Raw genomic sequence first — 123,125 nt, 5'->3', positions numbered from 1 at the left:
ACGAATTATAAACCCGTTCTGCCTATACACAAATATATATTTGCAAAATAAACTTTCGCTTGCGTAGTTTGCATCTGTCCATATCTACTCAGGTAACCAGGTAAACTCCACTGCCAAATTGCTTTCACAACTTTTTGCTGCAGCCATGTGACAGGACATGTTGTGGAATTGAAGCTGGCAAAACTTGTTTCATTAAAATCTGATGACGAATTTCGGTCAATCACAAGGATGTATGATGTATGCTAAGTAAACAGGGTTGGCCGCATTCGGATGCAACATTCTGTGGCAGGCATGACATCATCGCCGCAAATTGAATACTCGTTCGAATCGACAAAGTTAACTGTGCCACAAACTGTGGAGCGTAACTGGAAATTGGTTGATATTTTTGGTTAACGAAGATAGCACGACTGCCAGTTACCCTGTAAACAGCGGCGAGCTGTCGTGACAATAACTTGAGCTTTGCTTAGGCCAAACAAATGCAGTCAAACATATTTTTGCCTATCTATCGCCACTCTATGAGCAATCCATGCTTGTTTAACTTCGGTGCTTGGAGTCCGATCTTAAGCCTTTAATATCGTCTCTTGCTTGTATATGAGGTATACTCGAAGAAAGACAGACAGACCAATAGATAGATAGACCAGCTCGACTCGGCTGCTTTCTTTGGCCCGTCACATACCCTTGCACACGCACACAGTCAATCGACCCACTTTCAAATGGCACAGGGTATGCAAACACACAGGCACATATCATTATTGCAGTTGACTGCAGTAAAGCGGGGGAAACAAAATCTTTTCAGTCGAATGCTCTCAACTGCGCTTTGCCGAGCTCAAAACAGTTGGGCTTTATTATTATTATTAAGTTTAGCTTTATTTTAATTTTTCTGTTATTATCTGGAACAACTTAAATTAAATTTGTATGAATATTTACAATCTACTTATTCTACTGGTAAGTCTTATATACAAATTTACAGTGTCAACTATATAAATCGATCTGGGAGATCTATTGGGTGAGACCTTCGTAGTCTCCTCCGCGTTCGGAGTCCTCCAATTCTGCGCCTATTCAGAAGACGCCTAGCCAGTCGATTAGGATGACTTCTCAGTCGCGCTATATAATTTGCGGCCTGTATATTTATAATGTCCCCGACTTTGGGCACTCCTAAGTCTTTTTCCAAGTCGGAGGTTCTCATATACCAGGGGGCACCAGACAGATATCGGAGCGTTTTTGCTTGGAGCACCCTGATTTTTGAAAGACTGGACTTTGCAGCAATGCCATATACCTGGATACCATAACGCCAGGTGGGAGCTATGCAGGATTTATAAATGGTGACTTTATTTTTCAAAGATAGCGCATTTCTACTGTTCAGAAGCCATCTTAGTTTTCCTATTCTGTTCTTTAGGGTTACTGAAACACTTGTGATGTGCTTGTTAAAGTTCAAGCGTCTGTCTAGGTGCACACCTAAGTATTTGTGGCTGTTGAAGTGCGTCACCAATTGGCCGCGCAAGAAAACTCCCGGACACATGTCCCTCCGTAGCGCATAGGTCACATTGGCGCATTTATTTAAGTTAATGCCAATATTCCAGCGCTTGGCCCACATTTCAAATTGGTGGAGATATTGCTGCAGGACGTCGGTAGCTTCGTAGACACATTCGTTTCTTGACAAGATGGCTGTGTCATCTGCAAAAGTGGCGATTGTAAGGTCGTGGGGGTCCGCGACTTCAATTGTAGAGCCAGTGGGCATATCGTAGGTAAAGAGGGTGTAGAGCGTGGGCCCTAGCACACTCCCTTGAGGAACGCCAGCCCCGATGGCCTTCATGTTTGACTCAACTCCATCGAGTACTACCGAAAATGACCGGTTTGTCAAATAACTCTGCACAATTAAATATAGTTGAGGTGGCAGTAAGGGCTTAATTTTGCAGAGTAGCCCATCATGCCAGACTCTGTCGAAGGCTTGTTTTATGTCTAAGTACGCTGCCACTACGTACTCTTTGGCTTCGAAACCCTCGAGGATAAAATTCACCACCCTATTTAGCTGTTCCGGTGTGCCATGAGATTTTCGGAACCCAAACTGAAAGGGAGGAATTTTTTCTTTAATTCTGTCCAAAGACAGCAGTCTCGTAAGCAGACAACGTTCGAATAGTTTTCCGATCGTGGGCAACAAACTAATAGGCCTGTATGAGTCTAGGGACGAGGGGCTCATTCCAGCCTTATAGATCATGCATATTCTCGCCTTTTTCCATTGGCTTGGAACATGCCCCAATCTCAATACCGCATTAAAGATTAACACTAAAAATAGGACTGCTCTGACCGGCAATGCTTTTAGTGTTATGTTGTCGATGCCATCATCGCCAGGAGCTTTTCTTGTCTTAAGTGCTGCTATGTGGTCTGATACTTCGTTGACAGTGATTGGAGCAACTGGGAGGCTTAGCTGGCCTGGGCTCTCCTGTGTGAGTTGAACCCTTCTGTTCATGCTTGCCGAACTTGTATTAAAAGGCTTGAAGCGATCCTCCAAGTCTTCGGCAAATGCATCAGCCCGTTCCTTTGGGGATCTGGCCCAAGATCCATCAGGCTTTCTGATCGGAAATTTGGGGGACACTTGCTGTTTGTGCCTTCTCGTCAGTCTCCATAGGGAGTGACTTGAGGATTCATCTGGAGAAACATTTTCCAAAAAACGGTCGGTTTCCCTTTGTCTATTCAGCTGCAGCAGCTTTTTGACACGGTTCGACACTCTACGGTAGATCCTGTCCACAATTGGATCTCCGGTTCGACAGTACTGCCTTCTAATCCTTCTCTTAATCAGCAGTAGTGTATGGATTGCTGGCGGAAGTCTCACTTGTGGTCGTGAGCTTTCTGATCGGCTTACTGGCGCAGAAATGAGGGCTGCCGAGTGAACCTTGTTCAGGAATAGCGCATATACATCTTCGATGTCTTCTGGTGCAAGTATTTCCAAGTTTAGGTCTAGAGTTTCCTCTAGATCTCGTCGAAAAGCAGCAATGTTGGCTCCAGGAGGCAGCAGACGACCTTTAATTGTTTTGCCCTTTGAAGTACAGTCGTAACCAACTACTAGTGGGATATGATCAGAGGATAGCTGAAACTCAGGCCTTATCCTTAAGCCATCTGGGTGAAGTCCGTTATAAATAAAGAAGTCAATGGCACTCGGCGTGTAACTTTGGGCAAACGGGAAATGAGTGGCCTGCCCAGTCGCTAGTATTTCAGATGATGGGTTTTGCACCGCGTCCAGTAAGCAGGTGCCTCTTGCGTTAGCTCTAAAGCAACCCCAGCATCTGTTTTTGGCGTTAAAATCGCCTCCTATAAGGAACATTCTTCCTAGTCCCCTAAAAAGTTGCTGGAATTCCATTGCTGACCACGACAGTTGCGGCGGGAGATATGCCGAAGCAATGGTTAATTCACCCCTGCTAGTTGCAATCTGGATGCTGGCCATTTGCAATTTCTCCATCCTTACCGGTTCATTTTGGAAATATTCGATCTCCTGCTTAATAAGCACCGCCGCTCCTCCTCTTGCTCTATCGCTAGGATTATCCGCTTTGTGAATTTTGTAGCCTGGAATAAAGATGGATACACCGATCTGAAGCCAGGTCTCTGTAATTAGCATCACGTCAATATTATGTTCAGTTAGGAAGTGCTTAAGCTCCTCCACATGCCCAGAGATACCACGGGCATTCCACAATCCGAGGCTTAGTGAATTGTGCATCATTTTTTGGCGTTCAATAGACTCAGACACATTTGTTTTAGGAACTGATTCGTCTCCTGAAGTTCCTTAAACATAGCTTGTAGAGTGTCGACTTTCACAGTGAGTGCTTCTATTGCAGCCTCCAGCCTTGAACTATTGTGGGGTGGGGTATCTTGGTGCTTGGGGGTAGGGTTCCTAATTGACGTCTCTTTATTGAACTTTTCCAGCCCAGTACGCAGAGTATCGGCGTACGAAATATTTCCTCGCACTAAGGTTGCTGGAATGTGTTGCTGACGGTCTATTTTGCCACTGACATTACTTTTAAATCCTAGACTTACTTTTGGTCTTCTTTCTTGCGTTCTAGCTTTGAACACATTGCACCCCTTATGCCAAGCCTCATGGTTTCCACCGCAGTTGATACAGCAAAGATTCTCAACCAAGGTTTCTTTGCATTGAGCTGTTGGATGATTTTGAGCACACTTTCCACAGGTATAAGGCCTCATACAGTAGTTTTTTGTATGTCCAAATCCTTGGCATCTGTGGCACAGGATGGCATTCAAATTTTTCTTTGGTATTTCAACCAAGACTCTTTGTCGCCCTATTTGCTTGATTTTCAGCGCATCCTTATTATTAGGCTCGCGAGCCAAATCAATGAAAAATAAATTATTTTGTATTAGTTCCTCAATAGCTTCACCGTTTTCCTGTTGTTGGGCCTTACGAGGACGAGGATTGTGGATACGAAGGACATTGTGTCCATATCGCATAAACTCCTCTTTAATGCTATCTTCAGGGGTGGTGCTAGCCAAATTGCGGACGATAAGCCTGAAGGCCTTGTCTTCCTTCAGTTGGTATGTAAAGTGATGTGCATTATTTTCTTTGAGAAACTGCACTAGGCTTCGATATGAATTCGAGTTTTCAACGTGAACTCTTACTTTTCCTTGTGTTCCAACGTGGAGGGTATAACTATCTGACCCAATGACTGTATCAAGCTCTGCCTCCATCTGGGTCACATTGTTTACATTTTCAATGAAGATAGGGGGTGGCTTCCTGGATCTGGGTACTCTGGCTTCTTTTTCCGCATTCAGCTCTACTTCCATCTCTTCTGCCAGTGCCTCGGCATGGGCTATTTCCTCCTCTGTAGGATCATCGTTTTCTTCATTATCCAGTATTGCAAATTGGTTTTTTGAGTTTATTGGGATCTCCTTTAGACGTCTGTCCATCGATATCTGAGATGCAATTAACCTCCCTTTTTTACCATTTGCTTTTGGAAAGCTTGAAGGCAGCTTACGTTTTATTTTGGTCGTCATCCAGCTGAGTGATTTCACTGATGACTTTCCTAGTTCATTGATATTATTTTCTGATGCGCCTGCAACTACACTTTTGTAGTTAATATTTGGGATGGTGCACACTCCTCCACTTGAAGTTGTGACAGTGTAGGTAGACGCGTAGATGGAGTTTGTCGACGTCAATGTGCATGTCGTTGCTGCAAAATCGCTACTACTGCACTTAATTGCAGTATTTGAAGCAGTATCATTTCACGAATTTCCGCAGGTGTAGCGCCAGCAATTCTCATCATTTTAGCGAATTCTGGTCGCAGCTCTCTCGGTTGAGAGGGCGTGGATGCACTAACATCCATGCCCAATGTTGTTTGGCTCAATGTTGTTTTTTTCTTATTAATTTTTCACGAAAATTATAAATTTAATGGTACACAATTTTTATTTTTATTTTTTGATGAAAATTTACCTCTGCGTTTGACAAGCAGTGTTGTAAAAGTGTGAAACAGTTGGGCAAGTGCCTTGCGATACCCTCTACACGCGGCGCAAATGGGTCAACTGGGTGTACTTAAGCTGGCCAAAGCCATGCAAAAGTCAGAAGCTGAGCTTTACGATCATATAACTTGTGGCTTTTGGCAAGGTTTTCAATGGATTTTGACTATTTGTCATATCATCATTTGGTCGCAACGAACGTAACTCTTGAATTATTCAATGGCCATCAACTAATATACCCCATTTGCCCAGTTGGAAGCGCAAAGCATAATAAAATATTTGCTCAAAAACATTTTTATTTTGCAGTTTTCTGTTGTTGTTGTTGTTGTTGTTGTTGTTGTTCAACTTCAATGCGAGCAAAAAGCTTTTGCCTCGGGCACATTTTCGTTATGGCTCGCATGCATCGATTTGCTTGCATACTTTTTGGGGCAAATGCCGAATGTGCCATGCGAGCATATTTATTCATTTTATTCGTGAATATGCTACAAATCGAAATGAATGTCAAATTCCTGCATACGACAATCTCACGTAAACAGCAAGAGAAAATCAATTGCTTGAAAAGTGTATATTGGTATTGTGGAGGCAGAAGAAATCATTGCCGGAACCATTATGTGTATATATGTATTTATATACCTGATCTGTGTGTATATAAACCTGATAAATAGGCTATGGTATAGTGTATACAGATATAGAATATTTCCTTTTTGCAGAAATATCGCAACATATAAACACCGAAGTTCATGAGGACGGCAGTTCCCAGACACTGTGTAGGACAGGCGAAGAAGAAGCACAAGAGCTGCCTAGAGAATTCTTCCGCCTAGAGAATATACCATTGCATTGTTCTCAAATATGTGTACATAAAGTACATCTGTTTTTGAGCATAAAGGTGATTACGTCCTACGTCCTACGTCCTACGTCCTACGTCCTACGTCCTACGTCCTACGTCCTACGTCCTACGTCCTACGTCCTACGTCCTACGTCCTACGTCCTACGTCCTACGTCCTACGTCCTACGTCCTACGTCCTACGTCCTACGTCCTACGTCCGTAATTGACATTCGGTTAAACTGCTTTTATTTCCAATATTGAATCGAGGCAACTAACTAAATAATCGCAACTTTAACCTTGATTTATACATAGCAAATATGTATACAGGTTTGTGCGTATGGCATTGTATTTATAGAGGTGTTTGGCAATTTAGTCGCTAGCACCTGAGCCCAAGCTTCGCCATTCAAGCTCGTAACAGCATCTGGCATTGCCGTTTAGCTTGCCATGGCACACACACGCACACACTTACTGCCGCCGCCCCCTCCCCAATATTGATGTAGTTTAATGATAAACTTGTCAGCTTCGCTGCAGATTTGGTTTATGTCAATGTGTGTGTGTGTGTGTTTCTGTCGCCGTGTATAAATAAATAAATAAATTTATAGCAACTTTATACACAAGCTGGGCGTACATTGAAATATAAAGCTGTATATGAACACACTCATGAAAACACTCATGAATATACTAACACTTGGAACGAAATAGGGAGGCTACATAAATGTATATTTATTTCATAAATTTATGGATTCCAAATAGAAATGCAATTAGTCAGATAAGCATATATTTATACTACAAGATAACCTTCATCCAGCTCTGTTTGTCTTAACACATACATATAAATATGAATATTTATAAATCTATATGTGTAAGTATGTACTCACCCGAAAATTCACATACACGCTGGCGACTTTTTTATTGCCATCTATTCGTGGAGGCGAGACAGGCTTTCATATAAGTATTTATATAAGTACATCACTGAAAAAAAAAGAAAGAGCAGAGCAGGTTTGAGTAAGAACAGAGACAAAAAAATTAAACAGAAAAAGAGAGAGACAGAGGGAAGAAACAAAGAGGAGAGAAAGAGGGAGAGAAAGGCATAGGGAAGCAGCAGAGAGAGAGACAGATAGAAAGGCAAGAGATAGGCGAGAGAGGCGAAAGAGAGGGAGACAGAAAAATAAACATATGAGTTAGAGAAAGAGAGAGAGAGAGAGAGAGAGAGGGAGATAAACATATGAGTGAGAGAGATAGTGAGAAAGAGCGAGCGTGCAAGAGAATTAACTAATGCGACCGTACAAGAAGAGGTAAAGCTTATTCTTAGAATCACACAGCATGGAAACATGCACGACTTAAATGAATTCATGAGAATCGCAGAGTAGGGCGGTATTTAAAAAAACTTCCTGTGGCGTTTGGCATCAGAGTTGATAAATGCATACTTATGTATGCAAGCATAAACACACATGCATACAAACAGACAAATATGCACATACACACATTTACAAACGCATGCAAACATAGATAAATTTACACACAGAGTAAATTAGATTTCGAAGATCAACACTTGTTCATAAACACTTATACAGAAAGCAAGAAAACCTGTGGATTTTACTTAAATTCATGAGAATCGCCTAGTAGGGCAACATTTCACAATACGTTTGATTTAAACGTTAAATTAAATTTAACATAAATCCTTGTATATGAGTTTGAAGTTCTACTGTACATGCGTTTTCCACGTTTTTTTTAAGCATATAGTATATTTGATATAAATAAAATACTAGAATGCCAATGAATATATTCATATTGAAATGAATACATTTATATGGTTAAGGCTTTAGCTTATCAAAGTCAAGGCCGGAAAGTATAGCCGGAAGAATTTTAGGTAATCTTTCAGTATACAGCGAATACACTCCTGAGTATACTCACGGATATACTCACACTTGAATGAATAAGCTCAATAAAAGCTTATCAGCTTTGCCCAATCAAATGAATATACCCGAATTCTTGAATAGATCGTAAATACACTCATGAGTATACTCATGAATATATTCACAGTTTGATAAATAAACTCAACAAGAGCTTAACAGATAAGTCTATAGTCAATCAAAGTGAAGCTAATCCTTAAACATATTGTGAATACAGATGAGCATAGTCGTGAATATACTCACATTCTTATGAATATACTCAAATAAAGCGTATCAGCTTTGCCAATAATTACCCCAATCAATCTAAGGCCAGTTAAATCAAATGAATACCCGCAAATTCTTTAATAGACGGTGAATACACTCGTGAATATACTCTTGAATGTGCTCACAGCCTTACGAATACACTTAAGGACAGCTTATCAGATTATCGAACACTTAACTCAATCAAACTGGGGCAAATAAAACCAAATGAATATCCGTTATCCTCGCATCTGTTGTGAATACACCTTTAAGTTTACTCGCAAATTTATTGACATTTTAATATCTATATTGAGCAATAACTAATCGACTTAGCCCGCAGTTATCTTAATCAAAGTCAGGCTTAATACGCCAACTGAATACCGGTAAATCCTTGCTAAGTAGTCAAACTATTCGCCCAACATCCTGCCGTAACGTTTCAGCCGTTGTCCTGATCCGTTTACGGCTACGGCTACGGGTAAGTTGGCTTAAGCGATGACAGCTGCTTTAAACTGTTTAGCCCCGTTTAAATACGGCGAACATGCGCAGCTTCCACGGGGCCCCGCTGCCCTCTGACCTCAACATTAGCGACCGCATTGAAAATCGATAACAAGCTGGCCAGTAGGAGCAGGAGGGGGGGGTTAGCGGACGGCGAGTGGGCGGGAAGTGCGATTGCTCAGTCATCAAAAGTGGAAAGCCCTCCCCCACTCCCCCACATAGGGGCTATGCCATTAAAAAATAACTTTCTAGTGCGCCAAAACTAACGAAAAAGGAAACAATTCGCAAGTGCCCGACAAGGAGATACCCTGTAACTTACTAACTAACTAACTACCTATAGTTGGACTACATGCCCGATGATATACATACCTCTAACTGACATAATATACAAGATATGCGTAAAATCTTGTTTTCAATTCGATATATATCGATATTATGACAACGATATCTGACTATGCAAAATCTCTATTGATGCTGTCAGATATTCTCGATCGATAGCTGGACTACATGTCAGCTGTGATATCTCAAGCGCTTACTATATCCCAGATATGCGTATTAAGCCTATTCCTTAAATCGATATTTATCGATATTATGAAAAAAATGTTATGTGAGCATAGGATAATATCAAATTTAAAATATCTAATGTAGCTATCAGATATTCTCGATCTATAGCTCAGATATGTATAGAAATCGTTGTCTAAATCGATATATATATCGATAATTTGAAAATGGAACGCATAATTACAGGAATATATCGAATTCGAGTCTCCAATTGATGCTGATCAGGAATATATACTATATACCTTTGGGGCCTTGATGCCCTTCCCAACCCACGTTCAATGGATGCAGGGTACAATGAAAGGCAACTTCCCTTTAAGAATATTGGGCCCAATGACATTGGCAAAACACGCTCAGACGGGCTGACGGTGAGGGGTTAGAGGGAGCTGCCAGGGGAAGGGTGAGCGGGGGGGGGGGGGGGGGGGTCGTCGGGTAACTAGAATAAGTTGTGGCGCGGTTTATTGGGCGACGTCGCCGCCGTCGTCGCTGCTCTCAATTGCTTTTACTTTTTAGGCGCAGGCGATGGGCTGCGGAGCAAAAATTTCATTGAGCTCATAAATTTTGCTGGGCCAACTCGCCTCCCCCCCCACCCACCCACCTCACCACCACCCGCACCCACTGGCCAAGGCGAAACGAACTCCCGCGACCAAAATGGCAGCCACAAAACTTGCGGCCTTTTAACGCAACAAACGTGCCTGGCCCGCCCCGCCCCGCCCATAACCAACAGGCCAAAACCCCAAGCTACACCCTCCCCCCCCCCCCCCCCCCCCCCCCCCCCTCCCAAAAAGGGAAGAAAAAACAATAAGAAACAAACGGCAGAATATTAATAGCTGCTCGGTTTTTTTTTTGTTTTTGTTGTTATTGTATGGGGCACAAATTACGAGAATAAAAACGCTTCAGTTGGCCAAAGGGATGGGGGTAGGGTTACGGGCAGATTGGGGCGGAAGTGCAGAGGCGTGGCCATTGGGAGCCAGCGAAAGTCCAAGGCGAGGGCAAGGCTGAGGGCCTGACCTTACTTTCATATGGCTTAGTTAAATAAGCCAAACGGAAACGGAAGCGCATACGCAAAAATGCAGTACGCCCAAAAAAAAAAAATAACCCTAAATGTCAATTTTCATAAGGAAAATTGAAGGAAATGAGGGAAATGAAGTCCTTTGGGTGACAGCAGCTGACGGCTGAGAATAGGTTGGGCAGCGATTGGAAGCCGGAACTTCAGTTAAACTTGAACCGAAAGCCGAGTCGAAATTATATTTATCCATAATAATGAACACTTGTTGAAAATGGGAAAACTTTTTGAGGAAAACTCAGCCCCAAGGCATGAACAACTTTTGACCCAAACATTCGATTTTATGTAAACATATTCGTTAGATGCTACATTTTGCCCAGATATCAAATCCAGTCCACATTTTTTGTATAAAATGCAGTGATAGGTAAAGAGTGCCGAGCCGAAAGGCTTTACGATATTGAATACGATATTGAATACGTTATTGGATACGATATTGAATACGTTATTGAATACGATATCGAATACGATATTGAACATGATATTGAATACGTTATTGGATACGATATTGAATACGTTATTGAATACGATATCGAATACGATATTGAACATGATATTGAATACGATATTGAATACAATATTGGATACGTTATTGGATAGAATACGATATCGAATACGATATTGAACATGATATTGAATACGATAATGAATACAATATTGAATACGATATCGAATACGATATTGAATACGATATTGAATACGATATTAAACATGATATTGAATACGATATTAAACATGATATTGAATACGTTATTGGATACGATATGGAATATGACTGAAGACGGCAACGAAAACGATATCAAATACGATATAAAATACGATGTTGAATTAAAAAGTCTCTGCAATGCTTTGAATAAAATGCTTTGAAATAGTTCTAGAAACGGAACCACCAGACGACAGCTATACTTATTTCAAATGTTATAAGAGCAGCTTTTTGTGTTCATTGTAGATAGAAGGGTTGACAGGCTGGGTGTAGGAGATGGTCGGCGCTCCAGTCAGAGCAAGAGGAAGAGACAGACAGACAGACAGAAAGCAGAATGGAACAAAAAAATTGTTGGCGTTGCCTTTGATCGTCAGCTTTTGATAAGCGGGCACAGCTTGCAGTGTCGAGTAAATCAGTTACTCTTGGTGTGTGTATGTGTGTGTGTGTGTGTGTAGGTGTGTGTGAGTGTGCTTTCATTATGCATTGTACATTGTAGCCGAGTCGTTCGTCTGCCGATTTAGGCCAACTTGCGGGCAGGTGCTCAGGCTTTGCCGTCACTGCTCGCTTCTCGTTGCCCTTATGCCCTAACGAAGGGTATTCAAATGCAGTCACGCATTGTGTAACGCATTTATGAAGAAGGCAAAAAGCTGCTACTTGCCTGGTAGAAAGCAATTGTCTCTAGTCGATGCAAGGGTATTAAAACGTCGGCCTGCCGAAGGCTATTGTTGCTGGGACCCTTGTCTGGGCCATCAATTGGCACATAGAACTGGCCACGTTAGTCGGTGTGCACTGTGGCAACACTTTCGTTTTATTTCCTTTGGCCTGGCTGATAGTAAAGTTAAATGCGATTACACATTTTACTGCATACTTTGAGGCAACTGGAGCGAAAGGGTGTGTGTGTGTGTGAGGGTATGCGAGAGGGAGATAGCAGGCTAATAGAAATAGAAAGAAATTAGCATGCAATAACAAAAGGCAAACAGTGAGCCATGACTAATACTCAAAGCGGAGGACTCAAACCAGTTGACCTGGCCAACGTCTTTTGGGGGTTGTTCCAGCCGCCAGTTGTTGCTGTAATCGTGTAATAGCGTGCAGACGGATGCCTGCTTATAGGTGTTAAGTAATGGCAAACACACCTGCACACACACACACACACACACACACATACACACCTGCACACATTTATTCACTGCATTTGCTCGTCTCGTTTGCGCCTCATTTGCTAAAAGGAAACAGCATGAAAAATGTTGAAAAACTGGGCTAAATGTGTAAGGGGTGTATATGGGCTGTGGGGGGAGGGGGGGAGGGGTAAGTGCTGGCAATGACAACATCAGAAGCTGTTTCAAAAATGAAGTCCAAGCTAGCAGATAAACTGAGCTTCAATGATGTCATTGAAGTTGCAAGTTTTCTTAACTTTAAAGTTTATACTCTGTTTGCAAATGCCGCAGAGAAGGGTATATTAGCTCACTTGGTTTATGTGTATCTCACACATCTCGTTGATTTACGGAGTAGAGAAAGAAGTTTTGATATTTTCGTCAATTTGAAATTTCAATTTATTAGCTTTAACTTGATCTAGAGCAATTTCTTTGCATTGCCCCAAAAAGTATGCTTTAAAAAGTAATTGAAGTTCTTACGGAATTGCAGCTGGAATTCTGTTCAATCTAAGAGTTTTACTGCTCGCTGGGCTTACTTATATATTATTAATATATAGGTATATACATATATATCATAGGAGTTTTAATTTAAAAAAAAAAACAAAGATTCATCTCAACTTGTTAGTTAAATAAAACTGAACTGAAATTCGAATTGCGAGTAATTTTTTTTTGTTTAACAAATGTTTTGACACTAAAAAATAGTTGTTTTTTTGTTGGCCTAAACTTATTTTTGTCAACTACGCTTTCGCTTTAAATGCACAAACTTTTGATTAAGCTGATGCTTTAAAAGTGCTTTGGCCTGAGACGCGTAACGGGAATGGAATTGGGAGCATGACCAAACATAAAAGAAAAAAAAAAAAAACAAGCAGAAAAGAAAAAAAAGAACAGAACAAACAGAACCCTATTGATGTCACTAACGGAATTTAGTGCCTGGTAACAGGCACAGGGCCTGCGGCTACTTTACTTACATAATGGCAAGCATTCACTAAAATTTGCGGCTAACAAGAACAACAGCAAGAACGATACGATACGCACACAAAGTAGCGTACATGGATTTGGCAGAAATTCATCATAAATCAGGCAGGCCTTTAAGCGATAGCTACTTACAACAACAACAACAACAACAACAATAGTTAACACATACCCAAACAGCTGAGAGCTTTGTTGCATATATGTATGTATAACAAAAACAAGCAGAAGTAACGGCAAGACAAACACCACGAAATTTGTTTGAATTGGCGCGCGTTTGCTAAATAAAATAACACGCACACACACTTACACACTTACACACCCTCGCACGCACAGGCAAAAAAAATGAGCAAAAACAACAGTAAACTAGATCGCAATTCGCTTTCGCTTTGAGCTGTTTCTGTTTCCGTATTCGCCGCGATTCCTATACGCAGCGCACTTAAAACCATTCACGGCGCCTGCCAAACGCCAACTGAACTTATCACTCACTCAGCTGAGCAGCAACAGTAGCAGCAGCAGCGGGCAGCGGCAGCAGCGCAGCAGCAGCGACTGGCGACAGCAAAGCTGCTCGAAAACTATTGTGTCACTGTGTGCGTGCCTGTGTGTGCGTGATAGCGCGTCCGTGTGTGTTTGTGTGTTTGTGTGCGTACTTTGTGCACGACAAAGCTGTGTGTGGCCATTGTTAACTGCACACTTTGCTTGTTGTTGCTCTTTCTAACTGTTTGCTTGCTTCTGCTATTGCTTCTGCTGCTGCTGCTGTTGCTGCTGCTGCTGATGTTAGTTTTTAACCTCAAATTCGATGTCAAAGTGCTGAGCAAGTTTTCGACTGCATTTAAATGGGGTCGACCGCACCGCCCAACATTATGCGCTCCCTCCGAATGTTGTGGTAAATGCAAAAATTGATCAAATTGGGCGTCATCCCTTCACACACACACACACACCACAGAACAGCATAGCACATTTGTGGGCGTGTCTGGGGGCAAATATTATATACAGCACACCAGCACAGGCAATGCACATTGCTGGCCCGTTCCCATTCCCATGCACAAGGTTGTCCATGCCGTCGCCTCGGCCATCGCTCCATTTGGTACGCCTTAATTGTGTTACACATTCGCCTGTCATAATGCCGCAAGTGTCCAAAAGTAGGTTTATGCCGTAGCGATAGCGCTATGCGCTACATGCATACATGTGTGTGTAACAGGCAGCAGGATTTATCGCAGAGTATAGATATTCATCACGGTAGAGCCGTTGCCCTGAGCAACGGACGGATCGAATGCTTGTAACGGCAGCTTAGGGTATCTCGTAGTCGAGCACTCTCGACTCGAGCCATCTTGCTCGTTCGCTTTGGTGCTTGCTTGACCTTTTCATGCGGCCACTTCTGCGATAAATCAACAAAATGCATTGGCCAAATTGATGTGCCCCATTGATCAAGTGTAGGGTGCAACTGCAGCATTGCCTGCCACCGCATTTGGGGTCAGTCGCCCAATGCCGCCCACACAATTCCACAGGCCGTTGCATGGCTGGACGCTCGACTGCCCCATTTTACGGGCGTGTGCGTGTGCGTGTGTGTGTGTGTGTGTGTGTGTGTGTGTGTGTGTGTGTGTGTGTGTGTGTGTGTGTGTGTGTGTGTGTGTGTGTGTGTGTGTGTGTGTGTGTGTGTGTGTGTGTGTGTGTGTGTGTGTGTGTGTGTGTGTGTGTGTGTGTGTGTGTGTGTGTGTGTGTGTGTGTGTGTGTGTGTGTGTGTGTGTGTGTGTGTGTGTGTGTGTGTGTGTGTGTGTGTGTGTGTGTGTGTGTGTGTGTGTGTGTGTGTCTGTGTGTGTCTGTGTGTGTCCCAACAACAACAACAATAACAAGACACGAAGAAGAAAACTGAAAAGCGAAGCAGAGTTGCCACATAATTCGATTACCATGCAATTGTATCGCATCGTCCGCCCCCAACTGTGCCCCTCAAAGGGGAGTGGCACACTGCCACACACAACACTAAACGATGTTGGGCAATTGGGGCTTACACACACCCACACCCACCCACACACACACACACACACACACAGACGAGCACATTCGCAGGCTGCCAGAAAAAGTAACGTTCGTTGGATCGGTCGCATGAATGATGGGTCGAATCTGAGTGTTAGAGTTGCCACACATCATTTTTTAAAGCTGCACTTTAATGTGACAGACCCCACACACGGCGCAACAAACGCATTATAACAGCGCTCACTCCCATTCAATTTGTCTCTCTCTCTCTCTCCCTCTCTGTCCGTGCTATTGAAGCAAGTTGAAGTGCTCCTCAGCACAGGGTGTCGCACAGGGTGGTAAAATGGACAGGCGGACACGTCAGTGCGCATTATGCATTCAAGAGCTCTGATCTAGTATTCTGTTTAAATGCAGAACTATCTAACTACCTGCAGTACAAAGCGCATTCTGTGAATGACAAAAAACGGACTGATTGAATGAAGGACTGCCTGATTGACTGGCTCTTTAGCCGACCGACTAATTTACAGACTAATTAACTGCATAATCATAAGCTTGAAAGCTTCTTTAATTTATGACTGACTGAACGATTATTTGAGTGACTGATTGACTGACTGACTGATTGACTGACTGACAAACTGACTGACTGGCTCTTTAGCTGACTGACTGATTGACTTAATAAATAACTACATAATCAAAGAATAACCCATTGTTCACGCCCTAAAAACTTGAAAGCTCCTTTTATTAATGACTAACTTAATGACGATTTAAGTGAATGATTGACTGACTGAGATATTGACTACCATTTTATCTGACGGACTGATTGATTGACAGAGCTATTGACAGCACGATTTACCGATTGCATGAGTGACTCTTTGACAACCTGATTGACAGACTTACAGGCTGATTGAGTGACTAACTGATTGACTGATTAAATAATCAAAGAACAACACAGCTCAAACCTTATTAAATTGACAGCTCATTATATTAATGACTGACTGAACGACTATTTGAGTGAATGATTGACTGACTGCCATGTTATCTAACTGACTGAATACCAGAGCTATTGACAGCACGATTTATTCATAAGCTGACTGATTTTTTGACAGCCCTATTGACGGATTGACAGCCTGATTGATTAACTGAATGATTGATTGACTTAATAACTGAATATTCAAAGAAAAGCGAACAGTTCAAACCATAAAGATTGAAACCGGTTTTTGAATCACAAACTGAACGACTTATTTAGCGTAGGACGAAGTGCCTGATTGACTGAACTATTAACCTCACGATCTACTGATGAGCTGAGCGACTGATTAACGTCCTGATTGACTGACTGATTGATTGACTGACTAAATAACTGAATAATCTAAAAAGAACGCAAAGTCTAAGCCATAAAAGTTAAAAGCTGATTGATTGACTAATTGACTGCCTGATTGACAGATTGACTGCCTTTTAATCGGACTGACTGATTGATTGACTGAGCATGATTATGATATCGAACTGAATTTAAGCCTGATTGCCTGCCTCGCTGATTGACTGCCAAATTGATTGAATGATTGAAGCATGATTGAGCGGAAACCGTAACCAACATTTTGCAGAAACGAGCTATAAGTTAATATTCACAGATCTTTCGGAAAAACACATTTCAAATGTGGCCGGAAATTTATCAAAGACCAACCTCCAACCTCTGTGCAAAATGGGGCAGCATTTTTTTTTGCCATTCTTTCCACTTTTCTTGGAACTTGTTTTCCCAGCTCTATATATCAGGTTATTAAATGCGTTTTTTTTTTTCAATAAGAAAAAAAAACGCCATTAAAACGGGTTGCCTTTGAAATGTTTTGAGCTGTTCTCTGATCTATGCAGAATGTCCTGCCAGGGGGCGGGGCTTCAAGGCTGGCCGCTGACATTACCATATACATCCACGCTCAATGGGTACAGCGTATGAAAAAAACATGAAGCAGAGAGAAGAAAAAAAAATGGTTCGTTAACGCTTTGATAAACTTTTTTTTCCCCCAGCTTGTTTTTTTTTTTTTTGCATTTGTTGTGTGCAACTTTTAATTGAAAGCCTTAAAAGCATGCTTTTATACCGAGCAGGACGAAGCGCATTCGCAGAATTTTTCATTTATAATGCAGCAATATAATCTGAATCAATGCCAACATACATCCTCGCCCCCCCCCCCGTTGTCCCACGTGGTCCACCGTGGTCCACCGTGGTCCCCCGTCGTTGTCGTTGGCAACGCCGTTGTCGCCGGCTTAATGCAATTAAGTAGCCAACTAGGGACTGTAAAGCAGATAAAGCTTGCTATGGCAGACTCTGGGCTATGCCCATCGACATAGACAATGTACACATGCGCTAGCCAATGTGTGCGTACACTGAGCAAAATCAACATGATGCGAGCGAGCGACGGGCCCATCTACGCCACGCCGAAGACTGAATACCCTTATGGACATCTGGTTGCAAGACCTGGCCTTGTTTCACGAACCTTTCTTACTCGAAGCCATATTTTAAGGAGCATCAGAATTAGTGAAAAACGGGGAAGATATGAAAGGTCGCAAAGAGCTATATGTAAGAGTAGTTCGAAGGAAGGGAGAAGGAGAAAGAAGAAGTTTTTCATACAATTGTATAGATATAAGAGAAAGAAGAAGAAGAAGAATGTATATATACATATAGATATATAAGAGAAAGAATATATAGGAAATATAAGAAATATAGAAATGGGAATGTATATAGATAAAAGATAGAGAATGTATAAGCATATATATAGACATAAGAGAAAGATAAAGATATAAGAAATACGGGACTAAGAATATATATGTATATAGATAAAAGATAGAGAATGTATAAGCATATATATAGACATAAGAGAAAGATAAAGATATACATAAGATATAAGAAATATAGGACTAAGAATATATATGTATAAAAATAAAAGATAGAGACATAAGAGAAAGATAAAGATATAAGAAATATATATACGTACTTGATGGGATGCCTTCTTCCTTAATGCGTTACACATTCCGTGAAAAAATGCGCATGCCCTAAAGTAGGGTATTATGATGTTGGCCAGCTTATGTCAGTTGAAAAGTGCTTTTGATTCCAGAAAAACAACTCTTCATCCTAACCGACCACATAATCGAGTGAACTCTTTGGCTGCCCTCTCATTTAGAGCTTTGTGCCTCGCAGTCCGAGAACGGACCGCGTCAAATTGGCAAACACTACGTGAAGAATCCGAGAGCAGGGAGCTTACGGCGTGTTTCCATTGAATTTTGCAATGCGTTGTCCGGCATGATGCGCATAATTAAGTCGCAATTTGTTAAGAGCCCAGGTGCGGAACATGCGCGTCCGTAGGTCCCGGCCCGGGACAGCTCAATAAATAGCACGGAAAACTCAACTAGCTTCGTGCCATATGCAACGATTCATTAACTGGCATCTAGACGCAGCTGGACTGGTTCTGCGGAACCGCTTTAGGCTTTTAAGCTCCAAGGCTTCACTTTAAGGCCTGAGCACTTTCCTTCACATTTTGGTTGAAACGGGCGTGGCACTCCACAAGAAATAGCTCTTCTTGAAGGCCATAGCTCAGCTCAATTCAAATTTCTAACTCAATCAATCAATATTCTTAACGAGAAAAAAGGACTATCTGCGGCATGCCGAAGATTACATACCCTTGCAGACCCAACCTTTTCATAGAGCTCTGCGCGTATGGTCAAGATATCTTGAAAAACCAAACAAATATATCATACAAGAATATTACTTTTCGACCGATCGTTCGCTATGGCGGCCATATGTTATAGTAGTCCGATCCAGCCGGAGGCACTTCTGCAAAGTATCACGAAGATATCTTAAAAGCTGAGAGACTATATCATCTGTTGACACTAATCAAGAATACATATTAACTTTATGGGTTCGGAGATGTCGTCTCCTTCGATGCGTTACACATTTCACGACAAAATTCAAATACCCTCTGCAAGGGTATCAAACTGGAATCGGCGACGTGTTCCAATTAGATTTTTTAACCAAGTCATTGCCCTGGGCGAACATCATGGATTCATGGAATGACCTTTCTTTATGCACAGAAGGTGTCGTATCCAGCACCATCAAGTACATATATATATATTCCTTATCAGTTCGGATATCCAAGTAGATTCTGGCATGTCCGTTCATGCGGCTGCATGTCTCTATGCAAACTCTTAGTCGGCCTGATCTGGCGACTACATCATGTAGTTGTCCTTAAAATGAGCATAGAATACATTAAATACACTATATAGAGTCGGAGACATCTCCTGTTTCATGCAGAAAATGGCATACCCTCTGCAAGGATTTACACAGTATATAAACTATATAGAGTCGGAGACATCTCCTGTTTCATGCAGAAATTGGCATACCCTCTGCAAGGATTTACATAGCATGTAACCTACATGTAGTCGGAGACATCTCCTGTTTCAGGCACAAAATGGAATACCCTCTGCAAGGGCTTACAAGAGTTATTAGTTAACAACTATAACCTATATATGTTATAGCAACAATTTCTGTGAGAGACACTACTGTGAGCCTTATGCTGACCTCCTTCCCTGGCAAGTAAGTGCGAAATGCTGCATGGTTTAACAATGTCTCTATTTTAAGGTCTTCCTCCAAGAAAAAAAAAAAAGAAGTTAAATTAAACACAGATTGCGTTTTCTACAGTTGATCCTCTCAGTGCTTCAGTCCCAGGCATAGACTTTGCCGGGTGTGGGCAGCTTAGCCTTAGCTTTGGGAGCTGCATCACCAGACGCATCGATCAGCTTCTGCTGCTGCACCAGGTCAATGGGCGGCTGGACCTCGTGGCGTCCATCGCGCGTGCAATAGTAATTGGCCGATAAGATGTGCGAGGGGCCGTCCGGTAGCTCTGGCTGGGGCTGTGTGCGATCGGCCAGGCCATCCTCAAAGCGCAGCGCAACGGTATGTTCGCGCTAGAAGAACAAAAAAATAAAGAAAAAGCCCAAAGAAAATGTCTGGGGCTTACATAACGTGCGCGGAAAAGAGGCCAAATTGCAGGGCAGCTGCTGCATACTTACGCCCAGCAGAAAAGCGCGCACGCGTTGCAAGAACGGCGCTATGTCACGACGGGCGGCAGCCATGTCAAATGTTAATGCTTTAAATATTTAAAATGTAGCCTCGGTTTTGTCAACAAAGGCAATGCAATCAAAATATGCCAGGTTCAGTTTAGTGATGACAAAGCGCAAAATTGTCTGCAGCAATGTTATCGATTAGTTTGATAAATTTTTGTATAGCAGCGAGTTAACAGCATCAGCTGTCGCACTATCGATAACTGTTGAGCTGCTATCGGTTCATCTCTATTGTGGCCGTCGCCGCGTGCACATGGCCTTTGTTTTTGTACAAGAAACGTTAAAACTGTTACAAAAATGGGCGGCCAGGGCAAAACAATAAATCGCAAACGCAAATTTGTGGGCCGCAAAGCGGACGATCCGGAATTCGATTTGGACAAGAAGCACTTCAAGGTGCTCCATTTGAATGCCAGCGAGAAACGCTTGATTATCGTACTCGAGGGCGCGCAGCTGGAGACAGTGAAGGTGCCGTCCTTTTTAATTCAATATATATATTTAATTTGAATGATATTAATCAGCAATGCTTTGCATACAGGTGCACAACACATTCGAGCTGCTCAACTGTGACGACCATGCGGGCATAATGCGCAAAAATCAACGAGATCCGGGCAGCTGCCGCCCGGACATCACACACCAATGCCTGCTGATGCTGTTCGACTCGCCGCTGAATCGGGCCGGCTTGCTGCAGGTGTTTGTTCGCACCGAGCACAATGTGCTGATTGAGATCAATCCACAGACACGGATACCGCGCACATTTAAGCGTTTTGCCGGCCTGATGGTCCAGCTGCTGCACAAGTTTCAAATACGCGCCAGCGATTCGTCGCGCCGCCTGATGAGCGTCATCAAGAATCCCATTACGGATCATTTGCCCGTGGGCTGTAAAAAGTATGCAATGTCCTTCACCGGCAAGCTGGTTAGCAATTGCCGCGAACTGGTGCCGCACGGCCCGGAGGGCAGCGATGCCTACGATCAGCCCGTCGTCATGGTCATTGGCGCCTTCGCCCACGGCGCACTCAAGACGGACTACACCGAGGAGCTGTTCTCCATTAGCAACTATCCACTGTCAGCGGCCATTGCCTGCTCCAAGCTCTGCACCGCCTTCGAGGAGGTCTGGGGCGTTGTCTAATAGTTCTAAGCCCAAGTACACCTAGCTTTCATTTGTTTTTGACTAGATAATACTTAGATACTATATTAAGGATTGGAATTATGCATAAATATAAACAGAGCAAAGGCACGTATTGTCTTTTACCATGCTCCTTATGTATGTGCAAAATCCTATCAAGATCGATCTACTATATCATATAAAGCTGTACAATCTATCCGAAATCACTTGAAAGTCGATCGCTCGGCAATTACAATAAGTTTTTACATGGATAAGCTCTGGAAGTACGAGCTTTGCTATTCTCCCGGAATAGCTACAAAATCGGGCCAAATGTTCCGCAGGGTATCTAATGTTTGCCGGCGATTAGATACCCTTACCGATCTGCTATTTATTTCAATACTTAGCCCGCACACAAAGATGTTTCCCAAGACAAACTTTTTGTTTGCAAGCGATTGTCCCAATAAGATATAGTACATCGATCTTGATAAGATTCTGCGGTTATGTGTTACGAATCGACTCAACTTTTCCGAATGTTAATACAAAGAAGAAAAAATGTAGTTTCTTATATTTACATTTCAACATTGTTTAATTTGTAGTCTAAAATTTGGAAAAATTCCACTCGCAAGTGTGGAAAATTAGTGAAAACCAATCACTGAGATTGAGCAATAGGAAAAGGCATTTGGTCGCAAAAGTGTTTTTATAAAATTGGACGAAAATTAACTAGCCTAGGGCTAAGCGATATAAAAATCGAAGAGCTAAATCTTGCTTCCTTTAAGCGAAGATCAATATATATAATCACGCGTGTCCGAGATTTTGTCAAACACGACACGAACACGAAACAATTCGTTTTGTTTTTGTTTATTATTGATTTTTTGTTTTGTTGTTGTTGTATTTTTGTTACATACTTTTGCTCAATTTTCGTGTGCTTATGTTTTATTAACCTAACGAGATGCATTCGGCTTGTAATCATGTTGGGCGATTGTTGCTTAAAAGTCAATAAATAACTACATTTTATTGCATATTTATCGAAAAAAAAAAAAACAATTTTTCAATCTTATTTTCAGCTTCAATTTTGTCAAATTTGAGTGCTTAAGCCACAAGTTCGTGCAACCAACTCCAGTTGGCATTATAAGCACGAGCACGAACACGAACACGAGCACACGACACGCGGCCAGCTCTATTTAGAGCTTAAAATAAATGAGCTGTAGTCGTAACTGGAGCTTATTATGCTTTATATGTAATATACATATATATATATACATACGAATATATACATATATATATACTATATATATATATATATTTTTTTTTGTATATAATTCTCAATTACAAAAGGATTTCCGTTAGATTTAGAGTGTAAAAAAAAATTGAAAAATTTGTTATTGAATGCGGAGGAAAGCGGCAAAATCAAATGTTGAATATAACATCATAATCATTTATGTATAGCAATTGCATTTTATAGGGTATTCATAAGTGTTTCTCACAATTTGTTGCTGCTGTTGTTGTTGTTGTTAAAATGTGTTGTCGAAAATGCAACAATTTGTTAATATACGAAAATTGGAACTATTATTTGAATGCGATTGCCATAATCCCGTTCGCGTCTGGCCCGACTAACTACTACTCATCTATGGTTAACTACTTGGTTAGCGGCTTCTTGGACAGATCGGCGACAGATTTCTTTTCGGCCTCCCGCTTGGCAGCCGCCTCCTCCCGCTGCTGCCGGATGAGCGCCAGCCGGGCGAGATCCGCCTTCGCCTCGGTGGTTTTGCCAGCGGCATGCAGTTTCTCGTAGCGCTGTCGCGCCTTCTGCTTCTCAATTTGTTCGCGTTCGCGACGGGACAGCTCTGGCTTGGTGTTGGTGGAGCCGCCGCCGGCGCCGCTGCCGCCGCCACCGGCGCCGGCCACATCATCAATTTTGATTTGCGACAATTTCTGTGTGGCCTTTTTGGTCACACGATTGGGATTCTCGATTTCGATAAGTGCAGCCACACCCTTTTTGGCATCACGTTGATCCGCCTCCGAATCATCATCGCTGTCATCATCGTCGGACTCCTCGTCGGAGGAGCTGCGACGCTGTTGCTGCTGTTGCTTCTGACGCTGTGCGGCGGGCCTGCTTGATTTGCGCGCCGCGGCGCTGCCGCCCGTTCCGGCCGGCTGTTTGGATGTGCCGGCCGAGCCGGCCTGCTCCTCGGTTTCGCTGCCAGTCGACTGATCGCTCTCCTCCTCCGACTCCTGTTGCAGCTCCTCGGGCGACGTGAAGTGGCGGCTGCGGCCTTTGTGGTTAACGTATTTTCCTCGTGGCATGACGACCTGCGGCTGCTTCTGTAATGCGTATTGGTATTGGTATTGGTATTGGTATTGGTATTTGTAGTGCTATTTGTGTTGGTATAGATATTTGTCTCTCTCTCTGTGTGCGTGCGTGTGTGTGTGTGTGTGTGCTTCTGTCTGTGTGCGTGCGTGTGTGCGTGCTTCTGTCTGTGTGCATGCGCACGCGTGTGTGTATCGCCGCTAGCCCCAACAAGCAGAAATGGCGTCGTGCTTTGTGCTGTATTTAAACACTGCTAGCTATTGTTAGTGATGTTTGAATTTTTTGATGCACATTCTGGACATTGTTTTAAGTTTTTCTATAATTAATTTTGTACTTACCCTTTTCGCAAGCTCTGACTTATATTTATCGTCTCAACTAAATGTGCACTTATCGACTTGCGACGCTAACAGCTGCTGTGCGTTAGCAGCTGGTTTGTGATGACACAAGTTGATACGCTCTGTTAGTTACCAGTTGACATCGATTGTTCGATTAATTATGTTGTTTGTTATCGCCAATTCGCACGTATATCGATGTATCGAGCTAATAATCCGAATCGATAGTACTCGCGTCGCTACGTGCTGAAATGAACACGAAAAAATGTGCTAGTCAATGCTAAAATGTAGATAATATATGTAAATGCTAAAAAATGGTACAAGCGGCGGAAACAAAACAAACCGAATGGATATTCACCTGATTGTTGTTTGGGCATTAGGGGCGCATTGGTGCTTAGACTGAGAAAAGGCGTATAACAACATAACCGATGCTATAAAAATATTGTGAGACAGCCATTTTGTTTCCTCGTTACGTTTGTTCATCGTGCATTTTTTCATGCGCGCTGCTCGTTGCTTTTGTACACACACACACACGCAAACACAATCGAAAATTCACCACCACCACCAAGAGCAGCAGCATTTACCATTGCCACCACCAACGGACATTGAGCGACACAGACGCTTTCGACATGTCTCTCATGCACAGTGTCCGCTCTCGCGCTCTCCGTAGCTAATGCAGCGCTAATATGTCGGTTGCACTTGCACGCACGCCCATCGGCATTAAATGTGAGCAGTGCCGCTATAGAGCAGTTGGTGTACGCGTGCGCTCGCCTTTCGCTGTGTATGTGTGTGTGTGTGTGTGTATTCGCGGTTTGAGTAATTTCGAAAAATTTTTGTATATTTGATGGCGACAACGACGGCTGCTTTACTCACAAGAAACGCGCGTATGTCGAAAATTGTAGCGCGTACGTATATCGGTGTGTAGAAATTGCTTTTAAATTGTGGTAAAAACTAGCTAAAATTATATAAATTGTGCAAAATGTGATAATTAATTGTAACGCGTTGTGATTGTAAATAACAATTTTTACAAATACAATGAATTTTGCGCCAAAAATGAATTTGAAAATGTGAGACTTCAATGGACATGACAATTTTTTTTTCGTTTTACTTTTTTTTTTTTTTTTTTTGGTGGTGGCAACGAACAGCGCAACCAGCCAGCACTGTAGAAGAAGAAGAAGCTATCTGTCGTCGCTGTGTGTGTGTGTGTGTGTGTGTATGCGTGTGTGTATCGTAGCGTGTGTCTGTGTTTAAGTGTGTGTACGTGCGCTTAGCAGCAATAGGCAGTGAATATTAACAAAATAAAATTAAGAAAAATATACATTTAAATAAAGCAATAAAAACACGCACAAAATCAAAATCGCAAACGCGCAAAAAAATGTATATTGCTGCAAAATAATTTGAAGTAAAATATATGCATATCGACAAATAAAAATATACTTCTTTTTTTTTTATTTTATTATTACGTGTATGCACGTAAATACATTAACGTAATGTAGCCTTATGCATGTGCGCCTGAATATATATATATATATATATATATATATATATATATATATATATATATATATATATATATATATATATATATATATATGTATATATATATATATATATGTGTGTGTGTGTCTGCGATAGTGTATCGCGCTGTTTTGCCGCCGCTGTTTTTAACGTAACGTAATGACGTCTCGTAGTTTGTCGTGTTCGCTACCGTCGCTGTCGTCGTCGTCGTCGGATGTGTTCGTCCCGTCATTAATAACGTAGCCGATACGTCATGTGCGCATTTTTTTTTTTTGTTGATGTTCTCTCACGCATCAACAATCTCTGGTGCCTCGATGTATATAATATATATATATATATATATTTGTATTTTTTTACAGTTACACACTTAACAATTGTGTAGAAATTTAGAATTTGCGTGTTGTATTTGTTAAAAATCTATATATTTATATACATACAACAAAAATAATAATAATCACGTCAAAGCGACAGCAACAAATCAAAGCAAATCGATAAGCTACACAATAACAACAATAAGGAAACCGCAACAAAAACAACAACAATAAAACACAATTTCGGATATCCCCATACAACAACTATAAATACAATTCCATCGAATTGTTTGGATATTAACTGCACACCAAAACAAAACAACAAATTATTTCAAAATACAAAATATAACAAGGAAATGTAAGTAAAAGTAAAGTAATCGCAAAAACAAGTTGCAACAATTTGAAGCAAAGTTCGCTGCACGTGGCGCATGCCCCACAAAATGAAGAATTGCGCGCCTCTGCCACCCACCCACACACACACACACACACATACAGCCAGTACGAATTTATCGATCGAGCATTCGATTACTCGCTATGAACTGTTGCTAGTTGCCTTACTGTAAATTCTATGCTGGAATGACACGTTCCGTTAATTCGTTTCGATGCTTTAAGCAATAGCCGACTTTTCTCGAGCAACCCTTCTTTCGTTTGCCCTAAAAAGGGCAGCTGCATTGCCTTTTTGCTACCCCGCGGCATAAACAATTCGTTGGGCTGGCTATTAAATATATAAAATGTGTTTGTTAGAAAAATCAAATTCAAATGCTGCAAAGAAATGTAAATTTAACTCGTATTCAACTAGAAATTTGTTGCTTTCTGCTAACGATGGCACTTAATAAACTTGCACAAGTTTCGATCAATTTATCGCTGCGAGAATTCAGTTTTTGCCACCCACAAAAACAAAAAAAAAAATAATAATGTAAACAAAATGTGGCCGGCATTTTGTGCATGTACCGTTTAATTTGTCATCTCACCTCAGCATCTGCTTGTATCTCTGTGTGATTGTATCTGTATGTGTGTACGTGTGTGTGTGACAATTGCATTTTGGCGCGCAAAATCAAAAGTCGCTAGAATTTCTTGTTTACCTTTTTGCTATTTTAATCATGTGTGTGCGTGTGTGTGTGGACACTTCTTAGAATTAAATATGACAGCTTATTGGCATGTGTTGTTGGTCTTGAAATAGAAAGGTTTGTAGGAGTTGGGCGTCACGCAATTTCATTGATGCTTTTGCTGTCAACATCGACTGCGTCGGCGACGGCGACGGCGACTGCAGCTTCTGCTGCAGATGCTGCTGCTGCAAGTAAACCGGCTTTAAATTCGTGCCACTATTAGCACGATTTATTAACCTAGAGGCGAGCAGGCAGGCAGGAGGCAGGCAGTCAACATTCCGCGCTCTTCGGCGCGACATTCGATTCGACATTTGTACGTTCGTGACGTAGTCGCTCCGTATCGTTACGGTAGTCGGCACATACTTGCAGATACAGCGAAACAGCAAACAATAGCAGCAGCGGCGGCGGCGGCATCAGCAACGACAACAAAAACAACAACGACAACAACAACAGTTGCCGCCGCCAGCCTTTTTTCACTTTCGAACTCTGGCATCAAAAAAAAGCAGACGAGAGCCTCGCGCTCGCTCATGTACTGTGACATATACAAACGCAGAAGGCACTCTCTCGCTCTCTTTGGTCGTTGCTGGGGCTTGTGTCTCGTGCCGCTGCCGCCATATTTGCATTTCGAATATATATTACGTAGCGAATTGTTGTCTCACTCTAACTCATGCATTTGGCCCCAAGTGCTCAGTCACAGCACTGTGCGATGTACGTTGTGTGTTTGTGTCTGTATGGATCACTTGTATTTTATTTATTTAAATAAATTTTGTTTTTGCGCGTAGTTCAAGTGCATGCAGGCAAAAAAAAAAATAAAAATAAAAAATAAATAACAATTAATGAATGTGTGCGTGCTGCTTGAGTTTGAATGAATATTTTGTATGTACATCATCTGAATCATGTATTTTTAGAGCACATTTTGCCAAAAGTGACGAAAGCTGTTGTTGACCTTTGTTGATAAACGAACTTTGCAACGTGATTTTCTCTTTTTCTTTGCGTGTACAAAATAAATTTCGATAAATAGCCCAGCAAGTATATATTTAATTGATCTGTTAGCAGCGGTAATTGTTGGAATTTTATTTATTTTTATTTTTCATGCCGAACGACCGCCCCCATCACCCGCCCACAGTGTTAAGTGCATGCCATTGCTGCTCCACTGCTGCTGTTGCTTTTCTTCTTCTTCTAGCTAGACGTCATCGTGTTTGCCTTGAATTCATATTTACACGTACACTCAAACACATACACACATATATGTATGGTGTGTTGTATGGCGCGGTCCGTTACATACACAAATGCAAACACGAAGCAAGACGAACGTACGCTCGCGCTGCTCTCAACACGAAGTGCGAGCCGAGCGCACGTTCGCGCTACGTTGCTGCTGCTGTTGTTGTTGTTGCGTTCTACGTAAAATTTTTGTTGAAAACTCAAAGTCGTCTACTGTACTACATAATTACAACAGCGCAGCGGACATCAGCACGTTTGGTGTCCGTGTATATGTGTATGTTTGTGTTCGTGTGCGCGCGCGTTAATGTGTGTGTGTGTGCAGTTAATGTTTTGTTTTGTTGTGAGAATAAGCGAGAGAGTGGAAAGCAGAAGAGAGAGAGAGGGAGTTAAGTCTGCTGCTGCAGTTCGCGTTGGCGTATATTTTCTTTCGTTCCTTTTTGTTTTTAAATAATACAAATAATTGCGCGTTATAAAAATATTCAATCGGCGCTCCCGACGAACGAAATGACTACGTCATTTGTTGACTTACTGTCGTTTTTTTTTTTTTTCGAAGTTCTTCCGATTTGAATTTCGCGTCACTGAATATTTTTTTTTTTTTTTTTAGCGGTCGGCAACAAACCGTAACCGCAAATTTACAGTCAGCAGTGAGGAGTACAAAATATACACATAGCAGTCATGTCTACAGTGGTTTAAATAGAATATTTTACGTGATTTATTTATTTGTGTACATACATGTGTATCTATTTATGTCTGTATGTAACAAAAATGAGTTTCAAAGTGAAAACAAAATCTGAAATATATATTTGCCGGCCGGCATATACAATATATAAATACAGTTAGTGCTAATATATGCCCATACATATAGACACATGTATGAGTGTGTGTGTGTGTGTGTATGTATTTACATAAATATTTAAATATATCTGTATATACGGATGGTAACGTGACGAGTTGCAATATAATTTTGGACTCCATTGTTTACACTTTGGATGGCATTTATGTGAGCGCAAAACCACTGTGCAGCCAACACACTGTGGGAGAGAACTTTTGCGTGGTGTGAGGTTGTTGTGTGTGTGTGTGCATGTGTATGTGTGGTGTGTGTGTCGCGTGTTTGTGTGCGCCTGTTGTTTGTGGCGGCCGTCAGAGCCCATTGGTTTTTTTTCTGCTCACCAATATCGTCTGAATTGATGGTGAGGGTGTTAGGACCAAAATTACGTATGCCTTTTTATTTTCATGTGCTTGTGTATGCGAATGTGTGTGCTTGTAAAGTGCATCAACAACAAACAAAGAGACTTTATTTGGCATGAATCATGTTGCCTGTTACTGCTGGAACAGAACATAACCAAGTTAAGTTGGCGGTGTGGTGAATTTCTGCCATCAACACCAATACGCAGGCATATGTTGCATACATATGTATGCGTCTGTGTTTTTCGTTCATTTTTCACCTGGCTGTGTTAAACCGGCGCGCTCACACATTTAATAATGTTTTATTAAATTCTAATAGCAAAATATATTCAACAATAGATGATGTTTTCAAATGTTGTATCTAAAACTATTTGTATTTTATTGCGCTGCTCAGCACCATTTCAAAGCCAGACATGTGTGCAAACGGGACAGCTCTATATGAGCATATTGTGTCTCGTGTGTGTGTGACGCTCTCTCTCCCTCTCTCTGTATGTCTGTCTGTCATTTTCGAATTTCGAAAGTTGTCTCGCCGCTCTTTTCGACTAGTGCTGTTCGCGCTGTTGCCGTGAGTGCCAAAACGGCGGCAAAGTAACTGACACACACACACAAAAAAAAAAAAAAAAAAAAAAAGAACACGCACAGATACGAAAAAACAAAAAGAAAAATAAAGGCCAAGCCAAAGCGTAATAGAAAAAACCCAAAGAAGAAGCAACAGCAGCTGCAGCAGCAGCAGCGTGTGTGTGTGTATGTTTCAAAAGAAAATTGTTAATGACAAAAAAAAAAAAGCAAAAACCAAAAAATTCTGTTTTTGTATTTATATTATTTCGACTTTGCTTCGAGTGTTTGTTGCATTTTCGCATTCGCCGAACGCGGGAGAATTATCGCGCTTGTGTGCGTCTGTGTGTGTGTGTGTGCAGCAATGCTGATGGATGTGTGTGCCTGCGCGTATGTGCATTTGTGTTTGTATTTTGTTTATTTTAACTGCTTATCGTATGGCATTTTTGTTGTTTATGTAATGAAAACCAAAATTTAATTTTCGCGCTCTGCCACGGCTGCATGCAAATGTGTGTGGCCGTATGTGAGTGTGTGTGTGTGTGTATATTCCAATAACTGATTGAAATTAAAACTTGTAAAAAGCCGAAGACAAGCCGGCAGAACCGGCCGGTATTAAAGAATACAAATCAAAATCAAAGAATGTGTTTACATTTTTGCTTAACTTTTTAACTACCGATCTTTTGTATTATTGATTATCAATCAAAATAGCAAGAGACTTAATACAATTGAAATCAGTTTGAACTAACTTTTTATATTTTGCTTATTCCATTTGCAGTCTCGCTGTTTGGCAGAGCAGAGCGACGACCCGACCAATAAAATAACCAACTACTGAAAGTTAAACTATACAACAAACAAATAAATAAATCAACAATAACATTGCAGCAGCTGCGAACATAGAAATTGGCCAGCAAAATGCCAACTGAACTGAATGCGAAACAGCAGAAATATTAAACTGACATCTGGAGGAGCCGCGCCAAGACACCGGCAAGTGGTGGTAAATAGTGGAATTGAATTTGAATTCGTTTGACGAGAATTAATTTGGCTAATCTGAATCTTTAATCCATTCTCCCATAGTTGACAACAATTTGCTGAGCATGCAACGGAAACAAAAGCCAACAGCAGCCGTCGAAGAAGCAGCAGCAGCAGCAGCAATAGCAGCAGCAGCAATAGCCGTCAAAAGATTAAAGCAGATCCCCAGCAATTGTAGCAGGAACAGGAACAGGAACAGCAGTAGCAGTAGCAGTAGCAGAAGCAGTAGCAGTAGCAGAAGCAATAGGGGGAGCAGAGGTTGCTGCACACGCAACACACGCAGAAGGAGCTGCGATCGAGCAGTGCATCGTTGGCTGCTTTGAGCAGCGGGGCGTACAAAACAGGACGCGAGAGCAGGACGAGACGGCCCCGGGCGTGTGTGCGTTGTGGTGTGTGTGCGTCGGCCGTCTCAGTCAACTTGAGGAGAGTAACAATAACAATAGCAGCACAAAAAGCTGATTGATTTAATTCATTAAACAAGCAGCAGCAGCAGCAGCAAAAACATAAGAATAACAATGTCATCCAACGAACCACCGCCACGTTATGAGCCCGCTGTGGAGCCCATCAATGGTATTGTACAGCCACCGGTTGTGCCGCCGCAGGAGCGACCGGGACGCAATACAAATCAATTGCAATATTTGATTAAAACCGTGATGAAGGTCATATGGAAGCATCATTTCTCTTGGCCATTTCAACAGCCCGTCGATGCCAAGAAACTGAACCTGCCCGACTATCATAAGATTATCAAACAGCCAATGGACATGGGTACGATCAAGAAGCGATTGGAGAACAATTACTATTGGTCGGCCAAGGAGGCCATACACGATTTTAATACAATGTTCACCAATTGTTATGTATACAATAAGCCCGGCGAGGATGTTGTTGTTATGGCCCAAACGCTTGAGAAGGTATTTCTACAGAAGATCGAATCGATGCCCAAGGAGGAGCTCGAACTGGAGCCCGTTACGGCAAAGGGTGGCAAAAAGAAACAGCGTGCACCGACCACACCCAAAGCGACCAGCAGCAGCAGCGCCGGCGGCGGCGCCGGTGTTGGCAGCAGCAATGCAACAACAGCCTCAGCGACAAGTACACCAACAGCTGGCGGCAAGGCGGCACAATCCTCACAGCTGCCGACGACCATGGGCCTGCCACAATCAGCGTCAGCGGTATCAACGCCAACATCAGCGGCAGCCCAAGCACAAGCAGCAGCAGCAGCAGCAGCGGCGGCAGCAGCAGCGGCAGCAGCAGCAGCGGCAGCAAACGCCCGACCAGTTTCCGCCATGGGCGGTACGGTTTCATCAACGGCCGGCGGAGGCGTTACACCGTCCATACCACCGATTAGCACAATGCCACCGCATACGGTGCCGGGCAGCACGAATACAACGACCACTGCAATGGCAGCGGCAGCGGCGGCGGCGGCGGCGGGTGGTGGGCCCGGCGCAACAAATGCGGCTGCACTAAATGCGGCAATGGCCAGCCTTTTAAATCCTGCGCAAAGCGGCGCCGCCAGCTATGGTGTTGGCGGCCAACAGACCTCGCTCAACAACAGCTCCCTGCTCGACGGCAATGCGGCGGCAGCGGCGGTTGCCCAAGCCCAAGCGGCAGCGGCCGCCGCTGTGGCAGCTGCCGCCCTAGACGGCACTGGCGGCGGCGTAACAATACCAACGGCTGCCGTTAACGCCGCCAATGCGGTCCAGGCCTATGTGAACAGCACGGCGGGCGTCGGTGTTGTCGATGCTGTCATACCACCACAGCAGCCGGCCAAAATGAAGAAGGGCGTCAAACGGAAGGCGGACACGACAACGCCAACGGCGAACGCATTCGAATCGCCCTACGCCCAAATGGACTCCAAAGCGGCCAAAATAGCGACGCGGCGGGAATCGAATCGTCAGGTAATTGGCAAAAAGGTAAGAGGCAATAGTCAGACGTTTCCTTAAAACAACTTGTGTAAATTGTGTGAGGCTTTGCTTTGCGTATGTGTGTCTGTGCGTATGTGTGGCTGTGTGTGTGCTTGTGTGCGTGCGCTCGTATGTACTTAATATTAGTACACAAATGTATATAGCACACATTCGACAGCTTGGCATTAAATACAATCCACTCACAGCACCTCAAGTGCTTGCAGTCGGATGCAGCCGACTGCCTAATACACGCTCACAGTTCTGATTGCTCCGAAAAGCAAGTATATATATATTTGTAGATCGAACTTAGATCGTCCAATGTAGAAGTTATACACGTTCTTAGGACTTCATCTGGCATACACGAGCATAAAGACGGGGATATAAATCCCTAATAATCTCCTTCAGACGAGCATATGGAGCGGGGTTCATGCAGCTCGTTTAAAGTTTTACATATATATAGCTATAAATATAAATACCTCAAATGTACACCTTAACACTGGGCTCTCTCGGGTGCTGCTATATATATATTTTTGTTGCGTTTGCAGATAACGTTTTATTTTATTTTATTTATTTTTTTGTAGAAGAATATCAAAATTTATGCCCGTAATAAAATGAGTTTCAATTTTTGAGACTTTGAGACGAACTGAATTGAAAATTTGAACGAAAAATCTAACAATTACATTTGACACTAATATCAAAACTAGGCAATCGTTTCAAGTACCTGCTCGGGCGCCAGTTGTTCTCAATTTGTTGTCTGGCATTTCAGTACAGTAAGAAATAGATGTATTATAAGGGAAATAATTTACTTTAAGCACAAATTAACTCAGCTCAGACTTGGCTTAAGTAGAAATGCAGCTCGGCGACTACAATGCACACAAAAACACAAGCACCCACACACAATTATACTTTACTAATAACACCCACACCCAATACACACACACAACACAGACACACACACACAACACAACAGAATTAAGTATAAGCTCATGTATTAAACGCTGCCTTTGCCTTTTACACTTATGATTTGAGATCGACGCGACGATGCGTATTGGAGCTGAAAACGATTACGATTGTTCGATCAATGTATATATCGATATCGATATCGCATGCATATCGATAAGCGCAGCAATAAAAAACTAGGCTCGTTTCGATATTGCAATTGATTGTTGTTCACATTTAATATTGTTATTCAGCTCGAAATATGCTTAACCAGACTATATACAAATATGTATATACATATATATGCATATATATATATTTGTACTTGTATATCAACTGACAAATCGATAAACCATAATTGTACTACATTGAATTTTGGAACGCTCTAACCCATTGCCGCTTTGTTTTTTTCTTCTTTTCTCTTTTATTTTTGATTTTTGAAATTCGTTTTGATCATCGTTATCGTTATATTGTCATTGCACACACATCACGCACCAATCGAACAATCGAACAATTGAACAATCGAACAATTGAACAATCGAACAATTGACAATCGATCAATTTGAAAAAACCCAGGATCTTACATTCCAGGGCTCGGGCTATCCAATGTCACCATTGGGTGTCGCTGGTGTGCCTGGTCTGGTTGCCGGCGGCGCCGTTGGTGGCGTACCGGGTGCCAAGTCCAAGGAGAAACTATCGGATGCACTGAAGTCATGCAATGAGATACTCAAGGAGCTGTTCTCAAAGAAGCACTCCGGCTATGCCTGGCCCTTCTACAAACCGGTGGACGCTGAACTGTTGGGCCTGCACGACTATCACGATATCATTAAGAAGCCAATGGATCTGGGCACCGTTAAGCGTAAAATGGACAATCGCGAATATAAGAGCGCGCCGGAATTTGCGGCCGATGTTCGATTAATATTCACCAACTGCTACAAATACAATCCGCCAGATCATGATGTTGTCGCCATGGGCCGTAAGCTTCAGGATGTCTTCGAGATGCGCTACGCGAATATACCCGACGAGCCCGTTGCGAATGCGGCCCATCATCATCATCATGGATATTCGAGTACATCCAAGCACGATGCAAGCGATTCATCTAGCGAGGATTCCAGCGATACCGAAAACGAGTCCAATTCGGATGAGGAGCGTAGCGCCAAGCTTAAAATGCTCGAATCAAAGCTGTTGGGCCTCCAGGAGGAGATACGCAAGCTCGTCGAGGAGGCGTCCGCCAAAAAGAAGGCCAAGAAAAAACTCAAAGAAAAGAAAAAGTCACTCGGACCGAGCAGCGGCAGCGGCGCCGGCGGCGCCTCCGGTGCCGGTGGCGGCGGCGGTGCCCATCATCAGCAGCACGCGGCCAGCGCCAGCAATGCCACACACGGCGGCGTCACATTGCCCGCCAATGTGGCCGCACTCAATGCTGGCGGCGCAGCCAGCGCCAATTTGTCGGCGCTGTTGAGCGGCTCGCTGGTGGGCGCCGGTGCTGCCGGTGTCGCTGGCGGCGTGCCCGGCGCGGCGACGCTACAGCATGTCCACGACATGGCCCTGGCGATGAGGCAGCTGACGGACAGCGGAGCCGCCGCTGGAGCGGGCTATGCAGCCGGTGTCAATGCAGCGGGCATTCCAGCTGGTGGTGGCAAGGCGGCAGCCGGTGCATTGGCTGGCGCTTTGGCAGCCGGTGCGGCTGCCGGAGCCGGCGGTGCTGGCGGCGGCGGTGGCAGTGGCAGTAAAGGTGCTAAGGTCAAGGGACAGCGCGGCGCCAAGGGCGGCGCGGGCATTGCTGCCGGTGGTGCAGCAGGCGGTACGGCTGCTGGTGCAGCCGGTCTGGGTCCAGGTGGTGCTGCCTCCGGTGGCGGTGGAGCCGGTGGTGGCGGCGGCGGCGGTGGCGGTGGCAGCGGTGCCACCAATGCGAAACGCACCAAGGGCAGCAGCAATGCCGGCGCTGGAGCTGGAGCTGCTGGTGCCAATGCCGGCGGTGGTGCCGCTGCTCGCGGCAGCAGCAAAAAGAAGCCCAGCCAGGTGATGAACTTCGATTCCGAGGAGGAGGACACCGCCAAGCCCATGTCTTACGATGAAAAGCGACAGCTCTCCCTTGACATTAACAAATTGCCAGGTGAGTCGCATTCAAATACCTTCGCCTCAACTAACTTGCCATCAACTCGAGATGCTTGGCTCCAATTAAAAAAAAAAGAAATCCACAAGATGCTATAGATTGCCATGAACTATAGATTTGGGAATAACAGGAAGATCACGGTGATCTAAACGATGCATTTTGCCATCTATATAGTTCTAAACCAGAATCTCATGTATGAGGTGGGCAATCCAAATTTGCTCTTAAATTTATAGTTTTTGTTGAGGAGCTGAGGAATGTTCAAACTTGTCCGGCATATCCTAATAGAAGGCTGTCCACAAGGGCAAGAAATGTTTCCGAAAACTGTAGCCAAATTGTTAACCAAGACAAATGTATTGCAAATATGTTAAACCTTAGCTGAAAGAAACTCTAAAGACATGGACAGGTTTCGTTAGATAAAGACTAAAGCTTTTAATAAACCCAAAAATGAACAGATTGTCTAGGTAGAACCCTTCGGTTCAGTCAACAGCGTTGACTTGAACTGGTTGCGAATTAAAAGCCATGGACAAATTCAATTGTGCTGGGTTTTATTATTGAAAAGACAATTGAAAAAGATGGACAAAGATGTTGATTAGCAAAAGGATGCTATATATTATATAGTTAAGATAGCGTGTTAGTTTTTTTTTTAGTTATAGAAGGGAGCTCTAGAGAGGTTCTATCAGTAGAACCTTGTGAATATTAATAATGCTCGATTCTGATGCACATGACATACGCATATTTACCTCTTTCTAACTTTCTCTTTCCCTCTCTGTAGGCGATAAACTGGGACGTGTGGTTCATATTATACAAAATCGGGAGCCATCGCTGCGCGACTCGAATCCGGATGAGATTGAGATCGATTTCGAGACGCTGAAGCCGTCGACGCTGCGCGAGCTAGAAAGCTATGTGGCGTCGTGTTTGCGCAAAAAAACACGTAAGCCATATTGTAAGTTTGTAACTAAACCGAGACCACAAACAACAAGAACAAGAACAACAACAACTGCAACTGCAACTGCAACAACAAGCACAGCAACAACAACAAGAACAACAACAACTAGAAGCAAAGCTAAAATTTTTATAAAAATTATTTATTGTATTTATAAAAATAATATAATGCAAATCATTTTGTTGGGTGGCGTTGCGTTTTGCTGTTTGCATTTGAGACTTTTGTTTGGTCCCGAACTTTTTTATATTCAATCCAAGCTAAAAAAAAAAACAATGATAACAATAGCAAAGCTACAAGAATTTTCAAAATTTTCAACAAAATCAAAAAAAAAAAACCCAAGAACAAGAACAAAAACAAGAACAAGAACAATGCGCACAATTTATTGAGTTTGTGCAAGTTACTTAGTGGTCACATGTTTAGTTAGCTAAACTCTCAAAAAAAAAAAAACCAAAACCAAAAAAAAAAAAAAAACTAAAAAGAAAAAACCCATAGAATTAACCAAGTTTCCAGCTCTATTTGAAAATTAATTTTTTTTTTTTTTTAATAACGTTTTTTCTTCATTCATTTCTTGCAATTTTCTTTCCACTTTCTAAGTGTCTAAAAAGTCTAAAAGAAGACATTTATCCTCGGACTACCGAAGATCAAATATACCTTTGCAGTTAGGTTTAGTTTTCTTATAGTTGTATACTGTCTTTTATATACATTAAGAGTCTTATGCTGAAGAATTTAAGCCCAATTTATGAATACGTCTTGAAAGGGTCTTCATTTGAAAAACCAGCAAAAGTTCATACAACTCTACTCGATAATCCAGCGATCCTTCCAATTTAAACTAAATGTGATATTAGTCCGATAGTGAATAAGTTTATTGCTTAAATTATTTACGAATTAGTTGATTTTTAAGCGACAACAAGTGTTTTTCATACAAAGTAGTCCGAAGCTATTTTCAATTAATGGTTCTCATGAAAGCAATGTGGGATATAGGGACGTGATTCTGACTGACTATTCGGGCATATATGGAGCCTGAATCACAAAGATCGAGGCATAGATGTTGCTCTGAATAAAGAAGTATATATGTGCATATATATGTATATACCTTATTGGATATATCATGATAACAAAGCCTACTGCAAGGGTATATATTAATTAAATGGAATGTTTGTTCAAATTAGTCCAAAAATAAATATATATGTATATATATTGATATAAAGCATATTAATAACATTGCATGCGCCTAGAACTCTTGTATTTTTGTGTTTGATTGTTTGATTGACTGATTGACACGGATGATTGTTCCATATAAAAACAACAAACAAAACCAAAAAGAAAAAAAATAATCGCTCAAAAGCATGCCTTACTGTAATTTCTTTTCTCTTTTCTAATTTTCGATAAATTCTCATTGTTGAACTCTTAAAATACTGTTACTTCTATACCATATCTTTCTGTCTCTCTCTCTCTCTCTCTCTCTCTCTCTCTCTCTCTCTCTCTCTCTCTCTCTCTCGCTCCGTAATAATTGCTATCTCTCTCTCTTGACTAAACACTCACTTCACTAACCGCATTGAGACAGAGAAAGCGAGAGAGAGAGAGAGAGAGAAGGAAAGAGAGAAAGAGAGCTTCAGTGTTGAGCTGTCAAATGTTTTGACACGGTAATTAAAAAATTTCCCATATTTTCTTTTTGCAGATAAAAAGCCTTCCGGTAAATCAAAGGACGAGCAAATGGCCGAAAAGAAACAGGAACTGGAGAAACGGTTACAGGATGTAACTGGCCAATTGGGCGCTAGCAAGAAAACAGCCAAGAAAGGTGAGCACAACACGGATGGATATATATATATATATATATATATATATATATATATATATATATATATATATATATATATATATTGATTGAATATCTGTATAATGTATGCATCAATAACTAATTGATTCACGTTGTATCGCTTGTTTTGCAGATGAGACCACGTCCAGCAAAGTGGAGGCTGTGCAGCCAGCGAATCCTGTGTCGTCTAGTTCAAGTTCCAGCGATTCATCGTCCTCGAGTTCGAGTGATAGCAGTTCGAGTGACTCGAGCGACAGTGAAGCAGGTTAGGACGCGTTTTGTTTGTTTGTTTGTTTGTTTTTTTTTTTTTTTTTTTTTTTTATATAAGACCCCCAAAAAAATTTATGTATATATATATACATATATCTATATATGAAACGAAATGCTTAATTGATTGAAAAAGCGGAAAGAAAAAAAGAAAAGAAAAGCAACTCACAGAAAGATACACAAACACAATACACACACACACACACACACACACACACACACACAATACAGAACACACACTCACACACACACACACACACACACACACGCACACACGCGTATATGTATTACATATATGTGTAACAAACTAAAAACAACAACAACTACATTTATCATATTTACAAACAAATATTTTATTTTATTTTTTTTTTTTTTAATACGATTATGTTTATATTATTATGTTTATCATTGAATTTAATTATGATAATTTTTAAAATTAAGCTGAAAAAGTTAGTCGAAACAAAAATTCTATTATGAAAAGAAATCAGTTGTAAGTCCAAAGTTCTCTGTAAGCCAAGCTCGCTAAAAGAAAAGAAATAAAAGAACAGTACGAAACGTAACGGAACAAAGTGGAAAGGCACACGCACACAGACACACACACATATACACACACACACACATACACACATACGCATACAACAGCACACATCGAGAGTAAATGAACAGAAATTAGCTTAAAGAAAGAGAGAGCGAAAGAGAGAGAGAGAGAGGGAGAGGGAGCGTTAGCTATGAGCGATTGTTGTAGCCTGTAGACAGTGTTATAAAGCGTTTGGGCAACACATACATACACACACACACACACACACATTATATAAATATATATAAAATCAACTATTTAATATACATATTATGCATAATTAACAAATTAATGATTCAGGAGAATTGTATAACCGGAAAGCGAACGAATTGAACAGAGTTTAAAGCTTAGTAACCTTTTTTTTGGCTTAATTAAATTCTCGTTAGGCATATAAATACATTATACATATGTATAAAGTTATAAATATATAGATATATATATATTTAGGCATATATTGTGTTTATTTTAGTTGATACTTATTTTTTGCTAAGGTCTAGATAAAAAATAAAGAGTTTTAAGCATCTAATACAAAGTTGAGCGTGTAACTTGTGAATGGATCAGAGAGAGAGAGAGAGAGAGAGAGAGAGAGAAGAAAGCGAGCGAGCGAGAGCGAGAGCGAGAGAGACAGATAGAGCGGGCGATAGAAAGCGACAGATCGCGCCTAGGAGCGAGCAGTGTTGTTTTGTTGTATGTTTTTTGTACACAAATTGATTAACACTTTTTTACACACACACACACACACATACGTTCACAACACAACACACACACACGCACACACAATATTCACATGCAGGCACAAGTAACGCACGCGCACACACACACGCGCGCGTTGCCAAGTTGCATGGATTAAAGCATGTGTGTGCGGGTGTGCGTGTGTGTGCGTGTGCTGCTTAGCCACTTAGCCAACCCCCCTAGGCCCTCCTCCCCCATTCCCAGACTTCAGTCCATCCTTTTGCTGCCATTTTCTGTGTGACAAACCACAAAAAATTAATTAGACACATTTCCTCTATTCAAAACTCTTTTTTTTTGTGTTTTTTTGATGCCCAGAACAAAGTTCATGACAAAGTGCAATATGCGTTTGCTCAAATATATATATATATATATATTTATATATGTATTTGTTTTTAACAAAAAGATAAAACGCTTCATATTTTTTTCCAAGCCTCAAATCTGATTGCATATTTCCACGTAAATAATTCATATCCAAAAGCCAACGAAGTAATTTAAGCAGCATTTTAATTTGTTAAACAAATTGTTGCTGCGTCCGTTTTTTTTTATTTATTTTTTTTTTGTAAATTTTTTAAACAATTTTTGAGGTTATGAGCAGAAAATTGGCAGCGTTAATGCAAAATTCCGGGCAAAAACAGTTTGTTTACAAAATGTTTTAATTTATTTCAACTAGTAGAAACCCAACGCATACTCACAAACAGAGACATACACACACACACACACATACACAGACACACTCAAAAACAGATATACACTCACACATACAGCTGCAAAATTGATATATTTTCTTTCGAGATATATATACATACATATATATAGATATATATATATACATATTTATATAAATACATATAAATACTATTTAGGTCTAGTTATACGTATATATATATATATATATATATATATATATATATATACTTTATTTTATATGTATATGCATATAGATATTGTATTTAAGCATTTCTTAGGTATTAACGAATTGTATTTTTAAATGAAAAACGATAGTAAAACAAAAAAAAACAAATCTTGTTTATATAAATACACATGCACATGTATATATATATATGTATGTATCCACATATATGTATATATATGTATGTATTTGTGTGTGTCTGAACATACAGCAACTCTTTAATATATATTTATATATGTATATATATCTGTGTATATATACATATATACAAATTCAACAACAAACACAAAACAGAGAAGAAAAAAAAAAACGTAAAAAGTTGAAGAACAAGAAATCAACAAGTTTATCTTAAAGAAACGCAAAGAAAGTTTATGAAATAGAAGCTTACGTATGCAAGCTCTACTAATTTTTAAGTCTTGAAAAAACAAAACAAAACAAAACATTAAAAAAAAAAAAACAAAGAAAAAAAACAAAAGAAACCATTATTATTACCAATATTATTATTATTATGATTATTATGAGAATATGCTGAAAAAAATCGTGAAGCAATTGTGTATTGGGGGCAGCCAATCTGAAAAAGAAAGTAATGAACCAACCACTCAACCAAACCAACCAATCAACCAACCAACCAACCAAGCAATCAATCAATCAATTTAACAAAAAAAAAAAACAAAAAAAAAAAAAAATTAGAAAAAAAACAAAACAAACTCATCAAAAACTTGAAAATCAAAGAGTAGCGTCGATTTATACTTATATATATGTAAAAAAAACAAAAGGAGAGAGAGAGAGAGAGAAAGAGAGAGAGAGAGAGAGTAACATCAAAGGAACCTCAGAACAAAAAACAAAAAATGCATGTATAAAAAGCAATCTATGAACGTACTAATTATATATGCATATGCATACATTTACTTATGCATATGCATGTATATGTATATAGCTATACGATCATTCTATACATCAGTAGTGCATAGTTCTACAAACTTTAAGCACACACACACACACACACACACACACACACACACACACACATGTAGCGCACACTTTCTACTACTTTCCCCAAAACAAAAAAAAACCTTTAATGTATGTGATATATAGGCTAGCGCTTGCCTAACCACATATTTCAACTTATATTATGTAGTTTTTTTTCTTCTGATTTGTAAACAATGTGCTTCATCAGCAATTACAGCCATCAATCAGTCCATCGATGACAGCATTATACAAGCCAAGTCCTTCCATTAATCCTTCCATCCAAATAAAGACCCACACATTAACTAGTTAACCCTTAGCTCTGTTTTTACACAAAATTGTTAGTTAGTTCGTGGTGTGTATGTTTGTGTATAGCATTGTTTTTCACATCAATCATTTGGCCAACTCCACCGAATTCCATCAATGTCGCCTCTGCTAAGTTCGACAACAATCCAAATAAGTTCTATATTGAATTTGTCCGGCACTGTGTCGAAACAGTTCGCTTTTTATCATACTCTATACATATTTGTTGTTGTATCTCTCAATCGCTGTACATTATATTTTAATCTAAATATCAAGCAGTTACATTTTGTAATTGATTTCTGTTTCTTTTATTTAGTTAACGAGTACGTTTTTTTTTTTTTTTTTTTTTTTTTAAACTCAGCAACTACTGAACAAATAAATAAAATGAATATAATTTTGTATACGTTCTCAATTATTTATTTAACACTCATACATCATCTCTCTTTCGCGCATTGTACAACACTGTTTGCTTCGAAATTGCAATAATATTGAGTAGCCTTATGTGCCCTATTAGTCAGCCTTTTGTCATTCAATGCGAACGTTCTTTGCATCAGTTAGCTTCTAACACGCAACAGCCTGCGCAGTTGCTGCCTACTTTTTTGGGCGCCAACAGCACTCTCTCTCACACACACCCACACACCCACATACACACATACACACATGCACACGCACACGCACACACTCGCGCATTCGCCATACGGACAGACGTTAGGAAGTGAATTCAGCACATGTACATACATATATTGTGTATATATATATTTGAATGTAAACATAAACAGTTTTTATATATGTTTATACACATACATATATAAATATATATATGCATATATGTATATATATATATATATGTATATCTCATAACTCTTAAATGCGAGAGTCAAAAGAAACCCCAATTTTATGAAACAAAATTATGAAACAATGATAAAATGCAAAACACAAACACACACAATTCATATGTGCATTATTTAAACAATAGCAATAAAAAAAAATTAAAAAAAAAAACAAACTAAGAATTATGCGAAAAAAATGAAAAACAATTGAAATTGAAATTGATATTGAAAATACACTTGCAGACAATGTGTAAAATTAAGAAAGTAAAAAAAAATATATACAAAAAAAAAGCAACAACAAACACCAATTATCAACGAGTAGCAAATACGTATATTAATATTTAACGAATAAAAGTATGAAGAAGAAGAAGAAGAAGAAGAGGAGGAGAAAGAAGCACAACAGCAATAGTAGTTGGAGTGGGGACGTTTGGGTGAGGGTGGGATTTGGGGGCTTGGTATTTAAGTAGTTAGCTAGAAAACAAAACAAAACAAAACAAATCGAAAAGAAAACAAGAACTCCACACAACAAACACACACTCACACACACAGAAACACACACACGCACACATACGTAGCTATGAGTGCTTATTTTAGCTACTCAATACACAAATTTTAATTCGCTGCTTGATTTATGAACCGCGCCCACTGTGCACTGCTTGCTTTTCGTTAATGCAAGCAGTGCGCCAAATTGTTCCGATTAACGTGTTTATGTGTGATGGTGGGGAGGGGGGGGGGGGGGGGGGGGGGGGAACGATTTGGAATGAAACGATTACACAATTATCGATCGCATACTCAATTTACCGTTTACCGTTAATTGTTTACCGTTAACTGTGTTAACTGCGCTTGTTTTTCCGCTCTTTTCTTTGTGCCTATACCCCATTGTTTTTTTAAACCAATTTTTCGTAAATTATGTACAAAATGTTATGTAAACGCTTCCAATTTCAACTGAACAGTACTTCCAGAAGAACCTTACAGAAACAAGCACAAATTACACACACACACACACACACACACACACACACACACACACACACACACACACACACACACACACACACACACACACACACATACATACACACACAGACAGACAGGCTACAAGAAGTACGAGTAAATACTTAAAGAAGCAGAAGACTTTCGAGATACAAATAAAAAATGAAATAAGAAAACGGAAATTAGTAAAAAGTAAATCAAGCAACTCGTAAGCTAGTTAATATTTAAATAATTTGTAGGGTTAGCAGGACAAAAGAGCTGTAATTATCTACATATGTACTATATATATATGTGTGTATATATATATCAAGCAATAAATATTTAAATAACAATTCAACACCAACAAACAAGCGAATAAGAAGCAGACGAAGCAGACGAAGAAGAAGAAGAACACCAACTACGTTAATATTTAAAAGTCGATGTGTCTCAAGGGAGCGAAAACTCTCCAGAACCAAACAAAACTTTAACAAAAAAACAAAAATAAAAATAAATAATTATATATATATATATATATATATTCAAAAAGCAAATACAGACGACAGACCGCACAGACAGACTGCAATCAAGTAATATATATATATATTAACTATATATTATCTATAAAGATAAACAGAGAACTCGTATGAAGAGCCCGAAACAAGTTCTAGGCAAAATGTCGGACATGGAGTTTGTTTTTGGACTCCATGCAAACGCACATCTAGTGTATATATATAGATGCATATGTATGTGTGCATGTGTGCACATATGTACATATATACATGTATATATATATATATATATATATATATATATATATGTGTGCATACATATACATAGCAAAGGTATATTGAAAACAAATAATTGAATGTATTTTGAAAGCATTTTATTATTTATTTTTCGGCTGTCGGCTTTCCCCTTTACACATTGTTTGCACGTTTTTTCAAAAAAAAAAAAAAAAAAAAAAAAAAAAAAAAAAAAAAAAAAGAAAAGAGTAAATAAAAACAAAAAAAACAAAAAAAAAAAAAAGAAAACAAGAAAAAAGAGCAAAATGAAAACGCAAAAATATAGAAATGAATTAAATCGTAAACAAAACAAATTGCATTAAATAAATTTATAAATATAACAATTTTTAATATTAAACTAAACAGCAAAAAAAGAAAAGAAACGAAAAGAACAACAATAATAATATAAAAAACATTCAATAAACAACAACAACAACATGTTTCAACATTATTTTAAACACAACAACAGCAACAACAAATCAACATTAAACAAAAACAAAAACAAAGCGAGCAAATTATTTAAATCGATTTTTTTTTGTTAATTTTTGTTTTTTTTTTTTGAGCGTGTGCTTTGTATTTTGCTGACAGACAACACACACACACTCACACACACACACACACAGAAAATTGTGAACAATTATTTATGATTTTTTTTAACTTTTGCTGTTTTTTTATTACCTAAAAAAAGCAACAACAATTATTCCAAAAATGCCGAAAAAATGCGCAAACAATTTAAAAAAAAAAAACAATTTTTTTTTAAATATTTTTTTATTTTGGTTTTGTTAAAAGCCTTCCAAAAAATTGCCTAATTATTAAAAGCAGTTTTCTTTAATACCCTACGTAAGATCTTTAGTTAAAAGCAGAAGACTAAAACAACAACAAAACGAAACACGAAAATGTGAAGGAAAGAGAGAGAGAAAAAGAGAGAGAGAGAGATGAGAAACTCACACACACACACATACACACACACACACACACACACACACACACACACACACACACACGAACACATGTAAACACGCTCAAAGTTTTGTAAAAATAAAAAAAAAAAAACTTAAAAAATATTAAAAAATAAAAAATGCATTTTTGGTTTCAACAAAAGCAGCGAAGAAGTTAGGTTTTGTTTCACGCACACACACACACACACACGCAAAGCCAAATTATAAAAACAAATATAAAATAACATAACAACAAAGCAACAAAAAAAAAAAAAAATAACTTAGTAAAAATCTTAGTTAAAGGCGACGCTAGGCAGGAAAAATACAACAACAACAAACGCACACACGCACACTAACAAACTGACACACACACACACACACACAGACACATACACACACATTTAGCATAAAGATGCATTTTAAATTATACGAAGGTTTAACACACTCACACACACACACACACACACACACACATTATACCTATATCTAAAAATATTTGTAGTAAAAGTAATATTTAATATATATATTATATATATATATAAAACAACAACAAACAATAAATTATATGTTTAAGTAAAGAAAAGAGAAGAAGAAGAAAAAACAACAACAAAATGCAGCGCACAACAAAAGGCAATGAATATAACAACAACAACAACAACAACAAACAACAAAGAAAAAGTTTATTAAAATGAAACAAAAAAAAAATGAACAACTTGTCTTTCTGCATTCTTTCCACAACATTTTCTTTCAATTCTCTTTGTGGCCCAAGAGAAAAAGAAAAAATAATAACAAAAATAAAAAAAAAACTATAACCAAATAAATTGCACATAAACAAAAGTAAAGCCCATAAAACATAAATCAAAAATGACGATAAATTTCGCTGAATTCGAGCGAAAAAATAAAAAAAATATTAAAATAATAATAATTATATATGTATAAAGAGCAGGTTGGTTGGTGCCCTCTTTGGTTGTTTTTCCCCCGTTTTTCTCGTGCAGTTTTTCTTACTTACAGACTTTAGGAGTGGGAGAGACAGAGGGAGACAGAGGGAGAGAGAGAGAGGGAGAGAGAGAGAGAGAGAAAAGAAGGGAGAGTGAATAACAGAGAGAGAGAGAGAGAGAGGCAGTGAGAAAAAGAGGGCGAGGCATAGTTATGAGGCAGCCCCCATATATGCCGGAACCCTCCCTCCTCGCCTCACCCCACACCGGGTACAACAATTGCTTCACATTGGTTTCAGCGTTCCACAATTGTATCGAGGTATTTTTCTTTCACACAAAACACACACACACACACTCTTTTATATATCCTCTATATAAGTCCCTCCCCCCGTCCACAACACGCACACACATCAAATTAATTTGCAATTAATATTTTCCCGTACCGTTCCATGCTTTCTTGATTTATTCTTTTAACACTCACAATCATCTTCTTTTTTTTTTTTTTTGTTTTGGTTTCTTTTGGTGCTCGAACTAAACCAACTTTCCCCACTTGAATCAAATAAAAATGTTGTTTTTATGAAATTGTCTAATATTTGATTTCGTAATCTTTCAGGCGATGCCGACGATCGGCCACCACGCAAGAAAAAATCACGTGATTCAAATGGAAGCAATGTAAGTAGCTCCAACGGAAAGTCCTTCAATATTTCTTAACTGGGCTTCGGTATAAAAACCCATATGAAAACCAAACCTCTTAACACAAAATGCAAACATAATTCGATTGTTTGGCATCTCATGAGACATGACATCTTCAGCACCTCATTGTAAGAAAGACTGTAAACTAGTTTGAAACCGAATCGGATCGAGCCCGGAATTCCATTTGATTTTCTTTACTGTGAACCGAGCCTTGAACTGAACCTGAACCATTTGGACAAATAACATCCAAGCCGAAGCATATTTTTGTTCAAAAGTGGTTTGTTAAAAGACAAATGCTTTGGCTTCTCTTGGCCCGCAGCCCTGAGTGTAATTAACATGATGTCTACTATTCGATATTTTAATACCAGTTGCATAGAAATTATTTATATTTTGCTATAGTAAGGCAGTGCCAAGAGGAATCGTTCCTAGTCCATACAGATTCTCAGATTCGAAGAAATAGATTATCTTCTCATAACTCTAGATTATATAGAGTAGTTGAGTCTTAGTTTGTTTCTTTCCCATTCAGAAGATTTTGGAATAGATTTTAATGTGCAAGCAATTCTAATTTTTTAGTGCAAATAAATAACTAGCTGCTAAAATTATTTGTTCAATAATAGTTCCAAATTGAAGCGTTCTAATCGTTTTCAAATGCCGATGTTAGTTTCTGTGCAAGTCTAATATTTCATATAATATTTCGGATATAATAATTCCTTTCCGTTAGCAAAATGTTCCTAAAATCCGCTTAACTTTTATTTAAAGGATTTTCTGGTACTTAAGTTGCTGGTTAAAATTTGATAGGTGGTTTAGCGTCAAGGTAAATATTTGCCAGTGCTCTAAATGCAATGCACATAATTTGACAGGAAGTTTAGGTTGAAGGTAAATATTTAGCAGTGTTGCAAATGCGATGCACTTGTGGCAACACTGTGACCGTTGAATATTCCAGCTTAGCTAGCCAATCTGCCAAGTGTTATATAGTGCTGCCAGCTTAATAGTATTTAATCAGGGCGTTGCCAGACTTTACAAAATACAATTTCTTTGACAGCTTGCAAATATTTTGCTATTGAACTTGTTAGGAACGTGGATTAAAAAAAAAAGAACTAGAAAGAAAAGAAGAAAATACGGAAAAGGCAAAGAATACAATTTGCGAATTTGGTTTAAAAATTGCAAATAAAATTCGAGTGCGCGCCAAACATAATATTCATTTAACCTAATCAGTGTGCGTTAACCTCTCTCTCCAATCTATTGTACTACCCGATCTTGACCCCGTTGGCGGCAATGCAGGTAAATAACAATCCCAGCCTGGCTGGCAGCTTGCTCGGCAATCTGGCGCCGGCGCCAACGGTGCAGCAAATGCAATCGGACTTGCAGCGTCACCTGGATCAGGTGGATCATATGCTTTCCTCTGTGGGCGCCAACGCGTCAGCTGCACAAATGAGTGAGTACCAACAGAAAAAGGCCCTCCGATTGATTTGTTGTGACTAACTGAACTAATTAAATGTTCTTTTCCGCCCACCCCTCCTGCCCACCTGCTCACGTGCCCACCTCCTCGGTACCAAACCCTTTGTATACGTGCAGCCAACCTCATGGGCAATGCCAATCCATTGGCCGCAGCGGCCATGCTGAACAACAACAACAAGACAGCGCCGGGTGGCGGCGGCGGCGGTTATGCTGGCAGTGTGTTGCATGCGTCTGGCCATCATAAAAACGGACTCGCAACGGGCGTCAACGAATTGTTGGGCAGCGCTGCTGGCAAGTTGTCCGCTGCGGCTGCTGGTGCTTTGCCGCCGCACGGCTATGGTGGAGCAGCGGCAGCAGCGGGCGCTGGACAGGCGGGCAGCATCGGCGGCATACGCATTGCCAGCAATTTGCATAAGCAGCCCGAGCTGGCCGATCATCATGCGGCGCTGACCGCTGCGCTCGCCTCCACAGGCGCTGCCGGCAACAACAACAACAACAACAATAACACTGGCACACTAGGCATGGGCGTGGGCGTGGGCGTTAATGATGCTTTGTCCAGCGCCTCGCTGGCCGCTGGCCTCAAGCAGATACCGCAATTCGATGATCCCGTGGAGCAGTCGCTGGCCTCGCTTGAGTTTAGCGCCAGCTCCACGGGCAAATCGTCGCTGACGGATAACTTTTTAATGGCCCACCAGGCGCATATGATGCAGCAGCAACAGTTTGGACTGCAGCAACAGCAACAGCAACAGCAACAGCAGCAGCAACAACAACAGCAGCAACAGCAGCAGCGCATGGACTACATGACGGAGCTGCTGGCAAAGAGCGTGGAGAACGTGGCTGGCATGAATGGCAACCATTTGCTGAACAATAGCATATTCAATCTGGACATGGCGACGACTCCCTATCAGCAGAAGCAGCAGCAACAGCCCCACGGGCAACACGGCCATCAAGCGCAACAGCAGCAGCAGCAGGCACACAACAATGGCTACAATGTTGCCGACTTTAGCGGCATGCCGGGCTTTGATAATCTCAATATGGCTTCATCTGGCCTGTTGGACCATGTGATGCCCATGGCGGCTATGATGGGCAGTGCGGGTGGCGGCAAGCTAAAAGACGGTGATCAGCAGCAGCAGCAGCAACAGTTGCAGCAACAGCAACAACAGCTGCAACAGCAATTGCAACAACAGCAGCTGCAGCAACAGCAGCAGCAACATCATCATCAACAGCAGCAGCAACAACAACAACATCATCATCAACAGCAGCAGCAGCAGCAGCAGCAGCTCACCCAGCAACAGCAGCAGCAGCAGGGCAATCAGGCCAACAACAAAATGTTAATCATACCGAAGCCCATTGAGTCCATGATGCCAAGTCCGCCCGACAAGCAACAGCTGCAGCTGCAGCAGCAGCATCAAAAGGTGCTGCCGCCGCAGCAATCGCCCTCCGATCTAAAGCTGCACGCCGGCAATACGCACGCTGGCTATCAGGTGTTTAAGAGCGCTGTCGAGCAGAATCTGAAGAATGCCAGCTCGTGGTCGTCACTGGCATCGGCAAGTTCGCCGCAGAATACGGCGACCACGTCGAGCAAGGCCAAGCCGGCGATGGATTCGTTTCAGCAATTCCGCAACAAAGCCAAAGAACGCGATCGCCTCAAACTGCTCGAGGCAGCCGAGAAGGAGAAGAAGCACCAGAAGGAGGCTGCCGAAAAGGAGCAGCAGCGCAAGCATCACAAGTCCTCCTCCTCCTCATCCTCATCAGCGGCGGCGGCCCCATCCGCTGCTGCTGCTGCCTCAGCGGTGGCCGCAACGCAAGCGGCTGCTGCGGCAGCTGTTGCTGCGTCTGCTGCCGCCAACGCAACGGCTGTTAATCCAATCAGTGCCGGCAGCAACAGTAACAGCAGCAGCAACAACAATAACAACAATAACAATAACAACAACAGCAGCAGCGGCAACAATAGCGGCAACAACAGCGGCAACAACAGCAACAATAACAATGGCAGCAGCAACAACAACAATGCTGGCGGTCAGTCTGCGTCGCAAAGCAGCGGCGAACGAGAGCGGGGCAGCAGCGCAACAGATGCCTCACGCATCGGCAGCGGCATTGGCATCGGCATTGGCAGCGGCAGCGGCAGCGGCGGCAACAACAGCAGCAACTCGGCCAACAGCAATGGACCTGGCAGCGCTGGCAGCGGCAGCGGCGGCGCTCTTGGCGGTGGCAGCGCCAGTGGCGGCGGCAGCGGCAGCGCCAGTGGCGGCCCGCTGCTCAATGCCGGCAGCAACAGCAACAGCGGCGGCGGCGGCGTCCTAGGCATCGGCAGCGGCGCAGCCAGCAGCAACAGCAACAGCAGCCTGGGCGGCAACATTGCAACCAGCGGCTCGAACAGCCAAGGCGGCGGCGGCGGCAACAGCGGCAGCACTGGCGGCGGCGGCGGTGGCAGCGGCAGCGGCAGCAGCGTGGGCATTGGTGGTGGCGGCATTATTGGTGGCCCTGCGCCCGGCAATGGCCACCAGGCGGCCACCAATGCCCAGTCGCAACATGCAACGGCGGCAGCAGCAGCAGCTGCAGCGGCACAAGCGACTGCGGCGGCCAACGCTGCGGTGCTCGCTGCCTCGCCACTGGGCGCCATGGAAAGCGGACGGTAAGTGGTCAACCGAGAGAGAGCGACAGAGAGAGAGAGAGAGAGAGAGAGAGAGAGAGAATTGCCTAACACACCTTTTCATTACTTAACAGGAAAAGCGTGCACGATGCACAGCCGCAAATATCACGTATGGATGACATTAAAGCATCGCCGGGCCAGGGACAGAATTCGCCGGCACAGCAATCGCCGCAGGATCGTGCGGCTGCCAAACGTGCGGAGCAGCGGCGAGCCGAGCAGGAGAGACGCAGACGCGAAGCGGTAAATGAACAAAACTGAACTAAACGAGAAGGAACATCTAACTTCGGCATGCCGAAGATTGATTCCCTTGTGGACATATGTGCGATAAGCTGGCATTTGCTGAGATGAGATAGTGGTCCGATTTTGATTGAATTCCGTTATATGTAGAGAGCATAGTGAAGGGTGAACGAGAAATAAGGGCTATCTTCGGCACGCCGAAGATTTAATACTCTTGCAGACGCAACCTTTTCATAATGCCCATAGAACTTGACCCGTATCTTAGAAGCACAGGCAAAATAGTTAATGCCGAGTTTGGTCAAGATATCTTGAAAACAACAGCTATATAACGACAAAATTTGAATACCCTCTGACAGCTTTTTGGGACAGACCCTTTGAACAGTTTCAGGGCAGACGGGCAAACGGACATGGACATTGTTGATACTGTTCAGAAATATATGTACTCTTTGAAATGTGATATGTATTCTTTGGTACGTTACATATTTCATACAAGTCTATAAAAACTGCAACAAAGAGTTAACAACAGAGAGCGGAGCGTTTTATCTGTTATTGTGACAGAATTAAGGTCACACTGGCAGCGATCAACAGCCCCAGCCCCAGCCAAGCGGCAGAAATCGATACTGTTGCGGTTAACATTGACTTAAAATGATATTTCGAGTTTGCTGTTAATTGCAGCGAGTGCAGTTAACATTGATTTAAAATGATATTTCGAGTTTGCTGTTAATTGCAGCAAATGCAGTCACATTGAACGCTCACTAATTTAAGCGAACAGTTTTTACATCAAATTTATAACTAATATATATCTAATAGAATTATTATTTTTGTTATTGTGCACAGATGGCCGGCCAAATTGATATGAACATGCAGAGCGATCTCATGGCTGCCTTTGAGGAGACGCTGTAGGTAACGGCCGCGACGGCTGCGTCGTCGACAACCAACACCAAAACCAAAAGCAAAAGCAAAAGCAACTCCTCCAAATCGAGCAGCGCTGCTAACAGGTCGCACGCGCACAAGCGCCGTTCGCATCACAGAAGGCAGCGTGAATAAGTTTGATAACAGCAGCAGCAGCAGCAGCAGCAGCAAATGTACATTAACATCGCGGTAACAACATAAATACAACAACAACAAGGAATAACATACAACAACGGTAGCAGCATAACTACACCAACAGTTGCAGCAGCAGCACCAACAACAACAACAACAACAACAACAACAACAGAGAGACATGAGCAACATTAACGGTAGCAGCATACAAAAAAAGAAAATGAAGACGAATACAGCAATATTATAAAAATACAATACCAAGAATGGGGGCGTTGACAACAGCAAGGCTTGGCTGGCTGGCATAGAGCAACAACATCAGCCCCACCAGCGCAACAATAAAAGCAACTAAAAGCAACATTTAAATCAATCACAATTCATATTGGACGAGCAACAACAAAAGCAACACACAACAACGACAATGTAACAACAATTGTTAAAACATAAGCAATGTTCGAAGTAATTATAATTACGTTTACAACTACAATTTACAAACATAGGAATGCATTAAGTGTACATGCAATTAGAGGGTATAAAACAATACTGATGTACATACGTAAGAGTGTATGCATGTGTGTCTGTATTTTGTATAGAGTGTAGCATACACTCACTCACACACACACACACACCCACACACAACATGCACACATACACACAGAGACAACAACAACAGAAAGGCATATTTCCTTTGGTTATATAAAAACAAACAATAAAAAAAATATATATATATATATATAATTTTTTTTTTTTTAACAATATTAATCTACTATTATTATTATTCTTATTATTATATTGATACAACCCATGCATTGTAATATTGATTATCGATCTATATAGGCGTTAAGGTTCTAATTCTATGATACAGAACAATCAGTTTTTTTTTTTTTTTTATACTTGTTAACTAATTTAAAACTATTAAGCGCAAAAACAAGAAACAAAAACAAGAGAGCATCCAATTAGATTTTACATTATGATTTAGTTTACGTGCATACACAGATTGTGTGTGTGTGTGAGTGTGTGTGTGTGTGCGAAAAACAATAATAGAGAATTAAAAAAGAAAGCAAAACAAAGAAAAAAAATTGTTAAAAACATTTAATTTAACACTTGTAATTTATATATATAACAACACACACATGCTTGCACACACACAAACACACACACACACTCACGCATGCCCATGCATAGGTAAATACACACACACACACACAGACACAGCCGCACACACACAATATATATATATATATATATATTTAAGTGCAAAATTAGTTTTTAAGTAGCAACGAAATTTTTTATGTAACGCGCCTAAAAGCAGAAAGAAAAAAAAAAAACAAAAAAACATTTCATAAATTTACACGCAACGTTCTTAGTGTGTGTGCGTGTGTGTGCGTGCGTGTGTGCTTGCTTGTGTATGTGTGCGCTAACATAGAAAATACTAGAAATTGACAAAACACAAAAACATACGCTAAAACAACATCACAAGCAAAAACAAAAAAACAAAACAAAAAAAACATAAAATTGTATAGAAAATAGCATTAAAAAAAACCATATTTTTTTTACTATACCCCTCCAGCCCAACACAACATATATATATATATATATATATATATATATATATATAGATATATGTAATATACAAAAATATACAAATCGAGCCCGAATTCGAATTCGAATTCGAACTCATACTCGAATTCGAATTGCCGTGTTCGAAACTATTGTCTTTTATGTAAATTCAGAGAGCAATTCTGCGCGAGAGCCTTAGATAAATGTTAAATGTTTGTTTTTGTACATTACGTTCAAATCCATGAAATATGTGTGCACACATATAAACATGTATATGTATGTGTGTGTAGTTGTTTTCAACATTGTTTTGTACTCGTAATGCTACGTAATACATATAAAAGCGTAATTCCAAATTAAACTAGTAAGCACACACACACACACACAAAGAGAGAGAGAGAGAGAGAGAGCAGTGAGAGAGCAGTGAGAGAGACACAAACAAACACAAACACATACACATGCACATACACATGCATATATAGCTTATAGCCTAGAGCTGCCATAGTAATATGATTGATGCCCAAATCGTTGAGATGATGATGTATGGAGTTTTTATTGTCTTAGCTAAACTAAAACTCGAATCCATAACATCAATTTATATATACATATATAGATATAAAGAATCATGCAAGCGGCAGAAAAGAAAAGCAAATATTTATTTTTCTACACTTGACATAAGGCTCCGGCATGAACGTCGTAGCATCAAAAAGCCTCGGCGTCTTTTTGTTCTTAATAAATATCGTAACGATGTACTTCCAATACGATCTTCAGTTAAATGTGACTAGCATATGTATGTATATAGAATAGATACGGTGGTGTGCACGGTTCAATATATAGGCACAAATCATTATCAGACCAAACAGACCACACAAGCTCCATAATTAATGATAACATTTTGCAATTTAGTTCGTCGAACTATTTCCAACCAGTGTGGCTTAATGACAACAAAAAAAAAAAACAATTAAATATAAACAACAAAAAATAGAACTGAAGAAAATCGAAGCAAACACTCAAGAAGGTAATAAAAAAACAAAAGAAAGAAAAAAATGCATTGCACTTTGGCGCTCCGTTGTTAAATGCAAAACCATGATGTTTAGTGAAAATTTTCAAATTGTACAACTTAGTTTTTAGTGTTGTGTAACATTCAACATTGGCTTCCACGAGTTGGGCGTGTGTTTGTGTTGTGCACATGTTTTGAGTGCACTGTACTTTTGGCTGCTTTGCTGTGTTGTCTTCACCATTTATTATTATTTTTCTTTTTCTTTGCTAAAAATCCCATGTGTTTGTTTTGTACATATATAACGGCCGACAGTAAATAAATATAAATGTGTGTCTGTATGCGAGTGTGTGCGTTTGTGTGTGTGTGTGTGTGTGTGTGAAAGAGTTATATTAAAGTTATTATAATACATACTTATTCTATACATAAACGTTTTTACACATACATTTTATATAACAACTCACACAAATAACCGAGGAATCTGCCTCCTCCTCCGCCCCCCCCCCCCCCTTCACCACCCACAAGGTACACGTCCTTATATCTATGTTGTTATCCCCCAAATCCAATCACCCTTAAGATGTCACTTATATTTGTGTAAATTAGCTTTTTTTTAACTATACACACTATCTATATATGAATATATATGTATACACACGTATATACACATATATTACAATATAACTTTTTTTTTTGTATAATTAATTTTTAGCATTTAATTGAAAATGAAAGAAAAATATCAATAAAAGGAATATATATATATACATATATATATAATAATGAAAAAAAAAAAATAATAATAATAAAGATACAAGAACAAAAGCAAATAAATGAAAACAGTTTTCCTTACTATCTATATATATATATATATATGAATGATACCATATATACATATACATATGCATAATTATTACATTTTAACAGTACCCCCTCCGCCCACATATGGATCCCATACATGAAACTATATTAAATTGTAGCCTTAATCCAGGCGCTGGCATTTTAGCAATTAATTGTTGTCAACACTTTGTTAAATAACTTGAGGGAGTGCTAAAAAATCCATGTAACATATTAAAAGAGTAAACAAATGAAAGAAAAGATCAGTTAAGTAAACGACTTAGCCTTATACAAAGCAAAAACGTAATGCTAATATCTAAAGCGAAACGGAACCACACATACTATAAATGAATACTTACTAAAACTAAACTAATAATAACAACAATAAAAAGAGAAACCACAAAAGCAAAATGGAAGACGATCAACAAAAGCAAAAGTGAAGCTGTTGTTCATTTAGCCCTGCCCGGGCTGTATGTAGCCTGTAGTCGTAATTATATAATTCAACAAATGCAACATTATGAGAAAAGCAACATGAAAACAAAAACAAAACAATTACAATTTTTAGTAAGCCTACGATTAATGAATGAATTAACAATTAACACATATATTACCTTTAATGCGTACACTTAGTATTAATGAAAAACAAAAACGAACGCAAAACAAAAAAAAAAAAAACAAAACAAAAACAAAAAACAAAACAATAAAAACCAAAAGCAACAAAAAAAGAAAACAAAAAAAAAATTGAAAATAAAAACTGATAAAAGTATAAAAATTGAACGTGTTTTGTGATTCCCCCGCTCAGCGCTTTGCAGCTTAGCAAAAGCTGCTTGCCACGTAACCACTTGCACATTCAGTGTTTCATTCAACAGATGGCGCCACTTTACAACTGGAGCGCGTCTTATCGATTTCGAATTCTTAGATCAATATTTTGAGCCGATTTAGAACTAGAACTTTGTGAACTCGTACGAAGGACGACTATCGATTGGTATTTTGAAAATCCAATAATAAAAATGGCAATATCTGCATAAATTGGGTTTGTTCTGAAACTAACAATTTTTGATTAAAATCTGTTCTATAGAGTTTCACGAGTCTGGAATGCCATATCTTTCCAAGATCGGACTATAATTAACCGAGTTATGGACACGGGAAATTTTTGGAAAAATTCGTATAGTTTTAATATCTCTGGTAAATAAAGTCCGATTTCGAAATGATATACCTCTTCGAACTCGTAAGGACCACGACTTGGCATTCAGAAAATTCGAATCTAGAGTTTTATCAAATTCCACAAAAATGCCAAGGGGGTAACATCACAATTTTGGGGTTTGTTCTGAAATGAATAGTTTTTGATTTCAATCAGTTCTATAGAGTTTCAAGAGTCCAAAATGCCAAATCTTTCCTAGACTTCAATTAACCGAGCTGTGGACATTTAAACTTTTTTAAGATTGTATTTTCCCGGCGTTTGTATGTTCGTTGACAAAAGCTGCATGCTATGAAAGCGCAGCCCGACAAATGGGCGCCACTTGATTGTAAAAACATGAACCGTTATTTTTAAAAAGATATTTTATTACTTAAAGATATGAAAAAAATGTCGCTTAAAAATTAACCTTGTACTATACAGACGAATTATTAGATATTTTGTATATTAATTAACTGGTGAGATTTTGCGCTAAAAGCCCAAGAACTTAAAGTACTTAAAATACTTGAATTGAGACACAAAAAAAAAAATAATAGTACTTAAATCAAAAATATGCAGATGGTAATGATGGTTATGTGTGGGGGTGTGTGTGTGAGTGTGTGTGTGTGTGTGGCATAGAAGAAACCGAATGAAAGTATTCACAGATAAGCTGCCCCTCCTTGAAAAAAAAATAATAAAAAAGGAAAAAAGAAAACGAAAGAGAAGTTAAACCGAAAAAATGCTTAAATAGTGTTTTGTGTGGAAACCAAACGGAACTGAGACTCGCACGCGTTCAACGCAACAAGCAGCGATTGGCGATCGATTTGTTATCGATAACAGGCGATATGTTATCGACAACAGGCAATGTGTTATCGCTGCCTAAACAGCCACCTTGGCCGTAAACGCGGCCAGCTGCGCCTTGAGCGCATCAATCTGGCACAACAGCTCAATATTCTGACGCTCCAGATAGGCCGCCCGGATGGCGATCTCGTCCTCCTTGATGCGTCGGCGATCGCGCGACTTCTTGGCTGCCGCATTGTTTTTGCGCCGACGCTCATAGTAGGCGGCATCCTTCACCTGGCCGCCACCTGTGCCGGCCGCAGCGGCGGCTGCCGCGGCAGCGCCCGATGCTGATCTGCTGCCGGCATTGCCTGAGCCGGACAGCTTCTCGAAATTGCCGGCATGCGAATCACAGTCGCTGGACTCCTCGGCGGCGGCGCGATCCTCGCTCTCGCTGTTGTTGTTCGAGCTGCTGCCCTCGTTGACGCTGCCGCTGCGCGAATTGGTGCGACGCATTTTCGGATTGGTTACGGTCCGTGCGCCTCCATTCGAGCTGCGTATCTGCTCGAGCACACGCTTCCGGTATTCCGTGTAGCGCTCCACGCGCGGATTATCCAGCAGCACATCGGTGGCAGCAAAATTGGCCGCTATGACCAGCGGATCGCGCGGAAACGCCTTAAACGGACGCGTTGTCTTGCTGCTGGCATCCACGGCCAGTGTTGCTGTGCTGCTGGTGGGCGTGCTCGTGGCGCTGCTGCATGGCTGACTCTCGCCGGCGGTCGCGGTCGCGTTCGTAGGCGCTGGCGGCGACTGCGGCGCTTCCAGGACATCGATCTGCATGGTGCTGGCATTGCTAGCCGGGCGCGATAAGTGCTCCGCTGCGCTGGCAGAGACGGCAGCGGCAGCCGCAGCCGCGGCCGAGGCAGCGGCAAATGTCTGCAACAGGCTGGCGGTGGCGCTGCAGCTGTTGCCCGTCTTGGCAGCCGGACTTGGCTCCTGCTTGATGCTGTTGCCGCCGCCGTTGCCGTAGTAAAGCGCCGGATAAAGCGTGGCCAGTTGATGCTGCTGCTGCTGCTGCTGCTGCTGCTGTTGGACGGCGGCGGCGGCTGCCTGTGTGGAGTAGAGCAGATTGCTGGGTATGGCTGTGGGCGAGGCGGCGGGCGAGCCGCTACCATAGCTGTAATTGGTCTGATAGGGCGAAGGTGTTTTCCGTGGCGTCTCCACGCTGTCGCAGCGACGCGACAAATCCAGCACCTCGGCGGCAACAGCAACTGGCTGTTGTTGTTGCTGCTGTTGCTGGCTGAGCGACAGCAACTGTTGCTGATAGGCGTAGGCGGCATACAAATCCATTTTGGGCAAAGCCAAGTGCGAAGGCTGCTGCTGCTGCTGTTGTTGATGTTGTTGTTGTTGTTGTTGTTGTTGGTGTTGCTGTTGGTGTAGATGATGCGGCTGTTGCAATTGGCTGTGCGGCAGCTGATATTGCTGCAGATGATGATGATGATGATGATGATGCAGCAGGGGCTTGCGATCTAAAGAGAGAGAGAGAGCGAGAGGGAGACCGAGCGTGTTAAAGAGGCGTGTCTGGGCATTTGTTGTGTGGGCGTGGCAACACTTACCAGTCTTCAAATCAAAGAACTGCCCAGTCAAGAGTTTCTCGTGCATCAACATGTTGCTGCTAATCTAAAAACGTTGCTCAAACTAATTGTTGTTGTTGTTGTCGTTGCTGTTGTTCGGTCTGTCTATGCTCTGACGTTGTCGAACGTTAACTGATTTGGAGTTGACATTCCGGCCGCCTTATATACGCCGACGCAGCGGTCCGCAGTTCGCTTCATTCATTTACCGTTGCACTCGCACCCCGCTCAGCAAGAAAATGGCGGCTGGCGCAGGTAGCCAGGGCACGCACGCAACAACAACAGTGGCTAGCGCAAAGGCAAAGGGGTGAGTCGCACACACTCACACTCACTCGCTCACTCTCTCGCTCACTCACTTACTCACTCACTCACTCACTTACTCACTCGCTCGCTCTCTCGCTCACTCACTCTGCGACATTTACGCACTCGCGCTCTCTTGCGCTCCGCCTCAAAGGGTTTTACTAGGGTTGTTGAGGTTTGCTTTTCGCTTGACCCTTTTTTCGAGTTTCTTCTGTTTACGTACATACATATATATTCAATATTTGTCGTCCCGTTTTTTTGTTTTTGCATTAGTTTTATGCAGTTATCGCGAAAAATTGTTGTATTTATTTTGCTTGCATTGTTTGTTTTTCTTTTTTTTTTTCCTATTTTTCAATTCGCGTATTACGATTTCTTGCAAGTTGATTTTCTATTCTTATTTCTTTTAAGGCAAAAAAGGTTAGTTTTGTTTTTGAATGCTCCTGTTTTTCAGGGCTTGAAAATATGAAAAAAAAAAACTATGTATATCTATATGCCTAGTTTTATTATAACAAGAATTCGCTGAGGGCAGGGTTAGTTGAGTGAAATTTATAAGATCTTAATAATAATCTTAAAATAATACTAGATTCTGGTCAAAAAGTGTTCCTTTTTTGTATTCGAATAGAAATTTTAGAGCTTAAAAATTACTCAACTTAATTTTTCTATTTCTTCATTATAATTCCAAAATTGGAACAGAGAAACATAATAGAAAGAAGTTTTAAAATCTACGCCAGATTTATTAAGACTATAAATAAATATATTATTCTATTGTCATAAATAGCCAAATATTTAATAGATTTTGTCAAACATAAATTACAAAAAATACGGGCAACAATTTTGATTTTCTCTCATTAAAATATATCATGATATAATTTCGAAAGCAAGCAAATAAAAGCGAACTTGTGCCAAAAAAGGTTAAGATTAAATTTTTGTTTAATTTGAGGTTAAGTTCAGGTTTTAAGTGTTCGAAAGCGCAGAATCATATTAAAAGTATTTAAGTTTGACATGAAAGTAATAGAAGTTTGTGCAATTCTTTTGTGTTTTTAATTAAAAGCCAGACAAGGCGCGACATTAGGAGTAAATCTAGAAGCAATTAGGGTAAATTATGTTGCTGGCTTAGGCGATGCTGCCACAGCGGGCAGTAGTTAGGTTAAGAAAGGGTATGCAAACGAGGTGCGTATGTAGGCATAGAGAGAGTAAGGCAGAGAGAGCGAGAGAGAGAGACAGAGAGAGAGAGAGAGTGAGAGTGGGAGTGGGAGATCGGGTACTAAGGCCAAGGGTTACGAATAGTTAAATCCGTTTGTTTTGCGCATTTGTCTGCGAAATCCTTTTGCCGACCAGCCCAGACCTGGGCACAGTGTGTGTGTGTGTGTGCGTGAGTGTGCGTGTGCTTGCGAATTTTGTGCATATCTTACACAAATGATTGTGCGTGACAAATTATGGAAATTGGGCTGGCGAGCCTTTCGCGGGTTAGCGCATCCTTTTAACCAGGCATTGCACTCGACGTTCCATTTGCTGGCGGCTTTCCTGCTGCGACCCAAAAAGCCTTCCTGGAAGCCAGCAGCTCGCGCCAAGGCCATGGTCAAGGGTTTTATTTTCCATTCTTTCTTTCGTTCTTTGTCGCCAATTGCCGTGCTCGCTGCCAGTTTTGATTCATGTCGCCAACAAGTGCCGCCGCCATTGGCCGGGGCACATGTTTATCCATCCGGCAACCAGGCACACATCCTCTTGGATCGGCTCGTCGCCGTGCCGCTCTCTCCAGAGCGTGGGATAGCGGCAATGGCAGCGCCTAAGCCTTTGTTTAACTTTACTTAACTGTTTGGCCCTTGTAACGGCGCTGGGATTACAAATATATTTCAAAATCTACAATGTCGCGACAAGCGGAAGTGGCCAGCCTCAAGTGTGCGTAAATAAAATATGGAAATCATATAATTTTGGTGGAAATTGGTTTCTCAGCAAAACATGTTATCGACCTGATTGCATGCGAAACTCCAGCTCGGTTTCTTTATCTACATATTATTTCCTGATCATCCCAGTCGTACTTATGCTTTCTATACATATATATATATATATATATATACATATATATATGTGTCCTCTTTCACAGTTCATTCACTTTTGCGTGTCCCATTGACAAAAGGAAATGAAGGCAACAACTTGCTCCTTAATTATCTCTAAAAAACCGCGAGCTTATGCTAATCCAATGTTAATCCAACCGTAAAAATGGTGGATTAAACTAAAACACACACACACCACACTTACACACACACACACACACAGAGAGAGAGAGAGAGAGAGAAGGATAGACATATGCACACCCAAAAAGGAGGAGAAAGGAAAAATTGCTCATTGAGTTGGCCATTTACCTGTGGGCCATAAAAAGTCGCGTCCGTTGCCAAAGAGTTGCCAATTTCGCAGTAAAAACCAGATTCACAGAAAAAATAAATGTAACCGTACCGGGCTCTACCCGGCCGTACCGTGGCCGGCCGCACCGTAAAAAACTGGCATATGCCATAAAGAAGTGCTCGCTGTTGTTGTTGTTGTTGTTGTTGTTGTTGTTATTGTTGTTGATAATATAATGAGCTGGCCGCTGTTTTTTTGGCCGGGCTAACAAAGATGCAATATTTGTGCAATCCTTTACCCGTGCCTCGGCCTTGAGCGTGTTTTTTATGCCAACTGTAATAAAATATATACAAGAAAATGTCCAGGTAAGGCGCTCCGAACGGGTTGCTATACATATTCCTTTAAGCATTAGCCTCTATTGCCCAAAAAACAGAACTTGGAAACGTTTTTTTTTTTTTTTTTATTGCATAATGGACGCTTCGGCGGAAAATATAAACACGCACAGGTCAAAATTATGGCAGCGTTTCTTTGTTTTTTACCATACTGCGTAGAGGTACGGCTGCCTGGTACTGTCGATAAAGCAAAGGGTTCACATAGCGTCTTTTCATTGTGAATGCCTTTTTATTATGCCACCCAAAAAAAAAAAAAAAAAAATCAGCAAATCGGGACAAAGAAAATCAGCGACTAATTGACTAAAAGGGGTTTTTGGTTATTTGGTCATGTTCCTATTCCCAGTTCGGGTACGGCTGCGGGTACGGCTGCGGGTGCTGATCAAAGTTCGCGGAATTCACTTTAACTCCTTGGCTTTTGTCTGCGTCATTCGCCAAATAGTTTGACAACATTTTTATTATTATATCCCACAGCCAAGTCATGAGAATGGGTTGACTTTCTATGCCAACAGGCCCCGGCTGGGATAGAGGGTAGCAGCATTATCAGCCGTACCTGAAATGTGCCATCGTGATGGACAAATCAATTGCAAGCCCGATTCACATTATTGAGAAGATGCAAAGTAGCAAATTAATGCTCAAGGCATTAGTTAGTTACAACTTATTGATAGGAAAAATATAAAACTATAGAAAAATACAAGTTTTTACAATCAGTAGGAAATTGTTTTCCATGCACAAGGTAAAAACTGCAATTTAAAGAAAAACTTTAAAATCTTCAATATACTTTCTATTTCAATTAAATTTATTGCAGAAATTGTACTCAATCCTGAAATTAGTCCTTTTTTTCTAGATCGTAGAAAACTCTTTAAAATAAAAAACCTGAAACTTGTTTTATATTTTAGAAGTATTGGCCTAAATATGGCAACCAAATGTGTGCATTACTATAAGCCTCAGAAATCGATTTTTAAATTCGGAAGCAACAAGGGGTGGGTGGAGGGGAAGCTATTCAAAAAGTATATATACTCTAACGGGAACTACATCCCAGATGTGGCATCTGTAGCTCGTATTAGCTTCGAGATATGGCAAAAAGCCCAATCTGAAAATCGATATTTATCGTTTTCGTACACCGATAGACATCCTTTTGGAAGACTTAATTATAACAGAAGGCATCATTATGATAAGGACTCTATATATGGAATATACATTAAATATGTTAACTTATATGGCGGCAATCTAATAAATTGTTTGAAAAACTCTATTAAGTAGGCCAAATATCCAAAAGTTAAGGATCGTTTAATCATAATTCTAGGTATTATATAGTAAATCCCTAAAAGTAGCATAAATGTTCGCAACGGAAATGGATTTAACTCAAAGTTACGAAACAAAGGATTGCACATGTCTCAGAGAGTGAGAGAGAGAGAGAGAGTGAGACAGAGACTGGGACTTAAAAATGATTATGAATTTTTTTGTGTATTTAGTTGTATTTTGGTTCCATAAGCCAATTCAAGCCAATTCAGCTGAAGTGCACAGCTTGCACAGGCTAATGAGGAAGTAGTTAGATCCAGACAGCAGCTGAAGAGGAAGACGAATGGATCAGGCTGAGGCAGAGGCAGAGGAAGCGGTACAGGTGATGACCAGTGTTTGAGAAGTGACCAAGGATTACACGTGTGCCGCTTGACAGGACACAAAAGCAAAAGACTAACCGAACCGGACCAAATGCTAGACAGTTCTTCAGTCCAATATATAGACAGAAATATATATATATATATATATATATATATGCAGCGGTTCGTTCACTTGTTTGTTTTCATATGCAAAATGCACACACAAACAGTTAGACACTTGCCCGCCGAGATAATGGCCAAAAAAAGAGATACAAACGGGCGCAGGCAAAGGGCACAAGGCATAGGGCATAGGATGACTGCGAGTGCGAGTGGTTTTCAGGCCGAGACACTTCCGTGACGGAAGTATCTGCAGAAATGGCAAATGGGCCGAGAATGGGCAGACTAAAAAAAAAAACAAAAAAAAAAGACACAAGTTAAGTACGGTGCAGCGTTAGCTTCCGTTCTGCTCAAATCCTTTAAATAATTGTTATCCTATACTCGAGTCCGTGCCGCACCATTATGTGTGCCCATCCTCTGGTATGCATAATCCCATCCCCACCAAATGCTGCTCAATTATGGCATTTGGTTGTTGTTGTTGTTGCTGTTTTTTAATTGAGAGCAGACGGTGCTCGAGTCCTTGCACTTTCAGCTCATTCATGAACAGCCAGCGAAGCGCACCGATCCCAAAAAATAATATGTATATATAGATATGCACAGATCCGAGATCCGGCCTAATGACAGCCCCTGTGCGCTGGCCCAAGTATTGCGTTACAAGGCCAATTAGTGAGGTTTTGATTACCCTTGAAACTGTCATTTGCTGCCGCAAGCCACAGACGGCCGACACATCACAAGGCAGATCGAGTCTAGACATCAATATGATAATCCATCTCTTAGTTTAACTCTCTACATATATGCAAAAAGTAATAGTAAAAGCAATTGCATGTCTGGCAATTGATCAACTTTTTATATCTCTACTTTTTGGCATTTCACAGATATGTAAATAGCTGGCTGGCTGACTAATCAACTAATGGAACGAAAGTAAGTGTGCTTTGCATGAGGCTGCGCGGCTAAGCTGTCTGAGCGTCGGACTAGCAAACGAGAGATCAACGGTTCAAATTTCTATTTCAATTTAGTTTTGGACAAGGCCAGGCAAATTTTACTGGAACATTATATTAGTTCTATAACAAATACATGACTTATAAATAAGAGGCATTTGCTTAAATATAACTTAATTTCTATAATCCGAATTCGAAATATATATGTGAATATTTTGTGTATAATAAGGGTATAGAAATGGCTTATGAATTAATGCAAATTTATTTTACAGGCATGATCAAATATTATAGCTAAAAGCTGTGCATTGATTGGTCAAGAAAAAGCTTAGGCATATTTTAAAGGAATGTTTTAAGTCATTGCCTAAGTAATTCAATAGATACAAGAAAAATGACAATAAAAGAAACAATTATGATGATGTGAGCTTCATTATCAATGGGTGGCATATCATTATTGAAACACAAATGCCTAATGCCTGATTGTCACAATCAAAGTCAAGTTTAGATAATCCGAATACAATCCGAACAAAAGCGACAAACAATGATACTCAAACGTAACTCAAAGTATATTGCATATAGGCAAATATAGTTGAAATCGCATAGATAGCGAAGAAGAGTTAAACTGTTCAGCGATAGGAAGAGTTCAATGCAACTTGTATTTGGCATAATCTAAGATTAAACGACAAACAAAGATATGATGGATGCCCCGGTGGCCACCCGGAAAAAGTGGGAAGTCAAGTCAAATTGATGTACAAGAGCCGGAATAGAGAGAATACAGAGAGTATTATTTAAATGGGCACAGCTAACTAGCTACTTCCTTACGCTTGTCGCATTGTAACTGTTGTTTGGCAACGGCAACGCCCCGCGTCCCGAGACGCTGGCCAAGGACCAGCAACACGGCGTAGGAGTAGCAGTTTGTGTACGTCAACGCCTATTCGCACAAAATTGTTGGAAATGATGCCAGGACAAAGGCGACACAAGGAAAATGCAACATTTCATGGTGCATCAGAGACAAAGTCGAAGACTGAGAACGAGCAAAAAACGGGTTCGATGCGGCTTAGACGACAGACCGAGTGCGCTACACAATCTTGCAAGGATTATGTGAGTAAATTTGAAGAAACTGCAGAAAAGATAGCTGAACATAATGTTTGAAAATTTGTGTAATACAAAATGATAATAAATATAATAACAGTAATAATAATAAAAATAATAATGATAATAATTAAAATATTAATAATAATACTAATGATAATGATACTGATACTGATACTGATACTGATAATGATACTGATACTGATACTGATAATGATAATGATAATGATAATGATAATGATAATGATAATGATAATGATAATGATAATGATAATGATAAGGATAATGTTAATGCCAACACTAATGCTAATTCTAATGTTAATCCTTATCAAATTGCTAATGCGAATACTTATGCTAATGATGATGCTAACGAGAATGCTAATGCTTATTCTTAAGCTAACGGTTATGATAATTATAATGATAATGATAATAATATTGAAGTTAATATTGATAATTATAATGCAATTGCTAATGATAATGAAAATGATAATGATAATAATGATTTTGATAATAATAATAATGCTAATAATAATAATAATAATAAAAAATATGCTAATAATCAAATAGAAACAATGATAAGTAAAATTTGAATCGAGTGTAGTGTAAAATAATCATCACTTAAAATAGGTCTCCCATATTAGATTATTTATTAGACACTAATGATACTTGCATAATCATTATATAAAATCCCTAAATCGAATGGTAAATAAGATAGATAGTCAAAAATGTTGTACATAAAGCGAAGACTGTAAAACGTTGATGAATGTGTAATAAAGAGCAACTGAAAGACAATTGACGTGCCGAGAACTAATATTTATCAAAGATGTGTTAAGTTAAGAACTAAAAAAAAACTTGTTAACTGAACTTAAAAATATAAAATATTCCGTTTAAAGACTAAGTTTATTGAGAATTTATTTTGATAAAGCATCTATGAGAAACTGTGAACTAACTATTGACCCCACACCTCATCTACAATTGACATTGTAGTCAGCCTGTGTCTCGCAACATAACAGACACACATTGTAGGGTATTTGCAGTTGGATTTGTATGAGCAGCGTTAATTTCGCATGCATCATTCATTTTGATGAACTGTCAACGTTTAGAGGCATTGTCTGTTGCCAAATGTGTGAGAACCGTTCAAAGAGACACAGAGAAAGAGAGGGAGAGAGAGAGTTGAAAGGGAGTGTGGGATCGAACGGGTACAGTTATGGGTAGATGCTACAGCTATGTCGTATAACAATTGCAACTGTAACTTCAAATCAAATGTGAAATATTTCTAATAACTCATCAGCACAGAACTGAGGCACAGCGAGAGAGAGATAGAGCTAGAGACAGACGCATGTCAGTGTCAGAACCGAGAGACCCTCTATGGTCTACCCTTTTGCGAGGCCCTTTTGTTCATAGCTCACTTAATTTTATGCATTTTGGAGTTGATTAGCTGCCAGCAGCCATTGTCAGGGGGCCCGAACCGTTAGCCAGCGCGCCGTGCGAGAGAGACAGAGAGAGAGAGAGGAAGAGCGGGAGACAGGCTTAGCTGCGGTTAGAGTGAGAGGGCGCCTGACTGAGAGACTGTGTAAGTTAATCAAAGCAGGCCCACATAAACCGAGTTATGAAGTAGTTTGGTGAAACGAAATCCGTATGCTGAGACCGGGTATGCTCCCGGTCAATCTATCAAGCGGTTCCGCAAAACCTTTAACACCTTTTCATTTTTTTTTTTTTATTATTTGCGACGCATTGTTGTCAGCGCAAAGCCGCCTACAAAACCCCGTTAGGAAAAGGAGTAGGAGGCATTGGCATAGAAGTCTATATATCTAGGTGAGTGCCTTTTTGTTGGCCCAGACAATTGCTGTCAAAATCAAAGAGAGACAGAGAGAGAGAGAGAGAGAGAGAGAGAGAGAGAGAGAGAGCAGCGTTTGGCCGTGTTCCTTTTGGTCCTTTTTTGGTAATTGTGTCAATTGTCAATTCGCACGATCTTCATCTTAGACAGGATCTATTCTCCAAACGGAAGCGCACGATAGAATCAAGTGAGGTTAAGGCGTTAAGTCCGGGTTTTTACTGTTCCGCATAACTCTTTTTGGCCATTTTTGGATGACTCTTGGCCCAGGCAGCGTAATATGAGCATATTTAACCCTCTAAAGCCGGCTTGGCCCTAACTTCTTCTTTGCCCTGCTTTGTCCCATGAGTTCCGAGTTCCGTTTTCGTTTTCGTTATTTTATTTTTTTCACATGAAACTAAAAACGGGACACTGCGTGTAACTGAAATCCATCAGATTAAATGGTCTTTAAGCGATTTAAGCCTTTTGTCACACGAGTTTTGTAGGTGGCAAAATGTGCGTCAGTATCAACAACTGTTCAGAATTGTTTGCACCATAGAATTCTTGGCAAAAATTATGAAAAAAAAATCATTGATAATATTTTACATTCACTTTGCTACTTCGTTTGTCGTCTCACTCTAGCTCTCGCGCTCTCTACCTCCCCCGCTCTTCGTGGAAGTCCAATGCAAATATTTCGGCAAGGTTTGAGCCTTAGCTCTAGGTGCGACTTTCGACTGTGGCAAGTTAATCTCGCATAATATTACGTGAACGTGTCGCGTAATCTGCGCACAAGTGCAGCGATCCGTTAGAGCCACAGCTTGATCCAAATCCATGGCCAGACTCTGGTCTTAGTCCCCGACTTAGGCATCTTTTTAAGCCTTCTGACGCTTAGAGTTTTGTGTGTGACAAAGCCAACAACACAATTGCGTACCATCTCACAGTCTAGTATATTTATTTATATGTGTGTGTGTGTAATTTACAGGCATTGCGCATGTATTAGTGAGCTTTTGCCTTGGCAGCAACAATGGCCGCCCACAAAAGCCTTTTCGTTACGTGCATGAGTCGCATGCATGTAGAAGCTTCCAGTACGTACGCGAAAGCGTGAGGGAGTAAAGAGAGAGAGAGAGAGAGAGATTATGAGAGCAAAAGCAAAGTTAATGCTTATAAGCAAAGCATAAAAACTGGTAGATCTAATGTGAATTCATGAGAATCACATAGTAAGGCAATAGCTTTAGCGCAGTGGTTGGTAAATTTGGCATAGGAGAACATATTTGTACACATAAATACATATATACACAATATGTGAATACAATATACATGTATATAAATACGCATGCATATCTTTCTAATGGCTATTAAGTTTTTTGAAACAAATCGGAATCGCAACATTTGATTTACTATGAATTGAGCCTTTCATCATATTAGTAATAGGAAATATATTGTAGAAGAAAAAAAACGGTTTGTTTGAAATATTTTTTGCGAATCAAAATCGGCGTCTAATTCACGATTCATCAGGCTCACAAAGCGAAAATGTATTAAGGGCTTGCAAGCAGGATATTTCTGATTATTTTTAGTATTTTCAATAAATGTTATGCATAGGGGTAAGCTGATCAACCTTAAACATTAGCTTTACGAGCGGCTTGGCCTTAAGCTAAGACATTGCCTGCTTGCAAGCACGAAGCTGGGACTCCAGCCTCAACGAAATTGGAAGCATAATATATATTCCAGATACAAGCATTTACCGCATATGACTTTAAGAGTGCGCCATGTTGCAACACATTGAAAAATGGAGTCTCTAAATGTTGCGCCATTTTGCGTGTTGCGTTCAATGAAATTTGATCGTAAATGGAATATCGTAATATCAAATGAAGTTGTGAAAACAGGCCCAAGGCCAGCCAATCAGCGTGAGCAGGCAGAACCACCACCAGCAGCAGCCAGAGCAGTCGCCACTTTAACTTCATTTTGTGCAAAAATGGAAAAAGTGAAAATGAGTTTCAGGAGCAGCCGCTGTAACTTCATTAAAGATGCGAGCGGACGGACAGACAGACAGACAGACAGACGGACGGATGGACGGATGGATGGTTGTTCGGACGGGGGCTTAAGGAAAAATGTGACAGCTGTGCCAGCTGACCCTCGGTGTGGGCGGCAGCTCTCTCTCTCTCTCTTTCTCTCTCTCTCTCTCTCTTTCTGTGGCACGGCCCTCTCCCTTATATTGTGTGCTGGTCTGGGGGCTCGCATTTAATAAATAAATAGACAGCGACAACGCATCAGAACGCAGGCAATTTCATTATTAGACAGACTCCGACGCCGTTCCAGATCCATGGCCAGGGACGACCCAGTTGCCCAAATCCCGTAGCTGAAAGGGTTGCGACTGATTTGGCTGTTGCTTAATGATAACAAACCGGATGGCCGTGTCATGATTGGGAAAGGGGCCGAGCGGGACGCTCGCAATGCTGACCGCTGTTTTGGTCACTTTTGCCAATTTTCCAAACAATTGTATTGTCAATTCCCAGCCGCAACCCCCTTCATGCATTAAGCCCGCAGCATGCCCATGTCCATAAATGAAAGAGTTTGGGGTTAGGGGCAACTTACCAATATTGTGCGGACATACGGATATGGGGTAAGGTCTTGCGGTTGACCTTTTGTTGTCTGCGCGGACACATTCATCAATTTGACGCGTTGACACATTTATAGCGCAGACATCCAACGAATTAGTTTGCCCAAAATTGTGTTGCCTCCAACCCAACACAAGACACACAGCCGGACAGTCGGACAGCCGGAATCCCAACCCCCAAACCAGCAGCAGACACTCTCGTCTTGGGGCCAATCGATTTGATGCGCAGACATGTCTGCTTTGGGGCTAAGCAGGCGCTGACATACATATTATTTGGGTCCCAAATTCCAGCAAGCTCTTTAGAAAATAAAATGACTACTATTGATATCTTCATACCCAGAACGCCTGGCAAAGGGCTTCGAGTTTTGTGCAAATCTATGTAAAAGGCAGCAGGAAGCATCTCCCAACCCCACACAATATATATGTACATAAATATATTCCTAAGTCTATCTAGACCGTATGTCTGTTTGTGTGAACGGTTCGCATTCGGAAACTTGAAGAGTTAGAAGCTTATTATGTCTCTTATTTCATTTTATGCTCATAATACCGATGAGCATCGATTTTGAAAGAAGGTTTTCTTAAACATAACTTGAAGAACTTGACACATGACTAAGTAGATGCAACAAACTTGGTGTGCAAGTTCTTAGGATAAATTTCACCTTTGACTAAATCGCAAGATTTAAGTCCTGAACATTTTCAGACTAATCAGACAGTAAACACCAAATTTGGGTCTAGGCGATGAAGATGGATAGTTCTTTTGTGGGTTGCTTGCAAAGACAGCTTGGCATTGGATGCAGGATATCTCCTAGGCGGTCACTTCCGACTCAACTGCCATATAGGAATATATTAGATAGTTGCCCCCTTGGGGCAGTCACAGTCGTGCTCCAGGACTAATGCACACACCTGTGTGTAGCCGCACTCTTCATTGATAGAAGACAAGAGATGGCCACAGAGTATATAGGTATAGATATCTTGAGATGTTTGTCAATAAGCTGGAAATTCGAGCACGGTTTTTGTAGCAGGCAAATATTATAAGATAATCGATGCGGGGCTGTCTTAATATTGTGGCCAAACAAGTGGAATTGATGCGGTTGGGACGGCACATTCGAGTTTCTCTGGCCGGACCTGGATCCGCACTTCCTGCTCTTTGCGCCCTTTTCTTCGGTTTTTTTTTTTTTTTTGTGGTCTTATCGGGTTGTCAGTATCGAGAGCAAATGCATTTGTTGTTTGCCAAATAGAGCAGTGAGGCGTAACAGCATCAGCTGGCCGAAGAAAGAGTTTCAATTTGGTCCATTCAAGATATTAGACGATATTGGACCAAGGGTTGCCAAATGGGAAAACGAGTCGCTAAGAAATCAGAGACTATTTTCGGGCCCATTGTGTCAGCATGTCAGCAGGGATAATTAGTGCTGGGTTTTCCAGCAAATTATGCGACAAAAGCGCGACTGTACAAGGCACTCCACTAATGATCAGTCCGGTTCCGGTCTCAGGATTCCGGCAATGGCTACTCTTTGATTAATGAACTTTCATTGGGCATTTGCATTTGCATTTGGCAAACGAATCTGTGCGTTTCATGTTGAGCGAGGCGCTCAACGTGGCATAATTAGTGTAGAAAGACAGACCAAATGTGCCAGGGACCACTTGCTGTGGAATTGTTTATATATTTTTCTCTTCTTTTGGCAGCCCACGAGCCAGGGACATGGTCACTAATTGTTGGCACACACGTTTCGAGGGAAATGCAAACGCAAGCTCTTCACTTTCATGCTCAGTGTGGCAATCGCTGCAATTTGTGTCACATTCATTATGGACCAGAGTCTGTGTCGAGTTATTTGAGCGCTCGGCTCATTTATCATGCGGCAAAATGGGAAAAGGGCCAACTCATGCTTAAGTGGAATGCAGCTTAATGTGCCCAATGTCCAGTGTGGTCAGCAGCTGAAAGCCGAGTCCTCCAGTGTGTCCTGCGAAAGGATTCGTAGACGCTTGGGCATCTAGAATAAACAAATGCCGCACACAATCCTCATTAATCTCAAGGGGGCGTATTCCCTATTCCGTATACCGCGCACGCGCTCGTCTCCCCGGGCTGGACGATTGGGAAATGGATTCGGTCTTTTGGGCACTAATACACAACATATTGCAACTTTATGTAGGGGAAAACGAAGAAACGAATTGACAACACAGCAACTGACTCGCGTTGTGTTTTTCTAACATGAATGAAACATTTCTCTTCGACTTGTGCCCAAAAACAAAACACATATATTTCAAAATTGAGAGAACGAACACAGCTATTAAGTGGGCACGTGTTTCTTTTGGGCCTGGACCTGGACCTGGACCTGGGCCTCCGCTCAAAGCGATTTGTTTTCCTATGCCTGGCCCTTTGGGCATCGTTTGCGTTTGTTTTTCTAAATAAATATATGTTATTATTTGCTTAAGCGCAAAATTTGTGTCGTCGTCTTCGCTGGGAACACACACACACACACATATACACACACACATATACACACACACATATACACACACACATACACACACACATGCCACAGCCTCAAAAGCAGGCGCCAATCGACAGCATGCCCCTTGTGGCACAGTCGCAGCCTCTTAAGCCTTTACAGCTGCGCAACGGAAGTGGTTCTGGTCTGGCTTTCCAAATACCCATTCTTATTATTATTATTATTATTATTATTAGTTATAAGGCCTTGCATGTGTGCAGATCATTGTGGTATGCCCTTTATGATCTAAGTTCATCTCAAATCGATCTCAGGCCAAGCTAAGCTTTTAAGTTTACCCATAAAAAGGGCTAAAAGCTAGTTAAGTGAAGGGCGTATCCGACTAGCAGTTACCCAGTGTGGCCGCTTCTTCTACTCTTTACCCCACACTTTGTTTGATTAAGATCGGTTTTAATGTTCCGATCTTTATACAATTTTCGGTACTTAACTATTGCATGTAAGCACGTGTACTAAAGCGCAAGGCTCTACCTTTAAAAATTACATAGTTTTTTCCATGCTTAGCTTTGGGGAAGAATAGGTGAAGTATCCAAAAAGCGAAATATTTGTAACATGTGCATACTCTAAGAGATTTAGCTCTTATAGTTTTCGAGTTAAGCTTAAAAAACCATTTTCCAAAAAGGAAAATGTTAATAGATAGCGCAAAAATGAATAAGCTCTTTTTTGATATGCCAGCTTTTGCAGCTCTCCAGATGAACGTGTCTAGATGAACCCAGCTTTTTGTCATATGTTCACTTTATGGGGTCGAATATGTCTCTTTCTGCCTCTTTCTGCTTGTAGCTCATTTTCAATGAGTTCAAGGTACATATAATAAAAAGGTTGTCAAAAATATGTGAAACTTTATATAGGAAAGAGACAAAACGCTGGGTCCTTTTCTTAATCAAGTCAACAGACGCGACAGGATAATATGCCTCCTACATATCCGACTGAAGGCATTTGCGACAAAGAAAGTAGTGACAGAATCTTCCAGAATCAGCTTAAAGTGTATTCATATACATTCTTGATTAATTGCAACAGCTGAATAGCGAAATGCCTATATTGCCAAAAGGAAGATAGAGAAGAGTTGAAGCCTACCTAAGTATACCATTAATTTCAGATCGAACAAAGCCCGACAATTATGTAATTGGGCACAATAAAAAAGAAATGCCGAGGGTCATTACAGAAAAAAAAACCGCGCCGCGCCTTTTGTGGAGCGAATGTCTTTTGTCTGTGCTGCGGGTTCTGTGGTTCAGAGACATTTGCATAAGCTAATTGCATTTAAGGGGAATGGAAAGAGAAAAGGCAAATGGTAGCAAGAGGATGGCCAAAGAGAGACAGAGAGCCGCATGCTCTTGGCCCATTTTCGGTAGTATCTGACTGTGGATTAGACTAATTTTTAAATCGAATTTCAAGCTGCTCGGTTCACACGTTTTGGCCTGTGCCCTGTAGCCTGTTCTCTGTGCCTGTGCCCTGTGCCCTATGCTGTGGGCGTGTGCGTGACATGGATTTCACACAGCGCAGAGGTCCGACGAGACTCTCTGGGAGAGAGAGAGAGAGCGAGAGAGATAGAGGGCGAATGGGCCGTCAGCATGACGAAAGGTAAATTTTGTAAACAATTGTGCTAATTAAGCCAGCCCAATAAAAATCGGCTCACAGGCGGCTCAATGCAAGCGTTCAAGCCAAGTTTTTGTGAGCCTCATATGTGGTTCGCTCTCAGGTCGCACACTTGAACTAAATCCGGTAGCTTAAACGAGTTAAAGGAACTTGAACGGAACTTAATCCCATAAATTTGGGAAAAATACAATTTTAATCAGGTTAATTCGTGTGTAGCGCGCCTGTTGCATGGCCTCTCTCTGGTCCTGGTCCTGGCCAAGGTACCGACAGGCGTGCGCAGGTAGCGCTAGTCAATTGAGTCGGCGAAAGGATTAGGCCAGGCGACGACGACGACGACGACGACGTCGAGGGCGGATTATGCAGCAGAAAGCAGTTTTTCATGGCCCCGATTATGAATGCGCGCCTGCGACATTTTAATTTAATCTCAGATTACGCTCAAGACGCACCGGGGAGCGAGGCCCGGATCAGGGCCGTACTTAAGATTAGGCCACCAGTTTTGCTCGTATATTGCCAAATACACGCAAAATAAGTTATAATTTATTGTTATGCACTGAAACTATTGCAAAAGTTTCACGTAAATCCGTAGATTACCAGTAACAGTAACAGTACCCACTGCCGTACCGACTGCCGTACCGACTGCCGTACCGGCGCGGCATTCAATCCCATTTGCCCATTTGTCATTGCAAATTTTTAGGTCAATTGAATAATTACTTGAACAGCCTGTCACACTCCTTTAGATCCGCCAGATTATCAGCTCTACATTTTTGGGCTAAGTAACATTCGTCGATCAAGCCCCCTTAAGCCAGAAACTTATGCCTAGGTTTCGGGCGCGATCTTGCCTCCAACCACTCAACTAGATCAGCTCAGATTAGCAGATCAACAAATTGGTCTAAACAACGATCACTGATAAAGCAATGATCAAACCACCAACCGTTAGGCTTAATTGTCAGCTTAATAATTCAAGCTTAACGCAACGATCGCTGATCAAGCAGTCATCAAGCCCACTCGGAGTTGACTAGATCAGTAAGATCAGTTTTTGCATAGTTTTCGCTGATCAACATAACTCACAAAACAGTTGGATTATTATTAAGCTAGTCAACAGTCACTAATCGAACCCTCTTAAAAATAGTCTACAATATCGTTAAGATCGTGAACGATCAAGTACATTTAAAGATAAGTTCGAGCACCAGCTGAACAAATGGCATTAGGTAACGATCGATGAGCAAACCTCTTAAAGTAATGCTTAGTACCTGATCTGCAACAATCACCGAAAAAATGCTTAAAACAAGGTTAACTAGATCAACAATGCAATCTGGCGCATGCAACAAATTCGACTCATCCAGCCAAACTATGATCACTGCTTAACTATAAGCGATCAAACACTTTAGTAGATCGAGACACATCTTTAATGAAAGGCAAACTTCTCTAAATGCGAACAAAATAAAGACACGTGCTGAGCAAGCGTTTGGCATGCGATCAAACGAAGGATCGTGCCGCCTCATAAGGATTATGGCGATGAGTAAACACAAATTGAAATCTGCGATTCGCAGTTAACATATTTTGTGATATGTCAACATTGATAAAGGTGGCGAATCGTTGGGTATCAAACTGCACGATCACCACGAGCATAGCCAAAAGGGGTTGAAATCAAATGCCAATGCCAGAATTCTCACCTGCCCAACGATCGAAGCGTTGCCATTGGAGTGTGCGCTACACGTGGCCAACAGTATACACACACACACACACACACACAATTGGCTGCTTGTGCTCTTGAAGGCACACGATCGACCTTTTGTGCGGTTAACGCCCGCCCGTTGTTTGTTGGCATCTCGGAGATCTCTTGACATTTCAACTGAATGCCAGTCTGATCTCTTTTTTTAGACTCTACTCTTGTGGCGTGCCATTCTTTAGCAAATTGATTAGAAGAAAATGATGTTGTTCGTTGTGGATTATCTGTGTTGCCGCATCTATTTTTTTTTTTGTTTTTTGGCACTTGCCTCTCAAGGGTTATGCATCATTATTTGACTTGCCAATCTATTCTTGTTAAATGGTAAAAAGAATACAAAGTATTTGGCAATTAGATCGTTCTGCTGTTGTTTTGGGTTTGTGTTGTCTTCATTCTTTTCCTCATAACGATCGTTCCCCGTGGACTCTGGAGCTTAGTCGACCCAAGCAAAAAAAAAGGAAGGTATATCAAACGCCATTTGTGCGTCAGGAATTAAATTTCCGAGCGCAACTCCATTTTGTGGTTGAGCAAGGGTTGTACAAGCAACGAATGGGGGTTGAAATTGCCGCACGACCGACGGGGTTGCAATTTTATGTTCATATTCATGCAACCAAAACCAACCCCAAAGTCCAGAACACGTGTCGAAAATTAAACAAACCGTTTGACAATCTACAGAGCAATCCTTCTGCCAACCCCTTAGCAAAATGTCAGGACAACCGCAATTAAAGTTCCTAGAAGGGTCTGTCGATTTTCATTAAAAGCTGTCCAAGCCAACGATTTATACTAGCATTTAGTTAAATGACATTACCCTGACAACCTTTACGGTATTCGTTAGCTTTTAGCTTCAACTTAAGGTGGACATTAGGTAGGTTTAGTTCAAAGAAGTTTTGCTCTTCTGAGTCTGAGGCTAGTGACTGCATGTATTACTGTCTTAGCCGAAAGCCTTAGCAGATAGTTTCTAGCTATATTCTCGACTCGAGGTTCTAGTCGTGAGCTCCCGACTAGGGAATAGCCTGAACTCTCTTATTCCAACACCAAATGCAGCTCGCTCGCTTCAAGTGATAAAGATAAATTCAATTTTTTTTCTACATTATATCTTATTGTGCCATAGAATATTTGTGCATTCTCAAAAAGTCAATTGCATTAAAATTGTGGCTTAAATTGATGGGCAATGCAAGTTGGGTTATTAACTTGATTTATAGCTCTGTGGTGGTAGCGGGGAGGTGCCGATAGGTATAAAGTGAGAGATACTTGATATATATATACTATTGTAGAGTAAACATATCAAGTTTGGTGACTCTAGCTCTTAATATTTACCCAATTTGCTAAAAAAACAGGATGTCGATGAGGATTTTTATAGATTGTTTGGAAACGGAGTAAGTTATCGATTATCGGAAACAAACTCGTTCTGCGCAGGCACTAGGACGGACGGACAGACAGACGGACCTGGCTAGATCGACTCGGCTATTGATGCTGATCAAGAATATATATACTTTATGGGGTCGGAGAAGCCTCCTTCTGCCTGTTACATACATTTGCACAAATACATTATAATACCCCATTTGAAAAGATCTTACATCGTTATAGCTATTAAATTAATAGCCTACAAGTTCTCTAGATTATAATGAAAAAAAAAAAAAAAAAAAACACTTATGCTTTTAGTCCCACAAGTTTTAAGCCATATTTGGTGGATGCCATCTTTGGGTATCAAAGCCAGCCTGAAAATTGTACTATATTTTCAGTAAAACGGGCAATTAAGTTAAATTGAATTATTTCATTCAAATTTAAACGTTTTAATCAAAACCTTGGTTTGTCAATGTGGAAAATCAAAGTCACGAACCGAATCTTAAGGTTCGTAAACCGAACTAACATTAACATATATTTGTAGTAAGGCTTCTCAGAGGGTAATTGTTTTAGGTTTGTTTTTTTTTAGCCAATTGCAATTGCATTTCATTTAAATATGTGATCAACATAATTGCCTGCCCAGTGGCCAGGATTGTTTGGGAATGTGTGAACATTCCCTTGGCCAGCTAATCATTTGTCATTTTGCCAAATTTTACAGTTATTACGGAAAAAACAAAGAACCGTTGCGGTACGATTTCAACGGAAGTGCCAACGTGTCCTACAGGATGATTAGTGCTTATCGCATATACTATGTGGCTAGCCACTGCCTATGTGTGTGTGCGTGTGTGTGTGTGTGTGTGCACAATGGCATTTTTATTGATAAAAATTATGCACGCTTAAGTACAAAGGGATTTGGCTGTATGTTAGCCAACTTGACTCAGCATAAAATCAGCGAACGTCGCTAAAACAAAGAACGGCAGCGCAAAAGAAGCGACAAAAACTGTCGCTCGCCTCGTCTGCGTCTTCGTCTTCGGCTTCGTCATAATGGCTCAATCAGGCAGGCACTGTGCTAACGGTTAACGGTAACGCTGCTGGCCATTGTTGAGCGAGTGACGCCTAGACTTTTGGCCCGAAAGGATTTTTAGTGGTCAGCGCAGAAATGTCATTGTGGGACTGCAATGTCCGTCGGCTTTCATAAAACGATCGCTGGACGTGTGTTTGTTTAACTGTTTCCGTGTATCTGGTTAACAGTTAACCGTTTACCATGGCTTTGATGGGTACCGACACAAAAGGGGCTGTAAATTCACTTACCAGCGCTACTCTGAAAAGAGTTGTTATAGTAGACAAAGAGCTTCCCACAGTTATGTATAAGCGTTTGACATTTCGTTATTTAAATGCGTTATTTACAGGAATATATCATTTTTATTTTACACACGCACCCGCACAATTCAGAATAATACGTGGTGGCCACATTTACATGGATGCCATCTTGATCGCATATATATATCCGCTACACAACAGTTGCGTAACAGGTTGTTTGTTTGCGGAACATATTTATGCTTGTAAGGTTGCCATGTCGATTACATGTCGCTGATTAATTAAATGTGGTTGCCACATTTACATGGATGCCATCTTGATCGCATACATACATATATCCGTTACACAACAATTGCGTAACAGGTTGTTTGTTTGCGGAACATATTTATGCTTGTAAGGTTGCCATGTTGATTATATATCGCTGATACATAACCGTTGCATACCGTGTTCACAGATGCGCTTTGTAAATTTTGCACATCAGGGCGGCCATTTTGTCAGGGCTGCCATCCTGAGCGTGGATACACAACTGTTGCACAACGAGTTGATAGCATTTAAAGGAAACTATGTATAGTGCTACTAAGTAAGGTAAGCTTGATCGCTTGTATTTGGTGCACAACCGACATACTAACATACATGCATATACCACAGTGGCCACTTCGTCAGGGCGGACATCTTAATCGTTTGTCTTGGCTGCTGTCGCAACTGTTGCGTATCGTGTTGATACAACGTTCAACGCACGTCCATATTCATATACATACATCGTACTTAAGCATATAACGGCGGCCATTTTCTCGTAGTTGCCATCTAGTTAGTGAATCTCAGAATGGCGTTGCCAGTTAAACACAATTAATGATAGATAAAGGTAAGGTAAGGCAAAGTTTAATTATTAATAAAACGCCCTAAACAAAGCAATTCCAGATTGACAGCAGCGTTTATAATAATTCAATTTATCCCAGCAGACCATCATTTTTGATGCGTTTAATCGGCAAACCCACAAGCTCAACGCAAGCGCAGGCCCCAGAAGTCCATACGGCACCAGAAATAAAGTATATTAAATATGAAGTAGAGATCTTTGGGAATTCGGCCCAAACGATCAAATATAAATAACAGCAGCTGGCGTTGTATTTAAACTGAAAATGTAATATGTGAAAACTTGACTTACCCGCCACATCAATTGATGAGTAACAAATAATAATCACATCTGAAAATCCTCATGTACCCCTCATCAGTGGGTCGGACCTCAAGTTGCATATGGATTCCTGATCAATTAATGTTTTTATGCTCGTATATGTTAGTTTTCAGCTCCTCTGTCATAAACAACACCAGCTCCACACCTAGGACTACCCAGATATTCAGGATAACCAGAAAGATTAATAGGGGAATTTTCATTTTGCCAATATCCTTTGGAAGCTTTAATTTGTGATTAATTTAATACAGATGTTATCGTACAGCCCAGATGCTCGACAACCATGTCAGTGCCTATTCCAAATTTGTCGTATCCTGTAGCACAGGCGAGGCGAGGCGAGGCTCTGCGTACTGTGAAAATGTGGCGTGGCCTGTCGACGCCCATTTCGCTTAACGATTATTTGGCATAAAATTTGTGCAAGCAAATTCTGTTAAAAAGTAAAGACGGGCTGTTTCTTCAAAAAGGGATTTGCCTGCTAAAGCGTAAAAATGCCGTTAAAACCATATTCCGAATGGGCAACAAATGTGCAGTGTTGCGATGTCAGCTATATTCTGGCCAAATTTTGGCCAATTTCAGCGGCCTTCAGCTGTCCAATTCATGCTCAGGCTATTTTTAGCTATTTTCAAATGGGATTTAGCTTGTTTTTTTGACCACGCAGTTGGCAACACTGGCCAATTGTCTGGCCCGCAATTGGCCTGTTGACTTAAGATTACGGCAAGACAAGTTGGGATGAGGCGAGGCCAGAGCTCACTTGTTGTGCGTGTGTGTGCGTGTGTATTGACTACTTACGTTAAGCCGGCTGAGCTGCACAATTTTCCATAAAAAAATCAAAATAATATATGCTGCACAATAATAACATGACACTCAAAGATTTGAACATTTGGTTTGTTTTCTTATCATTTTTTTTTTTTATGGAAGAGAATTACATGGTAGTTGGTTGTTATTGGCCCTTCTTGATAACATGCGCCAGGTCGTAGACACCGCGCACCGCCTTCAGCTTGACGCCGGGCACATCCTGCAGTCGTCCGACGCGACACAGTACAATATTATGCTCCTGCAGATTATGCCCAATGCCGGGTATATAGGCGACCATCTCCTTGCCGGTGGATAAGCGCACCAGCGCGCATTTACGATTCGCCGAGTTAGGTTTCTTTGGCTTCTTGATCAATGTCTTGAGCACAACGCCCTTGGCAAAGGGTTTACCATCCAGCGGCTGACGTGGTGGACGCTTCTTTATGTGCGGTCCAGTGCGATGCATTTGATTCAACGATGCCATGCCGCGCAATGCGGCACACAAATAGTTGCTCTGCAGAGCTGCAATGTAATCAAAATGAGAGAGAGAGAGAGAGAGAGTGAGCTGAGAACAAGTTATAAGCGCAGGCTGTCTGTAAGGCTTCCGATTCCCAATGGCCAACGCCTAGTTGTCCCGTCTTCGTATCTTTAACTTGTCGAGAATTGCAAGAGTCCGTTAACTGTACGCATACAATGCAAGTGGACACAACTGTACCAATTAAATATGTGTACATATATATATAAATTCTATATGGTAGCTGCCGCATGTGTGAGCGCAGCCGCAGCGAGCGGCTTAAAACATTTGACACAAACGAGAGAACAGACTCGACCTCAACAAAAGGGTCAGAAACAGTTGGCCAGTTCCAAATGCCCAACCAACAATGGCCATTCGCCTTTTGTTGTGGCTAATCTCTGTGAATATCGCAAAATAATTGTTATGCTGCGCACATCCATGCATACATCCATCCATCCATCGATCCATCCATATATCATGCATATAAGGTTATTTTCACAAATAATTGCAGCCAAATGACGCGGCTGTGGGTCAGCGGCAAATGCAGTTCTCAAGCCTTTTAAGGATTGAAAACCTTTAACCACGCACGGGGGTTGGCTGTCTGATGCTCAGATTTCTGTTCAGCTGGACTCCCGACTGGACTGGACTGGACTGGACTGTACTGCAGCCAAAATCGAAAACGACAACAATTTTTAATTAAATGCCACACGCACACACACAGGTAATGATTACCATAACGCTGGACAATTGTTAACAATGGGAGCAGGCGCACAGCAAGAACTATGCTAATCACAGCTCCCAGCATTGTCTGTCGCGATCCGCAACTGACCCGAACGCACCTGTGTGTGTGTGTGTGTGTGTGTGTGTGTGTGTGTGTGTGTGTCCTTTTCACTTTTTTTTTTTGTTGTTTTTTCCTTATTGTGTGCATGTCATGCAAATTCCCATTGTTAATGGTGGGCCGCATGTTATGTGGATTTTGGTGTGAATTTTAATTAAAAACAAGCAGAAAAACGAATGCGTTTTTTGCTAGGCCAAAAATTGAATGGACTTGTGAGCAGAATTGCGATCGCATTGGCCGACTTTGCCGAGGTTATCTTGAAGAACAGAAGAAAAGTTTTCCATACAAGAACTTAATCTTTGTCCAACCTATGTATTGAAAAGATGATATTAATAAATGTTGCATATAATGAAAATTATAAGTTTTTCATTGACAAACCCATTTTTCTCTCGCTCCTTCCAATGACAAGAAATCCTCGACTGAACACATATATATATTTTTTCTATATACATATGTATATACACACTTTGTAGGCTCCGCCAACAGTTTTGAGGACACATTAAAGCACACAAGCAGGAAACACACATGAGAAAACGCTTATAAAAATATTCACATACTAGACACAAGGTAAGGGGGTGGGGGAGAGGGGGTGCGACGACTAGGGAACTGGCAGACGGGCGACGGGCTCGCAAGCCGGCCACGCGCCCATGTAAAAGAGTTGAAATCGTAGGCAAACCACAGACAATACAAATCATTGTGTGCACACAATGGAACGCAGGATCCTTGGATAAACACAAAATGCGCACAGTCACCAATTGGAAATGGATGTGCGCAAGCGGCTAGCGGCTGCCTCACATGGTTGGCAATTAAGCAGTGGGCGCGTGTGTATATAGAACTCGAGACCCGAATATGAATAAATAGCCGCTAAGCAATGTTTTAAATAGGGGTTTTTGTCAAAACTTACCTTGTGCCGTCAATTGTTTCGTAACGTTGAATGTTTGGCGCAGGAAATTCATGTTGAGCACGTTTAGCGCTAATATGTATACTTCGTGTACAGCAGCCGCTTGTTAGCAACGAAAACAACAACAATTTGATGGCTTCTTAATTTAATAAACACTTTTAAAAAGAATTTTATTAATTCAACTTAGTAAAATGTAAAATGCACTGTAATGTTGCTGCGGCCTGGTAAACAGCTGATTTTTGCCGCAGCGTTGCCACCTAACACCTATTTATGCAATAGCACGAGCTATCGATAAGAAAAATGTATTTTTATACCGAAACAGCTGTTTGTTGCCGCAGCGCTGCTATCAAACACCATTTTATGCAAAAGCACGAACTATCGATAAGAAAAAAAGAGTTTGTTTATCCAATATTTTTTAAAAACTAAACACAATTACAATGCATATATTCATAATTATAATTAAGAACTACTTTTGGTTATCTCTAGAGTTGAGGGCGTTGGTGTCGTGGGTGAAGCCGAGTGCAGACTTCGTGAGGGCAGCATGCGTGGTGTAGTGCACTCACTGTGCTGCTTGGACCGCTTGGGCAGTGTAGCGGCACGCAAGTAGGGATTGTCTATATTGGGATTCTCTAAAATAGCTTTATTTGTTGTTGAATTGGGCTTGATCTCCAGCTCGGGCTTCTCCTCCTTGGACTTGTCGCCATCCAGTTCCTCGTTCTCACTGTCACCCTCCTCGCCCTCCTCTGCAAATGAAAGTAGAGCCTGTGTTAGTAGGAATATCTATTGTGTGCAATTCGGACCCACCTTTACTGGGCACATCTTCCGTCCGATTGGCCACCAAGTAGTGGTACTCCAGCTCCTCAAAGTCAAATACCTGATCTGTGGGATTCAAGGCAGCTGCATAGGCCGGAAAGGCGGGCTTACAGGCGATTACTGTTGCATTCAGAAAAAGAAGTCGAAACATTTGAATAAACAACCAAGAATTAAGCGCGCGCATACTTACACGGAAACATGTTGTCCTCGGTGGGAAAGAGATTGTTTGTTTCTGTTGTTTTGCACAGGAATTTGGTCAGCGCCTTCTCAACGTCACGCTTCTGACTGGCTGCCTTTTCCCGTATTGCCTCGTATTCGGTAACGGGCTGCTTATGCGTGGGCGTTCGAATATACGCATGAGGATCGGGCATTGCTGGCAAATAGCTGGGCACGTAATGCGGATGGGACGCCTTGCTGCCCGCCTGCAGCAGACTCAACTGACGCTGTTGGGTTTGTTGTGATGGCAGCGGTATCGGCACATGACTGCCACGGCGCACATACGGCTCCAGGCTACTTATGTTGATGCCCATATTGATGAGCGCCAAGCTAACGTCGCCCACGGTGGGCATGGTGCGGCCGCCTAGCTCACAGTAGTTGTGCGCCGAATTGCCAATCTCAACGATCACTGCAAATGGAATATTTTAATACACACAAACGTGTATAATAAAATAATTCACACTTACGCGCCTGCATCATTTGGGTCAGCGTTTCGAGGCATTGATTGCTGGCCAGGGCGGCGCCTTTGTCCAGCAGCAGCTGGGAGACAGCCTTGTTCAGCAGACGCCGATATGCATCAATGGTGGGTATTGCAATCGCTTCCATGGCCTTTTCCATCAGGTTTAAATTTATTTGCTTAAAATCCGCGTTAAAGCATCTGGTAAAAGCGAGTTTGTTGATTTTGTATCGATTTTTGCATACAAGTCGCTGATTAATTAGAATATCGATATACTCAATGCGGGCGTACAAATATCGTTTAGGTGAGCAAGTCGCAGCTGGGCAATTTTTTACTATATTATATATAGTAAACTAGAGACGCAATACGTTTTAAAAGAGAGCATAAATTTTAAAATTGGTTTAAAACTAAACATTTTATGCGCTGAAAAAATTTAAAGAAAATAGAGGTACTTCTTGAGCCTTTGAACAAAAAGTTCCTTTAGTTCAATAGATCGTGCAGAATTGAACAAGTTCGTTCTTGGACTAAGTAAAATGTTCTTTATCGAACCAGACCAAAGAGCAGAGCGTTGAATACGGCCACACTGGCATTAGTTGATTTTAATTATCCACAGCTGACGGAGTGTGCGGGCGGCGGGCGCTAAACAATCGCAGTGTATTTTTTTTGTTATTTGTTTTATGTCTACGAAAAAAAGTGCAATTGTGTATTAAAAATAGCAACAAGGCTAACAATAATTGTACAATTAAATGCAATTCATATACCTGACGCAAACAGTGCAAAAGGTACGTAACCAATGAGCAACACAAATTTATTTATTAATTGGTATTGGTGCTGCTGACGACCGCTGCCGCTACCGCTGCAACTGCTGCTGTTGCGGTTGTTGTTGTCAGCGCAGCAGCGCGAAGCTTTTCTGCATTCACTCAAAATTCAATCTTATAAGAATGAACTGCTGCAGCAGCAGCAGCAGTGAATGCTAATTATGTGCAGCTATCTATGTATGCTGTGTGTGTATATATGTGTGCAGCGGCATACTGATGCTGCCGCTAACGACGCCGACTGCTGCTGTCGCTGTCGCTGCTGCTGCTGCTGCTGCCGCCGCCTTTCATTTTCAATTAGTTGCCCTGCAATTTACGCTTCAAATTTGATTTGTGTACGCAAGAAGCAACACTAAAAACTCTCAACTATATAAAACGTTTCTATTTTTGTGTTATTCAAATTGCGAAATGCGCCCGAAAAATTCTTGTTTTCACTCAAAACTCGTAATTTTTATTTAGTGCCTGTGCCTGTGCGTGTGTGTGTGTGTGTGTATGCTGAAGTGGGAGCGAGCGCGGGTGAACGGGTAAGCTTATGTGTGTACATATGTGCGAGCGAGTGTTAGTTAACGGCTGCTGTTTTTGCTCTCTGTCTGTCTGCTTGTCTTACACCACGGTTTTGGCCCTTGTCACGTACTGCAGTTTATTGTTCTTTGTCTTGCACTTGGCCCCCATGCCCCCTTCATGGCCGTCCACCTACTTAAACCTTACTCATATTTGCTGGTTTCTTCATTGCGCCGTCCAGCTGCGATTTTTTAAGATTGTGTTGCTTTCCTTCCCCCCTCTCTAAATTATTGTGATGACTCAAAGCTCTCGAAGGCTGCTCTATGAATGAGATTCTGCGTGTGTGTGTATGTTTTTTTTTTGTTTTGCATTATCTGCTATTTTATTAGCACCTTGACTCTTGACTCTTATCAGCAAATGAAGCAGATCGAGTGTCAGACAAATAAACGGGATGCGGCAGCTTTGCTTTAATGCTGCTTCCTCTTCATTCGCTTTTAGCTTGTTACTGTAAACCAGTGCTGCCAAATGCACCGGATATCTCGTCAAATCTGGCTAGAAACAGCGGCAATTCGAACTTGCTTGTGTACATTTTGCGAAATGATAATACATATATGTATGTATCTTGGTAAATTATCAATACTTATCTATACGCTGAGCTAGCCATTCCTGTTTTACTCATTATCAAAGCCATAAAATACGCATTATATGGCTTTAGAGTCGCAGTTTTGTCTACTGAAAGTCACAACGTCGGCTATAAATGTGTAAAAATAGTGCGGATTATCAGATATTGCATTTGGGATATATGTATGTATACACATTTAAATTATTAATGTACTGAAAACAGCGAAATCTCAAGAGTGCAATATAGTTAATCATGTTCTTAGCTTTGCTCGACATGCATACATACATACGTATATAATTAGCTTTTTCTTGATGGGCAGCACTGGCCGCATGCACACAGACGGAATAAACGTAAACAAACGTGCATGTGCAAGCTATTCGCATAAGTTAATTATGTTTATATAGTACTTGATCAAATTTCAGCGCTGTTGCTTGTCTAAGCAAATCGCTTATGCATATTCAATTTATCAATGATAACACACAAACAAAACGGCACACCGAAGCTTAAATACGCTTTAAGGCCTGAAATTGAATTGAATATTAGTTAAATTAGTTAATTGATATAAATGATTATAATTAAATATATATACTGATGATCTGCATTATTTAGTTGCTGAAGGAAATATCTTAGGTAACCATATAACAACAAGTGAGAGGTTCTAGTCGGGAGCTCCCGACTAGGGGATACCCTGAACCCTCTTCTTCCAACATCAAATGAATATATATATTCTATTTTAGGAGCTATATGTCAAGTTTGGTGACTCTAGCTCTTATTATTTACCAAAATTGCCCAAAAGACAGGATATCGATATCGATTTTAATCGATTGCTTGGAAACGGCGTTATTTATCGATTATCGGGAACAAACTCGATCTGCGCAGGCACTAAAAGCACCTACATCGAAAATTTCGTTCATACATACGGACAGACAGACGGACGGACATGGCTAGATCGACTCGGCTATTGGTGCTGATCAAGAATATATATACTTTATGGGGTCGGAGAAGCCTCCTCTGCCTGTTACATACATTTGGATTTTGCACAAAATACAATATACCCTTAAGCCCATTTTTAATGGGTTCAGGGTATACAAAAAAGGTATAGTCTTGTAGGTTCCGATAGTTTGGAGATAAAGTCTACCTTTGGGGTCAATACACGGGACAACAAATCACGTTTCAATTTGGCGTGCGTGTTTGTCGAGACTTTGACGTAATCGTGTAAAAGATTTGCAAAAGATCTATTCTCATACATTTGAAAATCGTATTCCTAAACGTGCTAGCAATATGACATCAAGTTCTTTCCGTGAATTCTATCATAACACTTTTTTGCACTCTTCACGTTATTTTTTATGCACGTGCATGTGAAATTTGTTTAAACAATTGAAGCTTCAGTTCTCAGATTTGGTTTATTTACATGCTATTCCGTCACGTCCGGAACTTTCTACTTTTGACGCAAAACCTGGCCTATCCAAAACTACTAATTTCTTTCAAGGGGCTGCTTGATAGGAAAGTTGGTGCAGCCGCTTCACATGTTAGGGTATAGCAAGAGTGCGCTAGCTGGGCGTGCCCGGCCAGAAGTTACCCTGGACCAAGCGACGGTAGTTATTCAAAAAGTTAAATATGTTTTCTTTGTTTAAAACAAAGTCTTCAAATCGATATTAATCGATAGTAAGAAAATTGAAGTTATCGATGAACGATAAGCTCGAATATAGATATATATATGTAAAATCACCGGATTAATACAGCTGGTCTTGCTTGGATCGATTCTAGATACTGCCGGCTGCCTGTTACAAACGCTTGCCCAGAAACATGATACCCTCTTTAACCATTTGCCGTGTGTACAGGGTATAAATATGTGCGCACTTGAGCCCGATGGCGCATTTGTTTGTTTTTGTTCTGCTGAGTGCAAAAGAGAAACTTTTGGCGTTAACAATAAAAATAACAATAAGTTTGCCTTTAGATTTGTTTTTGTTTTCCTTGTTGTTGTTGTTGTTGTTGTTTTTGTTTTAATATGATAGCCAGAAAGTGGCCACAGAGTGCAGCGCTGATCGATTATGAATCAGAGTTGGGGAAATGCCCATTCAGAAAATATTGAACGCTGCCTTATTGGAAATGTCATTGAAAATGGCTTTAGCGAAGTCGGCAACGAGGCGTATGAGTAATGTGTCAAAAACTTGAGACTCCAAAGAATTATAAACCTACATACATAACTCACATAGCCGTGCCTATGCTCACGTGTATTTGTTTTATTCAAGCAGCTCGAAGTGAACGCAAGCAGCGCATCCGGCAGTCGGCGATAAGCGCGACTTTCTCTCCCACACACACACACACACACACACGCGCACACACATACACAGCTGGCCAACAGTCGCCGCCTGGACATGAACAAGGCCGGCAAGCACATCCAGAGCGGTAGCACGGCTCTGGCCATCAACACGGCTCTGCCGCCCAACGGCCTGCTCGGCCCGGCCGCAGCGCAGACAGCGGCGGCACCGAACGGCTCGGCGACCAGCCCCATGAATGTGTTCAATTCGATCAGGAACTTTTTGCCGGACAATCGGCCAATTACCTCACTGCACATTGTCGAAGACTTCGATCGGTAAGTGGAATCATTTTCTCTCTCTCTCTCTCTCTAAAAGCTAGCTGAACTAGTTCAATGAACTGGTCGCTTGAGCAATTGCACTTATGCCAATTGAACTAGTTCCGTGACCTCTTCCACTCGCTCTTATAAATGAGCCATTAATCAAGCCGATGTCATAACCTCAATTATATTCAATTCAATTTTTCATTTTTTTAGCTGCCCAAAGAACTTCAATGCCATACATCGGACATATGATCAGGATGCGGATGCGGATCTTTGGCGTGAAAATAACATACTCTTTGGGCGACAAACCACACGCTATTTGTGCCTGTCCAAATCCGAGGGCCTGCCCGAATACGTCGTGGAGACGCTCAAGTAAGTGTGCTCAATAAAATATGTACACAAATCTAAACCTTAGCAATTCCCTGCAGAGTCATTGCCGAGAAGGTGCCACCGCCCAAGGAATTCTCGCTGCTCTCCCGCACCGCGGACACCGATCAGAAGGCGTGGCGCAAACGTCAGATCGCCTACAAGCTGTCGAAACGCGGCACTGTTGTCCAGGCCGTTACCGACATAATACTCTGCTCCAAGCTTAAGATAGCGCCCGATGGCTTTAAGCTTGCCGGCGATATCAATGGTGTCCTAATCTGTTATAAAACGGGCGCCATTCCGGTGCGCCTGCCCCCGCCCGTGCCAGGCAACGGCTGTGAAGTGGAGCTGGCACTGAATCGCCTCAATTTGCATGGCCAGCGCAACTCACGTGGACCGGTGAGTCCGTATATAGCGATTCCTATTGATGGCTAGACAGTAGCTCCTTCGTCTTGTCAGTAATATATTGTGTTAAGATATAACTAAGATCTGTTGCAAAGGCAAAGAGCTGCCGTTTTGTAGGGAGAAGTGAAGGATTGGTCTATAGATTCCAAAGCGACCAAATTATGGTTCTCTTCGAATAGGTTTTTGCTAGTCGTGTATACTCTACAGGAATTAGGCATCTACAGGCATTTGTTCTATTGCGCTTGGAATTAACATTCCTATAGATTTAACTCAGCGGGGTTTCCAAGAAGAGTTCGACTCTATCTTCTTCTTTTCGAGTTGTAATAGATTTGTAATAGGGCTTTGTTTTGTGAAAGAAATGCAGGATAGCCTCGGCACACACAGCATCCAGTTTGTTAATACGAATCCCATTTGTTGGCAGCTGCCGCAGGTGCCTGCGACAACGGAACATCATGACTATGAGGAGATACAGGCGCACTATCAAATCAATTCGCCACAGCGGCCAGCGCCACCGCGTCCGGCGTCGACGGCAGGAGCAGCAACTGGAACTGGAACAGCTGGCCGTGCTGGCCACTTCGGCATCGGCACGCTGGGCACCTACACCGAACTGGAGGGCGTGCCATTTGCCATGCATGCGATGCTGCAGCGCAGCCAGCTGATGACTGAAGTGAGTCCAGTTTCTATTTGATGTATGTGATGAAAATTATGAAACGAATTTCTTTAACAACAGTTGCCTACACTGCCCGAAATCTCATCGTTGCTGAAAACACTCGACTATGACTTTCAGCTGGAGCGTCAGATCCTGTGCACTATGAAATCGTCGGCCTCCAAGAATCCCTTCTTCAAATAGGGCATTGGCAAATGAAAAAGGATATTGATTCAACTGTTCAAATTGGCATACAACAAATGTACTTACGTGTATGTGAATGAATAACAAAATGAATGGCACTCACAATTTGTATATTCAGTTTCCATTTGCATTCAGTTCTAATTCAATGCAATATGATAATAATTATATTATAATTTCTTAAAAGACCTCAGACCCATATGTGTGTATCGATTCCTGTGCCTTTAATATATGTATCTAATTTCGTGTATGTATATTTATCATATATGCATTCAGTTGTTTATTCTGAGTCATGTAAGCATACATACATTAACATAAACAAGTATATATATATATACATCACAAACACATATATATATATATATTAGACCCAACATTGTGATCGTGTAACGAATGTTTGTCATTATTATTATTTTTTAAATTGAATACCAGAAATCAATAGATTATGATATATACATATATATATATATCTGTGTACACACAATACAATACCATGTACAACCCTCTGATAAAACAAATATTTATATATATACACACACACATATATATATATATATATATATATATATATAAACAAAAATATTTATTAATTACTTAGTCTAATGTTAAAGCTGAACAGTCAAAATGAAAGCCAGCAAAAGTATTGCTAAACAAATATGCATACACATATATATATGTATATATATATATATATATATATATATATATATATATATATAGAAATACATATACATATACCATACAGATTTGGCTAAGCACTGTAAGACCAGAGTTGGTATTTCAATTATTGTATGGTACTTAGTTCTAGAGACATGTAGACTGTACGAATACGTTAAAAAAAAAAAAAAGAGTAAACAAATCTTACCTAAAACCTGCACTTGAAGCACACCCTTTAATGCACACTCGCAAATCGTATAATGAATGTTATGCAGCTGTTCGAAATAAACAAAAATTTATATCTAAATATACATAATTATATATACATACATATGTGGCAAATGCATTGCATGATATTTCTTTAAGGCCAGGCACTGTGCATTGCCTCTTTTATGATCTTATCTCTATAGACTTTTCCCCCTCGCTCCCCCTCTCTCTCTCTCTCTCTCTCTTTCTCGCTCGCTAAATAAAACATTTGTTCTTGAGCTAATTTTATGTGTAAAACAAAGAATCGCAAATTTAACAAAGCTGTCAAAATTGTCCATTAAAAACTTATCGATAATTTAAATATCCCTGTATAGAATTATCGATTGCTAAGTTAAGGCTGGCCAGCTTCCATCTCTAGCGTCTATCGTGATTAACGGTTATCGCTAGCGTGTTATCGATAGGCGTAGGCCACAGACAACTTTCGTCACCAGCGTCTTCTTTATTTCTTAGCATTTTGAGAATGTATATTAGATACACGTTAATCTCAGGAAATGTCCATTCCAGAAATTGTTTTATCGAACAGCTTTTAAGCAAAATTATTGAATAACCTTCTAGGCAGCCTGGGTAATTGATCAATGCATATGTAAAGCAATAGATACAGACTCAAATATCAGAATATTTATAAGTATATTCATAGGTATGTACAGTATATAAAATCGTTAATGCAATATGTACAATAATCCTAATACGTATAGCGTATCGGGTTACGTTGAGCTCTTGTGTCATCACGTTATCAGAATAAGTTATGAAATAGTAAATCCGGTTGGGAAAGCGTCTTCTTCAAGTTGCGCACACTCAGACGCTTCAGTCGACGATCGGCCGTGCATCTGTGTAGAGATGATGTGGGAGCAGTACGGATTGGGTACGGATGGGATTTGTTTTTGATGGGGGAATTTTTGGTATTGTTCGAGGTGAGTAATTAGCAAAGAAGTTCGACACAACTTTATACATATATATATATATATATATACATATCGGAAGCATCTTAGAGCCGGGAAACAACGGTCTTTACGAGCAGAATACGTTTAGCCAACACCAATGATACCAGCACCACAGGTACAAAACATTTTTTTTTTTTGAGAGGGAAGGGGGGCACTGGCTCCACTTACTCGAATATGCGACCCTGGTACTCGATCATGAGCCTCACACAATCGGCCAGGGTCTCGCCCTCGCGTAGCAGCTCCTGTATGTCGTTCATGTGCACACCCTGGGCAACAGTGTGAAATATCGATGGTGTTATCGATATCGATAACGTTTCGGCGCTAATCTGCTGCAACGGTACCTTGGTGAGTCTACACGAGAGAGAGAGAGAGTGGGTGATGTATTTATTTAAGTATTTCAGAATTAGGCCACATGCCTGGAGCTCACATGGACTATAGCCGAACTCACCGATTGAAGTGACCAAACAGATAATCCATGGTGTCGCGATTTATCTCTGGCAGCGAACGTATCAGTCTCTTGAGAATGTCCAGCTTCTGGTTTTGCTCGGTGAGTACTGCAAATCGTAAGGGATGGGGAGAGGGGGAGGGGGGGATTGAATTAGAGATCGATACGACTTGGGGCTGTTACGACTTACGCCATTGATTGGACGGGCCAATGAAGGTTTTGGCCTCGTTAACGCTGATCAGCGGGCTCTTGATCTCGCGCAGAAATAACTTGAGCACGCCGGTTAGTGCGTGTATATCGACGCCGGGTCGACGCAGTGCATCATAGTCGTTGGCATCGATGTTGAAGCGCAGCGTTTGGATTTTATTGTAATCGCCGCACTGGCGATAAATGCCCTCCACGGGCTGCGAGGAGCGTCGATACTTTTGCTCAATCAGATCACAGCAATCAATGACAATGCGCGGCACAGTCCGGTGCTGTTCGTGCTTGAGGACCAGCTCCAGTTCCGTGTCGAAGCAGGGCTCGTCGAAGAAGATGCGCTGCTCGCGCAGCGTCTCAACGCTGGGACGGCTCTTCCACCAGTTGGCCAAGTTCATCCAGGCGGCCAATCTGGAGGGGCGTACGGGCGTGACGCCCCCGCCATAACGTTTGCCAGCTCCGGCGGTGAAGGCGGCGACGGGTTGACGCTTCTCCTGCACGAGTTCAGCCAGCTGGCGGCTCAGGTCGGCCAGCTTCTGCTCCAGCTCCTGACTGTAGCTGGCCTGCGCCTGCAGATCCTGCTCCAGCGTATGCATGCGCTGCTTTAGATTGTGCCAGCGCCTGCCGCACACCGTGCAGCATTCCCGGCTGCCGTTGCGATCCCGCACCTGTGCCGGACTGCCCGCCGATGAGGCATTGGACGAGCACATGTCCAGGCTGCCATTGGATACCAGCAATGCCGTCGACGATTCGTCCAGCAGCAGGCGCGTCAAATCTCTGCTGCTGCTGCTCTTCAGCAGCGTCAATTTGTTTGGCTTGGTGCGCAGCTCGCGCAGCAGCACCACCGCCTCCGGGCGGCCAGCGCCGCCGCCGCCGGCCGCAATGCCAGCCTGATCCAGCGCCTGGCTGGAGCCGGCGCTGCTCTCCAGACGCAGCAGCGCCGTCGTCGCCGCCGTCGCCGTTGAGCTGTGCGAGCGCGCATAATGCGCACTCGAGGATGTTGTTGTCGAACGATCGCGAAAACAGTTCATCAGTCGCTTGGGCGGGTGTGGCTGCCGACGCTCGTGGGCCACGTAGCCAGCTGCGCCAATGATTATGTGCGCCGAGTCCGGCGTGCCAGGCGTCACTGGCCCATTGCTGGCACCAGCCTGCATTGCACTGCGCTGCCTTATCCGATTTGAATTCGAGTTCGACTGCGACTTCGACTTCGAGTTCGAGTTCGAGTTCGACTTCGATGCCCGACTCGGGGCTCAGCTTATCGAATTCACTCTTCTTCTACTTATTTTTCTGATTGATGTTGCTGCTGTTGTTGTTGTTGTTGTTGTTGTTGTTGCGCATGCTCCCGCGTCCGCCGCCGCCTCTTGCACTCCTGCCGCAGCTTCCACTATGCCTTTTCTGCAAGCGCGTCGATGACGTCAGCGAAGCGAGCGACTTATCGTCGCGCCGTGGTGCAAGCTATGCGGAAAATGTCAGCCATATAAATAAGTATATACAATATGCTTATAAAGTACTTCATTGTAGCTCCCAGCTGCTACAGTCAAGCCTGCCTATATGTGCCCAGCGACTTGTTTGCTATCTTTTGCAACGCTTGCTGTTCCTTATTTTGATAAATTTTGATAAATAAGTACATCTGTATAAATTTGTTTTGGCTATTTTCCTTGATGATGAAAAAACAAGTAAGAGGTTCTAGTCGGGAGCTCCCGACTAGGGGATACCCTGAACCCTCCTCTTCCAACATCAAATGCATATATATATATTCTATTTAAGAAGCTATATGCCAAGTTTAATGACTCTAGCTCTTAATATTTACCAAAATTGCCCAAAAAACAGGATATCGATATCGATTTTTATCGATTGCTTTGAAGCGGAGTAAGTTATCGATTATCGGAAACAAACTCGATCTGCGCGGGAACTAGCAGCACCTGCATCTACAATTTCATGTATCTAGCTCTTATAGGTTCTGAGATCCTTGCGTTTATACATACGGACGGACGGACTGACAGACGGACATGGCTAGATCGACTCGGCTATTGGTGCAGATCAAGAATATATATACTTCATGGGGTCGGAGATGCTTCCTTCTGCCTGTTACATACATTTGGATTTTGCACAAATACAATATACCCTTATACCCATTTTTAATGGGTTCAGGGTATAAAAATACCAAATTTGATTTCTTAAAAAAAAAAATCAAACAATTACCCACTTTAAAAAAATACTATTATCTAACTAACTAACTTGTATCTCAGCCATACTAAAGAAATATTTATACTAAAGCCTGAAAGTGCAATACTCTTGCGGGCTGTCGAACTTGTCAAGGCTCTACTGTAAACGAACTGCTAGTTCGTGTGGCCCAAGATAATAAAAACGCAGCTGCTGATCGATTTGTTGTAGTTTGAAAGCACATACTATTTTGTGAATAGTTTCCGAGTGGTTCAACCCAGGCAGACATCACTGTAAGCCTTATAAGCAAATGCCTACCTCTGCTGCTTCAGTCAAGGGCTTATTTCCGGTAGCCTGTGCACCACTGTGCTCTCTTGTTGTTGTTGTAGTTGTTTCTTCTTTGTTATTGTTATTGTCGCTTGTTCCGTTAACCACAAGCTGCCCTGTCCTTACACTTGTTCTCTCTCGCGCTCTCTCTCTCTCTGTCCCACTCTCACTGTTGCGCTCTCCCTTTTTCGAGCAGATGCCGTTCGTCCGTTACGAGAAAACGATGCCAAACTATGACGCAGTGGGATCGGCCATGATTTCAATTCACATGCAGCTCGAATTTCCGATTTCCTCACGCTCTCGCCCCGAATCGAACTATTGAAATTCTTAGTGCTGTGTGGCCTCTTATCGGCAACGGTTGGTTCGCCTCGCTCGCCAGGCGCAACCGGCTGTCCGATAAGATAAAAGCGCACCAAAACAAATGCTGAAATAAATCCCATACAACTCGACTGGACGGGGTATCGAGTACGAGTACGAGTACGTGTAGGCAGCCCCAACCAATTGGCGATAGAGCGCTAAACAGTTGACCGACGATCGCCTCTCAGTGGCATTCCCACCCCACCCCCACCCCCCCCCCTTTCCCTCTCCCCCTACCGACTAAACCGTATCCATTTTCAGCCATATCTATGTTTACACTGGCAGCTAACCGAAGCAATCAGAACAGCTCTAGTCGGGAGTGCCCGACTAGCAGATGCGCTGTCTTTGCAACCATTCCAGCTTTCTTCTTCTGATTCTTCTGAATTTTGTCATCGATTTATATCGATTACATGAAAATAGAACAAGCTATCGATAACATTCACACACACGCACTCGTCTAGATCGATTTGGCTGTTGAAGCTGAACAAGAATATATATCCTTCCGCCCGTTACATACATTTCCCCAAGTCCAAAATACCCAAAATACATGGAACTGGAAAACTATTTGAACCATCGTCAAGCAATCAGTTTTATTTTTTTTTTTTTTGGGTTAATAGGCCGACTTATCACTCGGTCATATCTTCTAAAGTGTGCTAATCAAATTGATAAGCCTTTTGCTCGCCCTTCAATCTCTTGCAACACATAATCCCGTCCTATCTGAACATCTTGGTTTTGGTTTGCTCTATAAAAAAGATATATATAAGACATGTGTGAATTCTTTTTATCTATAAATTATTCACTTCTGTTATATTTTATTTATATACTTTATACTATACACTTTTTCCTAACAAATCTGAAGTAGATTTAAGAGATTGCTATTTTGTTTGTGTCCAGGCTAACGATATAGCCAGAGTTGCCATACAGATAAAGTGTTCAACGGCAACGCTCTCAACCATGTTCCAAGTTACAAATTCGTATTGATTTCACAGAAATATGTGTAGCATACTTTTCACGCATGAAGATTATATAAAATATCACATTTTAAAAAGCTTCTTTGGCATATTTGGAATACATTTCTTGAGGTTATGCTTAATGTATGCAAAATATCCAACTGCAGCTGATACAGTTACCTATAACTATATTATATATATAATACCAAGTTATGGGGGTGGGCAATTGGAACCCTTGTTTAAATAGGATAAGATTGAGGGCACAATTTTAACATATATTTTGACCAAGAATTATGTTGCCAAATTTAGATGCCAACTTGATCCAGAGGCCGACGTAAAAGTCAAGCCTCGCGAAAATCTCATGAGATTCGACCGAGTTATGGAATTGAGAAATTTTAATCTTTGTGTTTTAGCTGGATTGCAGACCCAAGTCTGCCCTGGTTCAACAAAGACAAGAAATTTCCAGCTTACGAAATTACCAAAAGAAATAAAAGAGGGCTTCATTTTCGAGGTTCCCTCCAGCACGAGCAAGAATTAGGCACTTGAAAGTTGGCTTGGGTCTAAAAGGTAATTTTTTCTAAACCCAAAAGCTTTTTTTGCTATTTTTTGAATTTTTTCGAAGAACAGATTGAATTTATTGTTGGAGCATTTCATTTAGTAATTGCGCGTCAGTTTAACTGGGGTTTCGTTAATAGATATGTGCAAAAGAGGCGATTGTTCCAATGATTCATATCGATAGTTAGACAGATGTGTATCGATAGCTAGGGATCGAGAATAATTTCGGCACGTTGCGATTAAATAACAAAAAACAGGCCCAGCTTTAATTTATTGACTGGAACTTTACATCTCTTAGATCAACATAAATGAATGTATCTATAATAATACTCAGACGACTAATACTATTCGAATCTTGGCCTCTTCCCTCCTTGACCCTGTGAGCTTGGCTTAGAGACTTTCCGACAGGCTGTCCCATTGCGTCAAGTCGTCTGGAAATGTGCCGGGATCGTTGTCGGTTGGGCTGGGGCTCGGCTGCGCCTTGGGTATGCCGCGCACAATCGTACCATGCGACTTCATGTGCCCGCTGAGGCCGGCATATTGTGCAAAGCCCTTGCTGCAGATTTTACAGACGTAGCGCTTGTGCGGCGCATGGATCTCCTTGTGCTGGCGCAGATACTTGGCGCTGGTGAAACACTTGCGGCACACATCGCACTGCTTGTCGCGCACATTGAGATGGCCCTTGATGTGATCGTTCAGCACGGACACCTCGTAGAAGGTCTTGCCGCACAGATGGCACTTGCCCTTGGGTCGCTGCTGGTGCCTCCGCCGATGGCGCACAAAGAACGAGCACGTGGCGAAGCGCTGGCCACAGACATCACAGCAATAGGGCTTCTCGCCCGTATGCTGCCGCCGATGCACATGCAGATCCGTGGTATTGGCAAAGCGCTTGCCGCACTCCGTGCACTCCAGCTGATAGTCCTGTGTGTGCCGTCTCAGATGTATTGTGCAGTTGTCGCTGCGCGCAAAGCCGCGCTGGCAGACCGGACAGATGAACGGCAAACGGCCATTATGCTGGGCGCAATGCATCTTGTAGCCATCCACACTGTGCAGCATTTGGTCGCACTCTGTGCAGCGGAACGGCGCCAGATGCGCGTCCAGAAACTGCAGCTGCTGATAGCATTGTATGTTTGGCGTATATGATGCTCCGCCGCGTTCGCACTCCAGGCGACGCAGCTTCTCCTGCGCATAGGTTTTGCGCAAGTGCTTGATGTAGCGCTGCAGCTGTGCCGGCTCCAGTTTCTGTGCCTGCGGCAGCTCGCTGCGGCACAGCTGCAGCAGCTGCTGCTTGGCCGCCAGACGCGCATGCCGCAGCCGGCAGCTCAGATCCTGCATGTCCCAGATGCGCTGACTGCGTCGATACAGCTCTATGAACTTGATGTTCTGTTCATGCGTCAGCTGTGGCACAGGCAACGCAGCGGCCGCCGCATCATCGGCAGCAGCCCGTGTGCTGCTGCGCCTCTGCCTCACGCTGTTGGCCAGAAAACTGAGACGTTGGTGATACCAGGCTGCTGGTGTCGCAGCCACAGCGTCAGCCACGTCCCCCTGTTGCTGCTGGAGGCGGCGCTGTTCCTGTGCATAGGCAGCGCGCAGCTTTTTGGCATAGTCCGCAATCTCCTGGCACTTGAGCTGCAGCTGGTATTGTTCGTTGAGCTGGCGTGCAATTTGGTCGCACAGCTCGCCGCGTCGCTTGTAGTTGCGGTACTCCAGCATTGTGTTGTCCCACAGCGGGCGGGCGCTCTCCAGCTGCTCGATGAGCGATACCATGACGGGCTGCTCCTGCAGCCAAAATTCTGGCATATCGCCGGCCTGTGCCAAGAATGAGATTGAGCCGGAGAGCAAACAGAGAATGTATTGGCTTACCACTGTGTTGAGCACATCGCTGTCGCTGTCGCTGTCGCTGTCACTGCTGCTGCTGGACGCATCGAATTGCGCTTGCCAGGCAGCATCCAGGTCCAGCTCCGACTCGATTGCAGCTGGCAAGCTCTGGCTAGCTTTTCGCTGCACTTCCACTTCAACACTTGCCTGCTGCTTGTGCATCTCTTGTTGGCATTCCAATGCCGTGTCAATTGTGTTGCATACAGTTTTGGTCTCGACAGACTCCTCTTTCGCATCAAACTTGCGCATCTCTTCCGCGTGTGCGGCAATTAAATGCTCCTTGAAGCTGCGAAAGACCGTTGTCTGGTGCTCGCAGTAGAGGCATTTGAAGGCAAAGATGCGCGCCTCACGCTTGCACAGCCACACAATGTCGCCACAACGTTCATATTGTGGCGCCATTCTGTTGTATGTGAAAAATCTATTCTTGTTTTGGTTTCAGGTGCGAGTTTTTACTGCGATATTTGCAGCACAAATATATCGATATGCATCGCAATGCTTAAAAGTATGCTATGCACAGCCGCTGTAACTATCGCTACCAATTCTCACTCTGCAACACTGTTTGACCACTGCTCGCGGCTATTTGCAATACTGTTTGAATTCAAATTTGTGTAACTGATATTGTTACCAACGACATGCTTAAGGTGCATTGAAATGCTGGCTAATGAAGCAAAACTTAATTATCAACATAAAATACTATGGCTTATCAGCATTGAACGCCAAGTTGTGTTGCCTTTACACTGGGGCCTCAAAAAGCTGTCATATCATGTCAATTAATCATAAACGCATATACAATGTATGTACATGTGTACGTATATTTGTTGATTTTGTCAGTGATAATCCAAAAATTGTAGAAATTTAACTGTGCAGCACAGCTGACGTAGACGTTCTCTCTTTCACACGCGTCTCGGCGACTTTCATGCGCAAGGGTCTCAGCTGTGGGTCAACAATGCACACATACATATATCGTCTCTACCCTATGTATGTGTTGGATGCGCTGCTTTTGGAGGCGTTGACAGCGGCGCGACGTTTTCGGCGTTGACCGCTGCGGTCACCTGTTACTTTCACTGCGGCAAGCGCAACAACGAACACGTTTTCTGTGTTTGTCCATTGGCCAAACAATGCATAGTTATTAAAATTACAAAAACGCGTCTACGGCGACAGGGCAGCCTGCAGCAAACTTTTTTGTTTTTTGCTCTTTATTATATATATATATTTTTTTGAGTGTATGGCTTGGCCTTACCAATAATCGCATAAATTAGCAATTCTTTCGGCAGCGGACAGCGGAAGTCTTTTCACTTGGCGGCGCTCTCACTTTCATTGCCGTTGCCATTGCTGCTGTTGTTGTTGTCGTTGCTGTCAAATATTTAATAATTTGTGCTAAAATGTGAATTAAATGCCCCCAACGCATACATAATAACCTAGTGGCAACGACAACAACACGCCATAAGTGGCAGCACTCGCAACTACAACAAAAGCAACAGCAACAAAGTTGACGCTGTGGAATGCAAACGGCATGCGAAAAGAAAACGAAATAGTGGACAAATTGACTGACTGACTGACTGACAGGCAGGCACCGACATGTTTGGCCAGCAGCCAGCCAACAACAACAACAATAATACTAATCGAGAATTGCCTATCCTGTTGTCAGTCGTATTTGTTGTTACTTATCTAGGCAATTCTGGTATTTGGTCACACACACACACACGCACACACAAGCTCACATACGCACACATTTCAGTCGCCCGTCGTCGTCGAGAGCGCGCCCAAAAATGCAATTGAGAAAAAAACCCACGCAATAACAAAAACCCAAAATAGAAGACAACTATAAAACTGATGAAAACAACAACGAAACGGCATGCCAATGCCAAACCAACACACACACACACACTCACACACATACCACACAAACACAAGCAAACGCATACCACTTGCTGTGCTCTGTGTTGTTGCTTACCTGCGCCGACTGGCAGCGACGCTAACGTCAACAGCGCAGCCGCAGCATCATTTGCTGCACACAGCTGCAACGCCATTGCATTATTAGGCAGTACACTAAAAGAATTAAGTATATAGCTTTGCCTTAATTGATGAAAACTGTTGCTTAAAAGCAGACTTAATTCTTGATTAAATTTGCAGGTATTTCATTTTTTATTTGAAAATTGTACTTTTTTTTTTTTAATTTTATAAAGAACATAGAATTTCTATTGTTTATAATAATAAAATAAAAAGGTCACCGGACTCAACTGAAGATTTTCAAAAACAACCAAACAAATTTAAATCTAAAAAAAATAATGCATTCTTTAACTGCCTAAATGGTAGAATACGAAAAAAAAGAAGTTTCGTTCCCAAATTTCTTGCAGTGTACATAGAGCTTGCCCCAGCCCCTGTTCCTGTCAACGTCTTCAAAATACCATAGCAGCAAATACAAGAAAAAATATCAACAGGCTGCTACAACAACAACAACAACAACAACAACACAAAACACACACGAGTCCAAAAACGACAGAGACAAAAACAACAACAACAACGACGACGATCGTTGAAGTTTTTGTTTTTGTGATTTTCTTCTTGCTTGCCAGCCGCAGCCGACGTTGTCGCGTATGTTGTTGTTGTTGTTGGTGGTGGTCTTATCCAGCAGGTAGACGAGCCGGGTCGGTTGCATTTTCAGCGCTGCTGCTGCTGCCGCTGCCTCAGTCTCGGCTGGCGTCGCCGTCGTCGCCTGTTTCGTTTTGAGCTAAGCTGCTGAAACTGGGCTCAGAGTTTTGGCGTTCAGTCTGCTGGCGAACGTTGTCTTGAGCGCAGTTTGTCGTTGTCGTTAGTCGCATTAGCAACGTCTCAACGTGCGCGTGTGTGCTTGTGCGTGATTGTGTGTGTGTGTTGTGCGTGTGTCGGTTACTGTGCCTGTGTTACTTGCTGGCCCGTTTGTTCCCGTTTGCCACAGCCGCTTGCTAAATTATTATACACGTTGATTTTTTTTCGAGTTATTTTTTTCTGTGTCGCCGCAGCAGCACAAACTGGTTGCTGGCATAAGAAGCAGCAGCAGCAGAAGCTAGCTGTGAACAGAAGAGGCAGCAGTAGAAATAACAACAGCAACAATAATAATAATCATAATAATAATAATAATAATAGCAACAAAAACAACCGTATTTTTTGTTTGTGGTTCGGAAAACGTCGCAACCACAAAAAAAGTAACCGTCCAGCGGCAGCAAAAGGAGCTCAGTAACAGTAACAGTAACAGCGGCAACTAACAGTAGCTGGCGCGTTAACAGTAGCTGTTGTCAGTATATACACACACAGCTAATTGAATAAAATGCCCTGCTCGGCCGTAACGCTATCGATAGCGACTATCTGTGCGATTATCGCCACAGCGCTGCTCGCGATCGCCTTCTCCACAGACAATTGGCTGCACTATGACGTCAGACGTAATCAGATACAGGTTAGTGTAAAAAGCGTTAACAAAATGACGGCAGACGCAGCTCTCATATCGTCTCTCATATCACCATCTACGATCTTCGCATGCATTCAAAGTATATTACGTTCATGTGTGTGTGTGTGTGTGTGTGTGCATGTATCTCACACCCCCGCCGAGTCGACAAACAATGGGCTCAAATCTAGCCAAGGTCTTGTCAAAGAAAAAGAAAAAAAAAAACAAATGCACAGGTCAGAATTAAAGCAGAAGCCGATGCCCAGACAGAAACCGAAGAAGTTTTCATAGCCGAAGTCAAAATGGAGGGCAACAAATAAGTCACAATGGGCAGGCACTTGAAGAAAAGAACACATGGACAGTGTCCAGATGCTAGTAAAATATATGATAAAAAGAGAAGATAGAAAACACAAGAACTTGATATAGCACAGCTAGAATATCAAAAGCAGACCAATGAAAATAGAATAGATACTGAATTTCGTTCCATATAGAAAAAAATTATTCAATGATAATAATAATTATAAAGTATTAACTCACAAGCTCAGCCACAGCTTAAATCTATTCTTATAATTGATTTAATGGAGATGATTTCATTTTGTCGATTATCAATTAACAGAAATATATACATATTTTTATTTATAACTATGAAAAAAGAACCACACAATTTGCATTAAAAGCTGTTCATAGCTTTTTCTTATTGCAAACTGTAAACAAGAAAATATAAGTAGCACAACGTTAAGAAAATGCTGGTATTAAGAAAACATATTTTTTCATAGAACAACTTTAAAAACATATACATAATTGTGTTCCACTGTGGCTGTGCCTGCTGCTCGCTGCCGGCAGCCGACGTCGACAGCAGCAGCAGCAGCAGCGTTAACAGTAACAGACTCTCGTGTTGTTGCTTAGCGAACAGTAGAAGAAATAAGGGCATGGCGCAGCGTGTGAGGCATATGAAAAGAAGAAAGGTCGAAAGCGAACAGCAACAGGCAGGCGCAGCGACGACGGCAGCGCATGATCAAAGGGGCGGCCAGGCGGCTGGGCGGTTGTTTGGCCGTTAACGCTAAAACTTTCTACGCGAGCGCTTAGCCAAGCCAAGCGACGCGACTGCGACTCTGACTGTCGGCTAAGGGGATAGGGACGGTGGACTGAGGGGGGGGGGGGGGGGGGGGGGGGGGCAATGAAGAAGACGATAAAGGAGACGAAGAAGCAGCAGCAGTAATTTTTTTCATTTTGCATGTAATACACACGGAAAAACAACAACAAGTGGGGCTTATAGGTGCAGCTTAGGCAGAGCGTACAGAGAGAGCGAGAGAGAGAAGGAGCGTCAAAACTGTACATACATTTGAATGTGTGTTGGTTAGTTTGTGTGTGTGTGTGCGTGCATACCTCGCATACCAAAGCAAGCTAATAGCAGCGTGTGGTGAACATATTTGCACGTTTTTAACATTGGCGTTTGACGATTGGCGTTACTTGCGCTCGCTTAAAGGTTAATCCTAACAGCGTTGCCAATTCGCCGCACAGCTAAAGTCGAGAGTCAAATGCAGCAGCAGTGTTAGAAAGACACATACATATGTACATAGAGTGAGAGAGAGTGACAACACACACACACATACACACTCACATATGTATGTACATTGCTTCCTTTATAAAGACATTAGAACAAGGTAATTACGTTTTTTGTTTTTTTTTTTCTGTTTTGCTTGCCTTAACATTACAATTTGGCAACGCTCCGCTGTAGCATTTTAATTTGGCCATGGCGAATCAATTTGAATGCCCCGAAATGCGCTTGAGGTGACCGATACTACACGACGTTGCCTTAATCGGCATTATGAAATGGGCAACAGTTGGCAGCTGGCAGCTGGCGTGTCTAATGGCTTCTAATTAGCTGGCCACAGGCACAAGTGCTACAATTTTGACAGCATCTAGCGATACCCAGTGTTGCCAACTGCCGTTTTAAGGCAATGTTAAACATAGCTGAACGTGTCATTGTGCTGCTAAGAAATAGCTAAATTGGTTTCAAATTTTAACTATTTCCGGCTGGGCAGCTCTAAAGGTAGCCAACTTTAGCTAGAAAATTGCTTAACAGCAAAGGCGTTTTTACTTTGTCTTGTTCGCTTCAAACAACATTCTTAAAGTAATCTGATTTGCTTACACTTTACAACACTTACAGCACAAACTAAACAGTTTTTAGATTTTTTTTTTGTTTTTCAATTCTTTTTACATTATATTTATTGCTTAGAACTTACGCTTGGCGGATTACTGTTATCAGCATTATGTGTACTTGTCTTTGTTGTTCGCTTGCTCTCTTTTACGCGCGCGCTCTCTATCTCTCTCTCTCTCTTCCACGCTCTTGCTCAATTCTTTGTTCTGCGGCCAAACAAAGCTTAAGCGCTTCATAGAGAACAAGCACCGCAACAACAACAACAACAAGAGCAAGAGCAACAACTGCTGCTGCTACTGCTTCTTCTTCTACTTGCAACTACTTCCAACTACTTTAACGCTTCTCAGCTTCTTCTGGTTTCCAGTACCTGTCTGCGTGCCAAAGCAAAAATAGTTGTTGTTTCTTTTTTGTTGCCTTAGCCAAAGCCAAAGCCATTTGGCCGAAGGGGGGCGGCAACGCAGCGGACTAGCGGGGCTTGGGGGCGTTGTGTTCGTGCTCGTGTGTGTGTGTTGTGTGTGGGGAACCTGTTTTGAGTTTTCACTCGTTTCACGTTTTCAAGTCTCTCAAAATTGGTATGCGATACCCGTGCCCACCCCCCATCCGTCCGCCCGCCCGCCGGGTTGCCAGATCGCCGGCAGCCCTAAGTCGGAATTGTTGCTGCTGTTGTTGTTAGTGCTTTTTATTGTCGCCAGATTCGAATGCACGATCCCGATCCCCACGATTTCAACCGATTGCCAATCCAATTGATGAAACTTTACCAGCTTCGCTTGGCTTGGCCAAAAGAGAAAACCCTTCCTATCAGCCAATGCATTTGCCTTTATTGTTGTTGTTGTTGTTGTTGTTGTTTTCTTCGCTTGTTTTTCATTTCTTTCGCTTCGTTTCGTTTTGCTGCATATTTGCCTTGTTTTGGCCACCGTCTGGCGTTTCTTTACGGCCAGCCAACTGCAAGATAGACGTCAACGTTTCTTGTACAGCAAAAATGAAAATGAAAAGCTGAAAACTTGCCCGTTGTTTTTACCATAATTTTCCATTTATTTTCCACATATTGTTGTTTCTAAAGTTTTGGCTCTTCATTTTCATCATTTCATTGCTTAATTATTTTCTTTTCGTTTCTTCAATGTATGAATCTCGTTTCATAGTTTGATTTTACGCTTAGTAAGCACTTTGATTTGTCAACTTGTAAGGCGAAACACATGTTAATTTCAGACTGCAATTATTAATTAGGCTCTTGCCAAATTACTCATACGCCATGTGTGACCAGCAGCAGCAGCACATTCGTGTTTCTCTTTTTATACCCTGAACCCATTGAAAATGAGTAAAAAGGGTATATTGTTTTTGAGCAAAATCCAAATGTATGTAACAGGCAGAAGGAGGCTTCTCCGACCCCATAATGTATATATATTCTTGATCAGCATCAATAGCCGAGTCGATCTAGCCAGGTCTGTCTGTCAGTCCGTCCGTCCGTCCGTCCGTCCGTATGTATGAACGCAAGGATCTCAAAACCTATAAGAGCTAGAGAAATTTTAGATGTAGATGCTCCTAGTTCCCGCGCAGATCGAGTTTATTTCCGATAATCGATAACTTACTCCGTTTGCAAGCAATCGATAAAAATCGATATCGATATCCTGTGTTTTGGGCAATTGGGTAAATAATAAGAGCTAGAATCACCAAACTTGACATAAAGCTTCTAAAATAGAATATATATATGCATTTGATGTTTGAAGAAGAGGGTTCAGGGTATCTCCTAATCGGGAGCTCCCGACTAAAAACCTCTTACTTGTTTTTATATGTTTTCTACATACAATTTATTATTTTGAGTATATATGTTTATACTGATATACCCAGTCTTATAGACTCAGCATATTTTTGTTGTGCAGTTTCCCTTTTGCTGTGAACTAACTTTAAATTTGTAAGAGATTTCTGCATTTGCAACAGCTATAAATACAACTATTATTATTATTATTAACAAGTTAACTAAGTGCAGCAATTTGTACATTTAAGTAATTACCAAACAGTATTCAACTATATCAGAAAAACTTGGCTTAACTTAAAACAATATGCTCAAAGAATTTAACATCAGGTTAAATGCATCAAGTTAAGCCCTGAATTGTCAAAACTGTCTAGAAGAGCTTGACAATTGCTTTCAGTGACCTTTTTTTTTAGCATAAAAACTAAATGTAACAAGTTAAAGCATGGAAGGCCTGAAGAAAAGCAAAGTCTGTTGTTTGAGCAGCTAAAGCTATATATAGCTATAACTTGTTAACTTTTAGGATTATAGCTCCAGTCATTAAATTAGCTGATATTCTCAGATATTGCGAGGAATTTCTTAAAGTTTCACCAACTTTTGACATGTTCAACTTCAGTTATAAAAGAATTGACAATTGAATTGTGGCATACAGCTCAGATTTTTGTTTTATTTAGTTTAGTTGAGTAATAGCTTTTTGCATAGTATCTGCAGGCCCATCATCAGCTTCTTCTTAAAGATTGAAGCTATAGGAGAACACATACATTTAGGTTGTTCTTTATACAGGATTTTTTTTGCTAGTCGACAGTTCTTTTGCTTGCTTCCTATAGAAAGCTTTTTGCTGGCCAACTTTTAGCCGAGCATTACGAACTGTTTACTTATTTCTAGCTCGTATATCATTTATTGAGGCGTCATCAGACTAATATAGCGCATCGGAGACTGTCTGCTGTCTGCTGTCTGATGTGTTCATCATTAGTTTGGCTAATTTGTATTTTATTTGCTGACATCATGTGAAATTCCAAATTGGTTTATCACCTGCCTCTCCCAACTACCGTAATGTAGTCTCGTCGAGGCGAGAACTCAAATCCATTTGCATAAAGTGAATTGCATTTTGGCGTCGGGTTACCGCGCAACAATGCCAACTGCCAACTGCCAACTGGCTTATTCAGCAGCTCGTGTGTGGCGATTACTTCTTGTTTACAGGTGTCCAAGCGGGCAGAGGCGGGTATTGGGCCGGATAATGTGTGTACAAATGTACATCTTGAGTTCTTCACGAGTGTCGTAACTGATCACAAAAAAATAAACAGCAAAAAACAGTTGTGAATGCGAGCTGATTATAGAAATGATTCAACAGTCAAGTGTGCAGTTTTGCAAAGTATATATTTTCTCATGCTCCTGTTAAAAGTTGACAACCGGGTTGACACTCTTAAAGTGTGTCGTAACTGAACTCTACAGAACTTTAGACCGAATGAATTGAGCATAAGATGTATCTACAGTTAAGCACTGCATTTTGACTGCTGCTGTCAAAGTTGACAATCAGTTGTCAGTCTTCGACAATCTCGAGCATCTTAAAGAACTTTTTACCGAATGAATTGCGCATAAACTGTTTTTACATTTAAGAAATGCATTTTCCATAAGCTCACTTTTAAATGCCGCTGTCAAAGTTGACAGCCAGCTGTCAGTATTCGAGAAGCTCAAAGAACTTGAAACCAAATGAGCATAAAAAGTTTCTAAAATTAAGCAGTGCATTTACCGAAAGCCAACTTTTGAAAGTCGCTGTCAAAGTTGACAATCGGTTGTCAGTCTTCTACAATCGCGAGCATCTCAAAGAACTTTAGACCGAATAAGTTGGGCATAAACTATTTCAGCTCACTTTTGAATGTCGCTGTCAAAGTTGACAATCAGTTGTCAGTTTAGCTATACGTCAGTTTAGTTGAAGCTGTGAAAAGAGTTCGAACATGTTCTATAGGCTTTGAGAGCTATTTTGAGAACTACCCATGCAATGTTACTGTCAAATTAGACAACTGCTTGCCAATGTGGTTGTTAAACAAAAACAGATGCCAAAGAGCTGCAAACTAGCGTGCTCTCATTTAACTGTTAGTTTAACTGCTTGTCAACTAAAACACTGATGACTCTAATAGTTTCATTAAGCAAATCCATGACGTTGCCAGATCGCAAGAAATCTTAATTAAAAGCATTTTTCACTGTTAAGAAGCGAACTTCAAAGCGAGCTTCTTGTCATGTTCCTGTCTAAAGTTCGACAAGCTTTCAAAAATGTTAAGGAATGCAGCAATTTTTCAATTTAGCATTCAATTGCTGCCCGGGCGTTGCCAGATCGCAAAGAAACTCCCCGTTCTTTTTTTTTTTTTAGCAATTCGCTTGTTAGTTCAATTGAAAAAAGAAAGAAGAAACAACGAATTATAACAAGATTCTTGAACAATTTTGGCGTTAATTTGCGCGCTTTCGCCACGCTGATTATCATAAGTCTGCGAGGTTCTTGGAGCACAGATTCCAAATCTTTCTCACACAACTTTGCAGCCCAGTTAAATTGCAATTATTTTGGCCAGTTGAGCGTGCGATTTGAAACGCTTTCGCTTCCTACAAACTCGATAAGCATATACATATGTATTTATGTATTTGTTTCTCTGTGCTTCTTCGCGTTTGGGTAAACAAATAATTGAAATTGAATCGTTCAAGTTGAAGTTGAATCGTGTTTTGCTCAGCTCAAATTTGCTTTTGGTACGAGACTTCCGCGTACTTTGCGCCGCTTTTGAACTTGTCGTAATTATAGTTATTATTGCTTCGATTTGTCTTTAAGTACAACAACACGTTTGCAATAGAGTCTGAAGATTTGTTGTCTGTTGTCAATGTCGTGCTCCCACGACCTTTTTGGGCAGCACAAAGCAAAAACTAGAAATACGTTTGGCTATAAAACAACGTCAAGTCCGTCAACCAGAATTGAGCAAACCGGCTAAAGTATTTCAAACACTAACAACAACAAATTGTCACCACAACATTTTTTGTGCATTCCAAAGTTGTTTTCTTGTTTATACCCTAAAACGGACCCTGTATAGCGCTTTTTATACCCTGTAACTATTCAAAGGGGGCTAGAAATGAGCTGCGAATTATGATTATGATGAAAATGTGAAACCGACTTTGTAAGACTATAAATGCGCTTTACGAAAGCACATGCAATACCCTGTAAAATCTTTCATAGCCGTGTTATCGATAAATATCGATCGATCAAAACGATTGTTTTTAGTATCGATCAGAACTTATAGGAACTAGAACTGTTTAGACTTTCTATACTATATGAATGTATATAGACAAGAAATAGTTTTCTCATGGCATATCGTTCGCATACCCCTTGAAAGCCTGGCGCTTGGGTATATACAACCAAAGCGCAGCAGGATATCCAGCTAGTCGAGCACGCACTCTCAGATCTACGTTCGCGTTTTTCTAATTAACCGCACCCAAAATATGCGTCGCCTGCATTTTGACAGCTTTTTGTTGTTGAGCCTAAAGCTAAAGTCTGGTAGTTGACTGACATTTGTATCTTTCGAATAACTCGAACGCGGCCTTGGAGCTGTACAACTTGCAGCTCTTTGGCATCCTGGACACGTAGCACCGTGTGCTGTTTTCAGTCTATCTTGGATTTAGTTGACGATTGGCTAATCAACAACATCCGCTGGCCGCGTAGAGCGAAACCCGTTTGGCTGTGTCATAAAAATACTTGCGCCTTATTAATATCTGTTCAACATCGCGCAGCTGCCCAGCGCAATGCCGACCGGGCGCCATCTGTGTGTCTCTATGCTCTAGAAACTGGAAATTATAGAAAACCCAAGCCAAGGGTCTGATATTATGTTGATGTTGTTGTTGTGGTTGTTGTTGTTCCATGTACAGTACTCGATCGCGAAAGCCAAACTCTGTGCACTGCATGTCTGGAACAGGCTTTGTCTATTGCTTCCTGATCGCACAAACTGAAAGCCGACCCACAGTCGGCATAGACTGCGTAGCTGTGATCAATCAGCATGTGCCAAGATCAGTTTCAGCTCAAATATATCAATTTGTCTAGATATCAAATGGATCGATCGTAGTCTTTTGTCTTCGTTTTGGTTGCGATCGCAGCGCCAAGATTTTGCTTCTGCTGAGATCAGCTCGCATTGCTGCCGTCCTCGCATTGATCCACTCCCCGAAGATCACTTTTATTAGACCATATTTTGTCCATAGATCGTTCAGATTCACGAGATCAAGCCTTAGCTCTAATCTAACTTCTGCTGCGATCAACTGTGAAGAGTTTTCTTTGTTTAAGGCTCTCTGGAGTTCTGTTATTTTGTGGCCAGGTTATGCAGATAAACCAGGAGATCTATGCTGAGTGCATTTATCTTTAAGATCACTTCGATTGAAAGCAACCTAATTGATTGATTGAGCTCCGAAAGGGCGTCTAAGAAGATCAGCTATTAAGCCCTCAGCATCTGCAAAGCAAGCCAAATGGATCAGTAAATTTAACTGAGACGATCTTTCATTCCATAATTAGCGATCTTCGCTAGACTCTTGTGTGGTGATCGGCAGGATTTAAACAAAAAGTGTCTTTAAGATTAGCTCCACAAAGATGAACAGATCAGCTTAGCACAAATTCTGTTAGAGCCAGCTTTCACGGAGCTGCGCTCTTTTGATGGATTTTGGAGCAGAGTTCCATTCGAACGACCAGCTAATAGACGACTCGACTGTGCATTAGCTGAAAAGATTTCATAGCTCATAGATTAATTCGACTGAGCTCGTCCGGTTTTCTATTGACCACAGATCGGTTGGATGCAACTCGATCTTCTTAAGTTCATCATCAACTAAATCGATAAGTTCTATAGTAATAGAGATCAGATTGATTCTCTTGTAGTAAATCTTAGGCTTGATCCCTTAGATCGAGTTGAAGATCTTAAAATGTTTTGCTACTGTTAAAACCACCTACTGTATTAGAGATCAGTTGGATCAAAAGGCTGTACGATCACTTTGACTCCCTTTATAACTGAAGATCGAGCGCTCAAAGATTCCTTAGAGCAAGTTGTAGATCTTAAAATGTTTTGCTACTGTTATAAGAACTTAATGTAATAGAGATCGGTTGGTTGCAAAGGCTCAAAGAACACTTTGGCTCCTTTTTCTAACTGGAGATCGATCAAGTTATAGCTTTCTAAATGATTTCTATTGTTATGAGAGATCGGTTGGATTAATATACTCTCAGGCCGTGCTCTCGTGCTAGCTACTGTGGCCCACTGAACAGCTGATCTTTCGGTTAAGCTGGCCGATCGCTTGCACGAAGATCAGCTCGATCAGTTCACAATCAACTGCGATCTCAAGTAATTCGAGACATTCGGACATGTCATGTCTCACATGCTAAACTCTCATGCAACCGATACGTACCATATATAGACGCAGCGCAGCGTTCCTGAATCACATCACAAATGTGTCTATATCCGAAAATTTGGAATGGCATCACGTTCCGCACGTTTGCCACATGAAATTCTACATATTTGGTTAAAATGTTAATCAGCTAAACAATAAGCAGCCCACCCCATAAAAAAAATAGAAAGAAAGAGAAAAGCGTTTTGTTCGCTGCCCGAAAAAGAAAGAAGAAAAAAAAAACACCAAACGTGTTTTACCTGATGTCCGGTACTTAAATAACAACGCGACGGCCCAAATGAAAACTTAACAAATTTTTATTGACAAGACAGAAAGAAAGAGGGAGAGTGGGGTGCGGGGTGCGGGGCGTTGTCTGTTCATATTGAAGAACTGGACTTATGTAAATTTGGATGCTTGTGAAAAATGCTTTTCGCTTACGCAACACCACGAACTCGATGGAAACTGGGAAGTTGCCGCCCGCCCAGTTTTGTCTTACGAAATGTTTTCGCTTCGCTTCGGACCTCGGATTTATTTTGTAACTTTCTTATGAAAGTCGCGAGCAGGGCAATTAAGGGCTTTCCCCTTGTCCAGCCATCCCCCGCCCACCCAGCTCTGCAGTTCGAGTCGTTTAATTTATAGCATGGCTCCGCTTCGAAGGGTGGGGGGAGGGCGCTCGGGATTGCATTGGAAAACCATTCAGCTATAAAACGCCTCGATCAGTCGTGTGCCAAGCTCCTGGAAATGAGAGCATCAATTGGCCAAGCTAATTGTTCAGTTACGCCCAACTGGGCAAGTCGAATAGAGCGAGGAAAGCGAGCAGCGAAGGTCGATCGTGGGCCAACAAGAAAGTGGCCCAGTCTACAAGCTATTACATGTCTCTCCTATGAGTCTTACAGCTTTTAATGTTGCCTTTTCTATTTTCACTTTATTTTTCGGTGGGGAGGGGGGAAGACTTGGAGACAGCTGCAAAGTTCTTGGGTTTTGTGCTCAACGAAACGATATTCGTTATTCGATACCGCTTGTAATATTTGCTTACAAATATTTGTTATCGATAATCGATAACTCGCGCCGTCTGTCAGCAACGATAAAAATAGATATCGAAATATTGGAAGAAAGGATGAAAGGAAGCTGCAGGCTATCGCCTAGTCGAATAAAGGATCCGTTTCTGGTTGAACTAAAGATTGAGTTTAACATTAGATTTCAATTCGATTTAGTTAGTTTTCATAAATCAGAACTCACATGATCAAGACCTAACTGGGTACTTGGCCTCGAATCATGATTAGCACAAGTTGACAATGGGAGACCTTCAGTTGCAAGAGCCGAGTCTTGGCTCGATTCGTAATGAATCGCATGTACTAATGACGTATGGGAACTGCGGAACGTGTTTAACGGCAACACTTGATCTGATAAATATATATACACACACAGAGAGAGAGGAACTCCCACGACAATAGCATGACGCCCATTGTCAGATCTATATACAGATATTTATGTACATTTGCGTGTCATTACAATAAATAAAACGGAAGATGACCGGATGATGATCGCGAAATAACACATCAGCCAACAAGAAACGGACGGAATTCGCAGCACGCCGAAGTTTTGATACCCTTTCCAGCGATATGACTGAAAGTTGCAACAGAATACTTTGGATACCAGTGAAAATCTTGCAGCAAAAAACATGCTTCTTTCTCTAGAAATAATAGAAATAAAATCTATTATAATAACATAATTGGATATAGTATTCCGATCTAATAGTCTTCTTCGATGAGTTACACATTGAATGACTTTATCATAATACCCTCTATAAGGGTATAAAAACAACAATTGTATTAATTGTGTTTGGCTTTGTTGAAATCAGAAGCTAGAAATCTTCGAAATTCAAATGCTATACGCAAAACGAGTTTATCATTTATGCTTTGATATTTCCAGCTCATATACATAATATCGATAAATATCGATTTTGAGACATGGTTCGAGAATTCTAAGAGCTGGACAAACCGAAATTGATATAAATAGGCGCGCTTAGAGTATATAGTACAATTAATAAGAATCATTTCTTAAAGTAAGAGCCTTGAGCTTCAATATTTATTGAATTTCAAACAGATCGGACAATAAGCACCGAGTATGCACATGTTTACTTTTGTGCATATGTGTATAAACGAGGGGGGGTTAGAATGTTGAGCGCATGGTATCTGCTAGTGCTCGACTCGACTGTTTCCACGTAGTTTTTATTTTTGAAAGACGCCCACACGTGGAACTCGGAACTCGAAACTGGGAACTGGTTCTGCGAGGGGTCTCTCCTGAAGACCAGCTCAGGTGGCAATGATTTGCATTGGAAGTTTATTTTAGCTATTTCTCTTATGAACACACACACACACACAGCTAATCCCTTGAGAAGGTTAATTCAAAATTATATAATTTGGTATTAATTGATTTTCGCTCTCTTTGAATCGCCGCAGGCTTTTGCCGCCAAGCACTCGGATGCGGAATCGCTGCTGCACAATTTGAATGTCAAGTATTATTATTACACGAGAACCCGCGGCCTGTTCAGAATATGCTATCCCAAGGAGCGTCCGCCGGTAACAGCAGGTAACTAACCCCAAGTAAGCCCAATGAATGCCATGAGCTAATCTTCTTCTTTGTGCAGTGCCCACGTACCTGTCGCCCATTGAGACGCACTGCTCGAACATTGATTATTTTCCGCAAGTGGAGGACGACAAGATATCCAATGAGGATGCGACATCACGTCTGCATTTGGCACGCTCCTGCATTGCGCTGTTCATAATTAGTTTCGTGACCATATTTTGTGCGTTCTGGACCGGGCTGTCCGGCTGCTGGAAGCGCTCCTCGGGCGCCATAACGGCCACATCGATACTATTGCTGGTCACCTGTCTGCTGGCCGCCGGCGCCATGGGCCTCTGGCATACGGTTGAGTTCTTTGAGAAGGAGAAAGTCGTTGGCGAGGATTACTTCCAGCAGTGGAATACGGTATGTGGATTGTTCGGGTTATTGTTCTCTCACCTCAGTCACTAATGCCAGTTGTTATCCTTGTTGCAGGTGCTGCGCGATAACACAAAGATTGTCTACGATTGGTCGTACATTGTGGCCTGGACTGGCATTGCCACCTGTCTGCTGGCTGCCATTCTGCTGTCCGGCGCCGCCGTCTGTCTGCGCAACGAGCGCGAGAAGGAGGAGCAGCTCAATTTGCAGTATCTGATGCCCGGTAAGTGAATCCCAGCAGCTCTAACTGGAAGCCACCATGATTAATTTTATTCCCAATCCACCTCCTTTGTTTTTTTTTTCGCAGTGTACTCGCAGAAGCAGCCGCCGTATCCGCCCTACGCCAACTATGCCCAGCCGCAGATCTATCCGGGTCCCTACTACCATGGCTCGCAGTATGGGCCATATAATTATTAAACGAAATGCATAACGAATGAGAGCGAATGAAAGCGGAATGAAAAACAAGAAACAACAACAACAACAACAAATAAAACCGCTTGAAATCGCTTTTGAAATCACAAAAAGAGCTATCGAAATGTGGGGTTAGGTTGAATTTCGCCCAGTTTCAAATCTGTCAGCCTTAACTGTAAATGGCAAAAAGTTTTGCGAAGAAAGGCTCGATTCTTTTATTTCGCTATCTAAAGCTAAACATATTCACACAGATGCATACATACGCATGTAATACAATTCAATATAACATATATATATATATATATATATACAAATTTTTTTTTTTTACATAATTTTAGTTTGTAGCTTCTATCTATTTGTATAGAAATCGTGGGTCTTCAGTCAATATGCGTCGAAAGTATTTGGTGCGCAATTTTCGCAAAAACAAAAAAAGACAAAAAAAATAATAAAAAATAAAAAACAAAATAGAGAAAAATAATGCAAAATGAAAAGTACTTACAGCAGGCGAATATAAAGAGAGAACAATAAAGATTTAATTTATTGTAGCATGTAACGTACATGTAGCTTATAATTACATACATAATAATTACAATGATAATGATAATAATAATGTGTATCTAAGCATAAATTTTTTGTATATGTTTATGAGTGTAATGAGTATAACTTTACAAATGCGCAGCAAGCGTCATTTTGTCTTCCAAGTACATCAAATGCGTGTGCATGTGTTAAGCTGTACTTTTAATTAATAAAAGTTTCTTACGTTATAAAATATTTAAATTTGATTTCTTACCAAGCATATCGATAATAATCAACGATAACATATATCACTCTAGTCTGGCAACTCACTTAAGTCTTTAAAATTGTGACGTCACAATGCGTAGAACGCAAAACGTTGCGGTTCAGACAATTTGCTATAGTCTTGCAGCGCAATTAATTTATCGATATTCGATAGTCTGTCTTTTTCGGTATTTTAAATACTGCATACGTATTCAACCACTTGCCGCATGCGGTCACACACACAAAACCCATAGCTGCTCACACACGAAATCGCGCAACTGGTCACATCGAATTCCATAAAATCGTCACTCAAAAGCAAAAAAAGAGAAAAAAGTAAAAGAAAACGAAAACCAAAAGCCAGCAGCGAAAAATTCGCAAAAATCGTGTGCGTTTCATTTGGCACAGCACAACAAAAACAATAACAAAATGTCCGGCAACGGTTTCGATGAAAATCCATTTGGTGAGCCCAATCTGGATAATCCATTTGCGGTAAGCCCGACAACAAAAATTCTGCTGATGAAAACCACACACACACACATATGTGCAAACGTGTGTGCATGTGTGTGACTGTAGGGGCAACGACGGCAACTCATATCCAAATGTGTGTGTGTGTGTGTGTGTGTGTGTGTGTGTGTGCCGCCTACGCTTTGCATTTTTCTTTTATGCATTTATTTATTTTATTATAATTATTAATTTTTGTTGTTGTTGGCGATTTAGGATCCCGCCATACAGCAGGCGACGCGCATGTCCACCAATGTCTCACTGGAGGATTACAATCCGTTCGAGGAGCAAGCGAAGCCGCAACTGCAAATCAACTCAACCAATACGGCGGCCGTCGTGCAGCCTCTCTCACAGAACATTCCGCCCCGCCAGCCCAATTTAGCGGGCGGCGCTGCTCCCAGCACCAGCATACAGATCACCTCCGAGGAGCTGCAGGTTAATTTAAATGCATTACCTTAGACCAGGGCTGGCGGCAGCAAGATGTGTGCTGCTGCTCCAGTTACCAAGCGCAACTCGCATTACAACAATTGCTGTTGTTGTTGTTGTTGTTGTTGTGGCTGCATTGCTGCGGCTGCAGCTGCTTGGGTGCGCGTGTGTGGTCTATTGCATGACATGCACACAGACAGATACGCACACTTGCAACGCGCTGTCACAGTTAGCTGATTGCCTTCTCATATTTACAGCGCCGACAGGAGGAGCTGGACCGCAAGGCCGCCGAACTGGATCGCCGCGAACAGCAGCTGCAGGGCAATGTGCCGCAGCTGAATAATTGGCCACCGCTGCCGGATAATTTTTGCGTCAAGCCGTGCTTCTATCAGGACTTCGAGGTCGAGATACCGCCCGAGTTCCAAAAGCTGGTCAAGCATTTGTACTACATCTGGATGTGTAAGCATTTCTGTTAGCCATTGTGCCAGCTATTTATTATCGCCGTATTGCTATGCTCCATAATTGAGACGCCCCAGCCTGATAAGGCCGAATCGCATTAGTCATACGCTCTGCTAATCAAAATGTCGAACGTTTCTCCATTTCACAAACACGTAGCTCCGCAACTAGCAGCCCCCGCCCCCGCCCCATCCCCCACCACTCCCTCTTCCCTTTGATTGATAGCACAATTTGCATAATTTCAGTTCGATTTGATTGCAATATAACTTATCATACCCTGTATCCATTTCAAACAGGTTTTTCAGACAGCAGAAAGCCTCTATGTCTGTTTGAATGCAACTATCTCGCCGCGTGTGCATTGGGTTATCGTACTCTAGTGTGTCATACGACATCACAAATCTATTTATTATTAATAGCTAATGCCAACTTTTTGGTATGCCAATTATCGTTAGCAAACACTTTTTATGAACCTTGAACCCATTGGGTTAAAGGTGTATAATATATTTGTGTAAGTGTATGTAACAGGCAGGTTTTAAGGGCAAGAGTCATCAAACTTAAAATGTAGCTTCTTGAATAATATATGTATGTTTAGTATCTCTCACTTCATAGCTAAAGTTGTTCAAATGAAACTTAATTTTCCTCTTTTAAAAGCACAATCACAATGGTCCACATATCAATCAGTCAGTCAATCAGTTAGCTTGTCGGTATTTCTGTCAGATAAAGCTGTCTGTCAAACATTATGTCCGTCAGTTTGTCAGACTGTCGGGTATTCTTTCAATCGGCAAGTGTTTCTGTCTGTCAATCAGTCTCAGCCCGACAGATATTCTTTCAATCAGTATGTGCTGCAGTCAGTCAATCAGCCAGGTAGTCTTTCAATTAGTAACACCCTCAATCAATCAGTCCGACATGTGATCTATCTGTAAGTGAGTCTGTCCGCCAGTCAGATAGTCCTTCAATCAGTCAGTCTATCAGTCTCTGTGGCAGTCGGTTTGTTTTGTAATCTGTCTATCAGTGTAGCAGTCAGGGAGTCCTTCAATCAGTCAGTCAATCAGTCAAGTTGTCAGTCAGTTTGTATGTGTAATCTGTCTATCTGTAAGGCAGTCAGGGATTCCTTCAATCAGTCAGTCAGGGAGTCCTTCAATCAGTCAGTCAATCAGTCTGAGTCAGTCGGTTTGTCTATGCCTCTGTGAGGCAGGCAGGGAGCCCTTCAATCAGGCAGTCAAGGAGTCCATCAATCAGTCAGTCGGTCAATCATTTGCTTAAATCAGCTACGTCAATTGCACACTTTGTATATCTATTTTACTTACATGCTTATTATTACTTGCAGTTTACACTTTGACGCTGGTGGCCAATATTATCGGAGGTCTCATATTGCTATTTCATGCGGGCAAAGTGTCCAATCTGTTTCTGGCCATTTTCTATACTGTGCTCTTTACGCCCGCTTCATACGTCTGCTGGTATATATATATGCGTCTATCTCTCTCGCTCTCTCCTGCACAGAAACTCATATATGTTTATATATCTCTCTCTCTTTCTGTTTGGTGTTTAGGTTTCGGCCCGCTTATAAGGCATTCCGGAACGATTCGAGCTTCAACTTTATGGTTTTCTTTTTCGTCTATTTCTTTCAAACGGTGTACACGGTCGTCCAGGCAGTTGGCCCAAAGCAATTGGGCTATTGCGGCTTCATAACGGCCATTGATCAGTTCGAGAGCTCCGCCTCGGGCATTATTGTGGGACTGTTGCTATTGATAATAGCATTCTGTTTTGCCATCACCGCGGGCGCCAATGTTCTGATGATCATGAAGATACATACCATCTATCGTAGCACTGGAGCGAGCATGGACAAGGCCAAGGCGGAGTTTACCACAGAGTTTTTGCGCAATCAGCATGTACAGGAGGCGACCTCATCGGCAGTTAGTTCGGCGGTTAATTCACAGTTCAACAATAGCAGATATTAAGCGGCTATAACTCACGATCAATCGATCAATCAATCAATAAATCAATCAATTTACCAATCAACCAAACAACAACAAAATGCACAGCAAAGCAAATGAAACACAGCCAGGCCAGGCCAAGCAATTAAAGCAAGTCTACCCGCAGCACTTAACTACATTTATAAACTATATATATATATATGAAATATCTATATAAATATCTATGTGTATATGTATATACTTATATATATATATTTATACGTATATATATATATACATACATATGCATAGAGCAAGGCTTGTAGCAAAACTAATAACCGAGTGCTTTGTGCAATGAAGAATAACAAAATAATACAATTCCTAAAATGCGGACGTCCTTATTACAATTAGCTACTGTAATGATCTATAAAAATCAATATATAGATATATATATATGTATTTCTAACTGAACATGGATATGAAATCTTAAATGGAAAACGGAAAATGAAAAGCTTCAAAATGGCGTAGACAACATTCTGGCCCAGAAAATCACTTTAAGCACATGCAAAACAGATAGTATATATCGATATCTATATATATATATATACAAAATAAGTACTTACTTCAGAAGTACGCAAGAGATGCTTCAAGATATTGTGTTTCGCAAAAGTGTCCTAAGAAATTATTAAGCTATGAATTTATTGAAACTATATGCTAAATGCAATTCAATTGAGCGCGGGATATTGTTTAACTATTGCACATATTGTACGGGCGTCAGTTGTAAAGTTGTAATGAAATATTAAACGCAATGTGAATGTATAATGAAATTGATAATGATGCTGATGCTGATAATGATAATGCTGATGATGATGATGCAGATAAGAATTATGATAAATACTGCTGATAATATGATGTTTTCTAGTTCTCTAAGTCGAAACCTTTACGATATACCGCACACTCTATACATACATAGACACATACACACATACATACATACGTGCATCTCCCACATCTAAATGTATTTAAACAAATGAGAAAAACAAACAAAAACAAAGCGGAAAGGCATTATAATTAGTCAAACTTTTAACTTAAACTAGCTGAGCATTGTGCATAGTATCGCCCACTTATGAGTTATTATTATTATTAATATTATTAATAATATTATTATCATTGCTGTTGTTCTTCCTCCCCTCCCCCCTCCCCCCTCCCCCCTGCAACGCCTGCGTAACCACATTTAATGTCGTGTCGTGTACTTTTTGCAATTGTAATTGTTAAACAAATATATCTATACATGCATATATACCCTTATTTTCGCATATGCATATATATATATATATATATATATATATATATATATACTATATATATTTATAAATAATATATATAAATATTAATGAAAGAATTTTGTTGGTCACTTTGTTCATTTGCGCTTATCCCTTGAAGCAGCCCCCACTTTTTGTCTATTTCTAATGCAAGCGAAAAACATCTATAAAATTAATTCAAATAAACAACAATAAGTATTTATAGATCTAACTTGATTCCAATTAACTTAGTTGGGCATCTATTTGATCGCAGAAAAACCTAAGAGTCTGCTTTTCTTTGGGCCTTCGTCTTCGAAATATATCGCAAGTGTATTTAATTTTTTAAAGTTTGAAGCAAATCGAACAAAATGTAAAGTTTCGAGGAAGCTTGGATTCGGTGCAAAATGTGAAACACGTCTCAAATGATTTTTCATATAGATCTTTGGATATGAATTTGAGCGCGAAACGTCAACCACCAAATCATTGACCCACATTTCCGCCAAGGAGGAATGCATTTTTCGAAAGGTGTGAAACACCCCTCAAATCGATTTCAACAAAGAACACTGGAAATGAGTTTAAGGCCGACCGGATGATCAACAAACAGGCTTCATGCAAACGTTTTTCGCGATTTTTCCACGCTTGCGGGTGGAATTTCTCGAAACTCCGTCTTAACGTGCACCTTCATCACATAAGGTAACTGCAGCTTCCTTGCTCTTACAGCTTGGCCTGTGCGTTGATCACCAATCAGTCAGTCAGTCAATCAGTCAGTCAGTCAGTCACGACAAACAGTTTTATATATAAAGATAGTATGCTAAGTTGTGTTGTCCGGCTTTGCCAAGGCCAAGCGAATTGCTACTAATTACGTTTCCACCCATTTTCCGCGCGTGTGAATTCGTTTTTGAAATGCGAGCTTCACCTAGAACTTTAAATATAAGTTCCTTATGCTTAAGCAATAAAACAAAAATCAATTTTCACAAATGAATTTCCACCAATTTTCCACACTAACGCGTGGAATTCAATCGAATCACTTCAACGCTAACTTTAAAGCACCGTGAACATCCTTGGCCGTTCGCTTAACATCAATCAGTCAATCAATCAAGCGGTCAATCAGTTAATCAGTCAAGATGTAAGCAGATATATTATTTATTTATAGAAATGTGAAAATTATTTATATAACCATTTATTTTATAACAGCGGAAAAAAGTAACTCGAAATGTCATGGGGTAGCATGGAATTGGAACACACACACACACA

General features: G+C 41.4%; 13 protein-coding genes across 17 annotated transcripts; 6 read left to right on the top strand and 7 right to left on the bottom strand.

Annotated features, from left to right (window-relative positions):
• Positions 1-19,970: 19,970 nt before the first annotated feature.
• On the bottom strand, positions 19,971-20,553 carry LOC115766472 (NADH dehydrogenase [ubiquinone] 1 alpha subcomplex subunit 7). The gene is made up of 2 exons (XM_030710416.1): positions 20,399-20,553; positions 19,971-20,293 (listed from the first exon to the last, which is right to left on the bottom strand). Exons 1-2 carry the CDS (start codon positions 20,459-20,461, stop codon positions 20,045-20,047), a joined length of 312 nt encoding a protein of 103 aa, XP_030566276.1. The 5' UTR covers positions 20,462-20,553; the 3' UTR covers positions 19,971-20,044.
• Positions 20,554-20,682: 129 nt separating this feature from the next.
• Positions 20,683-21,683, top strand: LOC115766470 (ribosomal RNA small subunit methyltransferase NEP1). The gene is made up of 2 exons (XM_030710414.1): positions 20,683-20,914; positions 20,985-21,683. The coding sequence occupies exons 1-2, from the start codon at positions 20,747-20,749 to the stop codon at positions 21,573-21,575; spliced, it is 759 nt and encodes a 252-aa protein (XP_030566274.1). The 5' UTR covers positions 20,683-20,746; the 3' UTR covers positions 21,576-21,683.
• Positions 21,684-22,862: 1,179 nt separating this feature from the next.
• On the bottom strand, positions 22,863-33,590 carry LOC115766471 (28 kDa heat- and acid-stable phosphoprotein). Its single transcript, XM_030710415.1, has 3 exons — positions 33,491-33,590; positions 24,198-24,437; positions 22,863-23,873 (listed from the first exon to the last, which is right to left on the bottom strand). The coding sequence occupies exon 3, from the start codon at positions 23,853-23,855 to the stop codon at positions 23,187-23,189; it is 669 nt and encodes a 222-aa protein (XP_030566275.1). The 5' UTR covers positions 23,856-23,873; positions 24,198-24,437; positions 33,491-33,590; the 3' UTR covers positions 22,863-23,186.
• LOC115766469 (homeotic protein female sterile) lies at positions 29,928-47,860 on the top strand. 3 transcript variants are annotated; one of them, XM_030710411.1, is made up of 8 exons: positions 29,928-30,276; positions 30,863-31,081; positions 31,162-33,023; positions 34,530-36,066; positions 36,839-37,009; positions 38,688-38,807; positions 38,959-39,090; positions 47,651-47,860. In XM_030710411.1, exons 3-8 carry the CDS (start codon positions 31,632-31,634, stop codon positions 47,746-47,748), a joined length of 3,450 nt encoding a protein of 1,149 aa, XP_030566271.1. In that variant the 5' UTR covers positions 29,928-30,276; positions 30,863-31,081; positions 31,162-31,631; the 3' UTR covers positions 47,749-47,860. The 3 variants fall into 3 exon arrangements, with proteins under 3 accessions (XP_030566271.1, XP_030566273.1, XP_030566272.1); XM_030710413.1 differs by lacking the exon at positions 47,651-47,860 and having other exon boundaries at positions 31,162-33,008; positions 38,959-39,095; XM_030710412.1 differs by lacking the exon at positions 47,651-47,860 and having other exon boundaries at positions 38,959-39,095.
• A 1,012-nt stretch (positions 47,861-48,872) lies between these two features.
• Positions 48,873-52,981, top strand: LOC115766367 (homeotic protein female sterile-like). Its single transcript, XM_030710266.1, has 5 exons — positions 48,873-49,165; positions 49,306-51,120; positions 51,154-51,607; positions 51,916-52,081; positions 52,916-52,981. The coding sequence occupies exons 1-5, from the start codon at positions 49,006-49,008 to the stop codon at positions 52,979-52,981; spliced, it is 2,661 nt and encodes an 886-aa protein (XP_030566126.1). The 5' UTR covers positions 48,873-49,005.
• A 5,576-nt stretch (positions 52,982-58,557) lies between these two features.
• Positions 58,558-60,126, bottom strand: LOC115766365 (protein giant). Its single transcript, XM_030710264.1, has 4 exons — positions 60,075-60,126; positions 59,915-59,987; positions 59,222-59,839; positions 58,558-59,155 (listed from the first exon to the last, which is right to left on the bottom strand). The coding sequence occupies exons 1-4, from the start codon at positions 60,124-60,126 to the stop codon at positions 58,558-58,560; spliced, it is 1,341 nt and encodes a 446-aa protein (XP_030566124.1).
• A 21,710-nt stretch (positions 60,127-81,836) lies between these two features.
• Positions 81,837-84,228, bottom strand: LOC115766392 (40S ribosomal protein S12, mitochondrial). Its single transcript, XM_030710304.1, has 2 exons — positions 84,006-84,228; positions 81,837-82,271 (listed from the first exon to the last, which is right to left on the bottom strand). Exons 1-2 carry the CDS (start codon positions 84,055-84,057, stop codon positions 81,898-81,900), a joined length of 426 nt encoding a protein of 141 aa, XP_030566164.1. The 5' UTR covers positions 84,058-84,228; the 3' UTR covers positions 81,837-81,897.
• A 197-nt stretch (positions 84,229-84,425) lies between these two features.
• LOC115766413 (transcription initiation factor TFIID subunit 8) lies at positions 84,426-85,700 on the bottom strand. The gene is made up of 4 exons (XM_030710333.1): positions 85,499-85,700; positions 85,006-85,440; positions 84,807-84,935; positions 84,426-84,745 (listed from the first exon to the last, which is right to left on the bottom strand). The coding sequence occupies exons 1-4, from the start codon at positions 85,647-85,649 to the stop codon at positions 84,462-84,464; spliced, it is 999 nt and encodes a 332-aa protein (XP_030566193.1). The 5' UTR covers positions 85,650-85,700; the 3' UTR covers positions 84,426-84,461.
• A 410-nt stretch (positions 85,701-86,110) lies between these two features.
• LOC115766458 (multivesicular body subunit 12A) lies at positions 86,111-92,154 on the top strand. Its single transcript, XM_030710390.1, has 6 exons — positions 86,111-86,270; positions 89,682-90,022; positions 90,221-90,379; positions 90,436-90,772; positions 91,200-91,445; positions 91,509-92,154. Exons 2-6 carry the CDS (start codon positions 89,805-89,807, stop codon positions 91,626-91,628), a joined length of 1,080 nt encoding a protein of 359 aa, XP_030566250.1. The 5' UTR covers positions 86,111-86,270; positions 89,682-89,804; the 3' UTR covers positions 91,629-92,154.
• Positions 92,155-93,193: 1,039 nt separating this feature from the next.
• LOC115766466 (rho GTPase-activating protein 27) lies at positions 93,194-96,846 on the bottom strand. 3 transcript variants are annotated; one of them, XM_030710406.1, is made up of 5 exons: positions 96,615-96,846; positions 94,126-95,588; positions 93,939-94,044; positions 93,659-93,841; positions 93,194-93,376 (listed from the first exon to the last, which is right to left on the bottom strand). In XM_030710406.1, the coding sequence occupies exons 2-5, from the start codon at positions 95,285-95,287 to the stop codon at positions 93,283-93,285; spliced, it is 1,545 nt and encodes a 514-aa protein (XP_030566266.1). In that variant the 5' UTR covers positions 95,288-95,588; positions 96,615-96,846; the 3' UTR covers positions 93,194-93,282. The 3 variants fall into 3 exon arrangements, with proteins under 3 accessions (XP_030566266.1, XP_030566265.1, XP_030566267.1); XM_030710405.1 differs by lacking the exon at positions 96,615-96,846 and having other exon boundaries at positions 94,126-95,642; XM_030710407.1 differs by lacking the exons at positions 93,194-93,376; positions 96,615-96,846 and having other exon boundaries at positions 93,383-93,841; positions 94,126-95,642.
• Positions 96,847-98,758: 1,912 nt separating this feature from the next.
• On the bottom strand, positions 98,759-100,805 carry LOC115766406 (zinc finger protein 82-like). Its single transcript, XM_030710324.1, has 2 exons — positions 100,349-100,805; positions 98,759-100,294 (listed from the first exon to the last, which is right to left on the bottom strand). Exons 1-2 carry the CDS (start codon positions 100,760-100,762, stop codon positions 98,876-98,878), a joined length of 1,833 nt encoding a protein of 610 aa, XP_030566184.1. The 5' UTR covers positions 100,763-100,805; the 3' UTR covers positions 98,759-98,875.
• A 2,333-nt stretch (positions 100,806-103,138) lies between these two features.
• On the top strand, positions 103,139-117,083 carry LOC115766403. Its single transcript, XM_030710320.1, has 5 exons — positions 103,139-103,796; positions 115,546-115,675; positions 115,734-116,074; positions 116,144-116,309; positions 116,394-117,083. The coding sequence occupies exons 1-5, from the start codon at positions 103,671-103,673 to the stop codon at positions 116,501-116,503; spliced, it is 873 nt and encodes a 290-aa protein (XP_030566180.1). The 5' UTR covers positions 103,139-103,670; the 3' UTR covers positions 116,504-117,083.
• A 440-nt stretch (positions 117,084-117,523) lies between these two features.
• On the top strand, positions 117,524-120,837 carry LOC115766441 (secretory carrier-associated membrane protein 1). The gene is made up of 5 exons (XM_030710371.1): positions 117,524-117,763; positions 117,992-118,210; positions 118,459-118,660; positions 119,985-120,114; positions 120,207-120,837. The coding sequence occupies exons 1-5, from the start codon at positions 117,701-117,703 to the stop codon at positions 120,613-120,615; spliced, it is 1,023 nt and encodes a 340-aa protein (XP_030566231.1). The 5' UTR covers positions 117,524-117,700; the 3' UTR covers positions 120,616-120,837.
• The last annotated feature ends 2,288 nt before the right edge of the window (positions 120,838-123,125 follow it).

Source organism: Drosophila novamexicana, unplaced genomic scaffold (genome assembly GCF_003285875.2).
Source record: "Drosophila novamexicana strain 15010-1031.04,08,12 unplaced genomic scaffold, DnovRS2.1 tig00001151-arrow-arrow-pilon, whole genome shotgun sequence".
Classification (NCBI taxonomy): Eukaryota; Metazoa; Arthropoda; class Insecta; order Diptera; family Drosophilidae; genus Drosophila; species Drosophila novamexicana.
The sequence above is the reverse complement of the archived record's forward strand: the minus strand, read 5'-3'. Positions and strand labels throughout refer to the sequence as shown.

Excerpts from the sequence above, each read along its gene's own strand:
- LOC115766472 (XM_030710416.1), bottom strand. The coding sequence starts at position 20,461 with ATGGCTGCCGCCCGTCGTGACATAGCGCCGTTCTTGCAACGCGTGCGC. Across the intron at positions 20,294-20,398 it reads TGCGCGCTTTTCTGCTGGGC|CGCGAACATACCGTTGCGCT; the intron begins GTAAGTATGCAG and ends TTGTTCTTCTAG.
- LOC115766470 (XM_030710414.1), top strand. The coding sequence starts at position 20,747 with ATGGGCGGCCAGGGCAAAACAATAAATCGCAAACGCAAATTTGTGGGC. Across the intron at positions 20,915-20,984 it reads CGCAGCTGGAGACAGTGAAG|GTGCACAACACATTCGAGCT; the intron begins GTGCCGTCCTTT and ends CTTTGCATACAG.
- LOC115766471 (XM_030710415.1), bottom strand. The coding sequence starts at position 23,855 with ATGCCACGAGGAAAATACGTTAACCACAAAGGCCGCAGCCGCCACTTC.
- LOC115766469 (XM_030710411.1), top strand. The coding sequence starts at position 31,632 with ATGTCATCCAACGAACCACCGCCACGTTATGAGCCCGCTGTGGAGCCC. Across the intron at positions 37,010-38,687 it reads AAAAACACGTAAGCCATATT|ATAAAAAGCCTTCCGGTAAA; the intron begins GTAAGTTTGTAA and ends TTCTTTTTGCAG. Across the intron at positions 38,808-38,958 it reads CAAGAAAACAGCCAAGAAAG|ATGAGACCACGTCCAGCAAA; the intron begins GTGAGCACAACA and ends CTTGTTTTGCAG.
- LOC115766367 (XM_030710266.1), top strand. The coding sequence starts at position 49,006 with ATGCAGGTAAATAACAATCCCAGCCTGGCTGGCAGCTTGCTCGGCAAT. Across the intron at positions 49,166-49,305 it reads CGCGTCAGCTGCACAAATGA|CCAACCTCATGGGCAATGCC; the intron begins GTGAGTACCAAC and ends GTATACGTGCAG. Across the intron at positions 51,121-51,153 it reads CAACAATAACAATAACAACA|GCGGCAACAACAGCAACAAT; the intron begins ACAGCAGCAGCG and ends GCGGCAACAACA.
- LOC115766365 (XM_030710264.1), bottom strand. The coding sequence starts at position 60,126 with ATGTTGATGCACGAGAAACTCTTGACTGGGCAGTTCTTTGATTTGAAG. Across the intron at positions 59,988-60,074 it reads GTTCTTTGATTTGAAGACTG|ATCGCAAGCCCCTGCTGCAT; the intron begins GTAAGTGTTGCC and ends CTCTCTCTTTAG. Across the intron at positions 59,156-59,221 it reads GCGACCGCCGGCGAGAGTCA|CAAGACAACGCGTCCGTTTA; the intron begins GCCATGCAGCAG and ends GGATGCCAGCAG.
- LOC115766392 (XM_030710304.1), bottom strand. The coding sequence starts at position 84,057 with ATGAATTTCCTGCGCCAAACATTCAACGTTACGAAACAATTGACGGCA. Across the intron at positions 82,272-84,005 it reads GAAACAATTGACGGCACAAG|CTCTGCAGAGCAACTATTTG; the intron begins GTAAGTTTTGAC and ends ATTACATTGCAG.
- LOC115766413 (XM_030710333.1), bottom strand. The coding sequence starts at position 85,649 with ATGGAAAAGGCCATGGAAGCGATTGCAATACCCACCATTGATGCATAT. Across the intron at positions 84,936-85,005 it reads CGAGGACAACATGTTTCCGT|TAATCGCCTGTAAGCCCGCC; the intron begins GTAAGTATGCGC and ends TGAATGCAACAG. Across the intron at positions 84,746-84,806 it reads GGAAGATGTGCCCAGTAAAG|AGGAGGGCGAGGAGGGTGAC; the intron begins GTGGGTCCGAAT and ends TTTCATTTGCAG.
- LOC115766458 (XM_030710390.1), top strand. The coding sequence starts at position 89,805 with ATGAACAAGGCCGGCAAGCACATCCAGAGCGGTAGCACGGCTCTGGCC. Across the intron at positions 90,380-90,435 it reads TACGTCGTGGAGACGCTCAA|AGTCATTGCCGAGAAGGTGC; the intron begins GTAAGTGTGCTC and ends AATTCCCTGCAG. Across the intron at positions 90,773-91,199 it reads AGCGCAACTCACGTGGACCG|CTGCCGCAGGTGCCTGCGAC; the intron begins GTGAGTCCGTAT and ends ATTTGTTGGCAG.
- LOC115766466 (XM_030710406.1), bottom strand. The coding sequence starts at position 95,287 with ATGCAGGCTGGTGCCAGCAATGGGCCAGTGACGCCTGGCACGCCGGAC. Across the intron at positions 93,842-93,938 it reads CTGTTTGGTCACTTCAATCG|ACTCACCAAGGTACCGTTGC; the intron begins GTGAGTTCGGCT and ends TCTCTCGTGTAG. Across the intron at positions 93,377-93,658 it reads TACCAGGGTCGCATATTCGA|ATGCACGGCCGATCGTCGAC; the intron begins GTAAGTGGAGCC and ends ATCTCTACACAG.
- LOC115766406 (XM_030710324.1), bottom strand. The coding sequence starts at position 100,762 with ATGGCGCCACAATATGAACGTTGTGGCGACATTGTGTGGCTGTGCAAG. Across the intron at positions 100,295-100,348 it reads GCGATGTGCTCAACACAGTG|GCCGGCGATATGCCAGAATT; the intron begins GTAAGCCAATAC and ends TTCTTGGCACAG.
- LOC115766403 (XM_030710320.1), top strand. The coding sequence starts at position 103,671 with ATGCCCTGCTCGGCCGTAACGCTATCGATAGCGACTATCTGTGCGATT. Across the intron at positions 103,797-115,545 it reads TCAGACGTAATCAGATACAG|GCTTTTGCCGCCAAGCACTC; the intron begins GTTAGTGTAAAA and ends GAATCGCCGCAG. Across the intron at positions 115,676-115,733 it reads GCGTCCGCCGGTAACAGCAG|TGCCCACGTACCTGTCGCCC; the intron begins GTAACTAACCCC and ends TTCTTTGTGCAG.
- LOC115766441 (XM_030710371.1), top strand. The coding sequence starts at position 117,701 with ATGTCCGGCAACGGTTTCGATGAAAATCCATTTGGTGAGCCCAATCTG. Across the intron at positions 118,661-119,984 it reads TTTGTACTACATCTGGATGT|TTTACACTTTGACGCTGGTG; the intron begins GTAAGCATTTCT and ends TATTACTTGCAG. Across the intron at positions 120,115-120,206 it reads CCCGCTTCATACGTCTGCTG|GTTTCGGCCCGCTTATAAGG; the intron begins GTATATATATAT and ends TTTGGTGTTTAG.